Source organism: Spermophilus citellus, assembly GCF_964194105.1.
Source record: "Spermophilus citellus genome assembly, chromosome: 13".
NCBI lineage: Eukaryota > Metazoa > Chordata > Mammalia > Rodentia > Sciuridae > Spermophilus > Spermophilus citellus.
Window position 1 is genome coordinate 77,598,672 of NC_138193.1, and position 144,179 is coordinate 77,742,850.

General features: G+C 39.7%; 2 protein-coding genes and 1 pseudogene across 3 annotated transcripts; all 3 read right to left on the minus strand.

The window, feature by feature from the left end:
- Nucleotides 1–35,132: 35,132 nt before the first annotated feature.
- MSH2 (mutS homolog 2) lies at nucleotides 35,133–110,238 on the minus strand. Its single transcript, XM_081263927.1, has 16 exons — nucleotides 109,938–110,238; nucleotides 101,083–101,237; nucleotides 98,476–98,754; nucleotides 96,280–96,426; nucleotides 93,604–93,753; nucleotides 92,992–93,125; nucleotides 75,868–76,067; nucleotides 60,363–60,472; nucleotides 52,772–52,895; nucleotides 48,993–49,143; nucleotides 46,585–46,682; nucleotides 42,372–42,617; nucleotides 41,166–41,370; nucleotides 39,438–39,685; nucleotides 37,739–37,914; nucleotides 35,133–35,576 (listed from the first exon to the last, which is right to left on the minus strand). The coding sequence occupies exons 1-16, from the start codon at nucleotides 110,146–110,148 to the stop codon at nucleotides 35,406–35,408; spliced, it is 2,805 nt and encodes a 934-aa protein (XP_081120053.1). The 5' UTR covers nucleotides 110,149–110,238; the 3' UTR covers nucleotides 35,133–35,405.
- LOC308632988 (peptidyl-prolyl cis-trans isomerase FKBP1A-like) lies at nucleotides 91,696–92,002 on the minus strand (annotated as a pseudogene). Its single transcript has one exon. The product of its transcript is annotated as a peptidyl-prolyl cis-trans isomerase FKBP1A-like (transcript).
- An 8,963-nt stretch (nucleotides 110,239–119,201) lies between the features above and the next one.
- Nucleotides 119,202–132,655, minus strand: EPCAM (epithelial cell adhesion molecule). The gene is made up of 9 exons (XM_081264401.1): nucleotides 132,409–132,655; nucleotides 129,582–129,689; nucleotides 128,834–129,074; nucleotides 127,718–127,783; nucleotides 126,411–126,474; nucleotides 125,946–126,047; nucleotides 124,581–124,781; nucleotides 121,624–121,668; nucleotides 119,202–119,326 (listed from the first exon to the last, which is right to left on the minus strand). Exons 1-9 carry the CDS (start codon nucleotides 132,482–132,484, stop codon nucleotides 119,285–119,287), a joined length of 945 nt encoding a protein of 314 aa, XP_081120527.1. The 5' UTR covers nucleotides 132,485–132,655; the 3' UTR covers nucleotides 119,202–119,284.
- Between the last annotated feature and the right edge of the window lie 11,524 nt (nucleotides 132,656–144,179).

Here is a 144,179-nt window from a genome sequence, read left to right on the forward strand (position 1 = left end):
TTCTTCAACAACACGTTTCTTTTTCTGAGCGGCACTTCAAGAGAGGACTTGAAGGGTGTTTAAATTAACGATGAATAAAATGCAGCCTGCCACCCCTGTGAGCTGTTTGCTTTCTGCCTGTCAGAACCGCCTGCCTCCCCATCTTCCTGTTCACACCTCCTCTCTGGAGGTCCCTGGAGATATGTGGCAACCCCACAGGGGACTTACTCTGCAAAACAGTGACTCCATTTGGGCCTGTGCATCAACCAGGCCAGAGTGGCCTGAGCCTGGGGGAGGGACCGTGGCCCTGCTCTTCAACCCAACTGCCCACTGCACACTTGCCCTTGATTCTCCAAATGAAGCTTCGAAAGAGGCCAGGCCCAACCCTGGAGATTCTGGAGATTTCGATATCATGGGAAAGCATTGGGAACTTTTACAGAAGTTGCCCGGGTAATTCTAATGGGCAGCCAGGGTCTTGAACCTGCACCATCACACTCACATTATAGGGAGGTGGGCAGGGTGCCCGCTGAGAAATGAGGAGGCCTGGCATCACCACTCAGCTCCTCCGTTTCCCCATCTCTGATATGAGTTAATGATACCCTCCCCTGACCTCCCAGAAGTAAGCAGAGCTGGGGACTCTGGAAAGTGTAATTTGTTGCACCATTGCAAGGTGTCACCATAATGAAAGGCATTTCATGAGGATAACAGGACCAGGCAGCCCCTCTTGCTTCTTCAGGGGAAACTGCTCCTTCCAGGTAATTGCTCTGCCCAGGTGCTTTTGTGAACTTCCTTTCAGTACCACCTTAGTCACCGACATAATTGTGCCAAGTCTACAAAGGCTTCTTTCTGCCTCCACATCCCCTCCCACACCATCCTTTTCCTTCCAGGTGTCCTAGAGACAGTATTAAGTCACATACATTGAAGGCCCCTCCTATTACAATCTATGAACTCACTCTCCAGTCCTCTCCCAACCTGCTGGCCAAAGCCACCAAATATACCTCCTCTGTCTAGAGCAGGGGCCTTCCTGATATCATGTGATAGAATGGAACAAGAATTTTCATAAAACCACACTGTATAGTATACGGTATCATTTTCCATTTGAGTTTTTGTTTTGTTTTAGTGCTAGACAAAGCTACTAAGTTGATTTCATGATCCACCTATGAACTTCATCCAGTACTTGAAAGAACACTTTGCCAACAGAGTTTTTGGAGAGAGGGCTTCCAATTGCCCCGCTTCCAGCCAAGACCCAAGAGCTAGGTTCCGACAGTGAAGGGCGCTGGGTCCAGCTCACCCAGCAGCTCTCCTCCCTGTTGGGGTCTCCACTATGGCCCAAGCATGTGATGGATGCATGAAGGTGTCAGAGGGTCCTCACCTTCCTTTCCATTCTAAAGCCTGTGATTCCTGTGACATTTCAACATCCACTGGGCAACTGGGAAATATCTGGATGCCAACCCTCTCCCTTCTATAATCAGTTACCTTCCTGTTTTCTGCATAGGGAGATAAGAAAAGGGAACTGCTGGGCACAGTGGCACACACCTGCATCCCCAGTGGCTTGGGAGCCTGAGACAAGAGGATCACAAATTCAAAGACAGCCTCAGCAAAAGTGAGGCACTAAGCAACTCAGTGAGACCCTGTCTCTAAATAAAATACAAAATAGAGCTGGAATGTGGCTCAGTGGTTAAGTGCCCCTGAGTTCAATCCCTGGTACCAAAAATGAAAAAGAAAAGGGAACTTATATTTACCAAGCCAGGTCTTTGACCAAGAGACTTGCCTATTTATTTCATTATAAAATAAATAAATAAATACACAGCCCTAGGAAATTGATACTTTTCCTCTATTTTTTTCCTGGATCAGAGATGTTAAGTGCCTTGTCCAGTTTGGGGCCAGGCACCACTGAGTTAGGGGTCAGAAAGACAAAGGTGGGAAGGACAGTACTATTCCTGCATTCCAGGTTCATGGTACCCTACAAGAGACAGAGTGCTATGTACCATGGGGAGGACTCCATGGCCATGGGCCAGCCTGAGCTGCTGGGGCACAGCAAGGGGACACAGCCACCCTAAGCCTGCAGGCAGCAAAGGTTCTGGGAAGCAGGCTGCCCAAGCTGAGCCTGAGAGGAAACCACAGGGAGCTTGCTTGTGAGAAGCAGGAGGGTTGCCTGCAGAAGGAGCAGTGTATGAAGGGGGCTGGTCTTGGAACTGTGTAGGACTGGACCTGCAGAATAAGGAGATGACAAGGACCAGACCATGAATGGCCTTGTAAATCAAAGTATTTTTGCTTAATATTGAGGATATTGAGAAGATGGTACAGGGTTTTGAAGGATGTCTCTGCTATAGAAGAATGGCTGGGGCCACAGGGCTGGGAAATAAGGGAATGGAGGGGTGTCAAGGGCAGTGAGAACGGGGACATGTGGACAGGTTTGAGAGATACCTAAAAGAGCAGGTCCACGGAATCAATACTTTGCCTGGATGTGGGCAAAAGACTGAGAATCAAGATGACTGCAAGTTTCAAACTAAGCAACTGCGTGGTCAATGGGGCTGAACAGCCCGAGAACCCAGGAGGAAGAATAGGCTTAGACAGGAGAGACAGGAGCTCAAGGAGAGAGGTTGAGTTTAATGGGCCTATGAGGTATGCCAGAGGAGGTTTCCATTAAGCAATTGGCCATAGGAGTCTAGAGCTGAGAGCAATGATCTGGGTTGGACAAACATTCCAGAAGTTCTCAGCTTCAAGATGGTAAATGAAATCACTCAGACCGTGAGTAGAAAGAGATAAAAAGAAGATCATAACCAACACTTCAATGACATGCAGAAGAATAGGCAAAACAAACTAAGAAAGAAAGGTCAGAGATGTAGGAGCAAAGTCAAGTGTATGGATGCCACAGAGCCCAGGGAAGGCAGGGTTTTGAGAAGGAATAAATGCTAAGTACCACTGAAAGATTTAGTAAAACAGGCTGAAAAATGCCTCCTGGGCTTAGTGGTGAGGAGGATCTCAGTGGCCTCAGTAAGAGCAGGTGCAGGTGCCTATGAGCTCCTTTGTAGTGGGGCCGCCATGTCTAATTTTCATGGGTCACACCTTAGAATACAGATGGGTGGTGTTAACAGATTCTAAACAATACTGTCTTCAAAAAGTAAAAGTTTATTTCTCTAAGAGTTCAAGCATAATCTATCCAGTATGGAGGCTCCATAGCATCAGCTCCCAGCCTCTTCTACCTAATTCCCCCACTATACTAAATGGTGTTTCTGATTTTCATGGTCAAAGATGATCACTATCAACATCCACATTTCCAAGAAAGGAAAGGGAAAGAGAAGAGGATGAGCTCATCCCTTCCTTTCAAGACCTGGCACTGAAATTATACACATCACTTTTTCTCCATTGCCATTGGCGAGAACTTTCCCATATGACCTAATATAGTTGCAAAGAGAGCTGAAAAATGTAGTTTTCCTTCAAGGTAGCCATGAACAAAGTAAGGGTGAGAATCAGCTCATGTTCAGGCCACTGAAGGGACAACAGGCAGTATAGTGGTACCTCAGAGAACCCACAATGAGGCTGGCATCATAGTTGCCTGATGCTGATAGAGTGATTCAGATCCTGGCTGGAAACAAGAAATGAGTCCCTACCTCTTCCCCGACTTCCACTTGCAAACTTATTTGGAAGGAAACTGGCAAAAAAATTATGGGAAGTGGAGTTTGCAGACTTCTAGCCTGAACAGTACAGAGCAGAGCTCAGAGACAGTAGGTATAACAGCACCAACATCCTACTAGGGCAACTTAGCCACCATCTCAAGTTCACAGAAAGGGTTTTCTTACTGTAAGAACTGTAGTCTGGGCAAAGAAAGTTACATTGCTAGTCCTTTGTTTGGTTGGATGGTTTGGGGTTTTGTTTTTTGAGACAAATCCTGGGCTCAAGCTATTCTTTTGCCTCAAGCCTCCCAAGTAGCTGGGACTACAGTGTGTCACCATTTTTTAGAGTTTCTACTCCATTTTGAGGGAACTGTTCACAGATGTGATGTTCACAGAATCACTAAAGAAAATCTTAACCAGGAAACACCAGACACCCCCTGGCTCTGCCTCTCCAACTGACCACAAGCAATTATTTTCCATATAAGCAAAATGAATCTGACCTTTGGGCTCTGTCACTCTGAGGTTCTGAAGGGAAAGGAAGGAGTGGAGGCAAATGTAAGAGTCCCACAGGGATTTCCACCAAGAACCACATTTAGCAAGCATCTGCCAACTGCGTAACCCAGTTTGGCAGGTGAACTGTATTGAGCCACCTGGATGCAGGATGGAGCCACCTGGATGCAGGATGGAAGGAAATGTCCTCCATTGAGGGTGGGCCATCTTCCTGCCGAAGATGTATTTTCAACACACATACCCTGCTCCATGAGGTATTGCAAGCCCAGTTCTTGTTTTCACTAGTTTCTGTTTCCTGGGAGACCAGTAAAGTTCTGTTCTCTAGAGTTGTGCTGCCTACTAAGGTAGCCACTAGCTACCCACAGTTATTTATTTAAATTATTTTGCAACTCTTTGGTTGCACTAACGATTTTTAAAGTGCTCAATAGCCACCTGTGGCTAACAGCCACCATATTGGACAGCACAAACAGAATATTTCTGTCCTCACACACACAATTATATTAAAAGCCTAGTTCCAGTGGCTGGGGTTGTAGCTCTGGTAGAATGCTTGCCTAGCACAGATGAGGCCCTAGGTTCAATCCTCAGTACCACATAAAAAGCAAATAAATAAAACAAAGGTTAAATTTAAAAAAAAAATCCTAGTTCCAGGAATTGTAGTAGGATACAAAATCAAAACTTCAGGGACTGCTCCCTTTGGTTCAGACATTCATTGTGCAATGCAGTGGCAGAGGGGACAAACAACGGAGCATTTGCTTGACTCAGCAGGTGGAGGTAATGAAGGATCAGCAAGGTGAAGTTCACGAGGCAGCACCAGCCAGTGCAAGCAGGGGCCTCTTCCCAGAGAATTCCAAGGTCTGATGCAGGTGCCTTCAGTCTGCAACCTTGCCAACTCCCTGGTGGATGGGAAGGGGCAATCTCTGTCCTCCATCTTTGGAGGGGAGTGTGTTTCTAGGACCTATGAGCATCCTTTCCAAAGCCCATGAGGACTCCTGAAGGTCCTTGTACAAATACATTTCAGTTCTGCCTGCCAGAACCTGTCACATAAATAAATGCACTTCCCACAGGGAGATGAGTAAAACGGGGTTATGTTAATCCATCCCCTAAAGAAGACATGTGAAAAAAACGTGTCAACTACTGGAAGTCATAAAATTAGAAATGAGGAGGGTTACGGTTTGTATGTTTCTTTTTGCGGGGGTTGTTTGTTTGCTTGGTTAACAGAAACTTCTCCACAATGATTTAAACTAGAAATCCTAGAGGAGGGAGATACTGTGGTTTTCAGTTATACTACATTCCAAATGACTGATAACAGAATCCTTGCAGAGAACTATTTATCACATGACCAAAAATTAGTAAGGCTGGGCGTGGCAATGCACGCCTATAATGCCAGTGACTCCGGAGGCTGAAACAGGAGGATCACAAGCTCACCTGGACACCACTTCTGAGAGACAGGCCTGCAGCCAGGGTGGGGAACAGGCTTTGGAACCAGGGTTCTGCGAAAGTCACACCAAGGACCCATCTCCAGAAGCACATCCACATTACAGGTCCCCAAACTCCTGCACCTCCTGGCACCCTAGAGCTGTTCCTTCCGATGGTGACATCAGCTTGAAGCCAGGCCTTGAGACAGAGTGTGTGGGCAGCCCCTCTTCTCTCTCCTCCTCTGAGGCCTGCTCACACAAATGACACCTGCTCTCAGCTTCTATGCTCTGGAATAAACAGAGCGGATATTGTCTGCAACCCCTCAGAGAGACCAGTCTGGGGAACGAGGGAGTGGAGAAGGGCCAAGGTAGACAGGGCCAGCTGGTAGTGGCCTTGTTGTAGGGACAAACGAGGCAAGGCACCGAAGATAGCAGGAAACAGTTTTATTTGGCTGCAGCCAGGTTCAGAGGGCACAGCTTTTGCCGTAATCAATCAAACCCCTGAACCCCGAGTTCAGGGAGTTTCAGAATTTTATACCCAGCATGTAAGGGGAGGGGCTCAGAAGCTCACAGTCTGCAGAAGTTCACATAAAAGCAGCTTTTTCTTTCATTGTTCTGGGCAAGTTAACTCTTCAAGGACAACACCTGAGAAGGGGGGAGCTTCTTCTCCCCTTTCTATCTTCCCCCTGCCAGCTGTTACCATGGAGCCCATTTGTAACTTATCTTAAAAATTTAGACATCTCTGGGAAGCCCAGCTCAAGGCCAGAGGCCTTGTTTGCTCATTTCTTCAAAGTACTCTACTGGATATGTTTGTGAAAAGCTATTTATTTTTTTAAGAGAGAGTGAGAGACCCAGAGAGAGAGTGAGAGAGAATTTTTTTAATATTTATTTTTTAGTTTTCAGCGGGCACATCATCTTTGTTTGTATGTGGTGCTGAGGATCGAACCCGGGCCGCACGCATGCCAGGCGAGCGCGCTACCGCTTGAGCCACATCCCCAGCCCTGTGAAAAGCTATTAAGAGGGTGTCCAGCACCTGGAGTGCTGGTATCTTCCCGTCCAGTGGCCAAGTAAAACAGGGTGACACGAAAATAGGAAGATTATCTACATTGGACTCTTTTGCAGAGACTCTTTTGCTGACAGTCCTAAAATCAGCCATGGTGAAGAGGGCTTTTCTGTGGAGAAAGGGGGTGCCACTTCAGCCTGGAACCCAGCACAATGTTCTAGGACAGGGCTGCTGAGAGTTCCACTATACCTATTCTAGGACTCCTCTCGCAGCAAGCAGGAGATGGGCACTTGAGTCACACAGGCCTTGGGGAAGCCAACTTTTCGGTCCCTGCCACTGACCCCAAGTCACGGCTGAACCTGCTTCACTTTAATCCTGTAGTCACATGTGTCCTGAGCCAATGCCTCTGAGTAAATGACATCACAGAAATCAACTTTTTGGTGTCTGTTTGGTACTCAGTTGACCTTTAGAGTATAGTAGGCATTTTCATTCACACTGACCTAGATGAAGTTCCCACTGGGCAAATTCTTAACCTGCCTAAATAGAAATGTTGAAATAGAAAAACAACAGGCTGCATTGGTATGAGTCTTAACTGAAGTGATGTTTATAAAGTGCCAGACAGTATTTAACTCAGACATACCTAGTATCACTTTCCTTCTTCTCTTCTCTCATCACCCACAATTTAGTTGCCCAGCCCAACCTGACTCCCCAGCATCCTTCATCCATGCATCTGTCCACCCATCCATCCATCCATCCATCCACCCATCTGTATATTTCTATTGCATCATTTATTGAGCACAAACCACTGCAATTTGTCCACAGACATAGATATGGGACAATATAATCTAGAAGCAAAAAGTAAATATGCAAACCTGGATATAAATAACTTGGCAGGAAGTGAAAATTGTCATAAGAGATGTGCAGAGGCTGCATTGGGAGACTTCAAGCTCCAATCAAAGGCAAGTGCCAGGATTTCATTTTATTTGAGAAATCCTTTCTCTTTCTAATGAAGACCACCAGGACATTTTTTTTTTTCCTTTTTACACAGGAAGATGCCTCCAATTCTAATTATCGTAATCTGGGCAATGGCTTTGTCTTGTTTCTCATTTTACTGTATTCAGCACTAAGTTGCTCCCCTGAGGGCAATGTACACAGCCCAGATTTCTTCCAAGATTTTAATTGGACCTTCCACGAGGGATTTTGAAACCCACAAAATGATCTAAATGAGATGATGGATCCATTAGAGATTCCCTTTTTAGGGCCTGACATTCCCTGCACGACAGTGAGCAGGTCGGCCCTAGGGTAAGGGCTGTGCAGCGTCAGCAGTAACTTCTACCCCTTATGACCTCTCCCTGTCTCCTGAGTCCTGCCCTCACTTGAGGTCAACTCCGGGAAAAATAAGGGAAAAAATGTCTCCCACGAATGTTCTGGATTACAAGCATAGTTCACAGTTGATGCAGGAGAAAAAGAAACCGCACACATTCCATTGGCACAGGGAGAACAAGGGCCCACTGACATGCAGAGTGAAACCTTCCCCCTGCCCCATCCTCCACAGCCGCCATGCACCCCCTACTGGGAGAATTTTGTGTGTGTGTGGGGTGCTCGGATTTGAACCCATGGTAGGCAAGCACTCTACTGCTGAGCTATACCCTTGACCCATGAAGGAGGAAATTAGACCTTAAGATTCCTGCAAAGACATTACTAAGAAAGTGCTGCCAGCTGAGCTGTTCAGTGTGGTGCATTTAGAGGCAAAAGGCCCAGCCCTGCTGCTCACCAGGTGGTGAGAGTGGGTGAGGGCCCTCTGGGCATCTTCCCGCCCGTGGCTGTTGGTGGGGGAATCATCTGCCTTGCCCAGGTAACCAGCTCAAGTGCTAGAGCCACGGTGATGGTGGCAATGCCTTCTCCATGAGCCACTCGCAAGAGGCAGGACACACAATAAGAAGCCAGTCCTGCCTCCCATTAGCTCGATGACTTTGGTCACATAATGTTCTGAGCCTCTGAGTTTTTACCTGTGTAACATTACAGGTAAAGCCAGCTATCGGCAGCGTTCCTGACACACACTAGTCTCAAAAGTGTTAGTTCCCTTCCCCTAGACATCTGCCGTCCTCCCTCTGCAGAGTCCCCCGGGGTTACAGACGGGAGGTGGAGGGTCTGTCTGCATGCATGGTGTCCACCTTGTCTGATGCCCTGGTCCGATTCCCACTGAAAACCCAATCTAGGCTCAGCAGCTTCTGGCTCCTGGAGAATGATTTACCAAAACCCTTCCTCATTGTGCTATCCCACCAGCAGCAAATTCATGATCCAATTCATGCTTTCATGGCAAGCCATTAAACTCATACTGTAACTCTGGTCTTTAGTGACCTCAGGGATTTTTATTTATTTATTTATTTAGGTACTGGAAATTGAATCAGAGGGGGTTTACCACTGACTCTCATCCCCAGCTCTTTATATATATTTTTTATTTTGAGCCAGGGTCTTGTTTGAGCTACTTAGAGCCTTGCCAAAATACTGAGGCTGGCCTCAGACTTGTGATCCTCCTACCTCAACCTCCTTGCTGGGAATACAGGCGTGTTCCACTGTGTGCAGCAGAGCTCAGGGATTTTAGCTCTTTATGCTTCAGTGCAAAGATTTCATCTTCCTTCCAGGGTTTTGCTAGCTCCCACGGTGTCTCTGGGTGATATAAAGAAGGTGCTCCAAGCAGCCCAAGCTCCCCACTAGGACCCAGTGCAGGGAGGATGGGACATGGCTCCACTTGCCAGTGGCTCCCCTCATGTCCAGGATGCTATTTGGGACTGGCATCTGAAATGGGAGCAGTCTTTTGGGATTGAGCCCTTAACCCCTATGTGATCTCAGTTGACTCCAGATAGTATCAGAATTAGATGGAAATGTTGGATACCAAGCTGGTGTTGGAGAATCAGAGACCAGCTAACACCAAAAGGGCACTGGTTGGCCTTATGAATCAGAAGTCCAGAGGTGGAGCTGGCCTCAGAAACCCTAAGAATCCCATTACCGCAATCAGCTCACTTTTGCTTCATTTCCACCTTTCCCCAGCATCTCTAGCTCTCCTCCCTCTGTGTGTTGACCTCATTCTTATTTCCTGCTGATGGTTTCCTTGGGATGGCTACATGATATGTGGGGTGTGGGGACATGCCTATAAACAGTCCCAGAAACATCCAAGTCAAACCAGGGTGGAGGAAGAAGAGCATCTCCCTCCTGAATCTACATATAAACTCTGATGTCACAGCTTGGACCACTGGCCACCTCTGTGGCCAGTACAATGGACTCTGTGACTAGCAGCCCCTTCAGAACTGCCAAGTGTCCCAAATCACATAGAAGAATTGCTCAGGAGCTTCCCTACCCCTGAGCCTCAAAGGAAAGGCTGGCTTTGAGGCCTGTGCAAGCCAGTTAAGGACAAATAGGGGTCTCTGTCATATAAAGAGGAAGAAGAGACAGAGTTCAAGCAGGTCTGAGCCAGAGTATCATTAAGAGAACCCTCACTGTCTACTGAGAAAAATCTCAAGGGCTGGGGATGTGGCTCAAGCGGTAGCACGCTCGTCTGGCATGCGTGCTGCCGGGGTTCGATCCTCAGCACCACATACAAACAAAGATGTTGTGTCCACCGAAAACTAAAAAATAAATATTAAAATCCTCTCTCTCCCTCTCTCACTCTCTCTTAAAAAAAAAAAATCTCAAGTGGTAATGGCCTCAAAAAGCTGCTGGAGATGACGGTGGGGCCTCTGTCAGCAAAATTCTAGGAAGGAAGGAATTTGGCCAGTGACTGCCTGGGTAAGTCCTGAACTGCATTTCTCCCCTGCAGCGGCTGTCATTGAAGTGTCATTGAAACACAGATTCTTTTCTAAAGGGAGGACCAACCGTACTTATAGCACTGCCCTTTGGAAATATGACACAACTCTTTGAAAAAAGAAACCACTTTTCTTCCAGCTCATTTATTTTCCAGCTTGTCAGTTCTCACACCAAGGAAAAATGGAGAGAGTAGGGGAGAGAAAAGGACCCTGTTAATAAGGATTATGGTCTTCCAAAGAAAGTCTATAAACAAGGTGCACACACGCTCAGTAATTACCACTTAGATCCCAGGCTGAAAATCATTATTTCCAATGAAGTTAATCAACCCCAAGAGCAGGGGAGGAGAGAAACCGTTTCTGAACACATAAAAATTTATTATCCTTTTCTATTTTAATTAATGACCCTGTGATCAGACTCTGCGTGGAAATTGGTGGAAGGTGGCTCCTTTAGCAGAAGGAGGGGCCCGAGGATTAGGAGCTATCTTCCTCCCTTCTTCCCTTCTTTCTGCACTGAGGACAAAAGCCAGAGGCACTACATCCTCAGTTCTTTTTACTTTTTAATTTGAGACAGGCTTTTGCAAAGTTGCCACGGGTCTCTCTAGGTTATTGAGGCTGTCCTCAAACTTGCAATCCCCCTGCCTCAGCCTCCTGAGTTGCTGGGATTACAGTGCCACCGCACTCAACTAAGCTGCTACTTTTTTTTTTTTTTTTTTTTTTTGGTAAGGAAAGAAGCAAATGAAGGAAATGGAGAGGAGAGGAGAGGCTGTGTTAGGTAGGAGTTCAGGGACACCAAGATGGTGGAGGCAGAGTATAAGAAGGATACAGCAGGAGGACGAAACAGGGAGACAAGTTGTGTCCCCTCAGCCCACTCCGCTCTGCCTTGCAGATTGCTACTTCTACCTCTGTTATGCTCGAATTTGGGACCCCCAAAAGACCACCAGAGACCAAGATCCATGTAAACAGCAAAGAGGTGTTTATTATGAGCTAGCTCGGTCCTCCGCACGCACACACAGCAACTGGTGATGCTGAGAGGCTCCCAAGCCCAGGGTTTGCAGCAGTTTTATACATTCTTTGGAGAAGGCAGGGACCCCTACATACATCATAGCATCTCTTAGCAAATCATCACACACCGCAGGAAAATCATAAAACAACTCTAAAACATTCACTGGCAGGAACAAGTTGGGTAGGGGTGATTGGTTACTACAAGAGGGGAATTCATTTGAACTGATTGGTTTAAGCCAAGAGGGGTGTTCATGCTGAACTACATGGTTTCCTAACACCATAAACTACTGGGAGGGTCATCTGACATCCCAGGTATTTCCCTGTCTCATGCTGATTGATGGTTGCTAGGGGGTTGCTATGGGTCCCCACCTAGCCTGACTGAGTCAGGGACACCTAGCGCAGCAGATCTCTCCTGTTATTTGTAGATAAACAATTTAGCAGGGTGGGAATGTGCCTAGGAGTGCTCTGTGAGTCTTTCCAAGGACAAAGGTCATGTCCCTTCCTTGGACAGGCTTTGCTCTGAGGTAGAGGCTGTTTTTTCACCTCCACCTTCAAAAAAATCCATACTTTGCCTGTTACTTGTGTGAACTGCTCAATTCTTTGTTTGGGACTCCCTGGCAGTAACAACGGCTCAACAGTAACAAGTTTATTTGGGACAAACCTGCAGGGAGGTGCCCAGAGGAGCCTGAGACCATCCTCCACTTACAGTTTGAGGTAGATATAGAGGATTAAGGGAGGGGAATTAAGTCCTTGCTAGGGGCTTTTCAGGGAAGGGTCTGGGTGGTGTCACCTGCATTAGGAACTAGGTGTTTTTAGTCCCAGATAACCATTTCCTTTCTTATGATGCATCTGGGGTTTCTTTGCCTGATGGTGGAGTATTGTCTGGGGTTTAGGTCAGGTTGAGTCAGAATGACGTTGAGGTGACTCTTGTTCTAAAATGGAGGATATGTTTCAAAATGGCGTTGCCTATGTCAAGTTTTACCTAACATTTTAAAAACAATTTTATTGAGCTATAATTTATATACCACGTAGTTTTCCCATTTAAAGCATACACTTCAGTGATTCCCAGTGTATTTAGAGAGTTTTATATAATTTTAGTACATTTCTATCATGCCCCAAGGAAACCTGTACCCCACAGCAGTCACTCCACATTTCCTTATTCCTTCTCCCCAGATCTAGGTGTGGGTTTGGGGTTTTTCTTTTTTTCTGGGATGGGACCCAGGGCCTCAGGAGTGTTAGGCAAATAAATGCTGTACTGATGAAACTATAGGGCCCCTGTTAAGGCAAATGACACACACGTGTCTCACGTCTTGGCCTCCAGTGCCACTGGGATTACACATTAGGATTACAGGTGTGCTCCATCACATCTGGCAAATATCTTTTTTTAAGTTTTTTTTTTCTTTTTTTTTTTTTGCTAGTGATGGGCATTGAACCCAGGGCCTTGTGCATGTGAGGCAAATACCCTACCAACTAGCTACATCCCCAGCTGCTGGTGGAAGCAAGCTTCTGAGTTATGTAGGCCTCCTTTAGGGTGGGACAGGAATACGAATAGGGAATTCCTGGGGCTTTGGGTGACCCATTAGGGTGAAGGGTCAAGTGCGCTCTGGCTGAGGCCTGGGATTTTAAATGACAAAAGCTTAGGGGAAATGTCCTTGGACTTGATGAAAAACAAGACCCTTCAGAATTAAGGGAAGAACACCTCTCAGGGGAAATTAGACAGCTAAGCCAGCTCCCAGACTTACAGGTTTAGCGGCCATACTAGAAAATTAGAAGTTAAAAGATGAATTGCCGGGCTGGGGATGTGGCTCAAGCGGTAGCGCACTCGCCTGGTATGCGTGCGGCCCGGGTTCGATCCTCAGCACCACATACCAACAAAGATGTTGTGTCCGCCGAGAACTAAAAAATAAATATTAAAAAAAAAAAATTCTCTCTCTCTCTCTCTCTCTCTCTCTCTCTCTCTCTCTCTCTCTCTCTCCTCTCACTCTCTCTTAAAAAAAAAAAAAAAAAAAGATGACTTGCCCTCCATGGAGATGGGAGTGGGAAAACAGACCGGGAGAAAGGAAGCTGGGCAAGAGAGTTCAGCTTTTGAGACCCTGTGGTGCTGGCTCGGATTCCCCCGGCCCCCGGGGCTTGGTACCGGCCCTGGTTTCTTGTGTGCACGTCAAAGAGGCCAGCTCCCAAGGCCTTGAAAGATTTGTGGTGTCTGTTTCCATATTATTCAGCCTATAACGGTTATGTGGGAACGTCCTGACCTGCTTGGGTCTGATAAGGTTCCTGATTGAAGGCTTACTATGAGTCGACAAGGACCACCTGCCCCCCTCCGTCCTTGCTTCCGCCTACCAGTAACTTTCCATTCTGTCTGAAAGAAATATATAAGTATGAGCTGAGATAATAAAGAGAGTCTCCCCCTGGATGAAGAACCTTGGTGCCTGTGAATTCTTTTAACCCCGACGTCTCCCGCCGGACTCGGTCCTTTTCGCCGGACGCGGCACTGTGGTCAGCAGAAATGTCAGCTGACAGCAGACAGAGCAGGGTTTGCTCTACCCCCAAAATAATATTAGAAACTTTCCCAAGATGATAAGGGGAATCTGGAGAGGGGCTGTAAGGGTCTGGCGAAGCGTCGGAGGGAGAGACCACACAAGAGACTGGCTTCATGCAATTGGCATAGGGGATTTATTAATTCAGCATGCTGAGGTTCCAGGCTCACTCAGGAAGATAGAGCAGCCCAGAGCCCAGAGCAGAGGTCAAGCAGAGCTTAAGTACACTTTTTGGAGGGGGGGGGGCTTTGCATACATCAGAACAAATCATCATGAAGCACGGGAAAATTGAACAACAACTCCAAGACACGATTAGTACATTCATTAGTGGGAACAGTCTGGGCAGGGGTGATTGGTCACTCCTAAGCGGGGTACACATTTAAACTGATTGGTTTTGGGGCCTGGATGCTTACATGCCGAGCTACTCAGAGCCCTAGCTATTAAACAACCAGGGGACCAGGAGGAATATTTACTGGGCAGTTGAGGTATTGTCCTAACAGCTACAGGGATTACAGGTTCCGGGGGTAGCAGAGGAATTTTAACAATACCTAGTCTTTACTTTTTAGCCCAGGCCTTGCCATTTAGAAACTTTACAATGCCCGGTCTTTTACACTTTAACTCAGACTTTTGCAGCTTAGAATCAGCTTAGAAATTTTACCTTTACAGGGCAAATGCATCTACCCACAGTTACCTGGTTACTGGTTATCACAGTGTAGCTGCACCCCCCTCCACAGAAAATCTTAATTAAGCTTCTCCAGAAACCTTCACCATAATTGAGAAAAGTCTCTACAAAAGGATTCCATGTAGTTAAACTTCCTATTTCCTGTTGCTCTATCTTACACTGGCCTGGAAGAGATCAGCACTCCAGGTGCTAAACATCCCTTTCCTAGTCTGTCACAAACATGTATGGACTATCTAGTATAAGTAACAACAGACACAATAGTTTGTAGAAGTGTTTGCGAATGCAAAGTGTGATAAGAAAGGCAGATCCTTTAACAAGGCCACTGGCCTAGAGCCTGAGCTACACAGAGATGTTTTCATTTCAAAGAGAAGAGAAGAAGTTACTAATTGGGCTCCTGGGTAACAGCTGGCAGGGGGAGGGAAGAAAGGGCCCTAGAAGCTCTCCTCTTCTCAGGGTGCTGTCCTTGAAGGGTTCACTTGCCCAAAATAGTAAAAGAAAAAGCTGCTTTTATGTGAACTTCTGCAGACTGTGAAGTTCTGAGCCCCTCCCCTTACATAAAGTTTTGAAACTGAACTCAGGGTTCGGGGGATTGATTGACTACAGTGAAAACTGTGCCCTCTGAACCTGGCTGCAGCCAAATAAACCTGCTTTCTGTTTCCCATCTGGTGTCTTGCCTGGTTTTTCCCTACACACCTGTTCAGGGAAGTCCCACCTCAAATGTGATGACAGCTAGGCATGGTGGCACATGCCTGTAATCCCTGCAGCTCGGGAGACTGAGACAGGAGGATCGCAAGTTCAAAGCCAGCCCTGCAAAAGCGAGGCACTAAGCAACTCAGTGAGACCCTGTCTCTAAATAAAATACAACATAAGCCTGGAGATGTTGCTTAGTGGTCGAGTGCCCCTGAGTTCAATCCCCCGTACTCCATAAATAAATATATAAATAAATAAAGATATTTTTTAAAAAAAGTGGGGCTGAGGTTGTGGTTCACAGGTAGAGTGCTCACCTGGCATGTGTGGGGTGCTGGGTTTGATCCTCAGCACCACATAAAAATGAAATAAAAGTATTGTGCCCACCTACAACTAAACTTTGTTCCTGGAGAGCTGGGGTACTGATCTCCAGCCCAGGGCTTTCAGGAGAGACAGTCCTGGCCAGCTCCAGTGTACACAAATACAAGCTCATTTTAATTTGATTTAAAAATGGAGTCAGTGGTCTCATCGTGATTCAACATCATCTGTTTTAACTTGTACTCATCCCTCCTCAGGACCTGTCCATGTTTAAACTTCTATTAGCCAATCTTGCAAGCTACCTGAGTCATACTCAATGCTGAAGGGCCCAAATTACTTTCTTATTCCCCCTAAGTCTGTGATTACCTGATTACTGTAGGCTTGGAAGTGTTACTTTATTCCAACCATCTTGCCTTCTCTTCCTACAGTAATCAGGTAATCACCGATTGTTCACTAGCTCCTCCCCTGTTCCCCTCTGCTTGGAATTCATTAGGTCTTTTTTTAAAAATATTTTTTGAGGGGCTGGGGATGTGGCTCAAGCGGTAGCACGCTCGCCTGGCATGCGTGCGGCCCGGGTTCAAGCCTCAGCACCACATACCAACAAAGATGTTGTGTCCGCCAAGAACTAAAAAATAAATATTAAAAATTCTCTCTCTCTCTCTCTCTCTCCTCTCTCACTCTCTCTTTAAAAAAAAAAAAAAATATTTTTTGAACTCAAGGGCACTCGACCGCTGAACCACATCCCCAGCCCCATTTGGTATTTAGAGACAGGGTCTCACAGAGTTGCTTAGGGCCTTGCTAAATTGCTGAGGCTGGCCTTGAACTCGAGATCCTCCTGCCTCAGCCTTCCAAACTGCTGGGATTACAGGCATGAACCACCCTGCCTAGCTCATTAGGTCTTTTTTTTCCCTCCGTGTTTGTACTAGGGACTGACCCCAGGGATGCTCTACCATTGAGCTATATCCCAGCCCTTTTTATTTTTTGAGGCAGTCTGGCTATATTGCCCAGTCTGGCCTTGAGCTTTCCATTTTCCTGCCTGAGTCTTCTGAATAGCTGGGATTATAGGTATGTGCCACCAACCCCCCCCCCCCCATCCCCTACCCACCCCCCACCCCCAGCTCCTAGTCTGATTCTTGTGAAGTGGTCACCAAGAAGGCCTCAGGGAAAACACTTAGAATGTTTCTAAGCCTCAATGGACCAGGGCTGCTAGTGAAGCCAGATTTAAAGATAGTTAGTTAGTGTAGTTAGGTAAATCAGGTCTAATATAAATATGAATAAAATAAAGAATGGAGGCCATTATAGAGAATGGAGTCCAGGAAAGCAAAGCAGCACTTGGGGAAATTGAATGTCCCCAAGTCCTCTGAACCCATCCTAAGGAAATATTAATGAAGCAGCTCTCATAAGACAAGGAGGTGCTAATCAAAAGCTGCCCCAGGCCCTTCCTGCCCTTGTTACTCCTCCAGCCCACCTATCTCCCACCTTTTGGACCTTCCCACCAGCATTCTATCACTGAAAGATAAAGGGAAACAAAGAAAAGGAGTGTGAGAAAGCTGAAAGAAGACCTTAGCTATAAAAAAAGGGAAGACATCGCCCTTTTGGGTCCCCTTCTTCCTCCAGGGAGAAGTCTTTTCTGCTGTCCTTTAATAAAGCTTCTACTTTCCACTCTACACCTGCCTCGTCGCCCTTCTCTGGTGTTGTACTTCAGCATTCGGGGAAGCAAGGACTCGTTACCGGTAAACATCAGTAACACTAGGATCACAGCTAATTACAACAAATGGAGCAGCAAAGTGCACCATTGCTGATTAGAAAAATATGACCTGGAATATTAATACTTAGAGGAGGACAGAGGTGGGAGACTGTAAGAGTAAAAGAAATTGAAGTTAAAGTGTAAATGACCGGGCATTGTAAAGTTTCCAAGCTGCAGGGTCTGAGTTAAAAAGTGAAGGACCAGGTATTGTTAAATTCCTCTGTTAGGATGATACCCGAACTGCCCAGTAAATATTCCTCCTGATCCTCTGGCTGTTTAATAACTAAGGGCTCTGAGAAGCCCAGCACGTAGGCATCCAGGCCCCAAAACCAATCAGTTTGAATGTGTACCCCGCTTAAAAGTGACCAATCAGCCCTGCCCAGCCTGTTCCCACCAATGAATGTGCTAATCATGTCTAAGAGTTGTTGTTTGATTTTCCCGCACCTCGTGATTTGCCCTGATGTATGCAAAGCTTCCGCCCTCCCCAAAAAGTGTACTTAAGCACTGCTCAACCCCTGCCCGGGGCTCTGGGCTGCTCTCCTTTCTCGAGTGGGCACGAAGCCCCAGCATGTTGGTTCAATAAATCCCCTTCTGCCAATTGCATGAAGCCAGTCTCTTGTGGTCTCTTCCTCCAACGTTTCGCCGGTCCCTTACAAGACCACCTTGGGGTGGCTATTTGGATACTGACACAGACTGCAGCTGGAGCTTCTTTCCATTGTGAATGAAATAAATCATTTCACAGAATCGTGAACTATTAGAGAACATCCGAGGGTACAAAACTAGTCATCTTCAACCAAATTCAGGCCTAAAGCTGTCAGATCAGGCGAGGCAGGCAGCGACCAAAGGAGGCAGATTTAAAAAGGGCTGCTTTATTGAGATATCACTCTGAAAGGGTAAAGTTTCTAAGCTGCAAAGCCTGAGTTAAAAAGTAAAGGACTAGGTATTGTAAAGTTTCTGAACTGCACACAGAACCTGAAATTCCTGTAGCTGTTAGGACAATACCCAGAACTGCCCAGTAAATATTCCCCCTGACCCTCTGGTTGTTTAATAACCTAGGACCCTGTGTAGCCTGGCACGTAGGCATTCAAGGCCCAAACCAATCAGTTTAAATGTGTACCCGCTTAGGAGTGACCAATCAACCCCGCCCAACCTGTTCCCGCCAATGAATGTGCTAATCATGTATGAGAGTTGTTGTTCAATTTTCCCGCGCCTCATGCTGATTTGTTCCGATGTATGCAAAGCCCCCGCCCTCCCCAAAAAGCACTGCTTGACCTCTGCTCTGGGCTCTGGGCTGCTCTCCCTTCTTGAGTGAGCACGGAGCCCCAGCGCGCTGGAATGGATCCTCAATAAATTCCCTTCTGCAATTGCATGAGTCAGTCTCTTGGTGGTCTCTTCCTCCGACGTTTTGCTGGACCCTTACAACTCCTGGGCGGAACTTGATCAGGCCCACAGAGGGGACAGGAGAAGGGTCTGAGGAGAAACCGTGTTGGTACTTGACCGAACTGGACTTTTATGGGGCTTCCAGTAGGAATGGAAGGGCTTGGGACAGGAAAAGGTGTTCTTAGGGTCCCTTGTCCCGTTGGAGTTGGTCAGGGGAGTTGGCTGAACTCAAGGATTGGCCAGGGGGTCCTGCTGATTGACAGGCGTTTCCGCTGGGCGCCTGATTGATGTTCTTTTCCCATGCGGGCTGCTTTGTTCTAAGTTGCCACCGACCTAACAGAAGCCACTGTTTTTAGGTTGGGAATCTCACCTTAATTCCACTATTTATATCTTGCACCTTCCTGGCCTTACAAGTGAAGCCAGATTTAAAATTAGGTAGTCAGTGTAGTTAGGTAAATCGGGTCTAATATCATATCGAGTGAAATCTAAAATGGAGGCCATGCTGATAATGATTCCGGAAACGCAGGACAACTCATGGAATGGAAAGGCCCTAGGCCAAAGTCCACCCCAAAGGAATGTTAATGGAACCCAGGAAACAGTCCCCAACAGATTGGGAGATAGCCCATCCCAAAGAAGTGTTAATGAAGTCCTTCCTGCCCAGATTACTTGTTTGGCCCACCTGTGTCCCAACCCTTCCCCCTTACATTCCATCACCAAAACTATAAAAAGGGGAGACACCTCTTGGGTCCCCTTCTTCCTCCGGGAGAAGTCTTTTCTGCTGTCCTTTAATAAACTTCTAATCTCTACTCTGACCTTGCCTCAGCGTGCTTCTCTGGTGTTATTCTTCAACATTGGGGAAGCAAGGACTCGTCACGGGCCAACAGCAGTAACACAAGTATGGCATTTGAGAACTCTAATCATCCGTTTCCCTTAAATTACAGAAGAGGGGAAAAAACACAACAACAGAAACAGGAAGAGAAGTAACCAATTTACAAGTCATACAGCTAAATGGTGAATCAAGGATTCATCCCAAGGCAAACAGTTTTCTTAATAAACCACAGTGCCGCTGGGTGATGGGTGTGGTGGCGCATGCCTGTAATCCCAGCAGCTCAGGAAGCTGAGGCGGGAGGATCAAAGTTCAAAGTCAGCCTCAACAAAAGAGAGGTGCTAAGCAACTCAGTGAGACCCTGTCTCTAAATAAAATACAAATCTGAATTCAAACCCCGGTACCAAAAAATAAAAATAAAAAAAATAAAAATAAAAAACTCCACAGTGGCGCTCACTTCAATTCCCAGTGTGTCCAGACCACAGTGGCTCACTGTGTTAGTCGGCTTTGCATCTCTGTGATCAAAAGACAATTTAAGAGAAGGGAAAGTTTATTTTGGCTCAGTTTCAGAGATTCAGTCCACGGTCAGCCAATTCCATTGCTCTGGGTCCAAGCAGAGGCAAAACTTCATGGCAGAAGTTAACAGTGACTCACTTTATGCTTTGAATAGAGCCCTTGCTGCTCTGCCACTGCTACTGATTCTTAAAATGGACGATTCTTTCCCTTCCTCTCTCCCTGATCTTCTTCTCCCTAATCTCAGGGGACACAGGATTACCTTTCTTTCCCAAGTAGGCAGAGTTATCAGTCCCTGAGTACACACCCACCATAGGAAGTAATCCAGACTTTGGGGATGGTACCCAAAGATCTCAGAAAGGCCTATCTCACAAATTAACAAGTGAATTACAACAGAGAACACAGAGAATGGAGCCTTTGAATCACCTCCTTAAAAGTCCCCTGTTCCTGCTGACAGGCAGAATCACAGCCTTTGGGACAGGAATCCTCTGTGTTTCTCCTTTGCTAGCAAAGCAATAAACCTTCTTTTTCCCTTTTACTCAAAACATTGTCCTCCTTATTGGATTGCCTTGAGGGGCAAGGACCAAGCTTTTGGGAACCGAGGGTGTGGTGGAAGGAAGCTGCTCAATTTATGGTAGCCAAGAGGGGTGGGAAGGGGAGGGGAGATGAGAGTTACCACCCAGTCAGTCCATTCAAATTAGGATGGGCTGATTAGGTCACAGCTCTCAAAATGCAATCATTTCACCTCTGAACATTTCTGCATTAACAGAGGAGCTTTTGGGGGACACCGACCGCATATCCAACCCAGAACACTTCGTCATCCAAAATTTACTCAGTAAGCGCATATTCAAAGCAGAGTAATAAAAAGAATCACCAGGGTTATTCCTTACAGTTTGGGGAGCATTCTTGGTGTATAATAGAACACACAGATCTTCTGGTACACACCTGTGAGGATGGCCTTGGGCCTGAGCTTAAGCAACTCCATTTTAAAAACTCCAATGAAACCTGAAGACACGTCTAACAGAGCCCTCCAGTATGGCCCTCAGGCACAAACAAGTCACTTCCCCCTGCCCCTCTAAACTCCAAGTGAAGCCTCTTGCAGGATGTCCTTGCCCCATTACAGGGAAAGACAAAAAAGATCTGGGTGGGGCCCACCAGACCTAATGTTTAACCCCAGGGTAAATGATGTCACTAGAAATCCAGTGGCAGCTGATAAGGATTGAAGGGGGGGGGGGAGTGTCAAAAGCCTCCAAATTTAGTACAAATAATAGAGCAAATGAACAGACATTCAGCCAGCCAATATTGATGCACACAAGCTGGAGAGCCTGATGAGGATCTGGACTGACATCCCAATACTTTTCATCATTTGTTGATCCTCTGCATCTTCCTCACCGCTCTCAAACTCTACAGCCACATCTTGACCCTGGTGAGAGCTACAACTCGTCAGCTCCACCCCGGGAGAAGCCTGCCTTGGTTCCAGACCTGATCATCGTGGTCTGAGTGTGCATCTGCTGGACTTCAAGCCTAAGGCTTGGGACTTTTGATTGACACCTGAATTTTTTTTTTTTAAAGAGAGAGGGAGAGAATTTTTTAATATTTATTTTTTAGTTCTCGGCGGACACAATATCTTTGTTTGTATGTGGTGCTGAGGATCGAACCCTGGCCGCACGTATGCCAGGCGAGCACGCTACCACTTGAGCCACATCCCCAGCCCCTGACACCTGAATTTAACACGCAGAGGGAATGTCTGTCATGAGCCTATTGATACCGCTGTTGACCGGTGACGAGTCCTTGCTTCCCCCGATGTTGAAGAATAACATCAAAGAAGCACGCCGAGGCAAGGTCAGAGTAGAAAGTAGAAGTTTATTAAAGGACAGCAGAAAAGACTTCTCCCGGAGGAAGAAGGGGACCCAAGAGGTGGAATCCGCGGAAGTGCGGTTGTTTCCCCTTCTTATAGTTTTGGTGATGGAATGTAGGTGGGAGGGGTTGGGACACCGGTGGGCCAGGCAGGAAGGACTTCTTTATCACTTCTTTGGGATGGGGTATCTTTAAGTTTGCTGGGGGCTGTTTATTAACACTTCTTTGTGAAGGGCTATCTTCAAATCTGTTGGGGGCTGTTTCCTGGGCTCCATTAACATTCCATTGTCCAGTGTTTTTCCTGAGTCATTTCCAGCATGGCCTCCATTTTAGATTTCACTCGGTATTAGACCCGATTTACCTAACTACACTGACTACCTGACTTTAAATCTGGCTTCATTCCCCCCTCTAATTTGGGAACTCCTTACTGCTGTAAGGAAAGGGGGCGAAGAAGATCTTTCTGGCTTCTTCAGGCTGACAAAAGGGGCGATGTTGGGGCAAGCAGTTTTGGAGTCCCCTTTTAAAAATCGGGTCTATTGAGTGGTCCATGATAGAAGTCCGATTGAGAAGTAATAGACTGGAAGGCCATCTGAGTGATGGGTGGTCTATAAGAGAAACAAGAATTCATTAGTACTGGAACCATATTGATGTAGTAATAAATCCCATAGCACAGGAATATGTCAATAAGTATGATGGCAAAGACAAAGACTAACAATGTTTTCCACCAGGAAGTACCAAGAACCAGGAGCTAAGATATTGTTTCCATGACAAAGTTGCTGAGGACATGGCTTTTATCTGAGCATGTAAATCTTTAAGGATATTTGTCACATTGCCAGAAATGTCAGGGATGTAAACACAACATTTAACTTTTAGGGTTACAGTTGTCCTTCCCTTAAGATATAGTTTAATAATTTAATATCATCTGATCTTGCAAAATCCTTTTACTAGTATGACCTGTGTCTAATAGAAATCTTTGATTCTGTTACCTAGGGCTGGATACTCATACTAGCAAACACCAAGCCTACCTGTGTAGGTTAGGAATATCTGTGGGCCTTAAACTAAAAACTACTCTGGTAGTTCCTTTTGATAGTTATCAGGCATTCCTGTCTGAGAATCTCCTTTGTAGCCTCTAGTTTACTTATTTATGGAAGTTACATTTAACTATCATTATTATTAAAATGTCCAGGAATAGCTGTGTTTGGCTTTGACTGTCTTTGCTAAGTGTTTAAGATGAAGCAAGTCAAATTGACTTTTGTTTCAATCTATTGTTAACAGTCAGCTGAGTTACTCTGGGTGGGAGTCCTCGGGAACTTCACAACAGCTTCTCAGTTCTGCTAGTGCCATTTGCGCTAGGATGGGTCCAGGCCTTGCTTGACCATGTGGCTTCCCTCAGAAGCATCAGGGATGTCTCCCTTGTTGATGACCCTCCTCTTCACAGCAAATGCACTGACTGGCTTCCTGTCCTCCACTGGTCTCATTAATCTCCCTGATCAGGAGGTTATGTGGCCTAGAGTTGCAGAGCCCTTTGGAGAAGTCCCCTATTCCCTGATTCAGACTGACTCAGAGGGCAAGAGCCAAATATTGGTTTTCTTGGCCTTTTAATTTAACTTTAATTTTAAAACTTAATCTTAAATATCCAGCAAATAAGTTTCAACAGCCTTATACTAAGAGTACTGGACTTTAATGTCTATCTCTCTATCCTGTAGGTGATAACTTCTTGTCTTAAATTAACCTAGGTAGTGAGCTCTTAAATCAGTACCTCTGCAAAACATTAACAGGCAATCTTAAATCATAAGAAAACTACAAGATAATTTTAATTATCAAGAGTAAAAACATTTAGTTCATATAATAGCTACCTTGAATTTTGGTGGAGTATATCCCCTGTTTGAGATCCTGGCAATCCTGACAAAAACCAACTTTTGGACACAACTTTAAGTGTACTGAAATTTAGCCTACTTCTTTCATAGTCACTTTCACATGATATGGGACATAGAGCCTTATCTCAAGTAAGGTGGGGCTCTTCATAAATCTTAAATACTATAGTTCTGAAGCTGATCTTTGCTTTTTTTAAACATCATTTTACAAAGCCTACATAAATTGTTGCTTAAGTTCACATGAATATTAGCTAACACAACATAATATCACATCTAAAACATGAATTAAAGGAAGGCTGGAAGCTTCTAACCTCTTGTTGGAAATTAGCAAAGTATTTCTGTGTCTCACAATAAAACCTTCACCCAGATTAGGCTCTCATTGACTTAAAAATACATTTAAATTGTATCTCAGTGTAAAAAGTAACATGGAACTTTACTTAACTTATTGATAATAAGTACAGTTATAGAACACAAGTGATATAAATTTCCAACATGTTTTTCTTTTAAGCCTAAAATTACCATACACTTTTAGAATACCAGCTTGATATAATGCTCTTTCTAAAGCTTCTACCTTACAGACTTGTATACCTGGAAGATATGAACACATTAATGGCACCAATTACATTGATGTTTTTATATTAACCAAGTTTAGCTTTTAAAGAAATAACAGCACAATTCTCTAAAACGACAACACTTGTTTAATCAGCTGTTTAATGTCTTTAAGATTACTTGTTCAAAAACTTACACAGACCTTCTTTATATCATTTACTTAAACTCTCTTAATTACTTAATCATATAGACTCTTATCCAGAAATCTAGAACCTTTTAGTTTCTCTTTTTATCTGTTAACCTCTTTTTGTTCACATTTTGAAACAATACTTGTAAATTTTTGAATTTAAGCAGATTATTTCATAGACATCAACATTTTATTAGGGCCTTTTTGAACACCTAGAAAAACTTATAAGCTTAATTTTAAAGGCATCTTTACTTTCATCTGTTTACCCAATTTAAATTGAGCCATTTGAATCATGTGAATCAAAGATATTTGGATCCATTTTTAATTTTTCATGAGCGCTCCTCATCTGTCAATTGTCATATCACTGCATGATATATGGACATACACACAGACATACCAACATACAACACGTAACACAAGTGTAACACATAACACAAAAGGCCTTGCAATTTTCTCAGGTGAAATCTCATTGCAATGTTTAAAAAAAAACTCCAGTTGATCAAAAATAGAACTTATCAGAAAAACATTAGCTTGTCTGTAGGATAAAAATCATGAGCTCAAAAAAAACATAGAATCTAAGAAAAGGCAAAAGTCCTAGAAAAAATTGACTGGCCAGTAATTAGTAAATGGCATACAATTTACTCTTTGGTTTAATCTAGTTTGAGTTCAGGTAAAAGACACCTTTACTTTTTTTTTTCCTTGGGCCTCAGATCTGTCTCCTACTGAGTGCTCCAGGCTTCTTCTATTTGCATATCAATTTAAGTCCTGGCTGGGGTCTGGAAGGAACTGGGAAAACTGGAATTTTGAGCAGAAACTTCACGTCTAAGGCATTTTAACCATAAGTCACAATTTTCAGGTTTGGAAGTTGAAAATATGGTACAATTTACAAAATTTCATCTTTATATCTTCCTACACTAGAAAAACTTGCTCACACAAAACTGAAAATAGGATCTTTCTTGATAATATAAAAGCTACCACAGAAGAAATTCCTTCAGGATCATTAAGCTACTTTCTTTGTTCTGAAGTTCCTAAAGTAGTATTAAGTTACATTAAATCACCTGGAAAAAATCCACACACTACCATGTGTATCTAAAATTAAGCTTTGAAAATTCCCAAGACTGTTGCTAATTAGTGTCATTTCAATAAGCCAGACCAACGTTTTAATTCAACACTTTTTCCTAAATCTTACACACTGAGAGAAACAGATACCAAATCATAATTTACTATCCTTGCCCAAATCAATGTACTGTATACCTAGTGAAATCTCCTTAGGCTACCCAGTTCAAAAATTGATGAAAAAATAAAACTGAATGATTGGGAGTTACTTGCCAAGTTAGAAGTAGAGTTCTTTTAATTTTCTATCCTAAGTATTTAAGTTCTCTGGCATGAAGTATCTGAAATCACAAACTAAACAATTAACTAACCCCAACTTTTAACTGCAAGATTACGCAATGTTTCAAACTCATTTTGATATTAGATGTTACAATGAAACATCTTTTAGACACACGTTTAGCCTAGATTATCTCCAAGAAACAATCTATAATAACCTTTAAAACAGACCAGATAAGAAAAAAATCTCTCTAGGTTTTGAACTTCCATTTAATTATGACTCTTATCAGTGGCACCTTAGATTTCCCATGAGTGGACCAGATGTTCTCACATAAGGGCAACTATAGGTGTAAAATTAAGGGTCTCAGTGTGACTGACTTTACTGCATTTATGTGGAGTAATCCTTACAGTGAAGGAAATTATGAGGAAATTTCCCCAAAGCGAAAATGGCTCTGGCAGCTGCTGGGAATTCCTCAGTTTCCCTTTCACTTGCAAGATTAGCTCCTTTGGATAGATCCAATCCTAGGCAATCTGGCATATCTCCTGACTTTCCAGTAGAGTCAGTTTTTATCTGCCTTAGGTCTTGAAGGGGGAAGGGGGTATGTACTTTGATCGGCCCAAATTTTTCTCTTGATTCTTTTCCTCAGTGAGTCCAGGATTTTTTCCTTCACATGGCAGATATCATAGTTAAGTCTACTTCACATTGTTGACATAATTTAGGATTTTCCGTTAGAGCAAAGAACATACGGCACCTCACACCATTTCCTTTTTTTTGTAAATTTTATCAAACTGTAAAATTGTATTAAAATTGATATTTCCCTCTGGTGGCCAGGTTTCTCGTATTTGAGGCCAGGCCAAGAAAATGAGGCGCTTTTCTTGAGTGTCTGAGGTTCAAATTTATCCCAATTTTTCAATACGCAGGCTAGTGGTCCACCTGGCGTATTGGAGAGAGAGAAGCTCCCCTCTGAGTGAGAAGAAAACAGGACTCAGGCGCCCACGCTGCACCGGAGAAAACTGTTCTCATTAGGGACGTCTCCCTAAGTTTGAGCTTCCTAAACGGTCCAGAAAACCCGTCTCTCACCTTGCTTTGCCAAGGGGTTTCTGGTCCCCTTTAGCAAATTGCTAGGGTCTCAGTTTGCCCTGTGCCAGAGACCCTGGGAGGATTCAGACTTAAGGGCCTTACTGTTTTCCTCCCGACCACTAAAAACACATTGCAAAAGAGAATCCTGTGCTCTTTTGTTGTCTTTGCTCTGTAGACTAAAGGAGCCGCCTGAGTGTTAAGGGATATCTACTGGTTGTAAGGTAGCAGATTACCTTAGAGTTGATAAGATTAAGGAGTTGATTCAAAAAATGCCTCTCTAGTAGCTTAAGGAACACAGAACATTTTAAACATTGGGGCGGTAAAACAGACTATTGAAAGTTACCTATGCATCTTAGGGAACCTGGGCAGATTTTACTAATTATCTCATGCCTTTCTCAGTCCTGCAACCTGAATTGCTAACATTTCTGACTTGCGAAGGAAGGGAAGCATCCAGGAGGAATGGATGCGGAGTTGGGAGTGTTGCGCGTAGCCCATACGGAGGCAAATGTGATTGGGGCTTTCCCTCAGTGCCATTCATCTACCGATCACCCTAGATACCCCTGAGGGCTGTCGGAAGGGGGCTCAAGAGAAAGGAACCTTTGGAAACGTCTGAGAGTAGCCCAGACCGGAATTCCGCAGTTGTTCCAAACTCCTTCCTCCACCTCCACGCATCCGAGGCAGATCGGGATTAGGGACACTGTGTACTTACACCAATTGCTCTCCGGGCCCAGACAGAAAAGTTGGAATCGGCTTTGGCAGAACCCAATATGCCTGCTCTGTATTGAACAGGTGATTGAGAGCTGCTTAGGCCGGGAAACCTCTCACCCGAGTCTTGTAGAGTGGCGGCTGCACTAATTGCGTTTAAGTAGCCGTCGGGTGCCCACCTTATCCTCCAGAAAGAAAGAGAGAAAAAGATGCACCTCAAACAGACATGGGGTGCATGCATTTACCCCGGTGTAGATCTCGGTGGGACCTCCAATATGATACCGCTGTTGACCGGTGACGAGTCCTTGCTTCCCCCGATGTTGAAGAATAACATCAAAGAAGCACGCCGAGGCAAGGTCAGAGTAGAAAGTAGAAGTTTATTAAAGGACAGCAGAAAAGACTTCTCCCGGAGGAAGAAGGGGACCCAAGAGGTGGAATCCGCGGAAGTGCGGTTGTTTCCCCTTCTTATAGTTTTGGTGATGGAATGTAGGTGGGAGGGGTTGGGACACCGGTGGGCCAGGCAGGAAGGACTTCTTTATCACTTCTTTGGGATGGGGTATCTTTAAGTTTGCTGGGGGCTGTTTATTAACACTTCTTTGTGAAGGGCTATCTTCAAATCTGTTGGGGGCTGTTTCCTGGGCTCCATTAACATTCCATTGTCCAGTGTTTTTCCTGAGTCATTTCCAGCATGGCCTCCATTTTAGATTTCACTCGGTATTAGACCCGATTTACCTAACTACACTGACTACCTGACTTTAAATCTGGCTTCACTATCATGATTATATTTGCAATGCTTAGAATTAATCTAGAATTGTTTACTGTGAATTAATTAATCTAGAATTGTCCTATAGAGTGAAATTATATCGAGTGCTTTGAGTGAATACAGCATTGAAAAGGGCAGAAGCACGTGGACATTCTTTATTTCTCTCCCTGGACTGCATAAGTCGCACCTTTTGCCCATCACAACCACAACACCTCTGTTTTTCTTAATTCCAGTTGCATTGCCTACATCACTCATTTTGACATTTATTATTTAGAAAGATGAGATCACACATGTACATCTCAGATTCCCAACCATATTTCAAGTTTTTAAATTAAAAAAAAAATGTAGGTTCTGGAGACAGGGTGCTGAGGTACAAATCTCAACTTTGTCACTTACTGGCTGTGTGACCTGGGTACATGACTGACCTTCTGAACCTAGATTTCATCTGTACAATGTAAATAATAACTACTAGTCAAGCCGAAATTAACTTTTCATGCCTTTGTGAGGAGATGGCTCCCAATCTTAAGAGGGAATTGGCTGCGTTTATCATTTAAGATATCTCCATTCAAGATCATTCATAAAATTTATCTAACAATTAAGTGTCAACAAAATTCCAGGAAATAGGGGCTGAGATTGTGGCTCAGTGGTAGAGCAATTGCTTTGCACATATGAGGCACTGGGTTGGATCCTCAGCACTACATAAAATAAGTAAATAAAACAAATGTATTGTGTCCAAGTTCAACTAAAAAATTTTTTTTAATTCCAGGAAATAAACACAACAGTGTGATATCATAGACTAATTACAATGGCTGTGTTTACTGATGGATTCTATACACCCAGGAATCCACTGCCATTGTCCTCTTGCTAGAATTAAGAAACTAATAGCTTCTTTCTAAATTTAATGATTTAATGGAGTTTCTAATCTCTTTACCTGGTTGAGGTGAACTAAAGGCAGCATAGTGTGCTCTTCTACTCATCAAGTCTAGAAATAAAAATTAGGACAATCGAGGGGCTAGGTGTGTAGTGAAAAACCAGCCTGTACCTCAGAGAAAAGCCTGTCCAAGGAAGAGACATGCCCTTTGTCCTACAAAAGACCTACAGAGCACTCCTAGGCACATGCCCACCCTGCTAAGTTGAACAGGAGAGGTCTGAGGCACCAGGTGTCCCTGACTCAGTCAGGCTAGGTGGAGACCCACAGTAACTCCCTAGCAGCCACCAATCAGCATGAGACAGGGAAATACCTGGGATGTCAGATGACCGACCCTCCCAGTAGTTTATGGTGGTTGATAACGTGTTGGGAAACCATGTAGTTCAGCACGAACACCCCTCTTGGCTTGAACCAATCAGTTCAAATGAATCCCCGCCCCTTTTTAAAAATTTTTTAATATTTATTTATTTTTTAGTTTTCGGCAGACACAACATCTTTCTTTGTATGTGGTGCTGAGGATCAAACCTGGGCCGCACGCATGCCAAGCGAGCGCGCTACCACTTGAGCCACATCCCTAGCCCAAATCCCCCTTTTGTAGTAACCAATCACCCCTACCCAACTTGTTCCCACTAGTGAATGTGCTAATCATGTTTTAGAGTTGTTATTTGATTTTCCCGCAGTGTGTGATGATTTGCTAAGAGATGCTATGATGTATGTGGGGGTCCCTGCCTTCTCCAAAGAATGTATAAAACTGCTGCAAAACCTGGGCTCGGGGCCTCTCAGCGTCACCAGTTGCTGTGTGTGCGTGCTGAGGACCGAGCTAGATCGCAATAAACACCTCTTTGCTGCTTACATGGATCTTGGTCTCTGGTGGTCTTTTGGGGGTCCCGAATTCGAGCGTAACAGTAGCTCCCCAGGAGAGCACTTATCTAGCTAGAGGCCTTGGGTTGGAGCCCCAGAACCAAAAAACAGGCAGCCCAGTCACACCTGCAGTCTCACTAGGCACATCTAACTGATCCCTCCAGTATGGCCCTCAGGCACAAACAAGTCACTCCCCCACCACCATCACCTCATGGTTCACAGCATGGCTAGATGAGCTAGGCTAAATGACAGATGTGTAGGATACTCCAGTTCAGACAAACCACACACCAAAGTGAAAATATGCTGACATACATTAAATTTGATCATATTCTGAATATCGTCTGAAGATGTCTATCAGGATGTGCTCAGTATGTAGAACAGAGACTTTAAGGGGAACAAGTTATTAACTATAGTTACTGTTGTCACCAGGCTGGGGAAACTGCTGAGGCAAATGTAAGGCAAGGGCTTCCCATTTCTCTCTGAAAGAACAGGAAGCACCCATCACAATCACTGCACCCTGTCTACAGGGTTTATTTCCCCTGCCACAGCCCAGCACTGCACCAGGATGTTCACAATGTAAAACTGGTCAGAGGTACGTTCTGAGGTAGAGCAGTAAGAGAAAGCAGTACTTCTGTCCTGTCTATCAAGGATAGTAGCATGGACACAGGGAGGGGACAACGTCAGGCAGAAAACTATTATTTTAAGTTGGCTGCACTTCCAGTTTCAGTCTAAAAATGCATGGACCATTCTGGGCACTTTCATCATTTCTCCAGCCACACCCTAGCTCCTTAACCCAAACACACGGAATTGACGAAGGCAGTGAGAGATTTCCTTTGTATATGAAAATGCTCTTTATTCATATGTTCTTCCCCATAAGCTAATTAACAATGTTTAATTTATTTCAGATCAGGGACTGGTTTTTCCTGACTATTCTGCACACATTTTAATCAACAGAATGTAACTAACAAGCTTAAAGAGCCATTCAATACTGAATCAGCAGCTCTTACCATATGCTGAGGGTAAAAACACACTTCCCCAAAAAAGCTAAATGCAGAAAGACCAAGGATAGAAGATGTATTTAATACTGAAGAAGTCTAACAGGATGTGCTTAGTGTGTGGAAGACTGAGATGCCAAAGGGAACAAGTTATTCTTTAAATATATCTACCCTGGTCACCTGGCTAGCTAAGTTGGAAGAGCTGAAGATTCTTAAACATATCTACCCTGAGACATCTTTCCTGTTTTGTTGCAACCTTTAAACCCAAAACAATATTCTAAGGGGGAAAACTCTAATTGTTTTATACAATTGCATCTTAGATGGATTCTTAGTGCTATTTTAAAATACAAAAACCAAGTAATTTCTCCAAAATAGAATTGTGACCAGCAGATTTTATGACAACAGTATGGTTGAGTTCCAAGTCGTTGAATATTTATTTATATATTCAGGTTTATTCTGGATACCCATGTCAATGCTTGAGTGAGGGACAAAAAAGAATTACAATTAAAAATTTTAAATATAATTTCCTTTGACAGTCAGAAATTAGTTTATTTTGCTTTACATGCTCCATTCCAAAAGGAAGGGGGACTCTTTAATTGAAGGCCTGGTTGTTGCATTAGCATATTCATGTAATAAATACAGCTCAAGTTGAATATAGATCTGTTATGTTTCTTCATTTTTAAAAACATCTCAGAACTAAACACTAAGCCTGTTAAGGGAAGGGAAAGTAGCCTGATTTCTAGAGCTTGAGAGATAACATGTTACCTTGGAATCAACATTGACTTGCCCCATTTCTTGTAGCCCTAACAACTAAAACCACGAACTGATTTCCATTTTTAAATATTTTTATACAGCAATCTAAAAACACTCTTTCACAGCCAAGGGATGAAATATTTCACTGGAATTGCTTTTTGAATTATATGAAAAAGTTTCCCACTTGTGATTAAATGATTTTGTAAACCAATTAAGAGTTTCCACATTTTAAATTTTCTTCTTTAAGTTTGTCTTCTTCCAAGCTTGTGGTATCCAAAAAAAGAAAAGCAAAATGTGACTGACTGTAAAATTATCAATGATGATGAAGAAAAATAACATGGTAAGTTATTTTAAAGCATTAAGCTTAAATTTCAACTTGTTCTCATACCAAAGATTACATGTATAAACAAATTTGCACAGCTTAATAATAACTGTAAAGCAAGTTCCAAACCCATGTTCCACCGTATGGATAGTCCACATTTTGTAGAAAAATAATACAGCAGCCCTCTGGAGACCTGATTTGCCTTCTTCCCATCAGCAACCACTCTCATGACTTAATCACTTTATTTTCCTTCATAGTTTCCATTCCCCAAGAACAGACCCCTGAACATCACTTATTTTCAACTTCATATGAATGGAGGGAAAAAAAAATGGTTGCCAAGCTGGGGGGGGCGGTGAGGAGGAGGTAAAGGAGGAGATTGTGGAAGTGGCCTGGCATAGTTTTTATTTTCATTTTTCTGTTTTGTGACTGAAGAACTTTTCATGATTATGGACTACTTATTTCCTTTGGGGTGAAGTATCTGAAACTTAAAACTAAAAATAGCTTTATTGCTATAATTCATATACCATGATTATCCATTTAAGATACACACACAAAAAATTCAATGTTTTTTTTTTTTGAACATTTATGGATACAGAGTCATCAATTTTAGAACCTTCATCTCAGCTTTAATACTGGAACTTTTAGTGACCCTACCCCCTCTGGCCCCAAACCACTACATATCTACTTTGTCTCTAGCTTTCCCCATTCTGAATTGTTGTACAAACAGAATCATATAACATGTAGTCTCTTGTGATTTTTTTTTCACCTGGCACAATTTTTAAGGTTCATCCAAGTTTTACCATGTGTTAATTCTCCATTCCTTTTATGGTAGAATAATGTTCCACTGTATGGGTATTCCACATTTTGTTGATATCTTCACTCACTGACAGGCATTTGGGGTGCTTTTGCCTTTTAAATATCACAAACAATTCTACTATAAACATTTGTGTACGAGTTTTTGTGTGGACTTAATATTTTTATTTCTGATAAGTACTTTAGGTGAGGAATTGCTGGGTCTTAAGGTAATCGAGGACCTGCCTGTTTTCCAAAGCAGTTACATCATTTACATTCCCACCACTAGTGTATGAGAGTTCCACTTTCCCCACATCCTTGCCAATGCTTACCATCTGATTTTTAACTATCCTAATTGTTAAATGGTAGTTCTTCAGAGATTTAACTTGCATTTCCCTTGTCTGTCTCTTTTCATCTATAACTATTTACTTATCTTCCTTGGAAAAATATTTAGATTTTTTTGCCCACTTTTAAATCCAGTTATCTTTTTGTTATTGAGCTGTATGGAGACCCTTAAATGTTTCTTTCCTTAGTGATTTTGATTCTTTATCTGAATATAAGGTCTTTGACTTTGTACGCGTCTGATACTAGGGACTGAACAGAGGGCCTCTCACAGGCTAGGGAAGCACTCTACCACTAAGCTACATCCCCAGCCCATTTTTTATTATGAAATAAGGTCTCACTAGGGCTGGGGATGTGGCTCAAGCGGTAGCACGCTTGTCTGGCATGCGTGCGGCCCAGGTTCGATCCTCAGCACCACATACCAACAAAGATGTTGTGTCCGCCGAGAACTAAAAAATAAATATTAAAAATTCAAAAAAAAAAAAAAAAAAAAAAGAAATAAGGTCTCACTAAGTTGCCAAGACTGGCCTTAAATTACAATCCTACCTCAATTGCTGGATTAGAACCATGGACCACCTCACTGGCTCCACAAAGGGTCTTGTCTTTTTACTTTGTGATACTTTTGTTTTGCATTTCAATATAGCTAAATGTGTGACTTAAGGAATTTCCCCCAAAGATATAAAAGTATTTAAGTATTATCTTGTACAGAACTATAAACCAAGCACTAAAGGCTTGATAGTTTTGTATATTTGGTCTAAAATTCACTGGATTTGATTTTTATATATTACATGGAGTACAATTTTATTGGTTTCTATATGGATATCCCCCCTCCCCATCTCACTACAATTTATTTACTGAAGACTGTTCTTCAACCCCCGCATGGTGCACAACCAAGCCCTTAACTCTTAACCCCTCATTTTTTTCCCTATAAAATAATAGATTAAATCAAGATTCCCAAAGTAATGCTTTGTTAAAATCCAGATTTCTTTTTTTTTTTTTAAGAGAGAGTGAGAGAGGAGAGAGAATTTTTAATATTTATTTTTTAGTTCTCGGCGGACACAACATCTTTTGTTGGTATGTGGTGCTGAGGATCGAACCCGGGCCGCATGCATGCCAGGCGAGCGCGCTACCGTTTGAGCCACATCCCCAGCCCTAAAATCCAGATTTCTAAGTCTCACCACAGATTAGAGGTGAGTGAATAGCAGGTTGAATGCAAGGTCATACTCAGACTCTGAATTAATAAATTCCTTGGTGGGCTGGGGTTGTGTGGCTCAGTGGTAGAACACTAGCATACCATGTGTGAGGCACTGGGTTCAATCCTCAGCACCACAAAAAAATAAATAAGTAAATAAAGGTATTGTATCCAACTACAATATATATAAAAATCCCTTGGCTAAAGTACATGCAGTCAGCTATTGGACACTGAGAAATCACTGGAAATTAATTTGGGGAGTAAGTGGGGTGGAGACTGGGGATTGAACCCCAGGGGCGCTTAACCACTTAGTCATATCCCCAGCCCTTTCATATCTTATTAGAGACAGGGTCTTACTGAGTTGCTTAGGGCCTTGCTAATTAAATTGTTGAGGCTGGCTTTGAACTTGTGATCCTGGGGCTTCACCCTCCTGGGGCACTAGGATTACAGGTATACCACTGTGCTCAGCTATTGGAAGTGATCTTCAATGGTGCCTTCCAGATTCTTCAAGTTTACAAGACTTTTGGGCACTTATTTATTAGAACAAATATGAATAAAACTTAGTACAAAGAAATACAACACATTCGATATTCCACAAACTACATGATTTTATTTATAAAATTCAGCAAATTTTGCCCCATGTCCATTTAAATAGTCCTTAGTTACAGCTCTCAATTTCCAAAATAAAGATCTTTGAAAATGTACTATTACTAAATATTTTATTAAATTGATATTCAATGGGCATTGATAGTCAACTAGTCAAACACTACAGAAAAGGGGTTACTATAAAACAATACAAAAGTCTTACAGACAATAGCTTATCAATACTATTTTCATTCCATTCCTGGGTTTTCTTTCATGTAGTAACCTTTATTCGTGAAATGATTTCATTTACAAAACTATTATTCTTTGCTATTACTTCAGCTTTCAGCTGTTTTAACTTTATTTTAATGTTTTCTTCCGACATTTCAGTAAAGGGCACTTGCTTCACCTTGGATAGAAACTCCTGAATAATTTTTTCACCTTGCTGAAAAATAAGAACATCCCAACAGTCATTAAGATGTCTTTTCTAAGTCACGTTAGTTAGCAATAAATTGTTTTTAAAAAATTTCAATGTAAATATACTACCTACATTTAAAGAACATTTTTATTAGTATGTATGCAATGTCTAGAATACATAATAAAATCTTTAAAAATACATTTATTAATTTTTTTTCAGCTGCTGATGACAAAGGAATTGGAATTTTTAGTAGTTCTCAAGTCCCTCTGCTTTTATAATTCATACATAAACAATCTTCTGGGGAAAAAAAGAATTCAACGTTTATTGTTAAGGCAAATAGTAATCAAAATTCTCTCTCACACACAAGCACACAATGTTTCTGTTTTATTTATTTCACTATCCAGTTTTTGCTGTTCCAAAGAACGTGGTTATTATTTGCTATGTGACCCTTGGACATAAGCTCACATTCCATTCCTCACCTATAAAATGGGGATATTAATATTACCTCATACATCTGTTATAAGAATTAAAAAGAGTTAATATTAATATGTGTAAGTTGTTTAGAACAGTTCCTGACAAAGCATAAGTACTATATAAATGTATATTACTGCACATAAAGCAGAAGTAAATAGGATGCTTTCATACCAGGGAGTTGATTGGTAATAAGTATCTTAAAAGTAAATGGTAGCTGGGTGCAGCAGCACATGCCTGCAATCCCAGTGGCTTAGTAGGCTGAGGCAGGAGGATCATGAGCTCAAAGCCCCAGCAATTTAGCATAAAGCTTTAAAACTTTTGGATATATTATAATATCAAAAGCATATGACTTTTATTCTACTTGGAAACCAACGATTTCATATAAGAACTTTTCCAATCCCAGATCACCAAAAGCAAGTAAGTTTGATATTGTAGCAACCATCTATCCTTCAAGTAAGAAGAAAAAAAAACCAACAACAACAAAAAACTCACTGGGTAAAAGTTAAAATAATGCCAAGTAAAAAGTTGTCACAATAAATGCTGCAATAAATGTTACAGGACTAGGCAGTGCATCAATTAAGATTCTTTTATTTTGTGTCTATAAAAATTTACTGCTTAATTTTCTTTACTTAATATTTTCCTGGCATACAAATTTTTTTTTTAGAAATCTTCAAATAATTGTTTGGTTTTTTTTGGTACCAGGAATTGAACCCAGGGCACTCAACCACTGAGCTACATCCCCAGATGTTTTTCATATTTTATTTTGAGATAGGGCCTCACTAGTTGCTGAAGCTGGCTTTAAAACTTGTGATCCTCCTGCCTTAGTATCCTGAGCTGCTGGGATTACAGGCATACAAGATTTAGCTTAAAAAACAAAAAAACAAAAAAAAAAAACAAAAACAAAAAACAAGTTAGACATATGTTGTACCTTTCCGTGTAAACATCTAAGTTTGACCCCTTACTTAGAGAAGGCCCAAAATAAGCTCCATTCCTCCCATTAGAACAAGCATCCTGCCCACAAACAACTTACTTTAACAAACATTTGTCTCATACCACTTTATACTCTATGGTATATTTATTGTTCTTATCTCCTCAACTACAGTGTAAATAATTGGAGGGCAGAAATGAAGAATATCTTTAGATATCTTCACCATCTAACTTAACTGGACATCTTTATCTTTAGCTCCTTTGAATAACTAATTTTAAACCTAGATTTAGTATTCCTAATTTTAAAATCTTTTTTTTTTTTTTCCTCTTTTTGGTAATAGGGATTGAAACCAGGTCCTTGCCCAAGCTAAGTATATAATCTACCACTGAGCTATATCCCAGTCCTGAATGCTATAATTTTTTTTTTTTTGGCCCGCCACCCCTTGAAAATGCTATCATTTCATCATGCAGATTTACATGGTACAGAAATCAAAATATCAGAGATGGATTCTTGGCCATGCAAAGAAACATGTGAAAGGCAATAAGAATGATCAGAGCCTGGGTACAGTGGCAAATGCCTATAAACCCAATAACTCAGAAGGCCAAGGCAGAAGGATCACAAGTTTGAGGCAGCCTGGGGATGCAGTTCAGTAATAGCGCACCCTTGGTTGCAAAAAAAGAAAGTAAACACTGGAATCATTTATACAGGAAAGAAACTAATTCATCTTGGTGACTTGGTTTATGTAACACAGAGATCATTAAGTAACTACAAAAACAAACTGACAAACCTCTCTTTCCAGATAGCACTTCTTTGCCGCTGGTTCTGTTTCATCACCTCCTTGTGAGACTCCAATATTCTGAAACTCTTCGAGTTCCAGGGCTTTTTGTTTGGCACATTCTATTACATGCCTAGGGAAATTAGCAAGCTCTGCAACATGAATCCCAAAACTCTGATCACAAGCACCTAAAAGAAATTAGGAGGGAAAGAGTGCGTGAGGGAAGAGGGTGAAAGACAGCAATTTATGTAAATGAATTTATCCGTCTTACCTTGTCATCAGGAAACTTAATTTTGGATTATTTCAAATACATTAGCCAAATGTTTCAGAGTAACTTAGATAAAAGGATTTTAATCAAGCTTCAAGTGAGAAGTGATTATGACTTGGCACTTAGTGCTGTATTTTATCCTTGACAAATGTAGCATGAAAAATAAAAATAGCAGAGGAAAAGCTTGATAGATGAATCCTCAGAGGCCTACTATCTAAAGTTGAGAGGGAGAGAAACAAACAAAAACCCACCATCTCTGTGGTTTTCCCATTTTATGAGGAAAAAAGTACTAAGGAGAAAAGGGTTACATATACAAGTGTCACTAGTTAAGAACAGCACTAAATTCAAGACATACTGATTCATTACTAGTGAATGGTCCTATTATTTTCCAGGGATAAGTCACTCAAGAAAATCAGTAAGATGAGTGTATTGAAGAATTTATAGTATTTTTTCTTAGAAAAGTTGTTCACCATTCTTCTACACTCTCTTTTTGGGAGGATGGTGGGCACCAGAGGTTGAACTCAGGGGCACTCAACCATTGAGCCACATCTCCAGCCCTATTTTATTTAGAGACAGGTTCTCACTGAGTTAATTAGCACCTCGATAAATTGCTGAGGCTGGCTTTGAACTCACAATCTTCCTGCCTCAGCCTCTGGAGCTGCTGCCCAGCATACACTCTCATCCTGATTCTGAACCAGTGAAAACAAATGATAATGGAATTTTTGACCCAAGTAGGTAGCTTATATTCATTCCCATTTATATAAAATAAGGTGAATTAAGACAGTCTTTCCAAACATTTAATATGAATGACGACTACAAAGTTATTACAGACTTTCTATTTTTGCCGCAATTATATATCAACTGTTTAAAAAAAAAAAATTAGCTGGGCGTGGTGGCGCATGCCTGAAATCCAGCAGTTTGGGAGGCAGGAGGATCGCAAGTTAAAAGCCAGCCTCAGCAAAAGAAAGGCCCTCAGCAACTCAGTGAGACCCTGTCTCTAAATAAAATACATTGGAGATGCGGCTCAGTGGTCGAATGCCCTGAGTTCAATCTCTGATACCTGCTCCCCCAATCAGATAATTAATTATTTTATTAACAATAAAATAACCTAGAGCCTTGGAACTTCAAAGCATATCGTTATTAGCTAGAGCTAATCTGACAAGGAATACTGCTACAGAGGTGGGTAAATCCCTCTGTGGCGATGTTGGAGACTATAGATTATTCTATATTTGGAATAAAAGGTCCTATCTCAAGATACAGAAATATAGATAATATACAATGTTCCTGGATCCTGAGACTGGAAAGTTACAACTAAATGTGCTTTACAAAAATCTCAATGATTGATACTAAGAAGGAATAAGGCAATTTATTGATTATTTTAAATTCAATTAGTTTTCCACTGTCACATTCTGAATTTAAGGTACATCAATGGTACATACTTACCTTTCTTCACTTGATAAAGCATAGTTAAGGTCTCTTCAGTGGTTAGTGCTGTGACATGTAGGTTATTAACAGTGGGAATCTGTTTGGCTAAGGCAGTAAGTTCATGAAAATGGGTTGCAAACATGCAAAAAGCACCAATCTTTGTTGCAATGTAATCGGATATAGCCCACGCTAGTCCAAATCCATCGTAGGTAGAGGTTCCTCTTCCCAATTCATCTATGATTATTAAAGAATCTTTGGTTGCAGACCTGAAACACATAATTACATGAAAATTTGCCATGGCACAGTATTTGGTAATACAAAACAAAAACCAAAATTAAGATAATACATTGGGAAAGATATATAGCACAAACATAATAGATTAATTACCAGTTGTAATCAAAGAATTTATATCATTTTTTTTTTAAATACAGGGCAATGAATTCAGGGGTACGCAACCACTGAGCACATTCCCAGTCCTGTTTTTGGAATCCTCCTGTTTCAGCAAGCTGCTGGGATTCCAGGCATGTGCCACCATGCCCGGCAAATCACCCCCAAATTTTTTAAAAATAAAATAAAATTGAATAAAGATGGGAGAAGCGTTTGATGACACGAACACTCACATACCCTGATGGTGGTTGTGTAAATTGTGTGTCTGCCAAAGCCTCATCAATCCCAGTTATTACTATTCTTATCTTTAAACAAGTATGAGGATTTTTTAAAAATTAGTGAATTTGCCAGCCTTTCAGTGATCATTGGTTATTTCTTTTTTCTGTAAATTACCAGATTATTTCTAATCTTTCAAATTATGAATATTAATCTAACTACTATGCCAAACATTTGTATTGCTTTTATTATTCCTCACAAACAACAGATCCTTCTAGAAATTATATCAACACATAATTTACTAGAAACCTAATGTATTGAAAGTACTTTAGGAGCTACCAAGAAACAGAAAGTAAAGTCCCTGATTTCAAGGAAACTTTTAGAAAGTAAAATAAAGACAAAGAATTTCAGTAACCTATAAAATAAACAATGAATTACACTCATATCAAACAGCAGTAGCTGAAAAGAAACACCTATGATCTTAGTTTTTTATGTGAAGAAAATTCATCAGAATTTTCATCATTAGGGCCTTAAAAAGACTGGAAAGGACTTGGATAAAGGGCAAGAAGGACTATTCCAAGTAGTATAAACAGTGGAAGCAAAAGCATCACAGGGAGGGAGACTTATAAGGAGGGGCTACTACCAGAAACTGTAGGGAAACAACTTCAAAATTAATCAAAGCTTTGCCAGACAGGATGGTACATGTCAATAATCTCATCTTCTTGGGAGGCTGAGGCAGGAGGATCACAGGTTTGAGTACAGTCTCAGCAACTTAGCAAGGAATCAGTCTCAAAACTTAAAAAAAAAAAAAAAAAAAAAAAAAAAAAAAAAAAACATCACCAATCATACCTTCCCCACTTTTTTGGGACAGGGTCTCATATGTTGCCTAAGCTGGTCTCAAAACTTCCTGGGGTCAAGTGATCCTACCGCCCTGGCCTCCCTAGTAGGTGGGAGTAGAGGGACAAGTTACAGCACCCAGCTTCAAACACCCTTTTAAGAAAATACAAAGTGCACAAAGTTTGTAGGAACACAACCATTAGACTCTGATAATGTTTTCAGATATTTTATGGATAAATCTTTTAATGTACTTCTTATGAGATATACATTCATTTCCACTATCAGGGCACTAGAACAAGCAATTACCTGAGGATAGAAGCAGTTTCCAGCATTTCAGCCATGAATGTGGAGACTCCTTTTAACTGACTGTCACCAGCCCCTACCCGAGCCAAGATGCAGTCCACAATGGATACTTCTGCTGATTCACACGGTACAAAACATCCAATTTGGGCCATGAGTACTATCACCCCAGTTTGGCGAATATATGTTGATTTACCTCCCATATTGGGACCTATAAAGCAAATTATATCAAAAAGCATTATTAATTTCTTTCTGCTAATAAGTGGACTGCTAGTCCTAAGCTGTATACTGATGATTATTCATCTAAGCCACATGGCAAATTAGAAGAATCATAAGCCACTCAAAGATGTGGACCAAGTCACTGCCCATCCTACCCCTTAAGGCAATGCTATTATTTCTTCAGAAAAACCAGCACTGGGTCCTTCATCAGGAGAAGTATGAAAAATATCTCAACTATAATTTGACTATGGTCTAGAAAGATCATACACATATCTCCCTGCAGCTCACAGAGATGCCTGTACCTTATTTACTTATAAAGTAGTCAAAGTCATTAGAATGGATCAGCATTGGTCAAATTCTTCAAATCACTTAAATTTCATCTTAAAGCTCTAAGATACAACTCCTCTTTTGGCAACCATCAAATTATTTGCTAGGTTTAGATTAAGTACATAACTTAAAAACATATTTGAAGAAATAAAATACAATCCTGTTTCCCAAATATATCTGTCCTAAGACTCCTACTTCCCTCTTTTGATCTCTAGAGTCTTGTTATGATCTCTCAAAACACCTCAGCTTAGATATGCTACATTGGTCTATATGCAAGGCTATGCTGTGTTTAATATGAATATAGTGCCATGTCTTAAAAGAAACTGCTACCTAAGCTGAGGTTCTTCTAGCCATCAAATTTTGCCTCTCTTTCAACAAGCTCAACTTCTGAAAGTAACTGACTCAAATACAAGCTTTAAGGGTGATGCTGGTTTTTAAATGCTGTGAACCACTGAATCAGAATACAATATTTTCACATAAGCCTTAATCTCCCCTCCAAATCTTCCCTTTAATCCAAATGTGAATATTTTACTAAACAGAATGAACATGTTCTTTTTCCAATGTCAAGGGTTGGATTTTCTTCGTAAATTTAAAACATTTGTATTCTAACATAAAAGAAAAATGTTACCCGCCCCAAAGTTTTTTTTTTTTTTTTTTTTTTAATACCAGTAATGATGTGGAACATCTGTTTATCTTTTTCAAAGTGTACATCATTAGGAATAAATGCAACTTCATCTTGAATTTCGACACAAGCATGTCTGGATGCTTTCAATATAATTCTTCCTTGTCCTTTCTCCAAAATGACTGGTCGTACATATGGAACAGGTGCTCCATTTGACACATGAGCAAAGCTGACAACAGCATCTAGCTGAGCTAACACATCATTTAGTGTCTGCATTGGCTCTACATAGCCTGTATAAAAATAAAAACAGAAAATGTACAAAGGAATATCAAATAATTTTTAAAAAGATATAAGCTATAAGAATAAATTTAACTCCCACATATGGGAGTTTTAAAACCCATTTCCCTAACATATTTTTTTCTTTTTAAATTTATTCTTTTTAGATATATATGACAGTAGAGTGTATTATGACATATTATACATACCTGGAGTAAAACTTAATTAGGTCCCATTCTTGTGGCTGAACATGATGCGGAGCTTCACAGGTGGTGTATTCATATACAAACATAGGAAACTCATGTGTGATTCATTCATCTTTCCTAACACCATCCTCCTTCCTTCCCTTCATTCCCCTTTGTCTAATCCAATGAACTTCTATTCCCCGCTCCCTTATTGGGTGTTAGTATCCGCACATCAGAAATATGGTTCTTGGGATTGGTTTATTTCATTTAGCATGAGAATCTCCAGATCCATCCAAAGTCATAAAGTCCTTTTCTTTTTTTAAATATGTTTTAGTTGTTGATAGGACTTTAATTTAATTTATTTATTTGCAGTGCTGAGAATTGAACCCAGTGCCTCACACATGCTAGGTTAAGTGCTCTGCCACTGAGCCAAGCCCCCTAACATACTTTTTAAACAAAATTTTACTAGACACTGTTCCACCAAAAAACAACCCGAACACAAAAAAGGTTGAGGTCATGGCTCAAGGGTCAAAGGTCATAGCTCTTGCCTAGCATCTGCAAGGCCCTAGGTTCAATGTCCAGTGCTGTTTCAAAAGAGTGTGATGCTTTTCCTTACCAAAATCCAACAAAATATCATACCCTCAATTTTAAAACATACTTTTTCCTGAATTTTAAGAATCTGAAAAAAGGATGACACCTCACAATCATCACAAGAAACATGCATGCACTCAGTAGCAAGCTGTAAGGAGACTATTAAGACTTACATTTACAAACCAACGACTGTAAGATTGTTAGCTGAGTTTTTATATTTTTCAATCAGTACCACATGCAGAGAATTTTAGCATAAATTTAAATCCATAATTGCCACTTAAAACACAAGATTCTATTCACTAGAGCATTCAAACTAACAGTTATTACATATATTAAAAAGCCCCTGACACAGGCTAGACAACATGTGAAGACAGTAACAATGGTCCAAATTTTCAGAATAGATTCTAAATGTCAACAGTTTGGAGGGGTGGTATAACAACAGTATGACAGACTCACATTCACACTATCTCACTAGTCATTCAAGTGTATAGTATTTAATTTTAGGAAAACCCCAAATTATAAATTTAATCAAAAGGCAAGAAATTTGACTTATTTTTAATTGTTTCCATAAAAGTGATAAAATGTTTTGACAATAAAAGTTTACTTACTGGAGCTGGGATTGTGGCTCAGTCGTAGAGCATTTGCCTAATATATGTGAGGCACTGGGTTTGATTCTCAGCACCACATACAAATAAATAAATAAAATTTAAAAAATTTTTAAAAATTCATTTACTTATGAATGGTTGAGTACAAATAATTCTGTTCTGTTTTATCATACTTTGGTGCACACCTGTAATATTAGCAAATTGGGAGGCTGAGGCAGAAGGATAGGAAGTTCAAGGATAGCTTCAGCAAATTAGCAAAGCCTTAAAGCAACTTAGTGAGAGCCTGTCACAAAATAAATAAAAAGGGGTAGGAAAGTTGAGCTCATCTCTAAAATGACCCAGTTTAAAAAAAAAAAAAAAATTTATTATATTTTTCTCTAGCAGATCTTTAGAAACCTCTAGGAAAGAGTAGAGTATTTACAATGATTATTTATTTTTAGCAGTGCAGGGGATCAAACCCATGGCCTTGTATATGCTAGGTAAGCACCCTACCACTGAGCTACAACACCAGCCCCTATAATTATTTTCAAATTCATAAGATTTCTTACATACTGAGAATAATTTTACATATATATTTTTAGAAAGCATCTTAACAAAAAGTATATAGTCTTTAGCACGACATAAAATGTGGCTCATTGATAATATCACTCTTTCTGGTTTAATAATATGACAAAACTATAAAAAATGATCCATTACACTATAAAAATAGTTCTTAATGTGTATGTTAGAACAAGAGAAGATTCTGTTTCAATTCAGGTTAACTCCATGTACAGAACCTTCCATTTAAATGTTAAAACCTAGACCCTTTCACTAGCTAAGTGGTGAATGTTCTTTTTTTTTTTTTTTTTTTAAAGCAAGATTCACAGTATTTACATGGGTTCTTAAAAATGCAAACAAAGTTTGGGAACACAATTCAGCTAAATTATTGTGCTATAGTTATCTGATATCACCAAGAGAAATGCAAATTTTACAAATCAATTCAATTCATCTCAATACCAATACATAAAGCATATTAAAATAAAACCTTTTAAGTTTTACATTTCCTTCTCCCTCACTATGTTGTAACAATAAAACAATCTACAACTAGTACTAGGAATTTAATTCTGTCTCACACATGCTAGCCATACCCTCTGCCCTTGGTGCTTTTTATTTCAGAAGAGTCTCTCCAAGTTGTCTAGGCTGGCCACAAACTTGGGATCTGCTTGCCTTAGTCTCCCAAGTAGCTGGGATAAAGACAAGTGTCACTGAACTCAATTTATAAAATTATACCTCCAAATAATTAAAAAAAAAAAAAAGATTCTTTACCCTCAAATAATTCAGCATACATATTCTGAGAACAAGGACATCCTCCTACTTAATCATAATGCCATTAATATATCCAAGAAATTGAATTTTGATAGAAGATGGTCTCATATTAAACTTTCCCAATTGTCCCAAAAGTGTCCTCTTAAGACATTCCCCAACTCTAACCTAATACTAGTAAATGACTATAGGCCCCACTGCATTTGGTTGTCCTGTCTTTTTATATCTCTCTCTCTCTCTCTTTTTTTTTTTGGTACCAGGGAGTGAACCCAGGGCACTTAACTATTTAGCCACATCTTCCGCCCTTTTTAAGTTGATTAGGGCTTTGCTAAATTGCTGAGCAGGATTTGAACTCACAATCCTCCATCCTCAGCCTCCTGACCCACTGGGATTATAGTCATGTGCCACCTTGCCCAGAAATATCTCCTTTAATGTAGATCAGATATGTCCGTTCCTCTTTTTACTTCATGATCATGACATTTTTAAAGAGTTTAGACCTAAAAAAAAGAAAGTCCCACAATTTTTCTCCTTAATTATAGCTGAATTAAATATTTTTTGGTTAAGAATACTATATACATGGCCATGTAATCTCATATACATGGGATTACAGGTCTGTAATCCCAGATATTCTGGAGGCTAAGACAGGCGAATCTTGAGTTTTGAAGTTAGCCTTACAATTTAGCAAGATCCTGACTCAAGGAGGCCCAGGGATGTAGCTCAGTGGTGGGGTACCTGCCTAGTGTGTACAAGGCCCTGGGTTTGATCCCAAGCATTTGGGGCGCTGGGTGGTGGTGGTGGGGAAATACTAGGTGACTATATATCCTCTCTGTACCATATCAGGAAGCACTTAATATCATTTGTCCCATGACTGGTGATGCTAACTTTGATCACTCGGTTGCTTACACATTTCTGAAAGGTACAATAAAGGTCAATATACACACAGTGGTGGTCAAACCTTTCAGTGGAATACCCTGTCACCTGTAACATAGGTTGAATTCTATTCTAAAGGCAACAACATAATGCCAAGTCATGCTATTGCTTTAATTAAAAAAAATAATTTCAAACAGTGGATCCAGAGTGGACCAGATTCTGAACATCTACAAAATGGCACACAGAACTCAAAATGTCTTGCTTCATTTCTAATTTATATTTCTACAACCTAATCTGTTGAACCCATAGATAGTGGGTTAAAACAATTTTTGTAAAGCAAAACATTCTTCAAACATCCTGATTCTTTTTTATTAGCAAAACCCAAGTCACATTCAGAACAGTCAATATAATGGTTCTCTTAAATTTACCTGAAGAAATATTGACAATTTCTTTGACAATGGCATCCTGGGCCTCTTCGTATTCAGCTTTATTTTTAGTATATTCTTCATTTAAAGAAGACAACTTACTGCAAATCAAGATAATGGCATCATTAAAAACACCAATATATTTACTAGAAGTAATGTACATTACCTAAAACATATCCAGAGTATCTGTCATATGAAACATCAAAACTGATCATTAAAAAAATTCTGACCTATGACCTTTTATAAATACTTAAATGAATCCTTACTTAAGAAGAGGGCCATTCCCATTTTAACACACAAATATGTTTCTTCTCATTTTGACTATATATAACTATCTTTTGCTACCAAAGTTCTACAAATAAAGAAAATGCTTTGAAAACTATCTTATTAATTGAAAAATGTGAATATAAAACTAGAAATTAAAATAACAAAAAATGAAGATGAGAAAGAGGAAAAATATTCACTGGCATCAAAGAAAGGGAATGAAATTACCAAAAGAAGGGACCTAGGAGAGAGAGGGAAGTAAGCATCTGAAGTGGAAGGGTTAGGGCAGCGACTGTGTACTTGGTCAATAGCACAGCACAGTATAGCTCGAGAATGAGCAAGTAGGAAAACACACACACACACACACACACACTCTCTCTCTCTCTCTGAAAGGGTAAATGGAAATAATTACAGGAAGAAAAGCAAGAGGCAAACACATTGTAAAAACAGAACCACTGAGTGAAGAAGTGAACTGAAAGATAGAAAAGCAGAAGTAGGCAGAGACCAGATTACATAGCCCATATGAAGACTTTTAGATTTTATTCTGAATAATCAATAGGCACTGGAGGTTTTTTTGTTTGTTTGTTTTCGTTTTGTTTTTAGTTTTAGGTGGACACAATATCTTTATTTTATTTTTTTATGTGGTGCTGAGGATCAAACCCAGTGCCTCACGCATGCCAGGTGAGCGCACTACCACTTGACCCCAACCCCAGGCCCGGCACTGGAGGTTTTAAGGAGAAAAATGATATGATCACAGAGTCACACAAAGGAAGCATTCAACTGCTCACTCCTTACAAGTGAAAAATTTTTCTGCAACTTTTGGTACCATGAGGTCATCCAGTTTAATTTCTTTTATGTAACTAACCCATGTTGATCTAAAGATGATTATAACACCAAAAGTCCTTCCTCCCTCCCTTCTTTCCTTCCTTCCTTTCGGTACCAGGGATTGAACTCAGGGGCACCCGACCACTGAGCCATATCCCCTAGCCCTATTTTGTATTTTATTTAGAGAGAGGGTCTCACTGAGCTGCTTAGCACCTCACTAAAGTGCTGAGGCTGTCTTTGAACTCATGATCCTCCTGTCTCACCTCCCGAGCTGCTGGGATTACAGGTGTGCACCATCAGGCTCGGCTAAAAGTTCAGTCTTATGTAAGCTAAAATATATATATTTCTTAAATCAGGAGGAATACAGTGTGTTGGGAAAACAACAGAACTAGACTTGGCAACAGAAGACCTGAGTTTCATATCCATTAATATTAGCCATCTAACCTGGGGGAACTGAAATCTATGAAAGTAATATTCATGTTCCATTTACTTCAGAAAGGTGTTATTAAAAAACAAACTTAATAGATTGGGGGTTACCAGGGATTGAACCCAGGGTCACTTGGCCACTGAGCCACATCCCCAGCCCTATTTTGTATTACTAAGAAACAGGGTCTCACTGAGTTGTTTAGCACCTCGCTTTTGGTGAGGCTGGCTTTGAACTTGTGTTCCTCCTATCTCAGCCTCCTGAACTGCTGGGACTACAGGTGTGTGTCACCAAGCCCACCTAGAAGATTTCTTAATATTCTTCTATGAATGATTTGCATCAGGAATTTTCCAAAATTAGCAAGTGAAAAGGCAATAGAAACTGGTAGGAAATTTTTTCAACACAAAACATAATAAAAAAGCTGTAATTTAGTGAATGGCCTCGTGAAGGCTCCCTAAACTAATTTATACATTCAGTTGAAATACGGAAAATTTTTAATTTGATAAATGATAGTAAAGTTTTCTTAGGAAAAAAATAACAAAATAACTAAAGCAGAGGCATTAGGAGGAACTAGCTCCAATGGATATGAAAACATAATATAAATAAGGATTCAAACTATAGAGTATGACAAAAGAATGGTGAGACAGTTAAGAGAAAAAAAATAGCCTTAAATAGACTCAAAGTTCCACTTCAGTCAAGGAGGGAGAGGATTACTTAACAAATGGTGTTGGGACATTTGACTAGCCTCTTGGAAGAAAGTAAAACTTGACTCTTACCTAATGCTTTATACCAATGAATAATAACTAAGGTAAAATCTCCCGATTACAGATAATTCACATTTCACTAGAGAATCCATGCAAGTATTGAAGGCTTAAAAATATAATATAGATGTGCAAACCTGTTAGTAAATTTAACACCATTCTTCTGGATATCTACTGTACTAAAGTTTTTATTATTACGAAGGACCTTTTCTTCCTTACAGGTTACACGAAAGTAGTATCCAAACTGTGCATTGGAATCCAATTTAATCTGTTTGCCAGGGTCCAATCCTTTAAGATAAAAAAAAAAAAAAAAATAGAATAGTATGTCATAGATACCTGCAGCCATTTATCAGTGTAAGTGTTTAAAATCATTAAATCTAATTAGTAAAATATACACTTTTATTATGTGATAGCATTCTGGAATTATTAGTATTAGCATCCTGGAAAAGATAAAAATTTCACTTCACTCAAGAAACTACACGAAATAAGGATACCTAGCTGGGCATGGTGGTGTATGCCTTTTAATCCCAGTGGCTTAGAAGGCTGAGGCAGGAGGATTGCCAAATTCAAAGCCAGTCTAAGCGAGGTATGGTGGCTCACGCCTGTAATCCTAGCAGCTCGGGAGGCTGAGACAGGAAGATCACAAGTTCAAAGCCAGCCTCAGCAATGGCAAGACACTAAGCAACTCAGTGAGACCCTGTCTCTAAATAAGAAACACAAAATAGGGTTGGGGATGTGGCTCAGTGGTTGAGTGCCCAAGTTCAATCCTGGTACACGCCCCCGCCAAAAAAAGACCAGTCTAAGCAACTTTGCAAGATTCTGTCTCAAGATAAAAAATTAAAAGGGCTGGGGATGTGGTCCAGTGATTAAGTGACCCTGGGTTCAATTCCCGTTACCAAAAGAAAGGAAAAAAAAAAAAAAAGAAATAAGGATATCTATAAAAATCCTTAAAGTCCCTCATAAGTGCTGGCTTCTGATGGAAGTTGTTTGCAGGGTAAATCCTCAAAGGGTGCAGACCATCAGCATGAGGTAGCACACACTGTACCCGACGTTTTGGGCATATGAAGATGTGTAAGGACTGACCCACCCAGGACAAATTATACATGAATTCTTTTCTTAACCAAATCATTTCTTTAAAATTAATTAGTATAATTAAAGTGATCAGATATTGCCATAAGCAACAGTACATGCCTGTAATCCTAGTTACCTGGGAAGTGAGCAGGAGGATAGCAAGTCTGAGTCTAGCCTGGTCAACTTAGCGAGATCCTGTCTCAAAATAAAGAATAAAAGTGGGTAGTGTAGGGGGGACTAGGGATAGAGCTCAGCAGTAGAGTGTTGGCCTAGCATGTACAAGGCCCAGGATTCAATTCTCAGTATTACAGAAAAATAAAATTAAATAAGGTGCCCAAAGGCAATTTCCAAACAAATCTAGGACTCTTGACAACAAAACTCCAGGAATACTGAAATTTATATATTTTGTTAAATATAGAAAACTTCACAAAGTAATGTGCTTAATCAGATTTTATTAACCTAAGTTTTAATTTTTATAATTAAATACCCTCTCTTCATAATTTCATTCAACTTTAGACTTCAAACTAGAAGAGAAAAATAGTATCTACAAATGTATTTATTGAAAAACAGCAATTAAATGTTACTGTGGCAAACAACTAAGGGCAGACTTCACTTGACCAGGGAGAAAAAAGGTAGTAGAGACCTATGTATGCCAAAATAAAATCTGCTTTGAATAAAGAATGTCTCAAAATGTTCAAAGGGAAGTGGTTGTTCCAGTGAAAAGTGTAATCATTCAGTGATCCAAGTCTCAAATCAAAGGACCACAAGAAGATGTGATACTGTTTGCTGCTCACGTATATATTTCAGTGTAGTGCTAGTAGCAAATCCCTTAATATGAAAGACAATGGTATTTATGGAATAAATGCTATATTGACTTAACACTTGCGTATTTGTAACACCACAAAGATCACAACTTTATTTAATGGCTTACAACCTCAAAGTGTAGAGGTATTTCTGATGGCATGTATGTTTAAAAACCCAAAGCACTAAATCTGACCTGTTAATTTTATAGAGAGGGGGGCAAAAAAGTTGAAGACCAGAAAATTAAATAACTTGGTAAAAAGCTCCCCAAAGAAAAGTTTTCAAATAATAAAAAAAAATATTCAAATCAAAACATGAATTTATGTTTTCCATTTCCATTTTCCCAGCTCCTTAACCTACATTTGCAGTGTTTCCTTTTCCTTTCCTTTTGGTACCAGGGACTGAACCCAGGGGCACTTAACCTCTAAGATATATATGTCAATCAGAAAAATGTCCAACCAACCAAATTAACATACTGTAAAACACAGAAAGTCAAGGGTACTTTATCCTTCTAGTAAGTCAATATAATAATGTCAACTCTAATTACTTAAGAGTCTCAATATCCTTACCTTTAAAATGAATAAAGTAGACCTCAATAGCTTTAAGTTAAAGGCTCTTATTTTGGGATCTAATTCATATATGATTCTTCATGAAAACTATGTGCAAATTTTTCTGTGTCTATAATCTGTATCTGGGAAAAGGATCAGTAAATCTCATCAGGTTCTCTATAAAGTTTAAGTATTAAACTATGTCCTGAGAGGTTTTCTCATTCTAAGTCTGGGATTCATTTAGTTATTCAACAAACATGCACAAGATGCTCAGCACAAAGAGATTTTAATATCCAGAGTAAAGCAGAGTGAACCCTTGGGAATTAACAGACTAATGTGGAAGATAGACATTGATTTTATTTATTTTTATTTTTCATATTTTTGTAGTACTGGGGATTAAACCTAGGGGTAGTCTACTGAGATGTTTACATCCCTAATTCTCTTTATTTTGAGAAAGGGTCTTGCTAAATTGCCCAGGCTAGCATTGAACTTATGCTCCTCCTGCTTTATTTAGTCTCCAAGCAGGTGGAATTAAGGCCACTGTGCTCAGTGTGCTTTAAAAAAAAAAAAAGAAAAGAAAAGAAAGAAAGAATTAATAAAGTGCTTGTAAATTTCAAGCCAAATCAATAAGCTATTATTCCAAGGAGAATAAGGCTTATGGTGGAGCTGACATTTAAAAATAAGGGCCTTGGGCTGGAGATGTGGTTCAAGCGGTAGCGCCCTTGCCTGGCATGCGCAGGGCACTGGGTTTGATCCTCAGCACCACATAAAAATAAAGACATTGTGTCCACTGAGAACTAAAAATAAATATTAAAAACTCTCTCTCTCTCAAAATAAATAAATAAATAAATAAATAAATAAATAATAAAAAAAAATAAGGGCCTTGGGGCTGGGATTGTGGCTCAGTGGTAGAGTGCTTGCCTAGCGACACGTGAGGCACTGGGTTCAATCCTCAGCACCACATAAAAATGAAATAAAGATATTGTATTTACCTCCAACTAAAAAATAAATATTAAAAATAAAAAAATAAAATAAAAATAAGGGCCTTTTGGCAGGAATGTAGGGTAATACTGGGGGAAGTAAGTAAGATACTTCTGGCACCACTGTGTACACTGTGTAGACAAAACAATCATTCAAGCCAGGTGCAGTGTTGACTCCAGACGCTGAGGCAGGAGGATCACAAGTTTAAGGCAAACCTCAGCAACTTAGCGAGACTCTGTCTTTTTTTTTTTTAAAAAAAGAATTTTTTTTTTTTTTAATATTTATTTTTAAGTTCTCAGCAGACACAACATCTTTGTTTGTATGTGGTGCTGAGGATCGAACCTGGGCCATACGCATGCCAGGTGAGCGCGCTACCGCTTGAGCCACATCCCCAGCCCGAGACTCTGTCTTAAAATAAAAAATAAACAGGACTGGGGATGTAGCTCAGTAGTAAAATGCTCCCAGGTTCAATCCCCAGTATAAAAAAAAAATTTTTTTTGAACTTCCATTCTTACCAAGATCTCGGGCTGCACTTATTAATGTGGACTGCATCTTCTTTTCCAAGTCATCCATTACTTCTCTTAATTCACTCAGATTAGGATCAAATGAAGGTTTTACAAGGAATTCATGGTTTTCCACCTAAAAATAAAGAGTAGCTACATTATATAAATAATGGGTAAAGACAGAAATCATAAAGCATATATTTTCTTCTATTTAAAAATTCAGCTAATGTTTTCAGTTGAATGGTTCTCTATCTAAAAGTTGCTGAGTCACAATTAAGAAGTACCTATTAAGAGATGTAAAGTTCTATTATTAGAAACTTAGGGTTCTAGATATATGAAAATGAATCACATGAAGTAAATACAGAACTAATGATCCAAATAACCCCATCAGTAGTCTTCACTTTTTCTTAAATCTTCCCTAAACATTACTAAACAATGTTCAGTGTTCAAAACCTATAATAAAAAGTGTGGCTTTACTCAAATCAAAAATCCATCCTAGGAATCTCAAAAAGTTAACATACTCTTTTTTTTTTTTTTTTTTTAATATTTTGTGTGTGTGTGTGTTGCTGGGGATTGAACCCAGGGCCTTATGCATGCAAGGGAAGCATTCTATCAGCTGAGCTATTGAAAAACCAGCCTCTATCTCAGAGCAAAGCCTGTCCAAGGAAGGGACATGACCTTAGTCCTTAGAAAAACCCACAGAGCACTCCTAAGCACATTCCCACCCTGCTAAGTTGTTTATCTACAAATAACAGGAGAGATCTGCTGTGCCAGGTGTCCCTGACTCAGTCAGGCTAGGTGGGGATCCATAGCAGCCCCCTAGCAGCCACCAATCAGCATGAGACAGGGAAATACCTGGGATGCCAGATAACCCTCCCAGTGGTCTATGGTGGTTGATAACAAGTTGGGAAACCATGTAGTTCAGCACGTACACCCCTCTTGGCTTAAACCAATCAGTTCAAATGAATACCCCTTTTGTTCTGACCAATCACCCCTACCCAACTTGTTCCCGCCAGGGAATGTGCTAATCATGTTTTAGAGTTGTTATTTGATTTTCCCACGGTGTGTGATGATTTGCTATGATGTATGTGAAGTCCCTGCCCTCTCCAAAGAATGTATAAAACTGCTGCAAACCCTGGGCTCGGGGCCTCTCAGCATCACCAGCTGCTGTGTGTGCGTGCGGAGGACCGAGCTAGCTTGCAATAAACACCTCTTTGCTGCTTGCATCGATCTTGGGTCTCTGGTGGTCCTGAATTCGAGCATAACACTATAGCCTCAGCCCCTCTAAACATACTCCTAAAGTACTTTGTTTTACTAAATTCTTACCAGTGTTAACCAACAAGAAACCAAAATGAAAAGTAGATCTTACTTAAAATAGCAAAAACATACATAAAATATTTAGAATAAATTCTTGATAATACAGAACTTTTATTAAGACAATCTACTAGAAATTTTAAAAGAACTGGTAAGTGAAGAGTCAAACTCTGAGAAAACTAAATCAAATAGTAATAGCTCTTCATACCTAGTGATTGTTCATTAGGAATCTGTTTTTGAAACAAAACAAAATGACTAAAATTCTAATGAAATTATAAAAAACATTAGTGGGAAAATTCAGACTATCCTTACTTGGCATTAGAAACTATTGAACAGATAATTATATATAAAAGTTCAAGAGAGTGAGTCAGTTTTCTAAAACAAAATGACAAAAACATCTTTAATAAATGAGGTTGAAATAAACTGATTCTGTTCTCCACTTAATCAGAACACATCTTCAAACACCCAAAGTGAACTACACATAAACAAGGAATTAAAATCAAATTACAGAAAGCTAGCAAAAAAGGAAATAAAATATTTAAACCATCAAAATAAAAGACTAAACTATGTAAAATGTTAAAATTTTGCCAAGAATGGTAGTGAATGCCTATAATCCCAGCAATTCAGGAGTTTAGGGCAGGAAGATCCCAAGTTCTAAGCCAGCCAGGACTATTTACTGAGAAAGCTCAGTGGTTGCCTTCCTTCCTCCCTTCCCTCTTTGAACCCAGGGGGTGGAAGACTAAACCACCCGTGTACATGAGTGATCCTTCACATGACTCCTAAGTGCACAGCTGGAAAACAATGACGCTTTCAGAAATTATACATGAAACAATTGATACTCCCTGGAGATCTCCTCAAAATGGTTCTGAATCATGTAATTTAAATGCCTAAATTCATCACAAGTACCTATGATGACAGTGAAGGGTTGAATTCACCTTATAACCTCAAACAAGTTTAAAAGTTTGTAACTGAGAATAAAGAAGATACTATACTAGGTCAACTCCCTAGAGAATCTAGAGCAGGTTTTAGCTAGAAATCTGATTTACTTAAATGACAGTAATGCTTACTATAAACCATGAAAGTCTACAGTTTACAGGACAATGTTCTGGGTGGATACTACTGATGGTCTACATAACAGTTGTTTCCCCCTGGAGGGAAACTGACTTCACAGTCCAATTTGGTTACGGGTCAATCATCACACTCTATTTTCCAGGCCATGATTGCTGTTTAAATGGTTCTATCATGGCAAGATTCTTGCTTGGAATGTTGCCCCAAACTTCTGGCAGTTGAAATTAAAATCCCAAAAGACAGACAAGATTAAGAAATCATATCTCCTGAATGGCATCACTAAATGGTTGGATCCAAGCAATCCAAAACAAGAAAGCCATTTAGTAACTCTTAAGTACATGATTCAGAACAGACTGAGTTTTGGGTTCTACAAAGTAAAGTCCTAACTATAAAAAGTTTATTCTCAGATAGTTAATCTATTATTTTTGGGGGAAAGGACCCACAACTTACATCTTATTGTCACAATGTTAAGGCTGAAGGCATCTAGAACATATCATGATGGCACAAAATTTATTTTGCAATTATCTAAGAATACCACCATTCCCCCAATTCCCATATCGGCTTAAGAGTCTACTGAAAAAACTAACTTGTCAGAAATCATCTCCAATGACCACAGAAAACTGGCTCTCCTCATCAGGAAAGAGGTAACCACCACACTTAAACAGACACTGCCTCAAAACTATTCTCTCTCTTGCATTCTCTTAAGGGTTATTTGCCTTTCCTAAGTCATTTTTGCCCTTTCTCCCTGTCCATTTTCCCTACTGACAGTATATAAGTCCAAAATTCCAAAAGCCATTTCTCTTGCTAATTATCTTTTGTCAATTTAATTTGCACCCAATCACTAAAACTGAAAAAAGAAAACCTTTACTTTCCTGACACCATTAAATACTAATGTCCTACTTTCAGATTAAGAAACTGAGGTTTACACCTATAGCACAAGAGTTAAAAATCAAGAATCAACAAATGGGACATACTCAAACTAAAAAGTTTTTTCTCAGCAAGAGAAACAATAAGATAGGTAAATAGGGAGCCTACATCCTAGGAACAAATATTTACCCCTCACACTTCAGATAGAGCTCTAATCTCCAGAGTATACAAAGAACTCAAAAAATTAAACAACAAGAAAACAAATAACCCAATCAACAAATGGGCCAAGGATCTGAACAGACACTTTTCAGAGGAGGATATACAATCAATCAACAAATACACGAAAAAATGTTCACCATCTCTAGCAATCAGAGAAATTAAAACCACTCTAAGATACCATCTCACTCCAGTAAGAATGGCAGCCATTATGAAGTTAAACAATAACAAGTGCTGGCGAGGATGTGGGGAAAAGGGTACACTTGTATATTGCTGGTGGGACTGCAAATTGGTTCAGCCAATTTGGAAAGCAGTATGGAGATTCCTTGGAAAGCTGGGAATGGAACCACCATTTGACCCAGCTATTCCCCTTCTCGGACTATACCCAAAAGACCTAAAAAGAGCATACAACAGAGCTACATCTGAAAGGGTAAAGTTTCTAAGCTGCAAAGCCTGAGTTAAAATGTAAAGGACTAGGTATTGTAAAGTTTCTGAACTGCACACAGAACCTGAAATTCCTGAGGCAGTTAAGACAATGCCCCACTGACCCTCTGGTTGTTTAATAACCTAGGACCCTGTGTAGCCTGGCACATAGGCATTCAGGGCCCAAACCAATCAGTTTAAATGTGTACCCCGCTTAGGAGTGACCAATCACCCCCGCCCGACCTGTTCCCGCCAATGAATGTACTAATCAAGTCTAAGAATTACTGTTTGATTTTCCCGAGGTGTAAGGTGATTTGTTAAAGGAGACTGTGATGTGTGTAAAGTCCCCGCCCTCCCCCAAAATTGTACTTAAGCACTGCTCAACCCCTGCCAGGGGCTCTGGGCTGCTCTCCCTTCTTGAGTGGGCACGGAGCCCCAGCATGCTGGAATCTCAATAAATCCCCTTCTGCCAATTGCATGAGTGGTCTCTCTCTTTTTTTTTTTTTTTTAAAAGAGAGTGAGAGAGGAGAGAGAGAGAGAGGGAGAGAGAGAGAGAGAGAGAGAGAATTTTTAATATCTATTTTTTAGTTCTCGGCGGACACAACATCTTTGTTGGTATGTGGTGCTGAGGAGCGAACCCAGGCCGCACGCACACCAGGCGAGCGTGCTACCGCGTGAGCCACATCCCCAGCCCATAAGTGGTCTCTTGGTGGTCTCTTCCTCCGACGTTTCGCCGGTCCCTTACACATCAATGTTTATAGCAGCACAATTCACAATAGCTAGAATGTGGAACCAACCCAGATGCCCTTCAATAGATGAATGGATAAAAAAAGAAAAAATGTGGCATTTATACACAATGGAATATTACTCAGCACTAAAAAACAACAAAATCATGGCATTTGCAGGGAAATGGATGGCATTAGAGCAGATTATGCTAAGTGAAGCTAGCCAATTCCTAAAAAACAAATGCAGAATGTTTTCTTTGATATAAGGAGGGCAACTCAAAACACAGCAGGGAGGAAGAGCATGAGAAGAAGATTACCATTAAATAGGGATGGGAGAGAGAAGGGGAATTGCAGGAAGACGGTAGGAGACCCTCATTGTTATGCGAAATTACATATAAGATGGTGTGAGGGGGAAGGAAAAAGAGAGAGAGACAAACATGTCACAGTAGATTGGGTAGAAAGAGGGGAGGGGAGGGAGGGATAGGAAGGGCAGCACAATACAATAGACATTAGTATGGCCTTATGTATAAATATGGCTGTATAACCAATGTGATCCTGCAATCTGTACACGTGGAAAAATAAGATTAAGATTATGTACACCATTCGAATCAAATGTATGATATGTCAAGATCATTGTAATGTTTTGAGCAACTAATAAAAAAATAAAAAATAAATAAAAGAAACTGAGGTTTATCATGTCTAAAGTGGCAATAATAAAATTAAGACAAATACCCTATGCTTTTCAAACTATACCCATCTAATTGGGGGTGGCGGGGTGAGGGGATTGGTGTTGCTGGGGATGGATCCAGAGCCTCAAGAATGCAAAACACACGCTTTCTACAAATGTTAACAAGCTTTTGAACATTCTCAATACATAAAGTAATTTTGGGGTAAAAACTGCCCACTGACTAGCTAAGTGTGCAGCATTTCATAAAGGCTACCAACTGGTGGAAAGAAATTGCATTCATTATCACTGAAGTCAACTGCATTATTTATTAAAAACAAGTAGTTCTCAAAGTACAAAGCCAAGAAAAACAGCATCAACAAATAGGGGTATGAGTTAAAAATGCAAGAAACCCTAGACCTAAAGAATCTGATTAAAAGCCTGGAGTCTAGCAGTTAAGACCTCCAGGGGATTCTAAAACCAGCTTAAGTTTGAGACCCATAATACTGAGGTAATATTATAGCAAATTTTAAGAACAGCCGGGTGCTATGGTGCATGCCTGAGGCCGGAGAATCCAGAGTTCAAAGCCTCCCTCCACAAAAGTGAGGCCCTAAGCAACTCAGTGAGACTCTGTCTCTAAATAAAATACAAAATGGGGCTGGGGGTGTAGCTAGTGGTTGAGTGCCCAAGTTCAATTCCCGGTACCCTCCTCCCCGGCAATTTTTTTTTTTTTTTTAAAGAATAAAGGTAGCTAAGAGTGGCAAAATAACTGCAGCATTTCAGCAGAGCTTCACTTGGGCTCTGACTCTGCTTCAAATGTGTGTGTGTGTGTGTGTGTGTGTGTGTGTGTGTATGGAGACAGTGTGTGCATAGGTTCTTGCCCAAGAGCGCGTTCACACTAGCTACAATGACACTAAAAAGCTAATACTTACTGTTTACTTCCCTATTATGCCCTATTATAGTCAGAGTTTCTGTTAACCATCAAGAAGTATCTTTACATTTTCCATTTAAAGGAATGTTTACAAATATCCAATTTTATCCAATTGAAGGGAAGGCCAAGTCCTCAGCAAGGAAAGTAAAACACATTTAGAACCCAGATGGCTTTCAACAGCATTTCTAACTCCCATTGATCTAAAAGTTGAGCACCTAAAACCATTCCACTAATCGCAACATTACAAAGGAAACAGTAATAAAATATAAGTTACCCTAAATAATAAGTAACCTATGTAAGTTTTTTGGTTTCTTAACTGACAAGTAAACTAAAATATATTAAAAATCGGAAATATTTTATACCCACACACAAGCATGCACACATGTGCATACACACGCGTGTACTTTTAAAATCCAGAGAACACACAGCAAATGGGATCTAACTTTTTAAAGTCTCAAATAAAGATACAGTAAAACAAAGTCAAAGTCATATAAGGCAAATATTAACACAAACACAGATACTAAACTATTAACCTTAATATAATTCAAGCACTTATTCCCTACATTATAATTTCAACAGGAAATTAAGAAAGTTTTCAAAATAAAATACCTTTTTTTGTGGTACTGGGGATTGAACCCAAGGCCTGTGCATGTGAAGCAAGTACTCTACCAATTGAGATATATCTCCAGCCCTTCAAAATACTATTTTTAAAGTCATGCAATTTGGAGACATTATAGGGCTCCTGTATATTAACTTGTTCATAAACAACTTTTTAAAAATAAAACTTGTTACGAATTTTATAAATTTTGCTTTGAAATTCATTTTTCACGTAAGGATATTTCCTACTTGAGAAACTATTTCCATTTTACATTTATAATAAATTAGCCATCTCCCTCAAAGAACTTCCCTACATAGAAAATAAACAAGGGAAGTTTTCTTGGGTCCTACCTTTACCTCCCTTCCAGTGACTATAATTTTCTTTCTCTATTGGAATTAAAGTAAAACTCAGCTGCATATGTAAAATCACTTACTTATATAAGATTTTCTTCAACCAGGCCACACATACTCACTCAATAATCTCTTCTGTTAATATTTATTTTCATCCACTGAAACACTGTTCAAAAGAAAAACCCTGGTGCACAGTGAAGCAGCCATGCCTAGCAGGTGCAAGGCCCTCCATTAAATCCACAGCACAGCCACCTCCCCCTGCCCCTGCTCAAAATCCTCTTCTGTCACTTAACTTACATCCACTGCCTGCAAAGATGCCACAACTGTGCCCAAACTAGGTACTAAAAGAGAAACCTGAAATATTTTCTAATGTGCTTGAACTTTTGTTTTTGGTTGTCCTTTACTTTTCAGGAATATTTTTGCTTAAATTAAATGTATATTGCATACCTGATCCATATCTAAAGTTGTTTCGATCATTTCCTGAAACTTGGAGAAATCAGACCGAAGATCAATAAGAGGAGTCACAAAAACTGCCAACAACAATACCTGGTGTTTTCCTGAAAGAAACAAAAAGAAAGAAATAAAAAGGTCTCATTATTAAAAACACAAGACCACTGATCATAAAAATTTTAGATAGTGAACATCATTTGATCGAAAAGCATGAGTAGTGCAGTAGGTCTCCAAAGTTACTATTTATTTAGGTGTTTTAACTCAAAAATTAGTATTAAGTTTATTTTACAGAGAGGGAAATGATGTGATCTAGCACCCAAAGCTTCCCACTAATAAATCAATGCCTCCTCTGAATGTCTGCCATCTCCTTCAAAGGAGTACTAGTGATGCAGAAATGCAACATCAATTACAACTAAATTTCATTTCATTTTTTATAGATCTAATAACCCAAAATCAAAGCCTTTAAAATAAGTCCCTTAACAACTATATTCCTAATTTCCATAATTAACACAGTATATTCCAATTAACAGAGGTTAAATCAAATCAAATATTTAAATATTGGAACTTTGCTTAATGCTATTTAAAAGTACATGCTAGGGAATGATGTGAGGAGGAATAGAAGGGAAGCAACAGAGTAGATGGTGTGTAAAGGAGTAGAGACCCAAGTGCCAGTACCAGCTTTGCTGCCCTCTGTCTTTGTCCTCTATAACAGGTTACTCTTAGTCCCCCTTTCCTTCTCTGTACAACAGAATAATAAATTACCCAGAAGATGGATATACAACACCTAGTACAGTGCCAGACATTTAAAAGCACCTCAAAAACAGTTACTATGCATTATTACTATTACAACACAAGTACTTCCCCCACCTATATAGGAATTCTGAAAGTAATCTCTAACATACTACATGTTGCAACAAAGAAATTATCGTCAAATTTCCAGAAATGTCAGTAGCTCTTGAATGAGAAAAAGCTACCACAAAGTCAGTAAAATTATTTTTAAAATTCATGTTTTATTATTAATCACAACACCATCTACACATACTGAAAAAAGAATACACATGTGTGAAACACTCAGACAGATTATAAACAACACTTTGCCCACATAATGTCTGTTGTGCTACAATGTCTGGTCCTTTATTCCTAGTTAGCTTAAGCACTATTGGTAAATAGAATGCTGGCAACAAATAGCAGGGGTGTCATTGGTTCACAAATGATTTCTTTTCCCCCAGCCCATTAATGTTTTCAAACCATCAAGGACAAGCTCACACAAAGAATAAGCTGTAGCAATGAAGACTTCAAAAGGGTCGGCTTAATGGCCACTGCGTTTTTACTGTGAAAGTGTAGGGGAAATGTGCAAAATTGTTTCTCAATAATAACAAAAACGAATTCTATCCCTGGTACAGATTTACAGTTCTGATGAAACTGACCTTCATTAGAAGTAAATGCCCTCAAGAACTTACACAGGATGAAACAAGATCCTTAGATTCTAAGGCTACAAAGGGTTGACTAATGTTGGGTATAAATGCAGTGGAGGCCATGTTTCTATTGAAGTTTGTTGACACGTGTTAGTAATGGTTTTAAAATTTTTGTGTATTTTGAGGTCTGCTTCAACCCTGTTTTTCCCATAAGCTCTGTTATTTTTCTAGCTCATGACTGTAGGTTTTCCAAGAAAACACACATGGTTATTATTACAGAAATGCCTGTATAAATATTAAAATCTGTCACTCTCACCATGTCCTCTAGCCCCTCAAAAACCTAGGCCCACTTTATGTAGCTCTTCATAGAGTCTATGTCTCCCCTTCTGAGTTCACCAGCCTCCTAACCTGCAAGCTTTCACTAGCATCTTGAGAGCCCTTCTTTTAACTGTTAACTTCTACTGAACCCTGGCTGCCAATTTCCACCTGGGTTTTTTATTTGTTTGTTGGGGGCCCTGGGGACCAAACTCAGGGGAACTCCACCACTGAGCCACATCAAAGCCCTATTTTGTATTTCATTTAGAAACAGGGTCTCACTGAATTGCTTAGCACTTCACTTTTGCTGAGGCTGGCTTTGAACTCAAGATCCTCCTGCCTCAGCCTCTCAAGCCGCTGGGACTACAGGAATGAACCACTGCATTCAGCTATCCACTAGATGCTTTGAAAACTATATTGTCCACTAGTTACCAGAGCCTACAAAGCACTATGTAAGCTAACAAGATCCATGGACCCCTTGAATTCAGGGTAGTACCATGAGCATAGAAGAGAAGTCAATTACACCTTTATTTTCCTAATCTCTAACTAAAATTTAGCATTTCCTTCCATTATTAATGTAGGCAATAAACATCAGTAGTACTACCAGTATCCGAGCCTTTGTTTCTAATAAAAATAAACATATATTTTCATATCATAGTTTTTGGAGATATCTTAAAGAATCATTTAAGCTCATTATTACTTCAAAACTCAAAGAATTAGCCACGTGCAATGATGAACACCTATAATCCAAGACTGAGGAATCTGAGGTAGGAGGACTGCAAATCTGAGACCAGCCTGGGCAACACAGAGACCCTGCCTCAAAATAAATAAAAAGGGTTGGGGGTGTAGCTCAGTGGTAAAGCATCCCTGGATAGAAGACCTTCTGTCAATTTTTTTTTTTTTTTTAAAGATATAGGGTCTTGTATGTTGTCTAGACTGGCCTCAATCTCCTGGATCCAAGTGACTTTCCTGCCTTAGCCTCCCAAGCAGCTGGAACTAGATGCATACTCTACCATTCCCAGGTTATCAGGTTTTTCTTTTTTTGCAGGGGGAGATGGGGACCAGGGATTGAAATCAGGGGCACTTGACCTCTGAGCCACATCCCCAGCCCTATTTTGTATTTTATCTAGAGACAGGGTCTCACTGAGTTGCTTAATGTCTTGCTTTTCCTGAGGCTGGCTTTGAACTCATCATCCTCTGCCATAGCCTCCAGAGCTGCTGTGATTACAGGCATGCACCATTGCACCCAGCTAGGCTGTGGGTTTTTAAATGAATAATACAAATGACATATTTCTATATCAAGAGTTTGTTTTAGCTGAGCATAGTGTTGAACACTTGTAACTGCAGCTATTCAGAAGGCCAAGGCAGGAGGATAGCAAGTTGGAGGCCAGCCTAGGTAACTTAGCAAGGCTGTCTCAAAATCAGAAATAAAAATGACAGGATGTAGCTGAGGGGTAGAGTGCTCTTACTCTCTCTCTCTCTGTTTGTCTTACATTTCGATAAGCAGATTTCAACATAACTGATGTCCTTTATAACTCCACATGTTTCATGTATTTAAACACTATTCTCAGAGTTCATAGGCTATATTAGAAGCCAAAAGGATACATGGTACACGCACGTGTACACACACTCACAAGATTAAAAATATCAGATAGGCCTCACCTCTCTGTCCACACCTCTAACTGCCAATAGTCTCTCCCCCTTATTTTCTATCACTATATGCTTGACACTCCAGCTTTTCTTCACTGCCTCAACAAGTTAAGACCCTCATCAGCCTTAGGTACCTGAACTGGCTGGATCATACTAGCCTGCTCCACCCCTCACATCTTAACAGCTGGCTCCTTCTCATCATTCAAGACTTATCTTAAGACAACAATCCAGCTGGGCATGGTGGCGCATGCCTGTAATCCCAGTGGATTGGGAAGCTGAGACAAGAGGATCACAAGTTCAAAGCCAGCCTCAGCAAAAGCGAGGCAACTCAGTGAGACCCTGTCTCTAAATAAAACACGAAACAGGGCTGGGGATGTGGCTCAGTGGCCCAGTGCTCCTGAGTTCAATCTCAGATACCAAAAAAAGAAAAAGACAGCAATCCTTAGAGAGGTCCTCCTTGACCATCCCATCTGTGTCTACCTGGTTCTCTGCCAAGTTACTCCATCACCCCAGTGGAGTATAGTTTCTTCAATTCACTTTTTAACAACATATTTGAAATTCCTGCTCATTTGTTTCCTTACAGTCTCCCTCTCTATGCTTCTACTATTACAGAATCTCCTCAAAACAGGGACCTCAACTGTCAGATGCACCATTCTATCCCTAGAATAAAGTCTGGCACAAAGAAGGAAAAAGAGGTGTTTTAAAAAATATATATGGGCTGGAGATGTGGCTCAAGTGGTAGCGCACTTGCCTGGCATGCGTGCGGCCCGGGTTCGATCCTCAGCACCACATACAAACAAAGATGTTGTGTCCGCCAATAACTAAAAAAATAAATATTAAAAAATTCTCTTTCTCTCTCTCTCTCTCTTTAAAAAAAAATATTCATTTTTTAGTTGTAGTTAGTTGGACACAATACCTTTATTTTGTTTATTTGTTTTTATGTGATGCTAAGGATCGAACTCTCAAGTGCTAGGCGAGCTCTCCACCACTGAGCCACAACCCCAGCCCCGGAAAAAGAGTTCTTGAAGTTGTTGAATGAACAACTTTAAGCAATCACTGGTGTTCACTTTGTATGTACCACATTTATCTAGTATGGACTTCAAAGATAACACAGAGATAATGGTTTGCTTCTTAAATGCATCAAAATATGAAAAGTCCAAGTAATCAAGTTAATGACTAATTTTTGTTAAGAATTCCAGATTCTCTCCCAGAAAGAGTAATTTATAACTCCTTAAAGATTCGATTTTTTAAAATGCAGTTGCTGGGGTATAACCTAATGATAGAAGCCTTGACTAGTATGTATAACACCCTGGGTTTGACCCCTAACACTGCAGGGGGAGGAAAATGCAGCTGTGTGCTTTATAAACTATTTAAGTCAATAAGCATAAGTAGTAACATTTCTGTAACAATCTAAAGCACAATTTGATCACTATTAAAAATTTCACTATCACTTACAATGAGAAAAACTCTTAACAAATTTCAGGATAAATTTAAAGCCCATGAGCTATCAAGAATAAGTGATTCATTAAGGTACACTGCTGGAATGCTGTCCAGGCCAGCTTCTAGTGAATTTAGAAAGACTACCTTGCAATTGACCAAAATACCAATGAAAACTACTTTGGCATGTACATTACCAAAAAAAAAAAAAAATTAAAAATTAAAAATAAAATAAATAAATGCATTTTCTTGCAATACCACTTCAGAATTTTCCCTTCATAACAACTACCAAAACTATTTTGGACTGGGGATATAGTCCAGTGATACAAGAACCCCTTCTGCAGGAAGCCTTAGGTTTGATCTCCAGCACTCCCCAAACACACTCTATATTTATTCCTGTGAGTACTGTAATTCTATTTCCCCTTAAGACTTTTTTTTGGGAGGGCGTGGGGGTACTAGGATTGAACACTTAACCACTTAACCACTGAGCCACATCCCCAGCCTTTTATTTTGAGGCAGGGCCTTGCTAAATCGCTGGGGCGGCTTTGAACTGGCAATCCTCCTGATTCAGCCTCACAAATTGCTGGGATTACACGGTGCCTGGCTTCCCTTAGACTTCTTTTTATTTTTTATTTTATTTTTTTTTTTTTTGGGGGGGGGGTGGTACCAGGGATTGAACTCAGAGGCACTCAACCACTCAGCCACATCCCCAGCCCTATTTTGTATTTTATTTAGAGACAGGGTCTCACTGAGTTGCTTAGTGCCCTGCCATTGCTGAGACTGGCTTTGAACTCGCAATCCTGCCTCAACCTCTCCAGCTCCTGAGATTACAGGCGTGCGCCACTGTGTCCGGCTCCCTTAGACTTCTTAAGGGCAGAGGTGAGATTATTTTTGCTTCTTATCACAGCTCAGTAATTAGCTGTGTCTGGAACGTGGTAAATATGCCAAATGTTCATTGAATCTCTTCACATTTCTGCTTGTCTTTTCTTTTCAGGGCTAAGAATTAAACCCAGAGCTCCTGAGTTGTATCCATAGCTCTCTTTATTTATCTTCTGTAACACCTCTGAATACTACTCTTTTGGAACAACACAAATAATGAATTAAATAAATTTTTGTTGATGTACTTTTACCTATAAAGAGACTAAAGTAAAAAAGAAACGTGCAAGCTTTCACAATCTTTTACAATGACAAAACATAGCATCTTGAACTCCTGGTGCAACTATTCACCATCAACAAACTAGTTTCCCATTATTGAACTGGTCAAGTTTCATTTTCTGCTCTCATATGTCCAATCACATTCCCTCCTATATTAAGTGATACCTCCTCATTCTCCCAAAATAAGTTACTGAGCATCTTCCTACATGCCAGCAACTGGGATGAAATACTCACTTCTTATGCATATGCTACTACACTGTTGCGGATCAGGGAAGCCACAATCATTAAACAAGTAATTATAAAGAAGGGTGGTGGCTGGGTGGATGGCACACATCTATAATCCCAGCAACTTGAGAGGCAGAATGCATCACAATTCTTATTACACACAGAGCATAATTTTTCATATCTTTGTATATAGTATGTTCATGCCAATTTATGTCTTTATACATGTACTTTATTTTTTTTTGCATTACAATTCTTATTACATATATATACCACAATTTTTCATAGCTTTGTTTGTATATAAAGTATATTGACACCCAATTCATGTCTTCATACATGTACTTTGGATAATGATGTCCATCACATTCCACCACCTTTGCTAATCCCCTGCCCCCTCCCCTTCCCTCCCACCCCCATAAGTCTTAAGTATAATTAAACTTTGACCTTGTGTGCATTTATGGTACAAATTTTAAAATCCATTCCAAGAAGAAAAAAGGCTAGTAAAATACCAGTAATAAAAGTTTATGGCATAAGTGCACTTGGGTTACTGATAAATAATTGCAAGAATATGGGGCCTAATCTAACAAATTGCCAAATTAGCAAAGAAGTGAACAGTACAAGTGCAGCTGAATCATGATAAAGTATCAAAATAATTCAGTCATAGGCTGGGGATATAGCTCAATTGGTAGAGTACTTGCCTTGCACGCACTAGGCCCTGGGTTCAATCCCCAGCACCACAAAAAAAAAAAACAAAAACAAAACAAAAAAAAAAAACCTAATAATTCAATCACTTTGAGTAATGACCTTCAACACAGGTTGTCTGTTCTTTCTCTGTTAGACACTGTGTAGTACCATCCTCTTTATCTGTTCTCATCTCTCTTTCCTTCTTCCTTTATCTTTCTTGTATGGTAATGTCATATTTTTTATTAATCCCAGGCACTTGTCAAGTTTCCTGGGTTGCAAGCAATGTTTCAGTGGCACCACCATTCATTTTTATTTATTGCTTTGTCATTCTGACAAAAAATAGCACTCTGTTTTCCCTAAGCTAACTTTTCCTGCTGCTTCTATTGCTTTTTTGTGTAGTTATCACCTGTTAGTCTCAATACTACAAAATTATTCTCCTTCCTTTCTTACCTAAAATCTTTATAATTCAAATGTCATGTTTCCTCTCCTCTCATTCACTATCTTCAATCTTCATCTTAAAAGATACACACTTTCACATTATACTAATATTCTTGGGCCAAAAGACATCCCTGAATCACCACCACTTCATTCAAGTGGCCCTGCAATCAATTTCATCAAACATTCCCAACAAAATGAATCAGTCACCAAAATAAAAGCAAACTGTCAGTGAGGACACAAAGGAATTGTAAACCCTGTTATTAAAGCTTCATGACAAACTAGTTTTATTAACACATAGTTGCCTTCAAAATGTAGACCATAGAGGGGGAAGTCTAGAAAGAAAATAACAGTTTAATATTTTAGAGTTAAACTGAATATTGACAATTTTAAGTTTTATAATTAGAACTTACTTGGCCTAGAAAGTCTAGTTTTAATAATTTACTACTATAAGAAATAAATCAAAATCCGAACACCAAAGGTCAAAAACAAACCTTTAATGTTTCTGTATAACAATTTCCTGGGATATGAAAAAGAACAATAGTGTTAGTGTTAGCTGAACATAAATTACAATTGGAGGGGCTGGAGTTATAGTTCAGTGGTAGAGTGCTTGCCTAGCATATGTGAGGTACTGGGTTCGATTCTCAGCACCACATATTAACAAACAAACAAATAAATAATAAAAGCCCATCAACAACTTAAAAAAAAATTGCAATTGGAGCCAGGCATGGTGTTGAGGCAAAAGGAATGCAAGTTCAAAGCCAGCTATAGAAACTTCTATTTTGACACCTCTCAAAATAAAAGGCTGGAGATGTAGTTCAGTGATAAAGCACCCCAGGGTCCAATACCCCCATCCCCAAGAGAGAGAAACAGGAATTTAATAAAAGTGGCAGTATAGTTTCATATAAGTTAAATGGATAAGAAATTTATAACTAGTACAATAAATAATGTACCCTGCAAAAGATGTGAGGTTTGCTTTTAGAGGTAGAACTTCTGAAGGTCTACAGCTTGAATTATTTTGCGACGGTAAAAGGACATTTGTGATGTGACTCATAGCATACAATGAACTGAGGTAAATATCTGAAGGGTGTACATGTCTATGTTTTGTATATTCAGCTGGATGCAATTTTCTGCATTCATTTAGTATATCCCAGGCTGAAATCACGCATAAAAAAACATGAGATTCATATTATGCTCAAGTTATTCTCTAATGTATCAACCATATTGGAATAAATCTGTTTTTAAAATAAGGATTACAGCAGAACTTTTGCTTAAAGTCTGAAACAGCCTGGCATAGTAGTACACACCTATAATCCCAGCGGCTCAGGCAGGAGGATCCCAAGTTCCAGGCCAGCCTCAGCAACTTAGCAAGACCCTGATTTAGAATAAAAAGTAAAAAGGGTTGGGAACGTGGCTCGGTGGTTAAGCACTTTTGGATTCAATATTTAATACCAATAAATAAAGAGAGAAAGAAAGAAAAAAGTAAGTTGGGGATGTACCCGCAACGATAGAGGTCTCTTTGGTTCAGTCCTCAGTAATACAAAAAAAAAAAAAAAAAAAAAGGACTGAAACAACACACACTAAAATATTTATAATGACTACCCCTTTAGATGGTATCAAAGAATTTATGCCATTTGGCGGGCGGGGGGGGGGGGGGGGGCTACTGGGTTAAAGGGCACTTGAGTCACATCCCTGGCCCTATTTTGTACTTTATTTAGAGACAGGGTCTCACTGAGTTGCTTAGTGCCTCACAGTTGCTGAGGCTGGCTTTGAACCCATGATCCTCCTGCCTCAGCCTCCAGAGCTGCTGGAATTACAGGCATGTACCACCTAACCTTATGCCACTTTTTATAAACTGAAAAAGATGAAATTTAAAGACAATATTTCCAAAATACAAAATCCACTGGCTAAAATTTAAAAAGTGCTACGTAAATAAAGCAGATTCCTTTTAATACCTACATTCCAGAAATGCCAAACAATTCACTTTTATGTTTATTTCCTAGCATTCAAGTAAATATGTAATAGTACCTTATCTTTGTTTTTTTAGGGTTTAAGAAATAACAGAGATAAGGTCTGGGGATGTAGCTCAGTGTAGGGCACTAGGCCCTGGGTCCAATCCCCAATAACAACACCCCCATACAACCCCCCCATAATAAAGGAGAGAAAGAGAGAGAGGGAAAGGAGGAAAAGCACTGGAGATAAGCATAGAGTGTTAAGAAAACTGGAGAAAGAAATCTTTAACTCTGCATGGGAACAGCCTCATAAGACAGAATGGCTCAATCTTACAAAGTTTACTCGGGGGGAGGCGGGTATCAAGGTGACAAAAGTAGTATAGGACCTTTAAGACATACAAAAGCATAAAAGAGGGGACATATCTGGAGACTGATAATACTGTACTAAGACAAAGGGTATAGAAGAAGGAATACAAGGGAGGAAAAGAGAATACAGGGAAGACTGAACAGAGTAGCAGAAGCCTGGCCACGTGAAGAAATGGGGCCTTTTCCTACAAATTATGGAATGAATGTCCTTTAAACTTAAAGAGAAATGACTAAAGCTCTCCTATCAATCTTTGTACCTCAATGCAAATTCACTTTCAATACTGTTGCTGCCCCCTGCTGCCTGCAAATCTACCTTGCTTTCAGGTTTTTTTGTTTTGGGTCTTTTTTAAAAATAACATTAAACCTAGAGATAATCAAAAACCAAGAACATCACAGCAATCCCTATATAATATGTATTAAAAACTTTTAATCGGGGCTGGAGATGTGGCTCAAGCGGTAGCACGCTCGCTTGGCATGCGTGCGGACCGGGTTCGATCCTCAGCACCACATACAAACAAAGATGTTGTGTCCACCGAAAATTAAAAAATAAATATTAAAATTTAAAAAAAAAACTTTTAATCATGATTTTACTTTTAAAGATAGTACATTTGCTTTCTTTTCTTTTTTTGATACCAAGGATGGAACTCAAGGGCACTTGACCACTAAGCCACATTCCAAGCCCTATTTTGTATTTTATTTAGAGACAGGGTCTCACTGAGTTGCTTAGCACCTCGCTTTTGCTGAGGCTGGCTTTATCAGTCCCACTTTTGTTTTTTTCTATGAAATCAATATGCTGAGTTCATGTCACTCCATGTTTTTTCAAAAGAACTTGAGAGTTAATTTCCCAATGACTAGGGTATATACCTAATTCTCAAATATTCTGTGCAAGAGGAAGAAGAGAACTCTAACACCATAGCCCCCTCTAATGCCTCCCCGCCCAAGTGGTTTCAAATACCTTAATTGAACATCAGCTGCCAAACCCACAATGGGCAGCACTTGATTTAAATGTTATGAGCTCTCATAGGTTTTGTATAACTTAAGTGTAATGCCAAAAAGAAGGGAATTATTGACCTGTTAGAAAACTTTCATTGGGTATATTAAGACATGCATGTGTTCAGGAACATAAGGAAGAAAGCCAAGTTACCCTCCGCCCCAATTCCTAACTCCTATTAACTTTCCCAGAGGGCAAGGAAAATCACCCAAACATGCAGAGCAGTACTTCTTCCCTTTGGGAGTTGTGGGGAGGGTTTATGTATGCTTTTGTATACAGCAGTTCTCCTCTATCTGTGGTTTTGTTTATTTGGCTTGTTTCAGTTACCCATGTTCAACCATGGTCCAAAAACATTAAATGGATAATTCCAGAAATAATACAGAAGATTAAATCGCACAGTATTCTGAGTAGTGTGAAATCTGTGCCAGTCCATCCTTGGTGTGAATCATCCTCTTGTCCCGCTTAACTACACTGTAGAAACTACTTGCCCATTAGTCACTTACTAGTCATCTCAGTTATCAGATCAACTTGTGATGTTCAAGTACTTTTTATTTTACAACTTATTTATTTTACAATTCTAAGGCTCCAAAACCTAAGAGTAGTGATGCTGGCAATTCATATATGCCAAAGAGAAGCCATAAAATGATTATTTTTACCTCAAACTGCAAAAGCATGGCCGCACTGTATGGGAAACACTTAGGAATGAAAAAACACTAAATTTTTGGGTGGAAGACGCGGACAAAACATGCTTCAAATGACAGCACCACATTACTGAGAAAGCACTGAGCATATATAGAGACTTCAGAAAGGGATCCTCTGAAAGGAGTGATACTGAACCACTTAACTACAAGTAAGGGATGGTTATGGATAAAGGGATAAATTTGGAAAGAAAATGAAGAGGCCACATCTGCTGATGAAAAAGCTGCTACCACACTGCTGACAGAGTTGAAGAAGCTGAAGAACAGAATAATGTTCAAAGATGGTCTTCAACTGCATCGAAACCAGGCTCTTCAGGAAGAAGATGCACAACAGAACCTATGTTCATAGAAGTATAACAGAGGCCCTAAAGCATAAAACATGAAAGGACAGGTTAACCCTGGTACTACATAGCAATGCTGCAAGGCATGTGGTAAAGCCAGGTTCTAAAAGTAAAAGTTATTTGTCCATGTTCTATCAACATAATCAGAAAGCATGAGAACATCCGTCTTATTTACAAAATAGTTCTACCAATGCTTCATTCCAGAAGAGTATATATAATTGGAAGAGGAAGAGTTGGGATTTAAAGTCAATGCAGCTGGGTGTGGTGGCACATGCCTGTAATCCCAGCAACTCAGGAGGCTGAGGCAGGAGATTCCCAAGTTTAAAGGCAGCCTCAGCAACTTAGAAAGACCCTGTCTCAATTAAAAAAAAAAAAAAAAAGAATTGGGGATGTGGCTGGGCAGTTAAGCACCCCTGGGTTCAATTCTAGTACTGGGGGAAAAAAAATAGAAGTCAATCTGTTTGCTATAAAAAATGAAAATGTTGAGATTTGTGTGTGTGTATGTGTGTGTGAATAAACTTTTCCTTTTCTATTGTTCTTATCTGGTCTTTTGGTCACAGTGATGAAAGAGTTGACTAATACAGAAAGAAAGGAATAGGGAGGGTGTGGAGAGCAAATGAGTCCCTGGTCTTTGGCTGATCCTTCAGCATTGGCAAAAGCCAAGCCTGGGAAATATTCCTTGCCAAAGGCGAGGATTATTAACTTTGACTCTCAGCACAGACACTAACAGTTATCAGATGTCCCAGGACCATGGGTTTCCTGGAGCAGTAGAATGTTCCTAGCACTGCAACAGTAGAGTTGCAAAAAATGTTTCTAGTTCTGTAACTTTTTAGTGCACAAAGAAGCCTCAGACAATTCATAATCCTTAAACAATTTACAATGCCCCTATAGTTTGACTTCCTGATTATGAGACCCTATATAATAAACGTGCAGAGCTAGTTCTGGGTCACTATTTCTCCAGAGTGCAGTGTCCCACCTGGCCCCAGCTTTACTTGATAATGTCTGTGTTTTCTTTGTCTCAATGTTTTTTTCATCTCCAGCTGCCCCTACTTCAGAATCCCTTACTGATGCTGTGCAGGTGGCTGCAGGAGGGGAGACAGGAAATTAAGAGAGTTCTTTACTCAAGGCCAGTACTTTCTCAGTAATAAAAAGATAGTTATTTACTGTGTGAGGAAGGAGATATATGAGACAAGAAAAGACCCAAATTAGCTGATTTAAGTTGTGAGACTGCATTGTCTAGAGAGCTATCTCCATTATACACAAGTTCAATCTTGAATTGTCAATCTAGTACTTGATAATAAACTCATTTTCAGTAATCTATTGCAATCAGATGAAAGATCATGAAATCAAAAAAGCAAAGTAAAATCAAAAAAGAAAAAAAAAAGCAAAGTAAAAGATATTCATTTATAGGATAGAGGAAAAGAAAATAAGTGACTGGCTAAGCCAAAACTAAAGAAGTGTGGAGCAGGAAAGTTTCAAAACCCATTTTATTTAATTCAACTCTGGTGCAACTAAATGCAAGAGCTCAAAGTCTTACCAGTCTAACAAAGATTCTTGACAAGAATGGTAATATCCTTTATAACACAGGTACTATGAGAGGATAAGCACTTAGTTACCTTTTATATTAGATAGGGAAAAGGGTCACCATAAAATTTAAGTTGAATCTATAGTTATGTATTCTGTCATCATAAAGTTCAATTTTTTTAAATCTGTCTGCAAAATAAAAACAAAATGTAAGGCTGGGATATAGCTCAGTTGATAGAGTGCTTGCCTGGCATGCACAAGGCCCTGGGTCCAATCCCCAGCACCAAAAGAAATTAAATAAATAAATAAATAAATAAAGTTCCCATAACACTTAAAAGATATATTTTTGTTTTGTGGCTTTGGGAAATGAACCCAGGGCCTCACATATGCTAGTAAGCACTTTACCTCTCAGCTACATCCCCAGCCCCTAAGGTATGTTTTAATAGTTCAAATGGATGCAGACTTTAACTAAAGCTTAAAATGCTTTATATATTAAATATAAAAACACAATAATAACTAAAGTTGTTACAGAAACTCACATTTACTTAATTAAAATTATTTGGCTGGATGTAGTGGTCATTTCTATAATTCCAGTGACTCAGGAGGCCGAGTCAAGGAGGATCTCAAGTCTGAGGCCAATTTCTGCAACTTAGCAAGACTCTGCTTCAAAAAATAAAAAGGGTTGTGGATATAGCTCAATGGTAAAGCACCAGGGTTTGATGCCCAGTACTAAGGAGGTTGGGGGAGCTACATTTGTCAAGCAACTTTCATTTCATTAACCAATAATATATTAACCAACTGTATGTTGATTAAAGTGAGTAACATTGATCACTTTACTTGAATTCGTTTCAACCTCTACTGCTAAGAGAGCACCATAACTTTTTTTGCCATAACTTTCTGTCATAGGTGTGCTGTGGGGGTTAATTCTGGCAGGTCTGAAATAAGTCTGCTGGGCTTTTGATGGGATAGAGATTTGAGATGGGTCCTCACTGTGTTGCTAGGCTGATCCCAGAACTTAAGTGATCCACCTCAGCCTCCCAAGTAGCAGGACAACAGGCATATACCACTCTGCCTGGCTTTGCCTGCTCTATATTGTTAAGATTCTTTCATGGCAAGGACTGCTGGCCAAGGGATGAAACACTGATTAATATGGCTATTTTATAATTATGCGTCCAGGGATATTTGGGATGGTTTGTTTGGTTTATCAGCATTGTTTATTGTGATAAATGATTTGCACCTGCTCTCAATAAAGGCTCTCCTCAGAGGGCTCTGCTGCACAGGCTAGCTACCAAATGGCAATATACCCCCTTGACCAGCAAAAAATATAGTCTACCCAAGACTCTACTTTGGGATCCTTGGTTCCAAGGTGTTCTGCACCCATATCTTGAAAAAGTGCACACCACCATGAACTTTTCAAAAGGAAAGACATTGACTGTGACAGCTTTTAGCCATGATATACATCTTTACTTTAATGGTGCTGCTGGACTTTCTCCTTTCCCTATAATATTGTAAACTATACAATTCTAAGTACTGTCATTATGAGTCCTGAGTTTTCTTTAGTAATCAAATCCTATTTAACTGCCACTACTAGTGCAATTAACCCATTAATAATAAATGCAGTAATATTAAAATTTATTTTTAAAACAACAAAAATTCTAACTTGTCTCATTGTCGGAAGACATCCGTGAACTCTGCATGAACCAAATTTGCATGGAAGCCACTTGGTAGGGAAGCCTAGTATACGGGAACTTTCAGTGGCACTCCTGCTGGTTTGAGACTATCCAATACACGTGATATTCTACCTAGCCCTGCCAGGTTCAGCATTGCACTGGAGTTTGAGTAATCTGCTGGAGCCACATAGACACACAGCCTCTCAGAGATGGGTGTGGCTTTCCAAGATGCCAATCAACCTGTTGATCGAAAGCCATCATGAAACAAGACTCCACCTGCTGAAACACTATCCCTGCTTTTGATGTATTCTCCCTTAAATAAAGGACCAGAGCCATTTTCTAGTTGTTCTGTTCTAGCTCCTATGTGGACTGGAGAAACTATCAGGCACCCCCCCTCTTTGAACTTAATATTTGGCTTTGGCTCTTAATTCTCCATTAATTATCTCAGACTTTCTTTTCTCAGGTGGCTCATCACTCCTGAGCAGGAAAATTATCCTGGTGGGTGCTGGATGCCCCATGATATCTCCTGCCACAAAGCATATATTAATACAAAACTATCAGAAAAACAATGTGTGGTAAGTGGGAGTCACTAGCACCAACATCTGCCAGGTAAGAGTGAAGGAAAACAAAAAACAAAATCATGTTACCTTCATATTTTTCCAGAGCCTGAATAACATTAGGGAGTTGGTTTATGCCCTGATAGAGTCGGTAACAATCTTGAAGGTTTGCTGCTTGTCTTTGAAATTTCTTGGCAAGCCGGTTAAGATCTGGGAATCGACGAAGTAAATCTTCTTGTAAACTTTGTCTCAATTCTGCATCTTCTACAAAAGCTTCCACTAAGTTTAATCTGAAATTAATTACATGAAAATAAATAGTAAATATTTTAATGTAAAGTTAAACCTGTCACCTAGGGTTGAGGATGTAGCTCAGTGGTAGATTGCCTGCCTGCCTACCATGTGTGAAGCCCTGGGTTCAATCCTAAGCATCCCCCAAAAATAAAAAAACAACAACAAAAAAAACAATCTGTAAACTAGGCTCTTAAGTCCAAATTAAATAAACTCAAAAATCCCATTTGTAAAAAGCCTGAATATATTCTAAAATGTTAGCTTTTTAAAAAGAGGGTAAAAAGGCTCCATAGGGCTGAGTCAAAAATTTCCTGGTTAGATAACAAATCATCAAGTAGTACCATAAGATACTGAGATATACCCAACTTTTTTTTTACTTTCATTCAATTTACTACCCCCCCCATCTTCCATCCCCCCCACAGGTACTGGAGATTGAACCCTGGAGCACTGAGCTACATCTCCAGCCCTTTTAAAAATTCTGAGACAGGTCTCTCTATTGCCAAGGCTGGCCTCAAACATGCAACCCTCCTGCTTCAGCCTCCTGAGACTCTGGGACTACGGTATGAACCAACACACACAGTTTCGAACTGATATTTCTTAAATTGATGAATTTCATTACTGGGACAAGACTGTTGCTAACACATTGTTTTACATGTAAACAGTGATACTTAAACAAAATTACAGTTCAGCAGTAGTGTCAAATCCTATATTTTATCAGAAGCTTTTTAATTTTTAGAATACTTTTTAAAATTATCTCTTGTCAGACAAAGTCAATAAATAACATGTCTGTTTCAAAAACTAGAATATGTAGTACATACTGCTTTTGAAATCTGTCGGAAATCAGAGGCTTTCCACTTCTACTTGTACTGTAATGTGCTACTTCTACTGTAATGTGCTGTTATTTTCATTTTCTTGTCAAAAATGCTCTTCAGGGTTGAAAGTGTAGCTCAGTGTTAGTGACATGCTGAAGACCTTGAGTTGATTCCAGGACTCAAAAGAAAGAAAAAAAACTGTTTTATCACCTACAATGCTAAATTTCCAACCCACTCTGAGTCACAACTTGTCATTTGAAAAACAATGTTGTATGTATTACTTTGTTGTATGTATTACTTAACTAACAGATGAAAGGCAAATTGTTAACACAAGATAGGAAAAATTATTCCTGGGACTGGGCTCAGTGGTAGAGCAATTGGTTAGTCATGCAAGGGGACCAGGGTTCAAACTCAAGAACAAAGGGAAAAAGAATAAGAAAAACACCCAGTGCGGTGGCGAATACCTATAATCCCAATGACTCAGGAGACTGAGGCAGGAGGATCTGAGTTCAAACCCAGCCTCAGCAACTTAGCAAGGCCCTAAGCAACTCAGTGAGGCCCTGTCTCTAATAAAATATAAAAAGGGGCTGGTGATGTGGCTCAGTGGTTAAATGTCCCTGGGTTCAGTCTCTGGTACTGAGAAGAGAAAAAAATAAAAAAAAAAAAAATTCCTGTACATGTTATATATCTCTAGCAATAGCTTTAGAGAAGCTTTCTGGAGACCATGGGTACAATGAATTATTTGATTCTGAATGCTGTCTGATGAACAACTACAGGAAAAGGAAACAAATCAGCTTTCTAACCTCTAAACTATTTATTGATCTCTCCATCAGAGTTTATAATTCATGCATCAAAATGTTCACGCCAGCTTATTTGAGGGAAAAAAATATTCTACCCTCAGAGTAATCATATAATGACCATATATCTGAAAGCACAGTTTCTGACTCTCAGTAATACTGACAATTCAGACTAGTTAGTTCTTTGTTGTAACAGCCTATTCTGTGCTTATTTAACAGTATCCTTGGCTTCTATCTTAGACATTTATGAACATCTCCTGGAGTATGGGGAGAAAACTGTTCCACTTTGAGAACCACTGGTTTAAGGAACTTGAGCCAGGAGTGATGCCACATGCCTGTAATCCCAGTGACTTGGAAGGCTAAGGTAGGAGGATCATCAGTTCAAAGCCAGCCCTCAGCAACTTAGTCAGATGCCAAAGCAACTCAACAAGACCCTTTCTTTAAATAAAATATAACAGAGGGCTGGAGATGTGACTCAGTGGTTAAACCCCTAGGTTCAATCCCTGGTACCAAAACCAAAAACCAAAAAGCTTTTCTTTTTCTTTTCTGTTTTTATAACACTGAGGATCAAACCCAGGGCCTTGTACATGCGAGTCAAGCGCTATGCCACTGAGTTACAACTTTCGTCTTTTTATTTTGACACAGGGTCTTGCTAAGCTGCAAGCCTGGCCTTGAACTTAGATTTTCGTGTCTTAGATTTTCTAGTATCTAGGATCAGAGATATGTACCACCACATCCAGTTCTCCAAAAGATTTCAATGGCATCTAGATATTTTTAAAAAACAAAAAAAGCAAATAATGGATGTAATTAAGTCACACAATCCAATTCCTAGCTAAGTCACGGCCTTTAACTGGGTTTCTCCAAGTTTGATTCAAGGATCACCAGCATCAAAATTATTTCGAGGGGCTGGGGTTGTGTTTCAGCAGTACAGCACTCGCCTAGCACATGCAAAGCCCTGGATTCAAGCCTCAGCACCACATAATTAATTAATTAATTAATTAATGTGTCCAACTACAACTAAAAATAAATATTAAATAAAGCAAGGGGAGGTTTAAAAAAAAAATGAAAGAAACCCATTGCTGGCTGACCTACACCCTCATCTGTTTTCTCTCTTCCTTCTCTAAACTCCTATAACCCTTGGATATTCTCAGGGTTATTCTCTGGGTTCAATGTCCAGGATGACAAAAAAAGATAAGAAAGAAAAGCAAGTTGTATTTACATGACCCGATATTATTTAAGGTATCTATTTTTTTTTTTTTTAGAGGAAAGGGGGGGAGAGAGAGAGAGAGAGAATTTATTTATTTATTTATTTTAGTTCTCGGTGGACACAACATCTTTGTTGGTATGTGGTGCCGAGGATCGAACCCGGGCCGCACGCATGCCAGGCGAGCACACTACCGCTTGAGCCACATCCCCAGCCCTAAGGTATCTATTTTTTCTGTGTACGCACATGTGCATGACCTAGATGATAAGGAGATATACTAAACTGTTAAAAGTGACTACCACCATGGAGCAAGTAGAGTGAATGCTTTTCTTATTTGTCTTTTTTTTAAAAAAACAATGACCATGCAGACATTTTTAAGTAAATAAAAAGTTAAATGCTGGGTGTGGTGGCACACAACTGAAATCCCAATTTGAGACTGAGGCAAGAGGATCCTAAGGACTGCCCAGGCAATTCAAGAAGACCCCATCTCAAAATAAAATATTCTGTAAAAGGGCTGGGTATATAGCTCAGTGACTAAGCACCTCTGGGTTCGATCCCTGCTCCAAAAAATCATAATTAAATTCTGAGACAGCAATGATAAGGAGCCATTAACAAAGAACCACAAATGCACTTTTATACTTTTACAAATCTGTTTGCTAACAATGTTATAAACTTCTTTCTCTCAAACAGCAACAGTATAACTTCTCATTTGAATCTTAAAAATAGCCAAAAACTATAAGCAAACTTGAATAACAGAAAACCAGTGGGAGAGGGGTTCTAAAAAACTCCAGGATGATGGTATTGTGAACCTGGAGACAGGGAATATAAAGATTAAACAAATTAAAAAACCAACAAAGAGATGCACCATTGACAAGTACTTCTGAGAACAAAAACTTCCTACATTGAAGATACATAATCTTTTTCCTGTGTTATTTCCCCAAAGCCCATGAATAAAGGTGATATCTCTAGCTTATGCTAACTGATCTTAAAGACATTCAAACCACTTCCAAATGATTAAAAATGTTTTATCCTGAACAAATCTTTATCATGAATTAAGTCTTTACCATGGACAAATTCTCTAAAATTGACTTTACACACTCATTTTCTAACAATTTTCAAAATTTCACAACCATCCTCCTCCTTTCCTTCCTAAGCCACCAAATTAAAAAGCCATATAGTAATTATAATATCCAAAGGAATATGTCAGCCTTACATTGGGTAATTTCTAACTTAAAAAATGAACTTCAAGTTATTTCCCAATTTTCATTTATAAAGTTCCAATAAGAGCACTAAGAAAAAAGTAAAATGAACAAAGAAAATTTTTTTTTATTTGTTTATTTGCAATGCTGGGGATTGAACCCAGGGTCACACATACACTCTGCGACTAAGCTATATCTCCAGCACTTAAGCAAAGAAACTGTGGAAGCTTCTTAAAAAAACAACAACAACAACAACAACAACAACAAAAACCCCCAAAGCAATATACACTCCCCTTCAGTCTTTGGTTCAGATATCATGTAAAGTTTAATAAATTGCTAGTTTCACAAGTCTATTCAGTATACCATTTCAGAAATAATTACAGTGTCAGTTTATGTTTCTAGCTAAAAGAAAAAAGAAGACTGCTCAGCTGTTTCCATGACAATGCCACTTGCAAATCACAATTTCAGAAGTGTCAAAGTTACTATTGACATAACATCCTATACCTATCAATTTGAATGAAATATCTCAGCTGTATACAAACTGAAACAATACTCACCTACAAACTGACTGGTATACAAGGTAAGATTTAAAGATCAGTTAATCCCTGAAATTTCAACTAATTATGAAATTAACCATGAAACTTTAGATATTTTTAAAGTCAATGTTCTGTCATTTCTTTAAAACCAGTATACCTGGTTTATCTTTAGAAGAGTTTACTGAAAATGTAGGACAACATATTTATAAGGCTGCAAGGAAAAAAATACAATTGGAATCAAATTAAATAGAACTGATAGGAGTAATATAGTACAAAGATAATGGGATGAAGGCCAGGGTTGTACCTCAGTGGTAGAGTACTTGCCTAGCACGTGTGAGGCACTGGGCTCAATCCTCAGGACCACATAAGAATAAATAAAATAAATGTCTATCAACAACTGAAAAAAAAAAAAAAAGGGAATAGGCTGGCTCTAGAATCAGCCAGGAAATTTAAACCTACTCTCCACCATATTAAAACCAAATGTAGGTTGCTTACAAAGTATCAGGGACATAGTAAACACCAGTATCAATCACTCTCCACCTTCTCTTGGTCTTTTTTTTTTTTTTTTTGGTACCAGGGATTGAACCCAGGGGTGATTAATCACTGAGCTACATCCCCAGCCCATTTAAATTTTTATTTTAAGACAGGGCCTTGCTAAATCCTAACCTCTTTACAGTAATTAAAAAGTCATATAAAGTGGCGCACACCTGTAATCCCAGTCACTCAGGAAGCTAAGACAGGAGGTTCCCAAGTTCAAACCAGTCTCAGCAACGTGGCAAGGCCCTTGGCAACTTAGCAAGACCCTGTCTCAAAATAAAAAATAAAAGGGCCAGGCACGGTGGCGCACACCTGTAATCCTAGTGGCTCAGGGGGCTGAGACAGGAGAATCTTGAGTCCAAAATAAGCCTCAGCAAAACGCAAGACGATAAGCAACTCAGTGAGACCCTCTCTCTAAATAAAATAGAAAATAGGGCTGGGGCTGTGGCTTAGTAGTCGAGTGCCCCTGAGTTCAATCCCCAATACCACCACCCCCCAAAAAAGAAGGGCTAGGGATGTGGCTCAGTGGGTAAAGTGCCCTTGGGTTCAATCCCCAGTACCTTCCCTCCTGAAAAATCACCCCAAAACAATGACAGTAAGAAACAAAAACTTGTGCAAGGCCTTGGGTCAGATGAGAAAGGAAAGGAGGGAGGGAGGGATTGTGAGAGAGCGAGGAAAGAAAAGAGAAATCTGATTTTTTCCCCCTGTATTCCTGAAGGAAGATCAAGAGATTTAGAGACAAAACAGATTTGAGGATTACTGGAATGGCTTAAACTAAGAAATATGGGGTTACCACATCAAGTAGAGTTATGAAAGGGTGATAAAAATAAGGAGATTGTCCAAATAACAAGAATGTAACTTGATCTTCCTACTCTGTGGAATTTCCATACTTGGCCTTGAAAAGTCACAGGCTTTCCTATTTGCTGGTTAAAAAAAAATAAATTATCACCAAGAAGGAAAAAAAAAGTATTTCTTTTACCATACACTTGAGTTAGTCAGCAGATAAAATTCTAACTTATAAAGCTACCCTCCAAGAAGATATTTCTAATAAATAAGTCTCCTCCACTTGTCAAGACTACCAGATTTGGTATGTGTACCAGAGGGTATAGCTCAAAGGTAGAATGTTTGCTACCATGCATGAGGCCCTGGGTTTAATCCTCAGCATTGCAAAACAAGACAATCAGATTTTGGAAATTATTACTTTGTTCTACAAAAGTAACTTTACTTATGGGGGGAGGGATCAGATTTCATAGCTTGCCTTCTAAATAATGTTACTATAGTAGTAATATGTGAGTGACATCTAGGTTTACTAGCCATGTCTATAGTTTAAGCCAGAAGAAAACCACTTTTTAAATACCCTATAAAACCAACGACCGAGGATTCCAACATGGCGGCGGGCGCGGAGAGATCAAGTCTCTGACCTCTTCAGCTGTGCAGGCATAGGGAGTTGTAAACAACCTAAATCTGTTTGCTCAGGATCACTAGGCAATGCTGAGCTGACGTGGATCTGGAGCGAACAGTCTGGGCCTCTCAGAACACACACTGAGCCGGGATCGGCTGAATTCAAGCTCCCGTTCGCCTGCTTCCCGCAGACAAACAGCTGTGACTCAGCACTAATCCATCCGGCTGAAACAACTGGTCAGCCCTTCTGATCCTACGGAGGTAAATGCCAACCGAGCCTTCATAGGTAGTGGCCACAGGTATGAAACAGGGCTTGGGAGAGACAGTAAGGACCCACCCGTTGCATTGGTCACCCGGCAAAGGGAAACGAACTGTCGCCATTTGCAAGAGATACCACCATGGCAGAGAACTGACATCATCAGACTGCGGCGGAGGAGATAACTTCATTGAAACCTGCGGCTACAGGTGTGTAATTCCCTAGCCTTCCCTCTCCACACATCAGGGAAACCTTAAGGGCCCCTCCCAGCTGTCCCGTGAGCGCGATAGCCAGCCCGAGGGAATAAGACGTGTCGCGGAACTACCGTTCCCACCAGTGCTGACAGCTGAGGTCTCTTGCACCAGCTACCGGGGGCGTGGCTACCGGAGGGCAAGTAAAATTCGCTGAGGATTCTCAGCCCCAAGCTCTACAAACTTAGGGTCTGAGGGAATGGCAAACTGGAAGAGTGTGCCCAGTCATTCATGAAAACAGGGCTCCCAAGAGCAGCAGACCTGGCGTGTCGCCAGTATTGTGGTGAGCGGCACCCGTGAGAGGGGCCTGGCTAGAGGAAAAGTGGGAAGTGACTAGACACAAGAGGAGGCCCTAGGCACTCAGGATTGGAGACTCGCCCAGTCTGGGAGGAGCTGCTGCACAGTGATTGGTTCCCGCCTATTGACAGGAGAAACTTGGCCTGGTGGGCACAGCGCCACCTACTGGAAGAGAAGTTAATCAAACTCTAAGACTGCATTTATTATTTTTTTTTCTTTTTTCGTTTCTCTTTTTTTTTGATTTGGGTTTTTCCTTCATTTTCATTTATCTTTCTTGTTGTTTTTTTAAATTCTTTTTTCTTCTAATTTTAATTTTAATTTTTTTAAATATTTTTTCTTTTTTTATTTCCTATTTTTTTTCTTCTTTTGTCTTTTCATTTCTTTTCAATTATCTTATCCCCCCTTCCTTAAATTCTACCTGCTTACTCTCATTCTCTTTAGTGACTTCTTCCCTTCCCTTCTAATACCTTTCCTCCCAAGCATCAAATAAATTTATAGGAGTAAACAGTAACTCAGCAGTCAAACAGAACAAGAAGTAACATGAGCAGCTTCAAAAAGCAAGGAAGAAAAGGAGTACAAACAATGCAGGACAGCCTAAATATTCAGAAGGACCTAGAGTCATCAGAAAAATGTTCATATAAAGAACTCAAGGAACACCTCAGACAGGTGGAATGGAACCTTAAAGAGGATACAAGACAGCAAATTCAAGCAGCGAAAGAACACATTGAGAATGAATTACATAAACAGATAAAAGAAGAAGTTAAGCATCTTTATCAGGAGATAGAGATTATAAAAAATAATCAAACAATAATTCTAGAAATGAAGGAAATGATAAACCAAATTAAAAACTCAATTGAGAGTATCACTAACAGAGTGGAACAAGTAGAAGCCAGAACGTCAGATAATGAAGACAAAATATATCATCTTGAAAACAGTCTAGCCAACTCAGAAAGGCTGGTAAAAAATCACGAGAAAAACATCCAAGAGTTATGGGATAACATACAAAAACCAAACTTACGAGTCATCGGGATAGAAGAAGGTGCAGAGATTCAAACCAAGGGAATGAGAAAACTGCTGAATGAAATAATTACAGAAAACTTTCCAGAAATAAAAAAGGAAACAGATATACAAATTGAAGATGCATACAGGACACCGAGCACACAAAATCACAGTAGACCAACGCCAAGACACATTGTTATGAAGATATCCAATATACAGAACAAAGAGAAAATATTAAAAGCTACAAGAGAAAGGAGACAGATTACATTCAGGGGTAAACCAATAAGGTTAACAACAGATTTTTCATCACAGACACTGAAAGCAAGAAGGTCATGGAACAATGTATTTCAAACACTGAAAGACAATGGATGCCAACCAAGAATTCTGTATCCAGCAAAATTAAGCTTCAGGTATGACAACGAAATAAAAATCTTTCATGATAAACAAATTTAAAAGAATTTGCAGCCAGAAAACCAGCATTGCAAAGCATTTTGAGCAAAACACTACACGAGGAAGAAATGAAAAACAATAACCAAAACCATCAGTGGGAAGTGCCTCGGTAAAGACAGAGGGCGAGGGGAAAGATAATCATGGAGAAACAAACTAAATTTTTTTTAAAAAAAGGATAAATAATCAAACATGGATGGAAGTACAAACCATATATCAATAGTAACTCTGAATGTGAATGGCTTAACCTCTCCAATAAAGCGACATAGGCTGGTATCATGGATTAAAAAAACAAATCCAACAATATGCTGCCTCCAGGAGACACATCTGATTGGAAAAGACATACACAGGCTGAAGGTGAAAGGATGGGAAAAAATATACCACGCACACGATCCTCGTAAGCAAGCAGGGGTGGCCATCCTCATATCGAATAAAATTGACTTCAAGACTAAGTTAATCAAAAGGACTAAAGAAGGACATTATATACTGTTAAAAGGAACCATTCACCAACAAGACATAACAATTATCAATATTTATGCATCAAATAATGGTGCTGCAACATTCATAAAACAAATTCTCCTCAAGTTCAAGAATCAAATAGACCACAACACAATAATTATGGGTGACTTCAACACACCTCTCTCACCATTGGACAGATCCTCCAAACAAAAGTTGAATAAAGAAACTATAGAACTCAATACCACAATCAATAACCTACACTTAACTGACATATATAGAATATATCAACCATCATCAAATGGATATACTTTTTTCTCAGCAGCACATGGATCCTTCTCAAAAATAGACCATATATTATGCCATAGGGCAACCCTCAGTAAATATAAAGGGGTGGAGATAATACCATGCATTTTATCTGATCATAATGGAATGAAACTGGAAATCAATGATAAAAGAAGGAAGGAAAAATCCTACATCACATGGAAAATGAACAATATGTTACTGAATGATCAATGGGTTACAGAAGACATAAAGGAGGAAATCAAAAAATTCTTAGAGATAAATGAAAATACAGACACAACATATCGGAATCTATGGGACACAATGAAAGCAGTTTTAAGAGGAAAATTCATCGCCTGGTGGTCATTCTTCAAAAAAAGAAAAAACCAACAAATAAATGAGCTCACACTTCATCTCAAAGCCCTAGAAAAGGAAGAGCAAAACAACAGCAAATGTAGCAGAAGGCAGGAAATAATTAAAATCAGAACGGAAATCAATGAAATTGAAACAAAAGAAACTATTGAAAAACTTAACAAAACTAAAAGTTGGTTCTTCGAAAAAATAAATAAGATCGACAGACCTTTAGCCACGCTAACGAAGAGAAGAAGAGAGAGAACTCAAATTACTAACATACGGGACGAAAAAGGCAATATCACAACAGATGCTACAGAAATAGAGAAGACAATTAGAAATTATTTTGAAAACCTATATTCCAATAAAATAGAAGATAGTGAAGACATCGATAAATTTCTTAAGTCATATGATTTGCCCAGACTGAGTCAGGAGGATACACACAATTTGAACAGACCAATATCAATGGATAAAATTGAAGAAGCCATCAAAAGACTACCAACCAAGAAAAGCCCAGGACCGGATGGGTATACAGCGGAGTTTTACAAAACCTTTAAAGAAGAATTAATACCAATACTTTTCAAGCTATTTCAGGAAATAGAAAAAGAGGGAGGGCTGGGGATGTGGCTCAAGCGGTAGCGCGCTCGCCTGGTGTGCGTGCAGCCCGGGTTCGATCCTCAGCACCACATACCAACAAAGATGTTGTGTCCGCCGAGAACTAAAAAATAAATATTTTTTTAAAAAAATTCTCTCTCTCTCTCTCCCCTCTCTCACTCTCTCTTTAAAATATATATATATATATATATATATATATATATATATATATACTACCTTTAAAAAAAAAAAAAAAGAGGGAGCTCTTCCAAATTCATTCTATGAGGCCAACATCACCCTGATTCTGAAACCAGACAAAGACACCTCAAAGAAAGAAAACTACAGACCAATATCTCTAATGAACCTAGATGCAAAAATCCTCAATAAAATTCTGGCGAATCGAATACAAAAACACATCAAAAAAATTGTGCACCATGATCAAGTAGGATTCATCCCTGGGATGCAAGGATAGTTCAATATACGGAAATCAATAAATGTTATTCACCACATCAATAGACTTAAAGATAAGAACCATATGATCATCTCGATATACGCAGAGAAAGCATTCGACAAAGTACAGCATCCCTTTATGTTCAAAACATTAGAAAAACTAGGGATAACAGGAACTTACCTTGACATTGTAAAAGCTATCTATGCTAAGCCTCAGGCTAGCATCATTCTGAATGGACAAAAGTTAAAGGCATTCCCTCTAAAATCTGGAACAAGACAGGGATGCCCTCTATCACCACTTCTATTCAATATAGTTCTCGAAATACTGGCCAGAACAATTAGACAGACGAAAGAAATTAAAGGCATAAAAATAGGAAAAGAAGAACTTAAATTATCACTATTTGCAGATGACATGATTCTATACCTAGAAGACCCAAAAAGGGTCTACAAAGAAACTACTAGAATAAATGAATTCAGCCAAGTGGCAGGATATAAAATCAACACGCATAAATCAAAGGTATTTCTGTATATCAGCAACAAAACTTCTGAAATGGAAATGAGGAAAAACACTACATTCACAATATCCTCAAAAAAAATAAAATACTTGGGAATCAACCTAACAAAAGAGGTGAAAGATTTATACAATGAAAACTACAGAATCCTAAAGAGAGAAGTAGAAGAAGATCTTAGAAGATGGAAAAATATACCCTGTTCATGGATAGGCAGAACTAACATTATCAAAATGGCGATATTACCAAAAGTTCTCTATAGGTTTAATGCAATGCCAATCAAAATCCCAACGGCATTTCTTGTAGAAATAGATAAAGCAATCATGAAATTCATATGTGCTGAGGGCCATTACCAAGTAGGAATGACGCATCAAAATTTCCTTGCCAGCATACCCCATGTTAATTTCGCTGTTGACCTTGCATGTGTGTTTGAGAAAGGTGACCCTGCTCAACGACCAGGGTGGATCCAGGATTAGGGTGTGTCCTGCAGTTTGAGGAAGTATCCCACTCCTTGGGTTAAGGGCGTTCCCAGTTTAAGACCTTGGATTTTAGGGAAGTTAGATGTTGAGGATTATTGCTGCTGGAATTAGGGCGTTCCTGCTGCCTGAGCTCCCGTTGAGTTCTCGTGAGATTCAGAGAGCATTTTGGGAAGAAAGCCTCATGGAGTAGGTGAATTGTGTGGCAGCTGAACTGGGATTGCCCCAGAACGTGTGTGGAGGCCGGTGTGAGTTCGGGAATAAAGAATTGCTGTTTGAATCTACAAAGCTGTGTGGTGGCTCGTGATTCTGTGCCCAGCCAAGACTGCGGCACATATGGAAAAATAAAAGACCCAGAATAGCAAAAGCAATTTTAAGCAGGAAGTGTGAATCAGGCGGTATAGATACCAGGTTTCAAACTATATTACAGAGCAATAGTGACAAAAACAGCATGGTACTGGTACCAAAACAGGCAGGTGGACCAATGGTATAGAATAGAGGACACAGAGACTAATCCACAAAGTTACAACTATCTTATATTTGATAAAGGGGCTAAAAGCATGCAATGGAGGAAGGATAGCATCTTCAACAAATGGTGTTGGGAAAACTGGAAATCCATATGCAACAAAATGAAACTGAATCCCTTTCTCTCGCCATGCACAAAAGTTAACTCAAAATGGATCAAGGAGCTTGATATCAAATCAGAGACTCTGCGTCTGATAGAAGAAAAAGTTGGCTCTGATCTACATATTGTGGGGTCGGGCTCCAAATTCCTTAATAGGACACCCATAGCACAAGAGTTAATAACAAGAATCAACAAATGGGACTTACTTAAACTAAAAAGTTTTTTCTCAGCAAGAGAAATAATAAGAGAGGTAAATAGGGAGCCTACATCCTGGGAACATATTTTTACTCCTCACACTTCAGATAGAGCCCTAATATCCAGAGTATACAAAGAACTCAAAAAATTAGACAATAAGATAACAAATCACCCAATCAACAAATGGGCCAAGGACCTGAACAGACACTTCTCAGAGGAGGATATACAATCAATCAACAAGTACATGAAAAAATGCTCACCATCTCTAGCAGTCAGAGAAATGCAAATCAAAACCACCCTAAGATACCATCTCACTCCAGTAAGATTGGCAGCTACTATGAAGTCAAACAACAACAAATGCTGGTGAGGATGTGGAGAAAAGGGTACACTTGTACATTGCTGGTGGGACTGCAAATTGGTGCGGCCAATTTGGAAAGCAGTTTGGAGATTCCTGGGAAAGCTGGGAATGGAACCACCATTTGACCCTGCTATTGCCCTTCTCGGACTATTCCCTGAAGACCTTAAAAGAGCATGCTACAGGGATACTGCCACATTGATGTTCATAGCAGCACAATTCACAATAGCTAGACTGTGGAACCAACCCAGATGCCCTTCAATAGATGAATGGATAAAAAAAATGTGGCATCTATACACAATGGAGTACTATGCAGCAATAAAAAATGACAAAATCATAGAATTTGCAGGGAAATGGATGGCACTAGAGCAGATTATGCTTAGTGAAGCTAGCCAATCCCTAAAAAACAAATACCAAATGTCTTCTTTGATATAATGAGAGCACCTATGAACAGAGCAGGGAGGAAGAGCAGGAAGAAAAGAGTAACATTAAACAGAGACATGAGATGGGAGGGAAAGGGAGAGAAAAGGGAAATTGCATGGAAATGAAGGGAGACCCTCATTGCTATACAAAATTACATGTAAGAGGTTGTGAGGGGAATGGGAAAATAAACAGGAGAGAAATGAATTATAGTAGATGGGGCAGAGAGAGAAGATGTGAGGGAAGGGGAGGGGGGATAGTAGGGGATAGGAAAGGTAGCAGAATACAACAATTACTAATAGGGCATTATGTAAAATTGTGGATGTGTAACCGATGTGATTCTGCAATCTGCATTTGGGGTAAAATTGGGGGTTCATAACCCACTTCAATCTAATGTATGAAATATGATATGTCAAGAGCTTTGTAATGTTGTGAACATCCAATAAAAAAAAATAAAATTAAAAAAAATAAATAAATAAAATAAAACCAACGACCATTACCTTGGAAATTAATTACCGTTCATCTCCTTTAAAAACAATTTTAAGAAGAGAGAACAGAAACTTTACAGACAAAAATAATCAATCTGTGATACCAGAAGTCAGGACTGTGGTTACTCTTAGAATAAGGAGGGATGGTAATTAACATGAAAAATGGGCAGATTGGGGGCGCTAGTTATGTTTTTTCTTGACCTGGCTTGTTACACAGATATGTTCACTTTGTGAAAATTCAATATATACACTTAGGATTTGTGCTCTTATGTTATACTTCATTTAAAAGTTTTTAATTATCTATCTAAACAAAGACTAAACTGTACTAAACTGTATCCAAGCACTAGTCATATTAGAGTAGCATATTCATCTTTTTTTTTTCCTTCAGAAAAGCCAGCATAAAGTACTTTTATTGCAATAGCAAAATGTGAAACTCATACATGATGTGGGGGAAGCCAGGACAAAGCAACAATTTCTCTCAGCAAATCATTACACTGGACAGCAAAGGGTAAGAGGCTGAGGGACAAAGACAGGAAACCTGGAGATTGGCAGAGAGCCAACTATCAGAAGAGAGGGGATGCTGAAGCTGCAGTGGCCAGCAGCATTTTCTGAGAACACTCGAGGATGTGTCACAAAGGCTGGGCTTCCATTGGGTGTTGAAGCCTATAAATAATACCTTCAATTTAAACTTTCAATTAAAATTCTTAAAATTTACAAAGTGGAACTTGAATAACTTCGATATTACAAAAGTTCTAAAATCCATTAGAAAAACCACAAGATGGAGGAAAGAAAGAAGCGGGGGGACCTAAAAAAACCAAAACCAGGGGCTGGGGTTGTGGCTCAGCGGTAGAGTGATTGCCTAGTGCATGCCAGGCCCTGGGTTCGACCCCCAGCACTGTATAAAAATAAATAAATAAAACAGATACTGTGTCCAACTTCAACTAAAAAATAAATATTAAAAAAAAAAAAATCCAAAACCAAAACCAGCCAGGTCACAAAGGTGCCTTCAGAGGTCCCTGGCCCAGGGACAGATACCTATAGTGTCCAAAATCACAGTGAAAGTGATCTGCTTTCAAAAGGAAGATGGGTTCAGGGGAGGGTGGCAGGGCGGGCAGGGCTGGCGAGGTAAAGGCTCTCCCCTCCCCACTGCAGTTTTGGGTAGGGCTTTTAATTTTACCCAAGGACACTTCTCGCATTGGAGAGTAGCTCAGCCCTCCACAGCGTCTCAAATCTACTATGGCTTTGCAGCGCAGCAGCAAGAATGTTTTGTATATAATAGATAAAAATTTCATGCCCCAAAATAAAATATTCTTGCAAACCTCATCCCCCCTAACACCAATTCCTATTCTAAAGTTAACCCATCACTTGTGCTGTTAATACCCGTCAAGGTACTTAAATGGAAACCTAGATCCAAAAGACTGAATCTTCACCCCAAAATAAAAACAAAACGACTAACTTGAAGTTTATGGCATATAGTTTAGGTAAACACACATACAAGGATAAAGGGGAAGAGGAAATGGAGGTGTCAGAAGCAAAGCTGAGTGACAGAACATGACAGAACATATTCAGTCAGGGTAGATGTTTATACAAAGTGTAGTAGGATGCCAAGGAAAGTTCCGCAAGGATTCACCTGCACGACCGGATGCCTCCAAGGCAGATCCAAGAACAGGGAGCTGAGAGAAGAGCCACTCTGTCACTCTAGTTTTAGAAGCTCAACTTCGAAGACCAGAGTGGCATGTGGTGGGATGATGCCCGGGTGCCCAGTGGCCCCGTAGGCATAGTCTGGGGAGATGGTTAGTTTGGCTGACCCACACTCATCTGGGCCACCCCTTCTTCCCAGCCTCAGATCACCTCCTGCTTGCTTAGCATAAACTTAAAGGGCTTATTGCAGTCATGGGAAGAATCAAATTTCTTTCCATCTTCAAGCACCACGCAGGTCTGGCCACGCTTCGGGAAGGTGCACCCGACTCAGGGGAGGTGGTCTCCACCTGCATTCCCATGGCAGCAGTGACTGAAGGCTGTTCCACGGCTCTGCAGACGCCCCTCGTCTCTTTGTTTTAATCTTTTATTTATTATTTTTTTTTAAATGTTGGTGTTGAGATTCGAACCCAGTACCTCACACATGCTAGGCAAGCGCTCTACCACTGAGCTACAACTCCAGCCCCATGGAATCATCTTTTTATTTCTTCATTTTCAAAGACTTCTTCCTACCCTCAACCCCAGTGCTAGGAATCAAACTCTAGGCCAAATGCTAGGTACTATACCACTGAACTTATATCCCTAGCCTCAAAGATTTTTTCAAATATATGTTTAGGTCACCTTCAATCCTTTCTAGAATAAAGAAGAGTAAATGCTTCCCATGTGTCAGACCCTACTGAAAATTCATAGGTCAAATACATTCAACTATGGTGTATAACTAAAAAGAATAAGCCCTAACTAAAAAGAATAAGCCCGGCATGGTGGCTCATGCCTGTAATCCAACTGGCTCTGGAGGCTGAGGCAAGAGGATTGTGAATTCAAAGCCAGCCTCAGTAACAGCAAGGCGCAAAGCAACTCAGTGAGACCCTGTCTCTAAAATACGAAATAGGGCTGGGATGTGAGTTTACTCTCTGGTACTCCACCCCCCATAATAAAAATTTAAATTTTTTTTTTTTAAAAGAAAGTCTTCTATACACATCCTAACGACCCTATGAAGTACACATTGAGTAACCTGCCTAAAATTCAGTTTGAACCAAACTGGCTCTTATGCTTTAAAAAAAAAAAAAAAAAAAAAAAAAAACCTAATAAATTTTTATGTTTTTAGAGTTTAAAAAAACCTTATTTAAGGAAATAAGTTCTTTAAATAATCTAAATGATTAATATTCTATTGATAAATAGCTTTCTGTGCAGTTAAATGATAAAATACAGGTGCAAAATTACACATGAGAATTGGCTTCATATGAAATAACTGCAATTACTTGAAGGTGACACAAGTGCACACCAGTTATACCTTTCTTCTATTCTCTTCTTATCCATAAGAGGCTGCTTAATCCACTGGTTAACCAGTCTTTGTCCTTGAGGAGTTTTGCATTTATTCAGCAATGCAGCCAGAGACTGAGAGCCAGTAGTATCATCAACAGAACCCTTATGAACAAAAAATAAAATAATGCCACACTCCATTAATGAAAAATAAACTATGCCATGAAAAATAATTCAACAATTTTGGAGAAAGAACATATAATACTCTTCAAATATAAAATGAGAAATTTCAACAAAAATTCCTTCTACTGAGATCAACTTTCAACCTGTTTTTGTGTATTTTCAGCTATACATTTCCCCTCAAACTAAAATCACTTATAATTACTGCAATTTTAGACATAAAAACATCTCAAAATGTAATGTTAAAGAACTTCCATTAATATACAAAATGACTCATAATGCTAGGACAAATATCTACATATAGCTAGGAAGTAGAAAAATAAATTAGAGCAATTTAAAATTACTTATATATTCTAAGTATAATAATATTTCAAAACATTCACATTCCTTAATAAGATTTTTCAGTATTTACAAAAGGAAAACATTTTATAGCTATTCAATAATTTTAATACACACGTTTTACCTGGAAAAGGTTAAGAGCTCTCACTGCTGCAATATCCAGTTTCATGTACTGGCTGAAGTCAAAAGTAGTCAGTTCAAACTGTCCAAAATTTGAATCATCTGATAAGAGTTCTAAAAACTTAATTATTGCAGACAATGATGAAACTGCAACCTAAAATTAAGAATTAAAAATGAAAGATTCCTTTACAAGTAGGACTAATTCTACAGAGTAAAAAAAAAGAAAAAAACAAATGAAGAATGAAAATAAACTCTGAATATTATCATTTTCCTTGGTGTTCCTCCCCCATATGAACGAAGAAAATCAAAGTTTAAATATGGGGCTGGGGTTGTAGCTCAGCAGTAGAGCACTCGCCTAGCACATTCGAGGCCCTGGGTTCCATCCTCAGCACCACATACATACATACATACATAAATAAATAAATAAGGGTGTTGTGTCTAACTACAACTAAAACATAAATATTTTAAAAAGTTTAAATACATCTCTGAAGATTAGAAAGCAATTTTTAGAAAGCGAAAATTACTTGAAATACCAGCATTATTTAAAATAGCTAAGGGCTAGGGATGTAGCTCAGTGGTAGAGCACTTGCCTAAAATGCATGAGCCAGAGTACCATAAATAATAAAACAGTAAAAAATGGAAATTACTCAAACGCCCATCAACACTAAAATGGATAAACGCTGGCAAGTTTCCAGTATGAAGTACAAAACAATAAAACTGAACATAAGCCAGGCACAGGGGCACACCCTCTGAATCTCAGCAAAAAGCAAGGCACTAAGCAACTTAGTGAGACCCTGTCTCTAAAAAAACAAATTTTTTTTTTAATACAAAATAGGGCTGGGGATGTGGCTCAGTTGTCAAGTACCCTTGAGTTCATTCCCCAATAACCACCACCCCCATCCCCCAAAAATTGCTGAACACAATCCATTGCACTCAACAGTATGAATAAATCTTACAAACTTAATACTGACTGGAAAAAAAAAATAGACTTGAAAGAAAGTCATGATTCCCTTTATACAGACTACAAAAATAGGCAAAACTGCCAGCGTGGGCTCTCTCCCTCTGGAGATAGCCAGCACTCAAGAAGGTGTATTCCTTGTTTTGCCCCAAAGGAGTCTCTATTGAGATTGCCCCATTCTTCTTGAATATGTATCTACTTTCCTAAATAAACTTCTCTATGCCTTTGGAGGGTAAGGAGAAACTGTCAGGTGTGGTGTCACATGCCTATAATCCCAGTGACTTGGGAGACTGTGAGGCAGGATGATCAAAAGTTCACAGCCAGCCTCAGTAACTTAGTGAGACCCTGTTCTCAATAAAAATAAAAAGGTATGTGGTTGTGGCTCAGCAGTTAAGCACTCCTAGGTTCAAAAAAAAAAAAGCAAAACTAATCTATTCCATTAAGGATCAGAACCAGAGTTATCCCTGGTAGGGAAAGGAAGCATAACAAGAGCTTCTATGGTTCCACTATTATTCTGTTTCATGTATAGGTATGCTCAGTTTTAAGAAAATTCAGTTATATACTTATGGTATAAGTACTTTCTTATATGGATATTCATTTATTTTAAAAATATTTTATAGTTATCAATGGACCTTTATTTACTTATACGCAGTGCTGAGAATAGAACCCAGTGCCTCACACATGCTAGGCAAGTGCTCTGCCACTGAGCCACAACCCCAACCCCCCCATATGTTTATTTAAACAAAGTAAGATTAAATTATTTATATATATCCTTTTGCCTAAGTTATCACTATAACAGAAAACAAAAAGTTGAATACATCAAACTGATATCAAGTGACAACTTAAACTTATTAAAATATATTTGAGGGGTTAGGGATGTGGCTCAGTAGTAGAATGTGTATTTAGCATGTGTGATGGCATGGGTTAAATCCCCCCTTAGCACCATTAAAAAAAAAAGAAAGTAAAATATACTTAACACTTAACTTATACTTAACAGTTACTTATACTTAACAGCTTCATTGTTAATGTACCTATTTTTCCTACTTAATAACATTTATCTATCTCTATTTGCTAAAGTCTATAACTAACGCATGGGCTTTTACAAGGAATCCACAAATATCCAGTCAAGACTTTCCAATATTTTGCCTTAAAAATACATCTCTAAAGCCATGCACACCTCTAAGATTTGACCAGCAACAGAAACTCCAACTGAAAGTTACACTGTAGCATCTTCAATTTCACCAATGAACATATACAACTCAAGCCAATTTTTTAGTTCAATTGCTTAAATGTAGCATTTATTATCCAATTATTATGTACTGCACAAACTTCCAGTTTTATTACCTACCAATCTCCATAAACTAATTTAACAGATAATGAAACTGCTCTCTCAGAAAGGTGAAGTAATTTACTGAAGACACCAAGAGCTGGTAAATAATAAAGCTGAGATGGGAAATATTACCCCTTTTGCCCTCAAGTCATAGTGATCAAGCTCTCTCATGTGAAACTACTAAAATCCCTCCATACCCCAGGGATATGCGTCATTTAAATATAATTAACTTATATTTAGGGTTATGTTTAAATTTTTCCAGTCATTTCCTTCGAAATTAGCTTAAATATCAATGATATACAGTTTAGGTTTTGATATAAGTGCACAGAGTTAACCTTCTAAAAAGTGACTATTATAATTTAAGAATAAATTCACATTTATAATCAACATACCTGATTCTCCATTTCTGGCAAGACAGCACTGTTCATCTGTTCTCCCTTTTTGCCTTTCAACAACCGATTTAGATCCTGATAAATGTCTTTTGTGGAAAAGTCAGCTCTTTTTCTTTCTGTGATCAGAATTCCTCCTCTCTGAATAACCTATTTTATAAGAAATACTATAAAATACTATGATAAAAGAAAAGCTGTTAACACTGACAAATATAAAGTGACAACCGTTTAATAGATATTAATCCATATTAATTTGGGGGGTAGAGTACTGGGGCAAACCTGGCACCTTGCTCATGCTAGGCAAGCACAATATAGCTGAGCTAGATTCCCAGCCCCATATTAACTTTTACACACGTGATAGCCATTGGCATTATTACTTAATAATACATTTTTTAAATATATAAAGTTTAATGGAAATTTGAAGAAATGTGGCTATAACACTTTCAAAATTACAGACCCAAAGTACAAACTTAACAGATATAATTACTCATGGAAAACTGCATTAGATATTATCTGTGCTAAAAATGTTTAACATAGATTTGCTATACTGTAGAAGTTCTTATGGTATTTGAGGCCTACAAACTAAAAAAAATTCCTTAAGGGAAACAGCCTTTTAAAAATATCTAAACCGGCCAGGCAATGTGGCACAAGTCTGTAATACCAGTGGTTTTGGAGCTGAGGCAGGAGGATCACGAATTCAAACCCAGCTTAAGCAACTTAGCAAGACCCTGTCTTAAAATAAAATATTAAAAAGGGTTGGAGGGGGCTGGGGTTGCAGCTCAGTGGTAGAGTGCTTGCCTAGCATGCACGAGGCACTGGGTTCGATCCTCAGCACCACGTAAATGTAAAATAAAGATATTGTGTCCACCTAAAACTTAAGAATAGATCTTAAAAAACCAACCAACCAATAAACAGATAAAAAGGGCTGGAGATGTAGCTCAGTGGTTAAGTGCCCCTGGGTTCAATCCCAGGTATGTTTAAAAAAAAAAAAGAGTCGGGGGTATAGCTAAGTGGTAGAGCACCCCTAGTTTCAATCTCCAGTATCACAAAAATTAAATAAAATTAATTAATTAAAATAAAATAAAAATATCTAAATGGCTAGGCACAGTGGCACACACCTACAATCTCAGCTACTGGGGAGGCTGGGGCAGGAGGATCACAAGTTCAAGGTAAGCATCAGTAAATCAACAACTTAAGGAGAACCTGTCTCAAAACACAGTATGCATGTATGTGCACATATATGTGTACATAAATAAAGAGCTTAGGATGTAGCTTAGTGAAAAAAGCCACTGGGTTCAATTCCCAGTACTGAAAAAAACCTAAACAATTATGTCTATGTAAATGGAACAATCAAAATTTGGTTAAAATAAAAAGAATCAGTAAAATAAGAGACTAAAAGTCCTACATGAAATATCAAAATGTAATACTAGGTCTGAGGGTGTAACTCATGTTTAGCTCTTGTTTAACAAGTTCCAGGGAATGGATTAGAATCCCAGCTCTACTAAAAGCAAAAAAATCCTAAAGAACTACATGCTATTTATTTAATATATCATGCAATAATAGTTACTGTAATGGTTACTTTTTCGGAATGAAGGAAGGCAGAAAGGACATGAAAAAGGGAGATCTGAGAAAAGATGTTAGGTAGAACAAGTCTTACAAGAGCTTATTCTGGGTGCTGGAAATAGAACCCAGAGCCTCATGCTAGACAAGCACTAACCACGGAGCTACATCCCCATCGCCCCCCAGCCTTTTTTTTTTTTTTTTTTTACTGTGCCTTGAGATTGTGATCCTCCTGTCTCAGCTTCCAAATCACTGGGATAACAGGCATACTCCATGGTACCTAACTTGATATCCTTTTCTTAAACTTTGTCATTTTTTTCTTTTCTAAAAATTTCCATATTGGCCTGATATCTTCTTAAAGGTAACTAAATTTCTTTCAAAGATAAACATCAAGGCCAAACAGGGTGGCACATGCCCATAATCCCAGCAACTCAGGAGGCTAGGATTATAGGTTCCACACCAACCTCAACAACTTAATGAGGTCCCTAAGGACTAGCAAGATCCTGTCTCAAACCATTAAAGAAAAAAAAAAAAAAGGAGACTTTTAAATTATGTTTTTTGAAAAATAAAACAGAAAATTGTGAACTAAAGAACATTTCCTAGACTTAGATTCCCTGTCACTAAGACCCAATTCCTTACCTGCCTCAGTTTCCCCATATCTCCAGCAGTCTCTCCTCCTGGTAAAATACATTCCTTTGGTCCAATCTGAATCAGGAGAGCCTCCAGATTGGAAAACTGATCATTATCAGGGAATTCACACAGTCCTAGCTTCCTCTGTATGGTATCAACATACCCAACTCCAACCTGTCTTTGACCATCAACTGTGGACATTTTAACACCCACAACACCAATGGAAGCTGACATATCATTGTTACCAAACAGAATGTCTTCAAACTGAGAAAGATTGCCAGGAGAAGCCTATGCAAAAATAAAGAAAAATTTTAAGAAGCTGTTTAATACTTTTAAAATCTTACTTGCAAACAAGAATTGTCCAACCTTAATTAATTTTATTAATTTTTTTTAAATTGCTCATCACCACATATTCAAATTATTGTTACACTTTTTATAAAATAACATCCTCCCCTTTTCAGCTGTTTTCACAACACCTGGGCACATTTAAAAATAATTCTTTCAAAAGTGATTTTCAATTTTAAGTGTGGCCACTGGATTTATATACACACAGTTGTAAAGGTACTCAAACCAGGAACCTTTTAATTCTGCTTAAATTTCTACACTCTGCCAAACTACCCATATATATACTCATATACATATACTCATATTTTCACACAATAGTTATATAATATATAAGAGCAGTATAACCAGCTTAAGTATTGACCTTGGAAAGTCACCTCACTAGATCAGTTTATCTATCTGTAAAAGGCAGAGATTTTCCTAGATCAATGATTTCCAAATAAAGGATCCTTGATTTATTTTCAATATTTCAAAAAGGTTAAAAATATCTCCTTAAGACTGTACTAGCTAACTAATGGTCTGATTTAATTGCCAGTGGAAGCTTCTACATATCTAAACCTAGGTTGCTGTTAATTTTTTGAGCACTGTCATGGTGCCTTAAATGGAAAATTCCATACCATAAAACTGTTTACACAAAAAATTTAAGGGCTGGGGATGTGGCTCAAGCGGTAGAGCATTTGCCTGGCATGCGCGCGGCGCTGGGTTCGATCCTCAGTACCACATACAAATAAAGATGTTTTGTCCACCGAAAACTAAACAATAAATATTAAAAAATTCTCTCTCTCTCTTTAAAAAAAAAATACTTTAAAAAATTATTTAAAATTTTGTATAAAATTACCTTCAGACTCTGTGTAAAAAGTATACACATATGAAAGACAAACGAATTGTGTTTAGAGTTAGGTCTTATTCCAAAAATATATTATATGAAAATATTTCAAAATCTAAAACATTTCACGTCTTAAACATCCAGATAAGGGATACTCAATATGTATTACACATGCGATAATCACAGTTCTTCAAATAAGCACAGTAACAGCCAAATTTAAGCAATCAGTAGCCACAAATAGTCTTTTAATTTCTTTCACATCATAATCAGGATGCTCATTTATCTTCTCATATTTCTTAATTCTTTATAATTATGGATTGCTGATTAAATCTGGACCAAGCTGGACATGGTAGTACATAACTATAATCTCAGGAGATTAAAGCAAGAGGACAATAAGTTTGAGGTTAGCTTAAGCAACTTAGTGAGACCCTGTCTCAAAATAAAAAATAAAAAGGGCTAGAGATGTAGTTCAGTGGTAAAGGGCCCTGGGGTATTGTCAATCCCCAATACCTCAAAATTTAAAAATAAAAAAAAATAAAAATTCCTAGCAAAGTCTACAATGTGGGATGCTAAGTTTTTCCATATGGAATGAAGATTGAACTACACTATATTTGAAGCAGCTTCATCAATATACTGAATATTATATGACACAATGTGTGTGTGTGGGGGGGGGGGGCTCACAGAAATTTAAAACCATAAAATATCTTTAAAAAACTTATAATTTTACCATTTATGAGGTACATATATAGGAGAAGTTTGAAGGACTTGCCATACATTAGACATTAGGGACAGAGAAAATGAAATCTGCTATAATCCAGAGCACCGTCCCTCTTACTACACATTCATTCCTTTCAAGAATAAACCTCACCTTCCCCACATTTTAACATTAATTTATTCCAGTATTTGAGAAAACACTTTATATAAGTATTGTGTGTGCACAAAAACATGGCCTTTCAGATAAGTAAGGAAGATCAGTTTCACTAATTTCCTTGAAGGCATTAGAAGCACGGTGACAGTGCTCAAATATGATCAACATTCAAAATTTCCATGTTTATATAAATATACATTCTAACAGAGTAAATACAAAGATACAAATGTGTAACAAGTGTACATAAGTGAGACAATGCAAATTATTTGCTATTCTTTAATTACAGTAAAATAAAATCCTTGTTTAATGCTGGAATTCAACTTTATGTACAGGATATTATCAATAGTTTTAAGGAACTATGACAAGGTTCAGAGTATTCAAAAACATCTTATAATGGAGAGCTACTAAATTTCCAAACACATGAACTGTAACCTTTTAACAACCACATGCTAAATTATATGAAAGTTTCTCAAAGCATTTTATCATCACAAGCTGGCTAACATATTAAACATCTAGTTAAATACTTCATAATTTTTTCTACCCTTAAAGAAAAGGGTTTATTAAAAAGGAAGATAATTACCTTAAATGCCAAATACCAATCATTCTCCTTGGATGCCTTATTTCCAGCTCTGTTTTTATAAACTTCAACTCTATACTGACGAACAAGTAGAAGATCTTTTACAAAAGATTCAAAATTCATTTTACTAAGCACAACACTCTGCAGAGTCTTTGCTCCTAAAAAACAAACAAATAAATAAATAAATTTTTATAATTTTGATAAGTGTTCAAGCACCTAACAATCTTTCCAGCCCTGGGTAACTAACTCACTCAATTAATTGTTTCTGGAGGAACTACTGTATGCCCCAGGAGCTACAGCAGATAAAGGGTATAAAATGGTGAAAAGACTTAACTCCCCTGGTCCTGTGGAATCTACAAATTAAAATTCTGGAAGAAATATAAAGACAAAAGAATCAGTACGTGCATATAGCCAACTTTTTGTTGTTGTGGTTTTATTTTGGTATGGGGGGACTGAACCCAGGAGAGCGTCCCTGGCCCTTTTTTGAAACAGGAACAGTGACAAGAGGCTGAGGCAGGATGGTCACGAGTTCAAAGCCAGCCTTGGCAAGACCCTGTCTCAAAATAAAACATAAAAAGGTCTAGGGATAAGGCTCAGTGGTGAAGTGCTCCTGGGTTCAAACCCAAGTATTATAACAAAAACAAAAACACCAAAAGCTGGCTGGGCATGGTGGCCCACAACTGAAATCCCAGCTACTTCAGAGGTCGAGACAAACAGATTCCAAGTTCAGTACTAGTCTATTTCTCAAAATTAAAAAATTTTAATTTTAAAAAGAGCTGGGAATGTAGCTCACTGATAGGGCACTTGTCTAGCATGTGCAAAGCCACCCCCACCACCCCAAAAGTTATTATTCATTCACATAGCTCAAAATTCAAAGGTTCAAAGGAGTACTGCAAAGTCTTTCTTTCACCATTGTCCCCTACACATCCAGGTCACCAATCAATTTATTACCTGCTCCACACAGCACTGGAGCTACCCCAAGCATCCATGATCCTCCAACCTCAACCCCCCCAGGAAGCTGGGATTGCAGGTGAGCAGCCACAGAAATGGGGCAGACCAGAACGCAAGTTCAAACTCAATGGTTAACTAATAGTATCAGTACTTTTCTAAACCCTGATTAGCAAAAATTTGGACTAATAGCAGTGTCCCAAGTGCTAATATAAACCCCCAGATTAGCACACTCAAGCAGCAACCCCTATCAGATCCCTATTGCCCTGTTAGAGTTCTGTTTCTCTACCACGCGGCCTGCGCAGTGGTTTCATTAATGAGGTTCTAGGCATAAAGTTAGTTAGAAGAGATCGAAATAAAACACACAGACAGTACCTTATTTATATTGCTAAGTCCGAGAAGGCAAGTCCGAGAAGGCTCACCTCTCTGGTTCCCACCTCTAGCCGCCCAGCAGGGCAGCGAGGATTACTCAGGGCTAGCAGGAGAGAGAGAGAGCGAACACGCCTGGGAGTAGCCTTTTATTTGGGGAACAAGAGATTCAGGGGAGAATTCCATCCAATGAAGGTTGAGGGGGGGCTGCACTCCAAGGTCAGGGTCAGTGATTGGTTCCCCGAGGTCAGTGGTCAGGCACACCCCCACACGGATGGGCTCTCTCATCAGGAAAGGGTCGGGAAAGCTTCGACAGAGCCAAAGCACCTCAACGGGAGTCACCCAATCACGTGTCAGAATGGCTTCCCACATGTTTCTATTTACACTTGCATAAGTCCTACTCTTACACTCACTCATCCTTGCCTGAGGATTTCATTCTTCCAATTCATGAGATAAGAACCCAGAAAGAAGAAATTGGCAGTGAACTACTGGGGTCTGCTGAAACACTGGAAGTCACAGTCTGCCATTAAGAGCTGCAACATGTCACTTAATGGTAATAGAAAAGAAACAGACTTTCTGAGCTGCAGAGGCTTGCAGTCTTAGGCAGACCCACCAGTCAGCTTAGAAGTGGAGAAACTCCAGTTTCACAACCACAAAAAAAATTTAAAATGACACTCTTCACAATATCAAGTTATTTGTTTAGTCCAAAATGTTAATAGTTCCACAGTGGAGATGCGGTCTTACATGAAAAATAAGTGTTTCAGCTATGTTTGATTGGCAGATATAAATTTCTTTGTAAAATAAATAAAACCACCCACACTGTCAAGTAGAATACTAAATTTTCTCCAGACATGGTACCCCATGCCTATAATCCTTGCCTTGGAAGGCTGAGGCAGGAGGATCACAAATTCCAAGCCACCATGGGCAACTTAGTGAAACCATGTCTCAAAATAAAAAATAAAATTGGCTAGGATTGTAGCTCAGTGGTAGAGAGACCCTGGTTCAATGCTAAGGAGGGATGTTCAGTTTTTATCAAATACAGATAGCATGAATTATTAGTTTAGAGTATACACTTGCTGCTGGGTCTGGTGGCTCACACCTCTAATCCTAGTGACTTGGGAGGCTGAGGCAGAAGGATCACAAGTTCCAAGGCCACCTATCTCAACATAAAAAGGGCTGGGGATGTGGCTCAGTGGTAAGCTTCCCTGGGTTCAATTTCTGTAGCCCCACCATCACCACCAAAAATGAAAAGATAATGGCAGGGCTGGGGGTAATATACAAATAACAAATATAAATAAATAAATGGCAGCAGAGCATAGTGGCACATGCCTGTAATCCCAGAGGCTTGGGAGGCTGAAAAAGGAGGACTGCAAGTTCAAAATCAGCCTTAGAATCTAGTAAAGCTGTATGCAATCCAGAGAGACTGTGGCAGGGAATAGAGTGGTTGAGTTTCCTTGAGTTCAATCTCTAGTGAGAGGGAGAAAGAATGAGGACCCGAAAAAAAGAAAAAGAAAAAAAGAAAAGGAAAGGAAAAGATTTGTACTCAAAATTTGGGACATAGCTTAGGCCCCAATCAGGTAATTAATTTTACATACCAGACAGAAATCCCTATTGCCAACAGACATCCTAAAATTCACTCAAATCTCAAATCTCTAGGTTGGTCCCTTAAAACATTTCTTATAATCTAATCTAAACTTCAATATCTACAGACCAGGCAGATAACAAATGAGCAACAGAGATCCAAGATAACAGATCTGATAGGTGGCATATAGCTTCAACAAAGACCTAAGTAACATGGGACCTGTAACAAAAAGGTGATAAAGGAAGACTCTGGACTCTTTAGGTCAGAGGGAACAGCTAGCTATTCAGTACCATTTTACTGCTGAACTACAGGAATATTTCTGTCCAAAGTTTCCAACTTGGCAGATTTTTATTTTTGTTTTTCAGTGCTGGGCCCTGGGCCTTAAGCACACTAGGCAAGCACTCTACCACTTAACCATACCCCAGCCCCAGATTTTTCAAAAGAATCTCACAATATGAATTTTTTTCATGAAATCTCCCAATTTAAAAAATACAATCAACTAATTCAAATTCTTATCAAAGCACTTTTTAGGCCTCAGTTTTCATCTCAGTAAGTTCAACAAACCCACATTTTCTTGGAATTGAACAGATCTGCTGTTTCCGTAGTTTGCATTCAGAAAGCAAGTTGCATGAAAATTACAAATACCTTTTCTAGATTATCATTCAGCAAAACCAGTACTCAAATTCTCAGAGGCCTATCTAGGCTGCAGCAGATTTAAATATCCAGCATTCACTATGCATCAGAACTTCAGCATACAATGGCAGGCCCCATTTAAATTATTTCCCACTTTTGCATAGCACAGAAGGTAACAACTCATTTGAATTTGCCCAAGCCTTCCCCAACTTCACTACTGAAAAGTCCTGTTTCAGGAACCCATCAGTCCCAGGCAAACCAGACTGACTGACTGTTCCATTAATCCAACTAGTTGAACTCCATCTAAGTTTTCTTGTGCTTGTGACAAAAAATCATTTTAAAAAAATCCATAAGGGGGCTGGGGATGTGGCTCAAGCGGTAGCGCGCTCGCCTGGCGTGCGTGCGGCCCGGGTTCGATCCTCAGCACCACATACAAAGATGTTGTGTCCGCTGAGAACTAAGAAAAAATAAATAAATATTAAAAATTCTCTCTCTCTCTCTCTCTCTCTCTCTGTCCCCCACTCTCTCTTTAAAAAAAAAAAAAAAAAAAATCCATAAGGTGTGCTGGCACATGTTTGCTACTCCAGAGTCTAAGACAGGAGGATCCCAAGTTCAAGGCCAGCTGGAACAACTTAACAAGACCCTGTCTCAAAGTAAAAAATAAAAAAGGGCTGGGGGTATATGTAGTTCAGTGATAGAGAGTCCCTGAGTTCAATCCCCAGTACCCTCACACACAAGGAATGAAATATAATTATAACATGTATGAACCTTGAAACAAAATACCACATACTATATGATTCCATTTACATGCCAAGTAGATACTGGCTGCTTAGGGCTGGAAAGATTTTGGGGGGAAACAGGGACTAACTAACAAAGGGTATGGGTTTCTTTTAAAGAGATGAAAATATTCTAAAATTTGCTATGAGGCTGGGGACATGACTCAGTGAAAAAACACTTACATAGCCCGGCCCTAGGTTCAATCCTCAGTACCATTTGAAAGAGAAAATAGGGAAAGGAGCTGGATGTTTTGGCATGCACCTGTAATTCCAGCTACTCTAGAATTGAGGCAGGAAGATCTTGAGTTACAGGCCAGCCTGGGCAACAAAAGAAAAATGCATTTAAAAAAAATAAGGAGGAATGACAGGTCTAAGATTTGTCAAAACTGGAAGTACAGCCTCAACCAGGAAATCATTCTACTCTAAAAGGCTCCTCAAAAACTGGGAATGTATAGAAATCACTGAGGATATCCTTAAATGAAAATTCCAATTTGGCAAGTCTGGAGTGGGGCCTCATATTCCAAAACTCTTAACACACACCCAAGTGATACCAATGCTCTGGTTTGTATACAATACTGAATAAGATTTCTCAAAAGAGTATTGGATTTTAGGTTTGGGCAGATGAGGAGGCCAGAAACAAACAGAAAATTGTTTTCCATGGAATAGGAACTAAGAATAAACAGCAGAAAAGTTTAGAAAAAAAAAAGAGGAACAATTGTTATGAGTCAAAGGAGGGAGAACAGAGACAGAACAAAGTAGTATGAAGACTTTGGGGAAGAAAATTTAGATGCATTAAGGGTTGCAGAAATAATATGGGAAGTCAATCTCCTGGTAGGACAGATATGGATGGATTTTAAGTATTCAGTGCAATAATTTAAAGAACTATTTCCTTCTGTTCATTATCTTAAACTGTATACAACACATTGTTTTGTGGTACTGGGGACTGAACTCAGGGAGTACTTTAAAACTGAATTATATCTCTGGCCCTTTTGTATATTGAGACTGAGTTGTCCAGGATGGCCTTGAATTTGGAGTAGCTGGGATTACAGGGACTACAAACAGGTGTCTCAACACATTTTAACATACATATGCATAGTGAAATTATTATTATAGTCAAGCAAACTAACACAACCATTAATTCACAGTTACCTTTTGTGGGGAAAGCACCTAAAATCTACTCTCTTGGTAAATCTGCAAGATACAACATTAACTATAGTCCTCTAGGATCACTAGAGATAGCAAATTAGATCTCTAGTTGTTAATTCTGTATAACTACAACTCTGTACCCTCTGACTCCCCATTTCCTTTCTGCTCCTGGTAATCATCATTCCACTGTTTCTATGTAGCTGACTGTTTTGAGAGTCCATATGTAAATGAGATCATGCAGTATTTTTTTTCTGTGCCTGGCTTATTTCACTTAGCATAATGTACTTGAGTTTCATACATGTCAAAAAATTCAGGGTCTTCTTTTTCTTTTTTTGGTACTGGGGATTGAACTCAGGGGCACTTGATCAACGAGCCACACCCCCAGCCCTATTTTTGTATTTTATTTAGAGACAGGGTCTGAGTTGCTTAGCACACCTGCTAAATTGCTGAGGCTGGCTTTAAATTCTGATCCTCCTGCCTCTGCCCCATACAAGCCAATGGGATTACAGGTATGCACCACCGCACCTAGCTAGGGTCTTCATTTTTAAGCCTGAATAATATTCCAACCTTACATTTCACTTCGGACAATTTACCAGCTTTGGGAAACAATGGTACATTTTGGGCTGGACTTCCTCCCTTTTTCAATTACTTTTGTCAACTTCTAGTAATAAAGTTCCAAATCTTTTTATAATTCTTATTATACTGCCCAAATAAAGACTAGAACAATATTTAAATATGCCTGCAGAATTAAGTCTCTAATGTAAGAAAGAGATCCTTGAGAATAACACACATTTCTTTGCTGACCTCTTTGGAAAGTTAAATTCACCTCCAGTCATATTCTCAACATGATTAAGATGAAGGGACCAACTAGGTTAGTCTAAGAAAACACCCCTGCAAAACACTGTTTTTTGTTTGGTTGGTTTTTGACAGCACTGGGGACTGAACTGAGGGCCTTAGGCATACCAGGCAAGCACTGTTGCCACCAAGCTATATCCCAGCAAAAAAAAAAAAAACACATTTTAATCTTCAAGAGCAACAAAATAAAAGCATTATGTTAAAAAAATCTATGCTTCAAAATAAGATTTCTGAATGTTCATACTACATTTTCTTCCCAATAAACAGATGTAATACTCAACACCCATAATTCCTTTCATAATGTAAATCAGAAAAACCACACCTATAATCCCAGGCACTTGGGAGGCTAAGGCAGGAGGATTCCAAGTTCAAGGCCAGCCTCAGCAATTTAGTAAGACCTTGTCTCAAAATAAAATATAAAAAGGGCTAGAAATTTGGCTCAGTGGAAAAGTGCCCGGAGCTCAATCCCCAGTAAAGAGAAGAGAGGAAAAAATAAATAAAAAGCCAAGCACTAGAATAGATATTTAGAAAAATCAGTGATCCAAATTATAGGAGTAAGTTTAGAACTTTTCACATCAGCTAGGCGTGGTACAGCATGCCTATAATGCCAGCAACTTGAGAGGCTGAAGCAGGAAGATTGCAAATTCAAAGCCAGCCTCGGCAACTTAGTGAGGTCTTAAGCAACTTTGTGAGACCCTGTATCTAAATAAAATACAAAAAAGGGCTGGGAATATGGCTCAGTGTTCTAGTGCCCCAGAGTTCAATCACCGGTACCAATAAATAAATAGATAGATAGATAAACGAAAATTAAAAATAAAAAAGGCCAGGGACGTGACTCTATAGGTAAGCACCCCTTAGGTTCAATCCCCTGTTCTAAAAAAGAGAGAGACTTTTTACATCAAATGCTAAAAACTACTCTAACTTGAACATAAAATAGCTAATTTAAAATTAGAAAGCAATTTAGACCATCATTAATTAATTATGAAGCAACCCATAAACTATTCCTGGGTGGTCTTTTAACTCCTTGTATGCTTCTACACTTGCCCCCTTCTGACCCATCCTCCAAACTACAGCCAAAGAGATCCAACACTCTACTGGGTATTTACTTAAGTCTTCAGATCTCTCATTGCCTACAACATAAAAAACCCTTTCATGGACTGGGGATATAGTTCACTGTTAGAGCACCTACTTAGCATGCAAGAGGCCCTGGATTCCATTCTCAGCAACACACACACACACACACACACACACACAAGAAAAAGAAAAAGCTTTTTGTGATACCCCACCACCACCACCCGTGCTGGGAATCAAACTCAGGGCCTTAAGCTTGCCAAGCAACAGCTCCACCACTGAGGCACATCCCCAGTCCATGATCTTGATCCCATCTACCTGCACCCATAATTTCCTACACCAGTAATACCAATCAACCTTTCAGGGCCCTCTTCCCCAGCAAACACCCAGTCAACCAAGTCTAAAGTGAAATTTGGCATCTTGGGTAATGCCTCTTCTGGTGTCTCCAGTCTTTGGTGATCCTGCTTCTATGCCTGCTAACCAACTTGTTATGGTCTTCACCTCCACTTCCATCTTAGCTTCACTTTGAACTGCAATTATTTCTGCCTCTCTCGCCGCTCAAGGGAGCTGAGAGCGAAGACGGTCTTTTCACCCAGCGTCCATAACCCTGACAACAAATTTCTATCTAATGAATAAAACATTTTCCAGCCACATCCCATTTGCACGTAGCAGCATAAGGATCAGCACAGAACTCCTTAATTCTCCCAGAATGTTCTTTCCGTTATCATAACTCCAAGAAATAGCAAAGAAACAAGGGAGAAAAGATATCAGCATTAACCATCTAGAACTTTCAGCCACACACAGTGAAAAGTTTGTAACCCTTCAGGAAGAAATGATGCTGCACAGGTAAGGCCAGGTGGAGAGAGAGAGAGAGAGAGAGAGAGAGAGAGAGAGAGAGAGCGAGAGCTGAATCCTGAACTGAAGCACACAGCTTCCATGACCACCTCAAGATCACACAGCCATAAATAAAGCGAGAGAGCCTCAACCAGATCTCTCCAGCACGAGCTCGCAGTGGTGACCGCTTCTCCACACTTCCCCTCACCTGAACCGGTCCATTACAGGTCTCCGAGCGGGACTAACGATAAAAATGGCGTGTCGTTGCGAGCAAAATGAAGTGGGTAACACAATGAAGTGTTATCAACACCTCCACCATTGTAAGTCGCATTCCTGGGCTGCTGGCTGCAGTTACAGACATCCATCCCGCCGAGGCGAGACTGCGGGAAGATGCAACCGAGCACCTGGCTCCAGAAACATTCCAGGAGGGTTCGCTGGGAGCCCAGGTGCGCGGCCGCGCCTCCCTGGCGGTGCAGGCACCGGAGAAAGCGGAGAAAGCGGAATTCCCTTTGGGGGAAGCAACGTTCGCACCCCCGGAGCTCGGCGCAGGAAAGCTGCCCGCCGCCCACTTCCCGACGGGGCACGGGAGCCGCCCACAGGCCCCGGGAGCCCGGTCCTCTCGAACCCGCGCCGCCCAGTCTCACCTGCAGGACCCAAGTACTTGATCACCCCCTGGGTCTTGAACACCTCTCGGGCGGCCAGCAGCGCGTCCTCGCCGTGAGCCGTGTAGAAGTCGCCCCGGTCGAAGAGGCGCACGGTGGTGGTCGGCTTCTCCGGCATGCTCTGGAAGAAGCGCACGAAGCCGACCTCGGCCGCGCTTTCCAACTGCAGCGTTTCCTTCGGTTGCACCGCCATTTCGGAACCTATCTACAGGCGAACGGAGGCAGCAGCACGACCCAGCACCCACCAGGATGTTTCCCGCCTCCCCTCCCTCGCCCCCCGGCGGCGTCCGGCCTCTGAGGCCGCGTCCAATCAGCATCCAGTGTTGCACCTCGGTGGGTGGGAGTCCGCCGCGGTAGCCAATCATAAACGGACGCCGTCCAGCTTCCCGCGCACGCTGAGGACTCTGCTTACTGCGCATGCCTGCGGGGTCATCCGCAGACCCTCGGACGCGAATCCTTAAAATAGAACAGTTCTCCAGGTTTTCCTGGGTGCGCCCTTAGCAGCCCAGGTGGGCGGGCAGCTGGGGTAGGCGGTGACCAGATGGGAAGCTATTGAGTTTATTTTGTGCCTTGAAGCTTGGTAATAAAATCACTAAGAAGCTTGAAAACAAAACCTAGCCTTCCTTCTCTCAGTATGTTTTTTAAACTTGTTCCCGGGACTCTCTCCCTTTTCCTTTCTAAGCAAACTGCCAACGTCAATATTTCAGGTTTATACTCCACAGCCTTTTTACTGCTCCCTGTTAGCCAGATTTTTTTTTCCATCGTCCCATCCGTTGAATTCATTGGAAAACATTGATTTAGCGGGGCATGGTGGCTCACGCCCTTAATCCCTGTGCCTCTAGAGGCTAAAGCAGGAGGATCAGGATCACAAAATTGGAGGCTGGCCTCAGCAATTTAGCGAGGCCGTTTCTCAAAAAATAAAAAGGTCTGGGGACGTGGCTCAGTGGTTAAGCGCCCTGAGTTCAATCCCCAGTAGCCACCACCCCCTCAAAATTAAGTTAGGGCCTGGGGGTATCTTTCCGTAGTAGAGTGCTTGGCATGTGGGAGGTTCTGGGTTCAGTGCTCTTCCCCGGAAAGGAAGGGGAGAAAAAAGGAAAAACATTTATAAGGCCTGAAAGGTGCCATAGTGTTCTTGGTTCTGGGGATCACCAGCAAGTAGAAAACTCACAACATTTGTTCTGCTTACCTTCTAATGAATGGATTCAGGTAATGTAGTAGATAACCTAAATGTTGCCAAGTGTTTGGGTAAGAAAAAATTCAGAAGGTGAGGGGGTTGAAATATTTTTAAACCTTAAGCAATGACCTGGAGGAAGTCAGTATTCCTTCTGCTGACTTAATACCTTAGAAAGGTATTGTCGCTGTAGGCAAAGGTGTAACATCTGCAGTCAAGGGGAGAGAGAAAGAATGTCCAAGTGCTATGCCCTTTTTCAATGCTTTATTGAAAATCACTCAATACACTTTCGCTCTATAGGTTCTTTTTTTTTTTTTAAAGATTAGTGGTGATCAGAGTTTTTTTTTTTTTAAAGAGAGAGTGAGAGAGGAGAGAGAGAGAGAATTTTTAATATTTATGTTTTAGTTCTCGGCGGACACAACATCTTTGTTGGTATGTGGTGCTGAGGATCGAACCCGGGCCGCACGCATGCCAGGCGAGCGCGCTACCGCTTGAGCCACATCCCCAGCCCTCTATAGGTTCTTAATCAAGAAATAACACTTAATGCTGGGTACTGCAATAAACATGATCAATTCAAAGGAAAAAATTCTAAGTTAATTTTTAAGCACTGCAAACACTTAATCATGACAGACCTATTACAGACATTCCCTCTGCATGCTAAGATTAAGTGCTAGGTTTAGAGTCTTAAGTCTTAGATCATAAGTCCAGCAGATGCACACTCCTCAGACTGCAGCAACCAGGTCAGGAACCCATAGAGGCTTCTCCTGGTGTGGAGTTGGTGGCTAGCTGAGGACACTGTTGTAAGACAATGTCGCCGTCCTTACCAGGGTCAAGAGGCTGCTGTAGAGTTTGAGAGTTGTAAGGACAATACAGAGGATTAGGCAGATGATAAGAGTTGGGATGTCAGTCTAGGTCCTCATCAGGCTCAAGCTTGTGTGCATCAGTGTCAGCTGGCTCTAGAGTCTGTTCATTTGTTCCATCATTTATACTAAATTTTGGGAGCTCCTGGTCGCCCTTTGGGTCTCTATCACCAGGTCTCTTTCTTTTTTTTTTTTTTAGAATTTTTTAATATGTATTTATTTATTTATTTTTAGTTTTCGGTGGATACAACATCTTTATTTTGTTTTTATGTGGTACTGAGGATAGAGCCCAGTGACCCGCGCATGCCAGGCAAGCGCGCTACAGCTTGAGCCACATCCCCAGCCCTCACCAGGTTTCTTAGTGACATCTTGCATTTAGAGTCAGGACATATGGTTTGGTGATTTCAGCCCTGATATTACACTTTTGACTCTTACCAGGGTTACAACAAATGACATGTGACTTCATCCTGACTCTTACCAGGGTTGTGGAAAGTGATTTGCTTTTATCAGGCTATGCCTGATGACATATTGGAGAGCTTTGTAGGCTTGCCTAGTGAGACTGAAGGTTTATTTTAAAATGGAGTTTTAAAATGGAATTGCTCAGGCTAAGGCCTAAGGCCATACTTACAGGTATCGCACTCTTAAGTGGTCACTCTTCCCCCAAAGAAGGGGCCCCAAAATATTCTGCAGCAAAATCACCCTAGGAGCTTTTCAAACACATATCTGAGTCCCACTCACCTATAATGAGTTGTAATGTCTGGAGAAAGGGCCTTTCAGTCTTTTTTAAAAAGTTTCTGTGGTCTGGAGGAGTGATGGTGAATGCCTATACTCCCTGCAATTCTAGGAGGTTTAGAATTTCTAGGAGGAAAGAAAATCCCAAGTTCAAGGCCAGCATGGGAAACTTAGTGAGATAATGTCTCAAAAATTATTATTATTATTTTTTAAAGGGCTGGGGATGTAACTCAGGGGTAAAGCCCCCTGGATTCTATCCCCTAAGTATAAAAACAAAAATAAATCAGCTTCTTGAGTATTCCTGACAATCAGTTCAATTCAGAAACAAATGGCCTACAGGTTAGAATTCAAATGCTTTGGATAATTGAAGAAAGTTTGGACTGCATGTGACCTTCCCAGCAACAAGGCTAACTTGGCAACATTCCCCTCTTCTTTCCCTATCTCTGATCTGCGGCCAAGAACTTCCTTTCCTTTGCACCTTGTGACTTCCTCACACACTTCGCCCTCCCCAGTCCATTGTATTGCCCACTCTGGATTTCCCTCTTGTCCTCAACTCAGACATCTTAGGAAAGCCTGCTCAGCTTCCACAAGTGTAATTATTTGCATTTTCCTCCAACGTCCCACTTAATTCATAGATTTTATTACAATATTTACCATGTTGTTTTAGGAATATATTTGCCTTTCTTACTGTACACCTGAAAAGGACAGGGATGATACTTATGTATGTTTATTCACAGTTAATAATATTGGTACCAGGTATGGTGGCACACAACTGTAATCCCAGCGATTCAGGAGGCTAAGACAGGAGGATCACAAGTTCATAGCCAGCCTCAGCAACGGTGAAGTGTTTAGCAACTCAGTGGTTGAGTGCCCCTGAGTTCAATCACCAGTACAGAAAATAATAAGTAATAGTGGCAGACATTTTATCAACATCTACTGATTTGGGGGTTGTTGTTTTGTTTTGTGGTATTGAGGTTTGAACTCAGGCCAGGTGAACTCAGGCCAGGTGTGTTTTATCAAAGAGCTACATCCTCAGCCCTTTTTTTTTGGGTACCAGGGATTAAAACCAGGGGTGCTTAACGGGTGAAACACATCCCCAGCTTTTTTTGTATTTTATTTAGAGCCTAGGTTTCACTGAGTTACTTAACATATCCCTGTTGCTGAGGCTGGCTTTGAATTCATGATCCTCCCGCCTCAGCCTCCAGAGCCACTGCACCAGGTTCCTTTTTTTTTTTCCTAGTTTTTTTTTTTTTTTTTTTTTATTGGTTGTTCACAACATTACAAAGCTCTTGACATATCATATTTCAAACATTAGAATCAAGTGGGTTATGAACTCCCATTTTTACCCCAAATACAGATTGCAGAATCACATCAGTTACACATCCACATTTTTACATACTGCCATATTAGTGACTGTTGTATTCTGCTACCTTTCCTATCCTCTACTATCCCCCCTCCCCTCCCCTCCCATCTTCTCTCTCTACCCCATCTACTGTAATTCATTTTTGAGGAATGTCCATACTGTTTTCCAGAGTGGTTGTACTAATTTGCAGTCCCACAAACAATGTATAAATGTGTCTTTTCCCCTACATCATCACCAATATTTATTTATATTCTTGATAATTGCCATTCTGACTAAATTGAGATGAAATTTCAATGTAGTTTTGATTTGTATTTTCCTGATTGCTGAAGATGTTGAACATTTTTTCATATATTTGTTGGTCATTTGTATTTCTTCTTTTGAGAAGTATCTGTATAGTTTAGTACTTTTGCCTGCTTATTAATTAGATTATTTGTGGGGTTGTTTTTGGCGGTTATTTTTGTTTTGGGTTCTTTATGTATCTGAATATTAATCTCTTGCCAGTGAAGCAGATGGCAAAGATCTCCCATTCTATAGTCTCTCTCTTTGTGTCCTAATTGTTTCCTTTGCTGTGCAGAAGTTTTTAAATTTTATGCCATCCCATTTACTGATTTTTTTTTCTTGTGCTTATAAGTTTTATTAAGGAATCCAGTGCCTGTGCCAATGTATTGGAGTGTTGGGCCTACATTTTATTCTAGCAGTTGTAGAGTTTTTGGTCTTATTCCTAGGTCTTTGATCCACTTTTTTTTTATTGATTATTTAAAACATTACATAGCTCATGATATATCATCTTTCATACATTTGACTCAAATTGGGTTTTGAACTCCCATTTTCACCCCAAATACAGATTGCAGAATCACATCTGTTACATATTCACATTTTTATATAATGCCATATTAGTGACTGTTGTATTCTGCTACCTTTCCTATCCCCTACTATCCCCCCTCCCCTCCCCTCCCCTCCCCTCCCCTCCCATCTTCCCTCTCTACCTCCTCTGCTGTTGTTCAATTCTCTCCCTTTTTCTTCCCTCCCCCTTGCCCCTCATAACCTCTTATAATTTTATGTATCATTGAAGGTTTCCTACCATTTCCATATGCTTTCCCTTCTCTCTCCCTTTCTCTCCCCCCATTCGTCTTTGTTTACTGTAGTCCTTTCCTCATGCTCTTCCTTCCTGTTCTGTTCTTAGTTGTTCTCTTTATATCAAAGCAGACATTTGGCATTTGTTTTTTAGGGCTTGGCTAGCTTCGCTTAGCATAATCTGCTCTAATGCCATCCATTTCCCTGCAAATTCTATGATTTTGTCATTTCTTAGTGCTGCATAATACTCCATTGTGTATAGATGCCACATTTTTTTATCCATTCATCTATTGAGGGGCATCTAGGTTGGTTCCACAGTCTAGCTATTGTGAATTGTGCAGCTATAATCATTGATGCAGCCGTATCCCTATAGTGCGCTCTTTTAAGGTCCTCAGGGAATAGTCCGAGAAGGGCGATAGCTGGGTCAAATGGTGGTTCCATTCCCAGCTTTCCCAGGAATCTCCATACTGCTTTCCAAATTGGCCTCACCATTTTGCAGCCCCACCAGCAGTGTACAAGTGTACCCTTTTCCCCACATCCCCGCCAACACTTATTGTTGTTTGACTTCATAATGGCTGCCAATCTTACTGGAGTGAGATGGTATCTTAGGGTGGTTTTGATTTGCATTTCTCTGATTGCTAGAGATGGTGAGCATTTTTTCATGTACTTGTTGATTTTTTTTTTTAAAGAGTGAGAGGAGAGGAGGGAGAGAGAGAGAGAGAGAGAGAGAGAGAGAGAGAGAGAGAATTTTTTAATATTTATTTTTTTAGTTCTCGGCAGACACAACATCTTTGTTGGTATGTGGTGCTGAGGATCGAACCCGGGCCGCACGCATCCCAGGCGAGCGCGCTACCGCTTGAGCCACATCCCCAGCCCTGTACTTGTTGATTGATTGTATGTCCTCCTCTGATTGTATGTCTCCTGTTGCTGAGGCTGGCTTTGAATTCATGATCCTCCTGCCTCAGCCTCCAGAGCCACTGCACCAGGTTCCTTTTTTCTTTTTTTTGATGCTGCTGGGGATTGAACTCAGGTCCTGTGCATGCGAGGCAAGCACTCTCCCAACTGACCTATATCTCCAGCCTCTTTGTATTTTTTGAAACAGGGTTTTGCTAAGTTATTCAGGCTGCACATGAACTTGTGATCCTCCTGTTTCCATCTCCTAAGTTGTTTTTTGTTTGCTTGTTTGTTTTTGGTACCTAAGATTTAACCCAGTGAGCCTTAACCACTGAGCAACATCCCCATTTTTTTTTGTGGGGGCGGGGGCAGTACTGGGGGTTGAACTCAGGGACACTTGACCACTGAACCATATCCCCAAACCTATTTTGTATTTTATTTAGAGACAGAGTCTCACTGAGTTGCTTAGAGCTTTGCTTTTTGCTGAGGCTGGGTTTGAACTTGTTATCCTCCTGTCTCAGCCTCCCAAGCTACTGGGATTAAGAGTATGCACCACTGTGCCCCAGTTCTTGTTTTCTAATTTTGAGACAGGGTCTTGCTAACTTGCTGAGACTGACCTCAAACTTGGGATCCTCCTACTTCGGCGTCTGAGTTGCTGGATTTCAGGCATGCACCACCAGGCCCAGTAAAGTTGTTTGGTACTTTTTAAGTTTTTTACCTATGGTTCCTGTTGAGGAAGTCATTACCATTTCTGGTAAGACTTTAACTGGCATAAAGTCTAGAAAATTCATCCAGCAGGCTATTAGCCCTGACAGAGGACAATGACCTTTAACCAGACTTAGAAGATAGCTGATGATTCCAGATATTTTTTCCTACAAAATGTCATTGAGGATTTGGCATGCGTGAAGACCAGCTTCAAATTAGAATTGAATATGTGCTTGTAATCATTTTGTATAAGAGGTTGCTTTAACAGTATCTGTTTATTCAACCATATAGATGTATTAACTGCTGATGATAAACTCTTATGTTATATTAAATAATTGTGTCTTACTTAAGTTTCATATAATTCCCCATATCACTTGGAAAACTGAATTTATAAACATAACTGGCAAGGGACTAGGGATATAGCTGAGTGATAAAATGCTTGCCTAGCATACATGAGGTTCTATATACAGAATTGGGGGGAAAACAACTTTAGGCAAATAATTTTCTGGTCACTAGATTGTTCAGGAGAGATGCAATAAATTGGTGGCAGAGATCAGTGAAAATGTTTAAGACATTAGAGAAAAACATTTCTGAGGGATAATCACAGGTCTGGCAACTAGAAGAATGGAGGTGAAAAGAAAAGGAATGGAACTTTGGACTTGGTTCATGGTGTGAGCATTAACTGATTTTGAGAAAACAATAAAGTGGGGCTGAGGATGTAGCTCAGTGATACAGCACTTTGACTAAGATGCATGAGACCCTCTCATGCATCTTAGTCAAAAAAGGAGGGAAAAAGAGGGAGAGATGAAATAGGTTTATGGAGAAAGATGTGACATCATTGAAACAGTCTAAAATTTAAAATGAACAGAAATGGTAATTGTGCATCTGTTATCATATAGTCAGATGGTAACTAAGTCAAGAGAATGGATGAAGTCCTCTAGGAGGAAAGACAGAAATAAGGACAAATCCTGGGAACATCAGTATCGATATGGTCAATGGAAGAGAAAAATAACCAGAAGAAATCAGTGAACATTCAGCACAGTGACAGACCTTGGAGAATATTCATTGCTAATTAGTCAGCGTCAACCTTAGTAAGAATATCTTCAGAAGAAATAGGACCGACTAGAAAGCAATGTGTTGAAGAATGTGCCAGTTAGTGATTTATTGCCCCTTTCAAACTTCCCCTTTTGCGGGTGGAGGGGGCAGTATGAGGGATTGAACTCAGAGGCATTCAACCACTGAGCCACAACCCCAGACCGACTTTGTATTTTATCTAGAGAAAGGGTCTCAATGAGTTGCTTAGCACCTTGCTCTTGCTGAGGCTGGCTTTGAATTTTCCATCCTCCTGCCTCAGCCTCCAGAGTCCCTAGGATTACAGGTAGTTGGGCAAGCCTGAATGAAATTCACCCTTTTTATTTTTTGCCTGCTCTGTGAAAATGGATCTGAAGCTTGGTCAGCAGAGGGCACTAGAGAGACACTGCAGAAGGAAAGGATCCTTTCCTAGTACTGATGTGAAGGCCCGCATTTGAACCATAATTGTTTATTATGTTAAGATATTGATAATGGGGCCAAGCAGCGGAGGCACATGCCTGTAACACCAGCAGCTCAGAGACTGAGGCAGGAGGATCAAAAGTTCAAAGCCAGCCTCAGCAATTTAGCAAGGCCCTAAGCAATTTAGTGAGCTCCTATCTCAAAAAATAAAAAGGGCTAGGAATATGGCACTCCCTGGTACCAGAAAAAAAAAAAAAAAAAAAAGATAGATTGATAAAGCGTGTACTGAGTGCTGCTCTAACTCAACCATAGTAATAATTTACAATATTCTCCATCAATTCTTCCTCAACACACAAGACCAAAAAACAGAACATTAAGATTCATTCTGAATAAAATTATTTTTTTATGTAAAAGTTCTATATTGTCATGTGTTATATATTACACATGTAAATATTTGTGCAGAATTCTAACTTGTAATTAGCACTCAGAGTATTTTTGTTTTGTTTTAGTTATTGGTGCTGGGGATTGAACCCAGGGCCTTGAGCATGCTAAGCATGTACTTTGCCACTGAGCTACATCCTCAGCAATTATTTATCAGAGGTAAATGCTAGAAAATTTGATTCAAACAAAGTTAGGAAATTCAAAATGTTTTATTTCATACTTCATAAAAAAAGTTTATGTACAAGTGTCAAAGTAAATAGAAAGGCAGTTTCAATCACAAATCATTCAAACACTACTGTGGAAGCATATTTAATGCACACTCTTCAATATTAAGCATAAATAATTTTACCTATTCAGCCAAAGTACCTGGTTTTATATTATTAGATTTGTACATGTAAGACACTGGTCAAATTTTAAGATTTATAATGCCAATTTCAAGTTGCTTATATTGTGAATACAAGTTAATTATTACAAATATATGTTAACCAACAAAATAGTAACCCTCAAAGGTCTTCCTTTTTTTTCCATCTTCATATGTTCGTTATCTGAGTTCTTTTGATAACTTCCTTTCTTGTGGTTAATCTTCACATTACAGTAGTTATGTACTGAGTTCTCTATGCATCTCACCCATCTCCTTTATCTGAAACAGAGGGGGAAAGTACAGAAATTTTAAAATAATTTTGTTCATTGTAAAATAGTTTTTCAAAAACCTATTCATTTAGGTTTTTAAATGAATGACTCATTTATTTATTTTTTTTTAAAGAGAGTGAGATAGGAGAGAGAGAGAGAGAGAGAGAGAGAGAGAGAGAGAGAGAGAGAGAATTTTTAATATTTTTTTTTTTTAGTTCTCGGTGGACACAACATCTTTGTTGGTATGTGGTGCTGAGGATCGAACCCAGGCCGCACGCATGCCAGGTGAGCGCGCTACCGCTTGAGCCACATCCCCAGCCCCAGAATGACTCATTTATGTAAATAAAAAAGAGAAAGTTATATTACAAGGAAACACATTATAGGCATTATCCAAGCTGTTATTCGAATCAAAATGGCCAAAGTTAACTAGGAAAAGAATAAACTAGACCTTTAAGAATAGACAAGATTTTTACTAAATGCATGCTATTTTTATACCAAGGAAGAATCAAATCATATTATTTTTTTGCAGGTAGGGGTGGGATGGGGGTATCAGGGATTGAACTCAGGGCACTCGACCACTGAGCCACATCCCCAGCCCTTTTTTCTATTTTTATTTAGAGACAGGATCTCACTGAGTTGCTTAGTTCCTTGCTGTTGCTGAGGCTGGCTTTGAAATGGAGATCCTCCTGCCTCAGCCTCCCAAACCACTGGGATTACAGGCATGTGCCACTGTACTCAGCATCATTTTCTATTATTGATCTTTCGTTTTATAAGTGAGGAAAATTGAAGTTCTTTTTTGGGAGAACAGTACTGGGGACTGAACCCAGGGCACTTTACCACTGAACTATGTTCCTAGCCCCCTCCTTTTTTTTTTTTTGAGACAAGGTGTCATTAAATTGCTGAGGCTGGCCTCAAATTTGCAATCATCCTGCCTCAGCCTCCCAAATTGCTGGGATTACAGGCAAGAGCCACCGTGCCTAGCAGGAAACTGGAGTTCAGAATTAAGTGACCTGTCCCAGATCTCACTATTAATTAGGGGTAGAACTGAAACAACAATGATAGCAGGTCTGTACTATTATCTCCATTTTTCAGATAAGAAAGCATGGAGGTTTAAAGAAGTTGTACTGTCTAGTTAGTAAGTGGCCAAACCCAGGTCTATATTGCTCTTAATTATATATTATATCATTTTGCCTGTCAATATTCAGTTCAGGGACAGTCCCCTGGGCCTATGATCACCAATTAGATAAGCCAGATGATCTATTATGGAACAGGAAGAAAATGTTAGAACTTTCTGGTTTTATTAGATTTTTTTCAATATTCTTTTACATTTGTTTTTGTTATTTTATAAAATATTAGTAAGTGGCACCTATACAACTACAAATAAATACGCAAATATACAAAAATTGGTGAATATGCAGAAAATGTTATTGATAGAATTCAAGGACAAATGTGTTCACATCCAATTCCAAGTGACTGCAACACACTAACAATCTGATACTGACTTCACCCCAGTGTGCACAACTAGTTAGTATGTAATAGATTTACTATGACAAATTAAATTCATCTTAAATTATTATTACTTATTGATACAGACACAACAAATCAGATCATTAACCACAAGGAGCTTTTCTAATATGACTCCACTAGAATATGGCTCTAAAAGATTCCTTTAAATGTTTTTTTTTTTTTTTTTTTTTTTTTTTAGAGAGAGTGAGAGAGGAGAGAGAGAGAGAGAGAGAGAGAGAGGAGAGAGAGAGAGAATTTTTAATATTTATTTTTTAGTTCTCGGCGGACACAACATCTTTGTTGGTATGTGGTGCTGAGGATCGAACCCGGGCCGCACGCATGCCAGGCGAGCGCGCTACCGCTTGAGCCACATCCCCAGCCCCCGATTTCTTTAAATATTGACACTAGTGAAGCAGAATTCAATATAAGGTGGTCTGCCATGAAACTCATACATTAAGAGGTAAGAGTTCGGGCTGGGGATGTGGCTCAAGCGGTACCGCGCTCGCCTGGCATGCGTGCGGCCCGGGTTCGATCCTCAGCACCACATACAAACGAAGATGCTGTGTCCGCCAAATACTAAAAAATAAATATTAAAATTCTCTCTCTCCCTCTCTCTCACTCTTTAAAAAAAATAAATAAATAAGAGGTAAGAGTTCATTCTCAGACCCTAAGGATTGTCCCTAAGATCCTAAGGACCTTCAGTACAAACGAGATCCATCAGTATCTAGGAAAGAACAATTACTACTAAGGAATGAGAGACTAAACAGGGGTTTTTAAAAATTACATAGACAGTCCATTTACCTCAGCCTTCTCATACTTTGTTGTTTTCTTCCTTCTGGAAATAACCTGAAAGGGAGATAAATGATTACTACTTTAGTATTGCTACTCAAACATTAAAGTCTAGATTGATGTATGTGCTTTTAATGTACCATAATTCCATCTTGACAATTTCAAACTCTATTAACATGTTTCTTAAGTGAAAAATTGACTACTAACCTAAAAAAAGTGCACCACAACCATTGAAACAAACCAAAAAATATATCGAGAAAACAATGAATCATCTTTTAGTGCAATTTAAGAGTGTGATGTACATTCTTCTTTTTCCATATTAAAACAAACACATGTATGTAAGTTTGAGGGTCTAAAAATGGGATGTGATATCAATTCCATCTTGGAACAGATTTTTTGATCTTCCAGATCAAAAGAGCTAGACTGAACTCATTGCCAACAGAACATAGCATGGAATACTGCTATTTACTCATGCATCCTCCTGCTAATGTACTCTCAGGTTATTTTCCAGATTCAGCCTTACAAACAGCACTGCAAGACAAACTTTGTGCTTCCTTTTTGCAACTTGCAATTTCATTTCTACAGGACGAATAGATTTCTATGAATCTTTCGTGTTGGCTTTGCCAACAATTTATTTATGGATAAATTGTCTATCCATACGAGTTGCCATCTCTTTTTTTCCTCATCAATTTGTAGGATCTCTTTGCATACTATGCATAATATCAATTTTTTAATAATCATAAATATTTTTCCCAGTCTATCATTGATTTTTTTTTTTTAATATAGAAACTCATTACATTACCCAGGCTAGTCTGGAACCTCAGCCTCCCAAGTACCTGGGGATTATAGGTGTAACCATGGGGCCCAGCTTCACACTTTTTACTTTATAATATTTTTTGACATATAAAACGTCACAAACATTTAATTTTGAGTCAATCATGCTGACACATGCTTGGAATTCCAGATATTCAGGATATTCTGAGGCAGGAAGATCAAAAGTTCCAGCTCAGGCAGGTTCAGTGGCATACGCCTATAATCCTAGCAGATCAGGAGGCTGAGACAAGAGGATGGCAAGTTCAAAGCCAGCCTCAGTAACTTATCAAGGTCCAAAGCACCTTAGAAACCCTATCTCAAAAAATAAGGATGGGGATGTGGTTAACTCAGTAGTTAACACTCCTGGTACCAAAAAAAAAAAAAAATAAATAAATAGTCTTTTATGGATTTTAGATTTCTTGCCTTATGTTTTCCTTATCACAAAGTTATAGAAACATTTTCTAAGTTAATTTTCTTGAAATTTATCTTTCTGCCCATTCCTTTCACATTACTAGGCTCTGCATACACCTGTCACACAAAGTTGGGCATGGCCTGTGCCCTGGTGGGGTGAAATAGGAATTCAATGTTTGTTTTATTGACATGGAACAGGGTTACTCTACTAAATTAAAAATATAGGGCTACGGTTGTGGCTCAGTGGTAGAGCACTTGCCTAGCATGTGAGAGGCAGTGGGTTCAATCCTCAGCACCACATAAAAATAAATAAATAAAACAAAAGTATTGTATCTATCTATAACTGAAAAAAAATTTTTCAAAATTTAAATATATAGGTTCCTACATACCCTCAAATCTATTTCTGAATTCTGTTGTGTTGATGAAATTTACTGATGTTGAGCAAGCCTCCCAAGTTGCTTGGATTATAGAAGAGAACCACCCTGCTTGACATTCATTCACTATAGAATTATAAAATTAGCGGGGGTGGATAAAAATTTTGCTTTATTTAATATGTTTTAGAACATGAATGTGGTACTTGTTTGTTGAACAGGGAATCAAACCCAGGAGCATTTAAACACTGAGCCACATCCCTATCCCCTTTTTTATTCTGAGACAGGGTCTTGCTAAGTTGCTTTAAACCTCACTAAATTGCTGAGGCTGGCTTTGAACTCTCAATCCTCTTGTCTTAGTCTTCCAAGACGCTAGGATTATGGGTGTGTGCACTATGGCCAGTCAGCAGATTTTTTTGTTTTATTTTTTAAAATATTTTTTTTTAGTTGTAGGTGGACACAATATCTTTATTTATTTATTTTTATGTGGTGCTGAGGATTGAACCCAGTGCCTCGAAAGGCAAGTGCTCCATCACTGAGCCACAACCCCAGCCCTGCAGTTATTTTAATTAACTTTTTTTCCCTTTTATTGCCATGCTGGAGATCAAACCCTGTGTTCCATGGATGCAAGGCAAGCACTCTCCCAATGAACTACAGCCACAGCTCTTAACTTTTAAGAATATATTCGAGGGCTGGGAATGTGGCTCAGGTGGTAGCGCGCTCGTCTGGCATGCGTGCGGCCCGGGTTCGATCCTCAGCACCACATACCAACAAAGATGTTGTGTCTGCCAAAAACTGAAAAATAAATATTAAAAATTCTCTCTCTCTCTCTCTCCTCTCTCTCTCTCTCTTTAAAAAAAAAAAGAATATATTCGAAAGCCCATGACATGGTGCACATCTGTAATCCCAGCAATTTGGGAGGTTGAGGCAGGAGGATCAGAAGTTCAAGGCCAGACTCAGCAACTCAGCAACACCTAAGCAACTTAGTGGTAAAATACCCCTGGGTTCAATCTCTAGTACTTAGAAAAAAAAAAAAAAAAGGAATATATTCTTAAACATATACATGTGGTCCTGAGTTTAATCCCCAATATTGGGGGCAAAAAAAGTAAGTAAAAGAATATATCCTTGCTGGGCACAGCGATGCACACCTGTAATAATACCAGCAGCTCAGGAGGCTGAGGAAGGAGGACTACAAGTTCAAAGCTAGCTTTAGCAACTTAGTGCGACCCTAAGCAACTCAGTTAGACCCGGACTTTAAATAAAATGCAAAAATAAAGGGCTGGGGATGTGGTTAAGTGCCCCTGGGTTCAATCCCCAGTACAAAAAAAAAAAGCTATATCCTTAAATGAAATTTTTTACTTATTCTGTACTTACCAGGACAACAATACCAGCAATAACTGCTATTGTCACAACCACAATGACAGCTATAATACCAGCTTTTAGGCCCTGCATTGAAAATTCAGGGGCCTTTTCATCAACATAGTAAATTAAAGTTTGACCAGGATCCAGTTCTAGTTGCTCCCCATCTACTCTCAGGTCTATTTTTGATGTACGGAACAAGGATTCCCCTTTCACCTATAATAAAAAGGAGAAAAACGAAAACATCTAAGCAAACCAATTTCAGCCACTTATAATTAAATTACATGCCAATTGTGTACCAAAGAACTGCTGCCAAGAATCTTTATGGTTTCAGTAACAATGATCTGACCCACTGAAATCTTTGAAAAATTACAGGAAAATTTCAAACACATATAAATCAGATTCATATAATGAAGCTAACACCCAAATTAAAAAATATCAACATATAACCAATCTTATTTCATGTATTTGTCCTTCTATCCCTGTACCCCACTCAAGTCTGGATTTTTTTTTAAAAAAAATCTCAGATTCAACAGAAATATCTCATTATCATAAAAGTTTAAACAAAACTTTTTGTAAACAAAACATTTCAATCACACCAATTAACACAGCTTTTTTAGAAATGTAAACTCTGGCCCATGTAAATTATTAGTTGAATAGGGGAGAATATACATCCAAAGTAACTACTAGGGAGGTAATAATAAGTATGAGAGAGAAGAGGGCTAGCAGGTATGCTCAGTGGTCGACTGTTTTCCTGGCATGCTCAAGGACTTGGGTTTGATCTCAGCACTATAACAAAAAAAAAAAAAAATTAAAAAAAGAGGAAGAGGAGGAAGAAGATGAAATAATCTAGGCAGAAAAATTTGATAGACATACAAATATACAAACAAGTAAGAAAGGAATATATGAATGACAAGGAAAACAAACTTCATTCTAAGAATCAGAGAGAAGATTGAACTACATGTGGAGAAAAAGGTAATAAAAGATCTTTTTTTTTTTAAATATTTTATTTTTTAGTAATCAGCGGGCACAACATCTTTTGTTGGATGTGGTGCTGAGGATTGAACCCGGGCCGCACGCATGCCAGGCGAGCGCGCTACCGCTTAAGCCACATCCCCAGCCCTAATAAAAGATCTTGACTCCACTGAAGCATGATACACATTATATTTCTTTTTTTTTTAAATAAGCATTTTCTTTCTTTTTTAAGAATATTGTTTTTTAGTTGTAGACAGAAACAATACCTTTATTTTTATATTTTTTATGTGGTGCTGAGGATGGAACCCAGTACCCCACACATTCGAGGCAAACGCTCTACCACTGAGCCACAACCCCAGCCCCACACATTATATTTCTGAACACATGAATAAAGTTTATACTTACATCTTTTTCAAAATAATAAGCCACATCAGCTATGTCCACATCATTTTGAGTTTTCTGAGAAGAATTTTGCACCAGATCAATAGTGATAACATTATTCTCATACTGAGGGAAACAGCAGAAAATACAGATTATTAGTGTAATCAAAAGCATATGAAAATATCAACATTCAATAGAATACTCAGTGTTTGGTTTTTCTGTAATCTACATGCAGAAGTATTCTTTTCCATTACTAGGTAAATTTATCACTAATAATTGAAAAAATTATCCAAGGGAATAAGACAGCAAAACTTGGGTTTTCAAAGGCTACGGAAGGTAAATATCAATAGGAATTTCACATTAAGTATCCAGGACTTACGTTGCTACGCAAATGCATTTACCACTACTACACCATCTGCCCTTATGTCCCACCAACTTTCTGTTAAATCTCATTTATCAAAAAAAAAAAAAAAAAAAAAAATATCATACCAGAATATTTGTGATAAATTTTGGATCCAGTAGATACCGAGTGGTCATCATTTCTTGAATTGCACTGTAAATAATTAAAAATTTGTGTTTTTAAAAACTTTTGTGCAATAAGAAGGAGCTGTGCTTTCTAACTAAGCAGATGGCTTGAAGTCTACAGTCATCATTTCAAAGTTTTTATTATTTTTACTCTTGGTATTATTATTTTGGCTATTACTGGATTGAACCCAGGGATGCTCTACTATTGAGTTACATATATTTCTAATCCTTTTTATTTCTTGAGACATGGTCTTGCTAAGTTGCCCAGGCAGGCCTCATACTTCTGATCTTCCTTTTTCAGCTGCCTGAATCGCTGAGATTACAGCCCCAAGCCACTGTGCCCCGCAGTGCTAAGAATTTCATGATACTTTGCAAGTAATAATAATAATAATTGGTTCAGGCTGCATCATTCATTGTTACCAAAACTGTTGAGAGCCAGTCTGAATAGAAAGAGAAAACATTCACACAGTATCCAAGAATCTGCCCAGTTTATTAATTACAAAGGGGAAAATGTTAACTCTACCAGTGGAGAAACCTGGTAGACATCACTTTAAGCAATTAACATTACCAGTGAAGGGACAAGGTAACATTATGGACCTTCTGACGTGAGTACTGGAAAGGACACAAGATCACTTGTATAGTTTTCATATCAAAAATGTAAACCCTGCCCGGTGTGGCTGCACCTGTAATCCCAGTTACCAGGTAGGTTAAGGCAGGAGGATTCAAAGTTCAAGGCCAGCCCCAGTAACTTACTAAGACCTTGTCTCAAAAATTTTTTAAAAATAAAAGAAACTGGGAATATGACTCAGTGGTAAAGCACCCTGGGATTCAATCCCAGTAATGAGGTGGAAGAGTTTGCTACAAAGAACATCAATGGGAAAACTGGCATGATATGGGATTATGGTTAATTTCCTAACTTTAATCATCATACAGTGGTTATATATGACAACGCCTTTTTTTTTTTTTTTTCCCTTAAGAAACAATACACTCAAGTAGGGGAAAGGGACATGACACCTACAACTTGCTCTCAAGTAGTTCTAGGAAAAATACCTGTACATGCACAGATAGATATAAAGTGCATTCACTTAACAGACAATGGGGCATATTGTTAACTGGTGAGGAAATACTGGCCAATTATTGCAAATCTATTTCAAAAAATTATTTCAAGAAAGTAAGAAAAGGCATTTAAATTTAGTTTTTCTAATGGTGCAGAATAAAAAGATTTGAGAAGCAATTCTGAAAGGAAATAGGATCCGTGTAATTGCACTTACGTCTGCAAACTTTGAACATTGTAAGGTTTTTCCCTTGCTTTGTGTTTCAGTTCAATCATGATCCAGCTATAAAGTGAAAAGACAGTGACAATGGTCTATAACTCAATCTTTTATACTATTTTCCTAATAAACAAAAAAATGCTAAAATTCTCAAGTGGAATTACAAGAGAGCTAACAGAACAAGGATTGTTGCAGAAAGTAAATATACTCATAATTTTTTTCCCTCATTCTCACACATCCATTATACAGAACCAATCCAGAGGGAACACCCTTTCTCATATTGACCCTCTGGCCTCTGGCTACAACATATAAAGTCACATGAAAGTGAAGGCTAAGCTAGCTGTATTGGGCCCTTCTCAAGTAAAAAAAGACAAAAGGGAACTGAAAGAACCAGAGAAAATTGACCATGAGTCTCCACAAGAAAGAACTACAGAGTCAGGATTTGGGGCTTGACACCTTTCCAGTTTCCAGCTCCTTCTAACAAAGTCTTGTTAGCTTAAGCCAGCTTGAGTGTGTTTCTGTTCCTTTCCATTAAATAATCCTGGAGACAACCATCACTCCCCATCAACCTTTGTTTTGGTGCTGGGGATTAGACCCAGGGTCTTTCTACCATTGAGCCTCAGCCCTCCTATCTCACTTTCACAACACAATAAATGAGCAAATATGGAAATAGCTTAAGTTACATACATTTAACACTATTCCAACATTAAAATACTGAAGAGTGTTAAGTGAAAATAAGAAAGGAAAATTATGCCTAGTATGCTATCATTTACATAAAAAAACAAAAGGGCTGGGGATGTGGCTTAGTGGTTAAGCACCCCTGAGTTCAATCCCTGGTGTACACACACACACACACACACACACACACACATATATATATATTTGTCTGTCTACATATTAAATTCATATATTCTCTTTGGAAGGTGATGGAATAAACTGATGACACAGTTCTAGGCAGGTACACTGGGTAAATGGGGGCCTGGGATGGGATGGAAAGGGATACACCCTTTCCTATATTTTGAATTCTAAACCATGAAATCATATTTACATACAAAAGCAAACTTAACTAATAAATCTGAAAAGCGAAAAACCAGTAATATGGGCAGCTCCACTTACAAGGTCCTCACTCGTTCGGAGCAGGTAATTTCAGTGTCCTTGTCAGTTCTTCGGACCCCAGCAGTGTTCACACACCAGCACGTGGCAGTGCCATTGCACTGCTTGGCTTTAAAGAGCCCTTTCTCGTCACAGTCAGGGTCATAGAGCCCGTCATTGTTCTGGATCGCCCCTTCCGGTTTCCCTCTTCTCCCAGACTTTGAGGAATTCATTTCTGCCTTCATCACCAAACATTTGGATGCCACTGAAAAGAAAGTTTAAAGTCAAATTGAAAAATAACTATAGTTTTACATGCCCAGGGAAAAATGCTTTTTAATCTAACACTAAACTCCCAGGCCAAAGATTATTTCATATTTCCATTTTCCCACACTTAATTACTTGCTGAAGATAAGAAGCTTCAGATGTAGAATAATTATGACAAAATAAAACAATTCAGATTTGAGCCAATAAAACCCTTTCCAATTTGAAGCATATCAATTAAAAAAAAAAAAAACTCTTATCAAGATAAGCTTAAAGAGCACACCTGTGACCCCAGCAGCTTGGGAGGCTGAGACAGGAGGATTGAGAGTTTAAAGTCAGCCTCAGCAATGGCAAGGCACTAAGAACACAGTGAGACCCAGTCTCTAAATAAAATACAAAAATAGGCCTAGAGATGTGGCTCAGTGGCCGAGTGCCCCTGAGTTCAATCCCTGGTACCAAAAAAAAAAAAAAAAGATATGCTTAAAGGCAGTAGTAAAAGTATTTTACTCACGTTTGGAACAAATGACAGTATTTTTTGTACCAATGGATGTACACTGGCATTCATCATTTTCATTCTTATAGCAGTCTGTAGCGAGCTTATAGTTTTCACAGATACATTCTAAAAGATAAAAATAAATATTACATACATACATACAGACACACACACACATATACAAACAAATATAATTTTTTAAATTTTATTTTATTTTTTTTTAGTTGTGGTTGGACATGATACCTTTTACTTATTTATTTTTATGTGGTGCTGAGGATCGAACCCAGAGTCTTGGACATGCTAGGCGAGCATTCTACCACTGAGCCACAACCCCAGTCCCACAAATGTAATTTAAAATGTGGATCCAGCGTGGCTCAGGAGGCTGAGGCAGGAGGATCATGAGTTTAAAGCCAGCCTCAGCATCCAATCCAACTATCAACTCTGATGTCCTTGCTAAATGATGTTCTGACAGTAATGCCCAAGTGACAGGGACACAAAATCTTAAAAAGTGGTCCTAAATGTTTTTTCAGCTATAATTTAAGTGCTTCCTAACTGCCTGGCACCTGCTACACAGTTTGTATACATTACACACACAGAGATAGCCTAATCTGTACTCCATCTCATTTCAATTTTTTCTTTTCTTTTTTGTAGTACTAAGGATAGAACCCAGGGCCTTTCACACACTATGCAAGCCCTCTAACACTGAGTATATCCTGGGATCCCCATTTCAATTTTTTTAAACAATTGTTTTTTGTTTTTATTTTTGTTTTTGCAGTGCTTGGGATTGAATCCAGGATTCCAAGCATACACTCTATCACTGAGCTACACAATGCTCGCCAAAGGTCATTATCAGCTCTGCCTTTGCTATACTTCTATTTTCAGCTCTGTCCCTTCTTCTATCCTGTTAATCCCTGCCTTTCAGTTACTGCCTTTTTTTTTTTTTTAACTCAGGGTCAATTTAACACTGAGTTACATCCCTACCCCTTTTTGAGACAGATTCTCCCTAAATTATTTAAGGGTCTCATTAAATTGCTGAGGCTGGCCTTGAACTTGTGATTTTCCAGCCTCAGCCTCCAGAGTCACTGGGATTACAGTGTGCAATACCACACCTGGCTTCTACCCCATTTTCTTAAGGGATGCTTGCTTCGGTAGAAACATATTTAACATTCAGAGCATTTCCTTTTTTTCCTCTCTCTCTCTCTCTCTTTTTTTTTTTTTTTTTTTTTGAGACAGGGTCTCACTAAATTGCCAAGATTGGCTTTGTGATGCTCCTGCTTCAGCCTCCTGAGTCCTTGGAATTATAGACATGTGCCACCAAGCCCAGCTAGAACATTTTCTATCTTGGAAAAATTACACCTTAGATTGAATGTGGGTGCATCTTTGTTTGTTTCCTAACTACATCAAACCCTAGTATCCCATTCTCAAAGTGATACTAAGCACCCATTGAGGTACAGATGTCAGTTTAATTGTTTTATCCTTGACTACCTGGAAAGTTCATTTTAACTTCAAATTGGCCCCTCCACCATTTCCTCTTGGCACAGTATTGGGGTTTGAACCCACGGATGCTCTAGAACTAAGCTATATCCTCCCTTTTTATTTTGAGACAGGATCTACTAAATTGCCCAGGCCAGTTTCCAGTTTGTGATCTCTGTGCTGTGACACTACATCTAGCCCATCCAATCCTTTTATCTGTCTAGTTAAGATAGTGCAAACATTTAAAACACATGACAAATAAAATAATTTTTATATCAGCACTTCATATCCCATGTTTCCAATTGGTTTTAATTTTCCCATTTAAGTTGCAATTAAGATTAAGTATTCAGCTCAAGATTCAAGGTAGAAAAACATTACTTAAGAGCTTTGTCCAATTCTCCCTACTTCTAAATACTATCTTACAAATAAATCAAACAACCACAGCCAAGCTATTTCAGAGCAAGAAGAACTGGAATCAAACTAAACTATATTCCAACATTTGGATACTGACCATCCTATTGTTCATCCACCATTTAAATCTTGCTTTTAAAGACTAAAGGAAATGGAAAACTCTGGATACTATGAGGGGGGTGGGGAGATATAAACCTACATGTCTAGATTTAGGGCAGTGTTTAGAGCAACGTCTAAAGGAGGGGCCTTTAGATATATAGACATATACCCAATTATTAATTATGGGATTCTCGAGGTGGTGGGATTATGGGATGTTTACCCTGTGCAATTACCTTTATTTCTGCGTTCCCTACAACAAACTTGGTTTATGCTCATATTATTTTTAGAAAAGGGAAAACACGTTTGGTAGTCAAGTCCCAGAAGGCTCGTCCCCCGCGCGCAGGTGCATAGCGGCTCTCAGTTACCTGTCCCCGCCCGAGGCCCACATCCGGGGCCCGCTGCAGGTGCCTCGGGAGGAGGCGGGCGGAATAGCAGCGGCCACAAAGGCTCCGCTACCGGACCCGACTGGTTTCAAATCCAAAGTCGGCTGGGGCCGGGGAGGTGGGCGCGCCCCAGCTTGAGGTTCGGGTACTGTGGCCTTAGGAGCGACCCAACCTACTCACTCGCATCCCCGCCGGCCCCTTCGCCCCAACCCGGCTCCTTTCTCTAGAGACAAGTGCAAAGGGCGGCTGCTCCCTCCGTCCGCAGCGAGTGGGCGGGCGCCTTCTCACCGCCTCCACGGTGCGGAGGACCTGGACCCGCGCGCTGCCCGCGCCGTCCGGTCTTCAGGCGGCAAAGCGTGGGCTCTCGGTCCCTTCCTCGTTATTCTCGACTCCGGCGCCGAAAACCGCCAGGTCCCGGCGGGCCGGGCCCGGCCCGGCTCGGCCCAACTGCGCAACTCCGCTCCAGGTGCGCATCTCACCTTTCTGAGCCGCGGCCACCGCTGCCGTCGCCGCTGCGACCAGGAGTCCGAACGCTAGGACCTGGGGGCGCGCCATACTGCGCGCGCGTCGAGAAGAGGGGTGCGGCGGCGTCCCGCGACTCGGTGGAGGGACTAGGGCTCAGAAAGCCGGGCGCGCGAGGCCTGGGGCGCGCGGATCCGCGTCGGTGGACCGGACTTAGGTGCGAACTCGCCTGAGGAGTGAGCGCTCTGGACGCGGCGGGGTGGAGCGCAGACCTGCGACACCTGGCGGCCCCGCCCCTCGGCCCCTTCCCGGGGCCGCTCGACTCTGCCCGCCGGGGCCGGGAGTGAGTCACCTCCTGGGGGGCGGGGCAAGGGACAGGCTCCCATCCCCCATTCCCACCGCGGCCGTAGGGGGGGGGCGCCCCCACTCCAGGTGCGCGCTCGCGTGTGGCTGCCAGGTGCTTGCTCCCTGGGAAAGAAGATAGCACTCTTGGTGGCTCCAGAGTAGGTTTGAAAATACTGAGGCTTCCTTTCCTCCGAAGGAACGCTACTAAAGTGTACACGGGAAAGGGGGTGGGTGGGGGGACGCGGGGGCGGGGAGAGTGACAGAGAAACTAAGAACCGGGAACCACCCGGAGCACAATAAAAAAGATGACCTTTGAGCTTTACCGGACAGTTTATTATACTTTTTTCGAAACAAGACAGAGTTTCCCTGGCTCCCTGACGATGACAAATTCGTGTGTTCTTTAAAATTATCAATAATCCTTTTTCATATAAACATTTTGGGATCTTGATGAAAAGGTTTTCCCTTGGAGGCAAATGCTGGGAAATTAAATTTGCTTCAGTTTGTTTGTTTGTTTATTACCGGGATTGAACTCGGGGGCATTCCACCACTGAGCCACATCCCCAGCCCTATTTTGTATTTTCTTTAGATACAGGGTCTCACTGAGCTGCTTAGTTCCTTATCATCTCTGAGGCTGGCTTTGAACTCTTCATTCTCAGCCTCCCCAGCCGCTGGAATTACAGGTGTGTGCCATCGCTCCTGGCTAGTTTTGATTAATATTAGAGAAAACTAAATGTAGGCAAGTGGACACAAAAGATATTTCAATGCAAATGAATTCAAACTGTATTATTAGTCTTAAAATAATTGTAATATTTTAAGTTGTTAATAACTATTAAAGCATAGTTGTTTTAATGCTTTTTTTTTAAGCTGTACTATCGTTATAACCTATTGAAAAGAGACTTTTTATCTGCTTAAATCCTGGGAGTAAGAATTCACGAGAGGAGAGACAAAAAAGCAATTTAAAGATTCAACTAAATTTGATTAGTTTTTACATAATCTATGTTAAGTCAAAGATTATGCTTTTATTGAACAATAACTTAAGTTTTACTCTCCTGTTTAAGTGTAAGAAAATTGATTAATGTAAATAATCATAGCTATAAGTACCTCTATAATTTGAATTTTACTTGGTACATTAAATAAACTATTTAATTATTTAATGATTGGCATCTCAAGCCACCCCACATCCCACACCCCACCCCATCTGGGTCTCACTGTCCAGGTTCCTAAATGGTGGGTTCAAGTTATCCTCTCCTCTCAGCTCCCAAGTAGCTGAGACTATAGGCATTTATTTGCTACCACCCCAGCCATGGTTGACATCTTAAGAAAATCCTGTCAGCCTTTTAAATCTAAATTTGAGCTGCCAGATCTGGTTTTGGAATGTTGTGATCTGTTGAGCAACTTGTTTCCATGAAAAGAATATTACTAATAAATCAGGAACCAATTAACCAGATTTTTGTTGCCTGCTGAGTTTGGGATGATTTCAGGAAGTTGAACCTCCCTCCCCTAACTACACATTGCTTTTCTCAAGAATAATATAACTGGTTATTGTGGCTCTATTTGCACAGTGTTCCATTGTCAGGGCTAAATCAATTACCTACTCAAGGAGAAACTCACTCTCTTAAAATTTGACAGCTGTTTACTAAATTATTCATTTCAATAAAGTGAACTGAGTAAACATGATTATTAAATGACAAAACCAATCACCAATCTCTGATTCACAACATCCTAGGTATTGTTTATTTTTTTTAGCTCTTTAATGCCTTCTCAATTTGTCATTCACTGCTGAAAATTACTACCATTTTATGCTTTCATTTTGAACATTTTGTAATTCCAGCACCATATTTTAAAACGTTTATTAATATTTTTGTAGGATTTTTGCACCCAATAATACTCTTAAAATTATTCTCAATTTTATGGGTAGTTGTTTTTTTTTTTAATTTTGTTAAGAGTCAGTTTGATAAATAGTACTTGACTAAGAAAGAAATATGACAAGATTAAAATTTGTAGTTAAGCTTTTTCAGCTTCTGCATCCGATCAACTAAGAACCCAAGCAGAAAGCCAGCCCAGTGCACACCTGTAATCTCACCTGTAATCCACTTGGGAGGCTGAGGAGAGGGACTGAAAGTTTGAGGGCAACATAGTGAGATCCTGTCTCGAACAAATAAATAAATAAAAAGAACTGGGAATGTTGCTCAGTAGTAAAGTTCCCTGGATTCAATCCCTAGTACCAAAAGAAAAAAGTAAAGATAGCCAACTGGGCGTGGTGGCAATAGACTGGGAATATTAATAATGACTTTCTCTTTACTATTAAAGAATGCTTTTAGCCTTTTGCAGTGGTGCTCACCTGTGATCCCAGCTGCTTAGGAGAATGAGGGAGGAGGATCACAATTTCAAAGCCCACACTCAGCAACTTATCGAGACCCTGTCTCAAAATTAAATGTAGTTCAGTGGTTAAGCGCCCCTGGGTTCAATACCCAGTTCAAAAAAAAAAATTAACCATATATAAAGTCTGTTTCTGAATTCTGTTTCATGCACATTATGTGTCTGCCCTTGCTCTAGTACTATGCTATGTTGATTACTGAGTCTTATAATCTAATAATAGAAATCCTTTTGTTTTTCAAATATTTTTTTAGTTGTGGATGCACCTTTATTTTATTTATTTGTAGAATCGAACCCAATGCCTCACACACAGTAGGCAAGCTCTCTTCCACAAAGTTACAACCCCAGACCAGAAATCTTTTCCTTTTGTGGTGGTTTTTCAAAGCTGTTTTGACTATCCTTGCTCCTTTGTATTTCCATATTAATTTTAGAATCATCTTATCAATTTCTGCAAAAAATCTTGCTTGAATTTTATTTGTTTATTTATTTTTTTGGTTCTGGGAATTGAACCCAGGACCCTTGAGCATGCTAAGCGTGTGTATGCTACCACAGAGCTATAGTCCAAAGTCTGTGTTTAAAAAATTTTTTTTATTGTGTCTAAATTGACATATTTATTGAGATAAAGTTGTTTGTCATATTCCCCTCTGTTTTGAATATCTGTGGAATAAGTACATATGTGCTTTACTTTATTCCTTTTATGAGTAATTTGTACCACCCCTCCTTTTTATATTGTCAGTCTGGTTAGAGATTTATAAATTTATATATTTTAAAAAAGAATTAATTTGGGGTTTTATTGATTTTTGTTTACTTTTTTATTTTTTATTTCATTGATTTTCTTGCTTTATTATTTATTTTAGTGCTGGGAATTTAACCCATGGCCTCATACATGCTAAGCAAGCACTCTATCACTGACCACCCTCAGTCCTCAATCTTATTTTTATTATTTCTATCGTCTATTTACTTTGGACTTAACTTCTTTTTCTAACTTTCTAAGGTAAAAACTTAGATGATTTTAGATCTTTCTTCCCCATATCATAGCCATTTAAGCTTAGTCACCACTTTAACTGTTGCCTATAAATTTTGGTATATTGTTTTGTAATTATCATCCAGTTCCAAATGGTTTCTAGTTTCTTTTATGATTTTTTCATTGATCCATAGATCACTTAATATGTTGTTTAATTTCCAAATATTTAGGGATTGTCCATATATAGTTTTGCTATTGATTTCTAAATTAATTTCAACAACAAACTGGGTGATTTTAATCCTTCTAAATTTACCAAAACTTGTTTTATGGGGCTTTGGGTATAGCTCAGTAGAGTACATGCTTAGCTTGCTTGAGGGCCTGTGTTCCAGCCCTAACACCAAAAAAAAAAAAGTGTTTTATAACCCACTATATGGTACATGTTGTTTAATGTTTTATATGTACTTGACAAGAATGAGTATTTTGGTAGGTGATGTGTTCAGTAAATTATCAACTAGGTCAAATTGGTTAGAAGTATTGTTCAGTTCTTTTAACTTTCTGCCCACTTATGTCAATTACTAGAATTGAATGGTGGAACATTAAAATATTCAACTATAATTGGGGATATTGTGGCCAAATTTTTTATCATTATATTATTTTCTTTCAGTTCTGTCAATTTTTGTTTCATGTAGTTAAAAACTCTATTAGATGTATACATGTTTTCACTATTTATTATGAAAATTTTCAAACGTAGATAAAATTTGAAAACATTTTACAATGAAATTGTATACCTACCCAGTTATTATACCAATAATGTTTCCTACACTTGCTTTATCATGTACCTATCTGTCTTGTCTTATTATTTTGATGCATTTAAAAGTCAATTGTAGGGCTGGGGACATAGCTCAGTTGGTAGAGTGCTTGCCTCACATGCACAAGGCCCTGGGTTCAATCCCCACCAACACAAAGACAAAACAAAAGTCAGTTGTAGAGCTGAGGCTGTAGCTCAATGGAAGAGTGCTTGCCTACCACCCCATAAAAATAAACAAATAAAATAAAGGCATGTTGTCCATATTTTTGTTTTAAAAAAACAAAATTTTAAAAAATAAAAAAAAAAAAACTCAATTGTAAACTGGGTGCAGTGGTGCCCACCTGTAATCCCAGCCAGCTCAGGAGGCTGAGGTAGGAGGATTGCGAGTTCAAAGCCAGCCTCAGCAACTTAGGCCTTGTTCCTAAGAAAACAAAAAAAAAGGGGCTGGGGTTGTGGCTCAGCGGTAGAGCACTGCCTAGCAAGTGCGATGCCCTGGGTTTGATCCTCAGCACCACATACATACATACATACATACATACATACATACATAAATAAAGGTACTGACAACTACGACTAAAAATATAATAATAATAATTTTTTTAAAAGGGGAGGGGACTGGGATGTGTCTCAGTGGGTAAGCGCCCCCAAAAAACAAACCCAAAAAACAAAGTCAGTTGTAGACTTCAGTATACTTCTCCCTAAATACATAGTATATAGATCATCACCTAGAGAACAGTATTTGTTTAGAATCTTTTTTTTTTCCCTTTGAGATAAAATTTGTAAGAAAGAAAAAATTTTTTTTCAGTGCTAGGGATCAAACCCAGTGCCCTGTGCGGGTGAGATAAACATTCTGCCATTGAGCTACATTCTAGCCCCAAAAGGAAAATTTTAAGTGTAACATAAATGAATTTTTTTTAAATGATTCATTTTTTTTAAAGAGAGAGACAGAATTTTAATATTTATTTTTTAGTTATTGGCAGACACAACATCTTTGTTTGTATGTGGTGCTGAGGATCAAACCCGGGCCGCACACATGCCAGGCGAGCGTGCTACCGCTTGAGCCACATCCCCAGCCCCACATAAATGAATTTGACAAATGCATATTCCTGTGATCCAGATTCTACCCAGGTAAACATAACTCGTATCTTCAGAAAGTTCCATTCTCCAATTCTCAGTCAATCCCTGCCTTCTCCAGTTCCTGCCCCAATTCTGATTCCACCACCATCGTCAGTTAGTTTGCCTGTTCTAGAATTCAAGGATGACTGCGTGATGTACAACCTGGGCAGTCTCATAGGACCCCATGGGTAGAAGGGTCCTGCACTTAATGCCCTATTGTCACCATCTCAGAGTTTTCCTTTTTTGTGTGCTGAGGAATAAACCCAGGGTGCTTTGAGCTTTATCTCCAGTCCCCCACCGCACACACCTTTTTTTTTTTTTTTTTTTTTTGGTACTGGGGATTGAACCCAGGGAGGTTTAACCACTTAGCTACATCCTCAGTTCTTTTAAATATTTTATTTAAAGACAGGGTCTCACTGAGTTGCTAAGTGCCTCGTTAAGTTGATGACTGAGGCTGGCTTTGAATTCGGGATCCTCCTGCCTCAGTCTCCTGAGCTGCTGGGATTACAGGCGTGTGCCACCACACCCAGCTTTTCCAGCTTTGTTTTATTTTGCCAGGCACAGTGGTGCACATCTGTAATCCCAGCACCTCGGGAGGCTAAGGCAGAAGGATCCCGAGTTCAAAGCCAGCCTCAGCAAAAGCAAGGAGCTAAGCAACTCAGTGAAACCCTGTCTCTAAATAAAATACAAAATAGTGCTGGGGATGTAGCTCAATGATTGAGTGTCCCTGAGTTCAAACCCCACCCTAAAATTGTTTTATTTTTCCAAGCACAGTTGTGTACGCCTGTAATCCCAGCAATTCTGGAGGCTGAGGCAGGATTGCAAGTCTGAAGCCAGCTCAGAAATTTAGCAAGGCCCTAAGTAACTTAGCAAGATCCTGTTTCAAAATAAAAAATAAAGGATTGGGGGTATAGGTCATTTGGTAGAGTGTTTGTCTAGCATACATAAAGCCCTGGGATTGATCCCCGGCACCACCAAAAAATAAAAAATAGGGCTGGAGTTGTGGCTCAGTGGTAGAGTACTTGCCTGGCGTGTGCAAGGCACTGGGTTTGATTCTCAACACCACATAAAAATAAATAAATAAAGTATACAATTTGATGTTTTAAAAATAAATAAGCAAACAAATAAATAAATAAATAGAAGGGCTGGAATGTGGCTCAGTGGTTAAGCCCTCCTAGGTTCAATCTCCAGCACCCCCCCAATTTTTGCTTTTATAGAATGATTCATTGCCCAAGGATCCACTTCACATGGATGGGCAGTGGAGGGAGATGTAAGGTCAGTGTTTAAAACACAAGATGTTGAAACAGAATTTAACCAAACACACATAGGAAGATCTGCAGCATCTTGCCTTTGTGGGACTCTTGTAAGATCCCAGCAGGGGAGGAGTCTGCCCTGCCCACATGGCAGAGGGACTCAAAGACAGGATCCTAATTCTTGTCCTGGAAAAAGCTTGAGCACATTACTTAACTTTGTGCCCCTGTTTGTTGGTTGGTTGGTACTGGGATTGAACAAAAATATTGCAAAATGCTTTTGAAATTCATGATGTTATTAGCCACATCACCAGCCCTATTTTGTATTTTTTAAATTTATTTATTTATTTTAGTTATGAATGGGCACAATGCCTTTATTTTATGTATTTATTTCTATGTGGTGCTGAGTATCAAACCCAGTGCGTCACACATGCTAGGCAAGTGCTCTCCTACTGAGCCACAACCCCAGCCCCCCCCCCCATTTTGTATTTTATTTAGAGACAGTGCCCCATGCTATTGCTGAGGCTGGCTTTTGAACTCTCAATCCTCCTGTCTCAGTCTCCTGAGCCATTGGGATTACAGGTGTGGTCCACCTCCCCCAGTCTTTTTTGTTGTTTAATTACTGAACAGCATTCCATTATACGAACATACCACTTTTTTTTTTGTCCTTCTCTCGTGGTGAACATCAGCTTGTTTCCACTTTGGGACTCTAATAAAAGTTCCTGTGCATATCCTTGCCTACATGGTTTTCTGGATATAAGAATACCTTAGATGGCTGTCACCGCATGGAGCAGTAAAGGAATTTTCGACAGGATATTCTTCATAGAATTTCAAGATTCGCATCTACCACTCAATGCCGTCAGTCACTTCAACAATCTCAAAAAGCCTCTACACATCTCCTACCTTCCAGAGCAGGCAGTATCACTTCTGCTTGAGAGCCACTTCCTTAAATGATAGCGGTACCTCGATTCAGGAACACATTCAACAAAATGTCTCAACATAGCTATTGATAAGATAGAAAAAGTGTAGTATACACACAGAACCCTGGAAGAACAGAAAGGAGGTCAATGGAGCTGGAATTTGATGACCAAGAGAGGAGGGGCTTGAGGCAGGAGTAAGCTCAGGCCAAGTTTGAAAGAAGAAATATCAAGGTTATTATTCTAACTAGGGAGAGAGGCAGGGGCCAGACATGATTTATACTGTAAATAGAACACTTTTTCTGGGCGCTTTGTAGAGAATGGATTGTAAGTGCAAGGATGGAGATGAAGAGGCTGTTGCACTAAGTGAGAAGTAATGTTAACTTGGGCAAGAACAGTGTGACAATGGTGAGAAGTATCAATATAGAAGAGATGAATTTTGGGAGTTAGAGCAAATAGGATTTCTAATACTCATGTGTGGGTATAAGAAAAAGAGAAGAAATCAAAGATTTTCAGGATTTTTAGCTTGAGCAGCTGTGGGAGAATGACGGTACCATTTGCTGACATGGGGAGGATTTCAGGAGGAAAGGACTTGAGGGAAGTTATTTTGTCCCTTCAATGATATACACAGCCAGACATACTGTCACATGCCTGTAATCCCAGCAACTCAGGAGGTAGAGGCAGGAGGATCAAAAATTCAAGGCTCTAACACGCGGCCTGCGCAGTGGTTTCATTAATGAGGTTCTAGGCATTAAGTTAGTTAGAAGAGATCGAAATAAAACACACAAACCAGTTACCTTATTTATATTGCTAGGTCCGAGATGGCTAGCCTCCCTGGTTCCCGCCTCCAGCCGCCCAGCAGGGCAGCGAGGATTACTCTGGGCTAGCAGGAGAGAGAGAGAGTGAACACGCCTGGGAGTAGCCTTTTATTTGGGGGACAAGAGATTCAGGGGAGAATTCCATCCAATGAAGGTTGAGGGGGGGCTGCACTCCAAGGTCAGGGTCAGTGATTGGGTCTCCGGGGTCAGTGGTCACGCACACCCCCACACGGATGGGCTCTCTCATCAGGAAAGGGTCGGGAAAGCTCCGACACAGCCAGAGCGCCTCAGGCCCTTAACGGGAGTCACCCAATCACGTGTCAGAATGGCTCTCCACACAAGGCCAACCTGGATAATTTAGCAAGACCCTCAGCAACTCAGTGAGACTCTTATTTCAAAATAAAAACTAAAAAGCACTGGGAATGTAGTTCAGTGGTAGAGTGTCCCTGGGTTATCCTCAGCAACCCTCCCCCCAAAATTATATAGTGATGTCAAAGTAGAGTATGGAAGTGGGAGTCATCTTCACATATGTAGTATCCATCCATCCATCCATCCTTCCTTCCTTCCTTCCTATTTTAATTTGTGGTGCTGGGGTTAGAACACAGGGCCTTATACATGCTGGGTAAGACCTCTATCACTGAACCCAGCCACTGTAGATGGTACTTTATTTAATTTTTTTAAAGAGAGAGAGAGAGAGAATTTTTTAATATTTATTTTTCAGTTCTCGGCGGACACAACATCTTTGTTTGTATGTGGTGCTGAGGATCGAACCTGGGCCGCACACATGCCAGGCGAGCGCGCTACCGCTTGAGCCACATCCCCAGCCCAATATAGTTGGTACTTTAAAGCTAAGGAAGGATAAGAATAATTAGGGAGATGGTGTAGATAGGAAAAAGAGGAGTTTCAGGATTAAACCCTGAGGTACTCCCTCTTAAAAACAGGAGGGGTCTGGGGACATAGTTCAGTTGGTAGAGTGCTTGCCTAGCAAGCACAAGGCCTTGGGTTCAATCTCCAGCAACCAGGAAAAAAAAAAAAAAGTGGGGCGGGGTGGAGGAGGAAAGAAAGGAGATGGAAGGGCAGTTGGCTAAATAAAGTCAGAATAAACTAGAAGAGGTTTTCAAAATACCCCACATACTGCCACAGAGAAGAGAGGCTGGCCCTGAGAAGATGGTGCTGGGGATGGAGTCCAGGTCCTTGTGCTTGCTAGGCAAGTGCTCTTTGACTTCCCTATACCTCCAGTCCAAGGGGCTTTTATTTTTTATTTATTTTGAAATAATTTTATATTTATCAGAGTTGCAAATATAGTACAGGCCCTTTACCAAGTCACTCCTAATGACACTTTATATGACCTTGGTACCTTAACATTGGTATGGCGTTACTAAGCTACAAACTTTATTTGGAATTTCCCAGTTTTCCCACTGTTGTCTTTTCATTCTTTTAGGATGTAATCCAGGATCTCACATTGTATTTAGTCATCCCCTTAGTCTTCTCTAATCTATTCTCAGTCTTTTCCTATCTTTCATGACCTTGACACTTTTGAAGAGTACCAGTCAGGTGTTTTGTAGAATGTCCCACAAATGTTGTTTGTTTTTTTTCCCCCTGAATAAACTGAGGTTGTGAGTTTGGGGAAAGAATGCCCAGCCATGTGACACCCTTCTCATCAAGTCATATCAGCAGATACATGATATCAATGTGGTTTATTACTGGTGATGTTAACCTTGATCACTTGGAAAAGGTCATATCTGCCAGATTTTTCCACTGTTTAATTTCCTTTTTTTTTTTTTCTTTATTTTTTGTACCAGGAATTTAACTCAAGGGCACTTAATCACTGAGTCCCAGCCCTATTTTGTATTTTATTTAGAGACAGGGTCTCACTGAGTTGTTTAGAACCTTGTTTTTTGCTGAGGCTGGCTTTGAACTCATGATCCTCGTCTTGGCCTCCTGAGCCTCTGGGATTACAGGAGTGCACCACTGCATCTGGCTAGGGGCAGCTTTCCATGGGGTAGTTATTTGGATTCAACCCGAATGGGACATTCAAGGTCATTATGATATTTCTATCATAACAGGGGCATAATCATCAAGGAAGGTGTTTGCAAAAGTGGGATGAAAATGATGTGCCGTGGCTAAGCAGAGGGTGGAAGGGAAGAGGACAAGGTTGAGAGTAGTAGTTGTCAGAGGAGGTTGAAGAACTGTGGTCCTTGAGTAGGAGAGCCAAAAGGATGGGAAGTGGTAACAGGGACTTTCAAAGGAGCTGGGTGTTCAAAGTGAAGAAATAGTTTAGAAATGGCAAGGGGGGAGGGCTGAGGTTGTGGCTTAGGGATAGAGTGCTCGACTAGCCTTCTGAGATCCTGGGTTCGATCCTCAGCACCACATAAAAATAAGTAAAATAAAGGTATTGTGTCCATCTACAACTAAAAATAAATGTTAAAAAAAAGAAAAAGAAATGGCAAGCAGGGTACTGAGGCAGAAGGATCGCAGGTTCAGGGCCAGCCTCAGCAACTTAGTGACACCTTGTTTCAAAAAAAAAAAAAAAAGGGCCAGGGACATAGCTCAATGGTGAAGTGCCCCTGAGTTTAATACCCAGTACCAAAAAAAAAAAAAAAAAAAAAAAAAAGAAATAAATAAAAGAAATGGCAAGTGAAAAATCTACTATACTTCTGCTATACCACCTCTGGCCCTCAGGTGCTTGTGATATGAGGAGAAAAGTTTAAAAAAAAAAAAAAAGCTTCAGAGAAACATCCAAAGAAGCAGATGAGACAGCAAGGATGTTTGACAGTTACAGATACAGAGCTGCAAAGGGCGCAGTGAAAGACTTTGGAAAGGGAAGGGAGAGGGCTTTGGGCAGATTTGAGGACACAGGTGGCAGGAAGGGTTTCCGGTGATGATCTTGGATGACCGAGAAGTTCCTTCTTCTAGGACTGACTGAGGCTAATGGAAATACAGGGCACCATGGAATTAGCCTGGGGGGCTGTCAGAGAGAAAAGGGAAATCAGCCTAAATGGTGCGAATTTTGGAAAGTTAGTGGGAAGATTAAGGGGCTAATAAATGACTGTTCTCCCCTGCAGAGGACATGTTGTGGCAACCTTGGTAGTGGGGGATGGAAAGAGCACTCTCTGGGAGAATATGGTAACAAGGGTCTGTGGGGTGACTGGCCTTACCTTAATAACTTCCAGAATGGTTGAGTCATGATCATT

What these genes read in the sequence shown, in the direction of transcription:
- EPCAM (XM_081264401.1), bottom strand. Translation starts at nt 132,484, where the DNA reads ATGGCGCGCCCCCAGGTCCTAGCGTTCGGACTCCTGGTCGCAGCGGCG. An exon ending in AATGTTCAAAGTTTGCAGAC is followed by an intron (nt 126,475 to 127,717) that starts GTAAGTGCAATT and finishes AATTATTTACAG; the next exon opens with TGCAATTCAAGAAATGATGA. An exon ending in CAAAGTATGAGAAGGCTGAG is followed by an intron (nt 119,327 to 121,623) that starts GTAAATGGACTG and finishes CCTCTGTTTCAG; the next exon opens with ATAAAGGAGATGGGTGAGAT.
- MSH2 (XM_081263927.1), bottom strand. Translation starts at nt 110,148, where the DNA reads ATGGCGGTGCAACCGAAGGAAACGCTGCAGTTGGAAAGCGCGGCCGAG. An exon ending in GAGCTCTTAACCTTTTCCAG is followed by an intron (nt 93,126 to 93,603) that starts GTAAAACGTGTG and finishes TTTGTTCATAAG; the next exon opens with GGTTCTGTTGATGATACTAC. An exon ending in GGCTCTGGAAAAATATGAAG is followed by an intron (nt 60,473 to 75,867) that starts GTAACATGATTT and finishes TGTTTCTTTCAG; the next exon opens with GAAAACACCAGGTATTGTTG.